Source organism: Apodemus sylvaticus, chromosome 20 (genome assembly GCF_947179515.1).
Source record: "Apodemus sylvaticus chromosome 20, mApoSyl1.1, whole genome shotgun sequence".
Lineage (NCBI taxonomy): Eukaryota > Metazoa > Chordata > Mammalia > Rodentia > Muridae > Apodemus > Apodemus sylvaticus.
In genome coordinates this window covers 46,799,093-46,940,394 of record NC_067491.1, presented here as the reverse complement: position 1 = coordinate 46,940,394, position 141,302 = coordinate 46,799,093, and the positions used below count along the sequence as shown (strand labels likewise).

At 41.5% G+C, this 141,302-nt stretch overlaps 3 protein-coding genes across 4 annotated transcripts; 1 reads left to right on the top strand and 2 right to left on the bottom strand.

Moving 5' to 3' along the window:
- The first annotated feature begins 9,189 nt into the window (after nucleotides 1-9,189).
- Sycp3 (synaptonemal complex protein 3) lies at nucleotides 9,190-23,183 on the top strand. The gene is made up of 9 exons (XM_052165773.1): nucleotides 9,190-9,270; nucleotides 12,245-12,387; nucleotides 12,938-13,001; nucleotides 13,433-13,467; nucleotides 15,967-16,084; nucleotides 16,771-16,870; nucleotides 19,845-19,943; nucleotides 22,758-22,862; nucleotides 22,987-23,183. The coding sequence occupies exons 1-9, from the start codon at nucleotides 9,221-9,223 to the stop codon at nucleotides 23,038-23,040; spliced, it is 768 nt and encodes a 255-aa protein (XP_052021733.1). The 5' UTR covers nucleotides 9,190-9,220; the 3' UTR covers nucleotides 23,041-23,183.
- On the bottom strand, nucleotides 22,899-54,545 carry Chpt1 (choline phosphotransferase 1). Of its 2 annotated transcripts, none has more exons than XR_007974661.1 (9): nucleotides 54,133-54,545; nucleotides 40,309-40,456; nucleotides 39,101-39,242; nucleotides 33,181-33,265; nucleotides 31,766-31,897; nucleotides 28,129-28,287; nucleotides 27,487-27,612; nucleotides 25,421-25,624; nucleotides 22,899-23,066 (listed from the first exon to the last, which is right to left on the bottom strand). XR_007974661.1 is itself a non-coding variant. In XM_052165771.1 (9 exons), the coding sequence occupies exons 1-9, from the start codon at nucleotides 54,403-54,405 to the stop codon at nucleotides 23,022-23,024; spliced, it is 1,221 nt and encodes a 406-aa protein (XP_052021731.1). In that variant the 5' UTR covers nucleotides 54,406-54,545; the 3' UTR covers nucleotides 22,899-23,021. The 2 variants fall into 2 exon arrangements, 1 of the variants encoding a protein (XP_052021731.1); XM_052165771.1 differs by having other exon boundaries at nucleotides 25,514-25,624.
- Nucleotides 54,546-77,222: 22,677 nt separating this feature from the next.
- Nucleotides 77,223-140,470, bottom strand: Mybpc1 (myosin binding protein C1). The gene is made up of 31 exons (XM_052165055.1): nucleotides 140,332-140,470; nucleotides 139,705-139,827; nucleotides 137,592-137,633; nucleotides 131,292-131,330; nucleotides 130,228-130,263; nucleotides 128,473-128,586; nucleotides 126,683-126,831; nucleotides 125,860-125,977; nucleotides 123,971-124,022; nucleotides 121,840-121,896; nucleotides 115,154-115,320; nucleotides 113,714-113,846; nucleotides 111,749-111,873; nucleotides 110,745-110,850; nucleotides 109,158-109,324; nucleotides 107,896-108,058; nucleotides 106,590-106,696; nucleotides 106,162-106,295; nucleotides 103,434-103,593; nucleotides 101,241-101,345; nucleotides 99,510-99,698; nucleotides 98,158-98,292; nucleotides 94,900-94,953; nucleotides 93,772-93,939; nucleotides 89,914-90,002; nucleotides 88,023-88,218; nucleotides 86,043-86,182; nucleotides 83,657-83,816; nucleotides 82,371-82,507; nucleotides 80,335-80,521; nucleotides 77,223-77,303 (listed from the first exon to the last, which is right to left on the bottom strand). Exons 1-31 carry the CDS (start codon nucleotides 140,468-140,470, stop codon nucleotides 77,290-77,292), a joined length of 3,705 nt encoding a protein of 1,234 aa, XP_052021015.1. The 3' UTR covers nucleotides 77,223-77,289.
- Nucleotides 140,471-141,302: the final 832 nt, after the last annotated feature.

Sequence of the window (141,302 nt, the reverse complement as noted above, 5' to 3'; positions counted from 1 at the left end):
TGGTGTCTCCTCAGACCCTAAGCCCAGGAACCCAAACTCTGCCTGTCTCTCTTCTGCCCACCTATAGGCTACAGGCATCTTTATTCACCAGTCAGGGATAACTTTAGGAGCAAGGTCATGAAGCATCACTTGTGTGTGTGTGTGTGTGTGTGTGTGTGTGTGTGTGTGTGTGCGCGCGCGCGCAGATTCTCTAGTCCCTAGGAGGCAACCAGACCTTAGGAGCCTGTATTTAGCATTACAATACATAGCAAAAGTCCAAACCTCAACACAGAGCAGATGGTGTAAGCTAACAAATCTCGCTTTAATATGTATTCATTCCACCAGTGCTCTTCCTCTCCAGACCCCTGACTAGATATAGCACCCTGTCGGGACCGTTGCTCTGCTCTGCCCATCCCTGCCTCTCTTTCATGTCAATTCAACCCCCAGAATGAAGACATGCTTCCTAACTCACGTCCTTCAGAGAAGCCGGAAGCATCATCTCTGGTCTAGTATAGAAAGCTCTGATTGGGAATAATACACTGATTAGTTTGCTCTAGGCCGTCTACTTCTGGCACGAGAAATGAAGCCTCTCACCCAAAGGAGTCTCGAAAAGTCAACAAGGGCACTGCCCTCCTATGAAGCTGCCTGTCTAAGGAAGGCCGAGTTCCTAGAAGGACCAACTTGAAGGCGAGCTGCTATACTTGAAAGCATTAGGAAATTCAGATGTGGTCATTAAATACAACCAACCTTAAAAATGTTTCATTATTGAAAGGATAAGTATAAACAGCCAAGACTCTATAAATATGGCTAACACATAGCTCAGTTAATACGTAGCTCAGTACTATAACACCTGTCCACCTCACCTCCCATGGGCAAGGCCTTGGTTTAGATCTCCTGCACAGAAAAATAAAAAGATTAATTTTTAAACGTGGTTTTAAAATTCATAATTGGCCCTTCCTTCTCTTTCCCTCACCTGCCAACCTTTCTTTGGACCTTACACTGTGCCAGCAACATTGTATAGTTAGGGTTTCCATGGCAGTAATAAAACATTGTTGCCAAAAGCAGCTTGGGGGGAAAGGGATTTCCACATCACAGCCAGTGGTTAAGAAGTCAGGATAGGAATCCAAGGCAGGGACCTGGAAGTAGGGATTGAATCAGAAGCTGTGGAAGGATGCCACTTTCTGGCTTGCTCCCCATGCCAAGCTCAGACTGCTTTCTTAGACAACTCTGGGGCCAGGATGCCTGGGAGGTTGGCACTGCCTGCCTTGGGATAGGCTGGTCCACATCAATCACCAATCAAGACAATGCCTTCCCAGGCTTACCTACATGCTAATGTTTGGAGGCATTTTCTTGGTTGTGTTTGCTTCCTTTCATGATTATCTAGCTTCTGACAATTACACACACACACACACACACACACACACACATACAGACACACACACCCACACACACACATTCACACATTTTCTAATCTTTTTATTTGACCCATTATTATTGTAGAGGAGAAGGGACCTCCTTCTCCTCTACCTGTTGGACCCCAAAAAAAGCATCCATCCTGGCAATTGCACCAAATGTTAGTAGGGTCCACTTAGATTCAACACAACACAAACACCATGTCAATGCAGATGACGAAAACCGTATTGCAGTCAAGCTGCTACTGATCGATCAGGACCACACAGTGGACTCAAGAGCTGAACTGCACCCCACACTCGAACCCTGAGCCAGAAGGTTCCAGAGATTTTAAGCTTGATGACCACAAACATCTGTGCCAAGTTACAGTTAAATCTTGTGGAGTCAAGTCTCTCCTTTCCTTTTTGTTTTTTATGGATTCCAGGAATGGCATTCAGGTCTTTATGCTGGTGCAGCAAACACCTAACCTGCTGAGCCATCTCGCTGGCCTCTCTAAGACATTTTTCTAAGAGACTGCTTTGTCACATGAACTCTCTTCAGATAGAATGTACAGCGTAACACATCTTTGCCAGTCTGCCTATTCCCCCACCCCATCCCTCCCTCAGACCCAATTCAGGGTGGTCTTTGAACTACAGTTGAATAAAGTTTGATATTTGAAGCAGTGTGCACATACAAGACAACTTCAAGGAAGTAACACTGAGAAAAGAACCGAGGAAAGCAAGCCCTGGGAATTTGTAACACAGTCCTTTGGAAGAGGAGCTAGCAAAAAGGCCAGCAGAGGGGAGTGGGAGATAAGAGGTGTATGGGAAATTATCAAGGGCTGTGTGAGACAGAAGATAGAAATGAAAGAGAAACATACAGGTGGTTGATGGTGTTAGTAGTCGCTAAGTCAAGCAAGGATCTGAGATGCATGAGTTATAAGAAACATTTTAAACTGAGCAAGATTGGGCAGGGGGGGGGAGGGATCAGTGAAAGAGTCTAAGTCTAAACATAATCTGTCATATATATATATATATATATATATGACAGTGCAGTCATATATATATACATATATATATATATATGTGTGTGTGTGTGTGTGTGTGTGTGTGTGTATCTCAGTAAAAAACGTAAGGAGTGTGGAGGCAGGTGGGTTATGTAGAGTGCACCAGCAACCCTACCTGTGTCCAAAGACTTGCAATGAGACTCTGCTGTTCCTGTCCACAAGGAACTGATTGCTCCGCTGTTTAAACCTTGCTGAGGCCATTTGATTTTTTTTCTTTTTCCTTTTATTTTTTTTTGGGGGGGGGCACTCGGTGACACATACAGCTCAGAAAGAGCTTTGAGGCTTTCCTCTTAAGGCTTCAGTTGGAACTTTGATGCGAATGAGCCAGAGACCGACTGAGGCTTCTCAGCCAAGAGCTTGCATACTCCCAACCTTGTAAACAAAACCACTAGATTACCCACTCCCGGGAAACTCTGCCAGAGGCAGCGGAGATGGGCCGCAAATGGAGATTCATGGAATTCTGAACTGCAACAGCATTTCCTTCAAGCCTACAGTTTTAGAGTGACCTGTTACTCAACAATAGCTACATTGCAGGAACTGAAAGGGATAGTGGAAGGAATGCTCACTTAGTTAAACTAGAATCCTACATAGACATTTCTTTCTATGTGAACTGGCCTAGATGCCCATCAGCAGGTGACTGGATAAAGAAAGTATGATCCATGTATACACTGGAATTTTATCCGACTGCAATAAAGAATGAAGCTATGATATCTGTGTCTTAGTCGGGATTTCTATTTGTGCACAAACATCATGACCAAGAAACAAGTTGTGGAGGAAAGGGTTTATTCAGCTTACACTTCCACACAGCTGTTTATCACCAAAGGAAGTCAGGACTGGAACTCAAGCAGGTCAGGAAGCAGGAGCTGATGCAGAGACCATGGAGGGATGTTTCTTTACTGGTTTGCTTCCCGTGGCTTGCTCAGCCTGCTCTCTTATAGAACCCAGGACTACCAGCCCAGGGATAGCACCACCCACAATGGGCCCTCCCCTCTTGATCACTAATTGAGAAAATGCCTTACAGCTGGATCTCATGGAGGCATTTCCTCACCTGAAGCTCCTTTCTCTGTGATAACTCCAGCCTGAGTCAAGTTGACCAACCAGCCAGTACAATTTGCAATAAAACAGAAGGGACTGGAAATCATGTTAGGGGAAATATGCCACATAAAGATAGTACATGTTCTCTCTCATACACAGAGTCTATATTTTAAGTGGGCATACATATAGGGCTGGAGAGATGATTCAGTGATTAAGAATGCATACCTTTTTTTGTAATGTTTCCCAGCAAGTTCCCGGCATGCACATAGAGTGGTTGACATCTGCCTATAACTGTTGTGGTCTTATAAAAGCTAAGTAGATGTGGTGGTATATCCTATACAGGCAGTGCACTGGTGGCTGAAGCAGGAAGACTGTGCTAAGTTCGTGAGTTTTAGGCAAGCTGGGACTTCAAGGTGAGACATGGATTCAAACACAAAAGCCTCCACTACTGTTTGACATTGTGCTGGATGGTTTAACCAATGCCGTTTAGCACAGGAAAAGGAGACATGAGGATTGAAAAAAATATATAATTGTCTTTATGTATAGTAACATCAGAATGTACCAGAAGGAGAGAGGAGAGAGATGGCCAAGTCAGAGGGTCTGAGTTTGAGACCTGAAACTACATGGGGAAATGAGAAAGCCAGCTAGCTCCTGCAAGTTGTACACACACACACACACACACACACACACACACACAACCTAAGAAAATACACTGAAGGCACTCTAGAACAAATTTAGCCAGACATGAAACGAATTCTGCGTGGTAGCAGGCTATAAAAGCAACATGAAAAAGAGAACTCCCAAAAGCTGAAGCCCAGTAGGTGTGGCCCTTTGTCTCCCCAAAAGTAAGCTGATGTGACCAAACGGCTGTCCCTCCACCAGCCCATTGGGATCCCAAAATGTACTCAGTCTCAGTGCATACATGGAATGGCCTTCAAGATGCACACACAACCCCAGGGCCTCAGAAATCTGAAGTCAGGGCAGCAATGCGTGTGAAGACTCCAGATGTTTGCTCTTACATGATGTCCAGCAAAGCTGTTTGGTCCAAGAACACAGAAGGATGGAGTCTGACCTCACAGACCTTCATAGACTTTGATTACCTATACACCAGACAACTTAAAAGCAAACAGACAAAAGCAACTCTGGGTTAGAATAAAACTCGGATAGCCAGTCAGAAAGCCACCCACACTACTTAACAAACAAGATACTTTCAGCTGGGCAGTGGTGGCGCACACCTGTAATCCCAGCACTGTGGGAGGCAGAGGCAGGAGGATTTCTGAGTTCAAGGCCAGCCTGGTCTACAGAGTGAGTTCCAGGACAGCCAGGGCTATACAGAGAAACCCAGTCTCAAAAAAAAAAAAAAAACAAAAACAAAAACAAAAACAAAAACAAAAAACCAAGATACTTTCAACGCCTGTACTTAGGGAAGCGCACGATGCATTTCTAAAAAGGTGTTTTAAAAGAAAATTTTAATATATGCATTACAGAAAATACAAGACGCCCAAACTGATATCCTGCAGTCACAAGCAGCTCAGCTGACGCGTCTGTCTAGATCTTGTGTTTCTATGCACAGTTAGGTGATTGAGCCCATACAGAATGTGTCATACTTTCTCACACATTGTGAAAGTGTGCCTGCGGAAAAACCCCAAGCTACCTGAGAAAATGTTTCTATAAGAGATACTTAGAAATACACAAATAACCACCACCAACAACAACTACAAACAAGTATATTGGGATTATCAATTTCCCAGCCACTACCATCACTTTTAGCAGGCAAGGATGAAGTCAGACTCCCTAACCTCTGTATCTATATCTTCAGCTGCTGGTGCAGTAAATCATTCTGGTCCATGACCCTCCAAGCTTCTGCAGTCTCCACAACTGCAGCTTCCCCTCAATCTCTCCTTCACAGTCAGACTAAGGAGACATGCATGGAAGACTGTGGAAATTGTTTCATGTCCCCTTTCCCCTACATGTGTGGGTGTAGCTCCTTGTAAATTAATAAATACTACATGTGTGTCCATGGCCAACCTAGGGCCCACCCCAGATTTGTACTTCAGAGATCTTTTCTTCTTTATTTCTTGTGTCTGGGCTAGTGTAGGCACTTGGCCACACCTTCTGAAAAAAAAAATCCAATAAAAACAAAACAAAACCAACCAACAGGTCAAACAAACAAGTTTGTCTGTCTGTCTGTCTGTCTATCAGAGCTACACAGAGAAACACCATCTCAAATAAACCAAGACTTACTAAGTCTGCCTGGCTTACAGAAGTAGTTCTAGGATGATTGGTTTTATTTATCTTTTATTGTGCATTTGAATTAAATTTTTTTAAATTAGTAATTGATGTGGGAGGGCCCAGCCCATGGTAGGTGATGCTATCCCTAGGCAAATGGTCCTAGGTTCTATAAAAAGCAAGCTAAGGAGGACACATGTCTTTAATCCCAGCACTCAGGAGGCAGAGGCAGGTGTAGCTCTGAGTTGGAGGCTAGTGTGGTTTCAGGACAGCCAGGTTACCCTAAGCAGGCTGAAAAAGCAATAGGCAACCAGCCAGTAACCAGCATCCCTCATGCACGGAAGCTCCTGCCTCCAGGTTCCCTCCCTGTCTAAGTCCATGTATTGATTTCTTCTTCAAGGAACGTACATGTGAAAGTAGAAGCCAAATAAACCCTTTCCTCCCCAACTTGCTTTTAGTCACTGTGTTTCATCACAGCAATAGGAAGCAAGACTAAAGACAGAAGACAAAGAACAGAAGTAGGCCTCTTAGAAACACTGGTGGAGACGCAATTAAAATAAAAGGGATCCTCTAATAATAGTGTCAGGGGTTGGCTCTGTCACGTGGGATGGTACCCAAGGGGGGCTCCCCCTTCTCTGAGAAGGGGGGGGGACTAATGGGAGGAGGGGCTTGCTTGTAAGGGTGGGACTGGGAGGAGAGGAGGGAGGCAGGGCTGTGACTGGGATGTAAAGTGAATAAAAAAATTATTGGGGAAAAAAAGAACTGCTGATTTAAATGAAAACAAACAAACAGGCAAATGAATAATGAATAAATAAATAAATAGGATCTAGCACCTATGGCAGAGGTTGACAGAGGTTGTTAACAGTTTCAACACACTGGTGTCTGACCCTCTAAGCCTCCCTCTGCCCCTCCATGGCCAGCATTTGATTCTCAGTGTCCAGAGATTGCATAACAACTCTATGCTTAAAAGGAACTTTTTCTGTCAGTTCTAATAATTCATTCAATAGCTATACATTTTTTTTTTTTTACCATACACTGTCACAACATGGCCAACTCAGAAAGAGTCTGGCTATTCCTCTCTGACCAATATGTCATATAAATTTTAACAAGCTCCAGACCTTTTCTGCTCAGCCCTCTAACAGCACGAACACATGAGGCAGCCTAAACAACTCCATTTCAGTCACTTCCATAAGACATGCCTCCGGCTTTTAAAAGGATGACTGGGGCACATACACGTGTGATTTCCTACCTCTCCTTTACCCTGTATGGGCAGTCCCTACAGCCAGATGCCTAGAATTAGCTGGAGTTTAGTTTGTTTGCAGTGATTCTCAACCTTCCTAACGCCACCACCCATTAATACAGTTCTTCTGCATGTTGTGGTGACCCCCAACCAGAAAAATATTTTGTTGCTAATTCATAACTGTGACCTGAGGAATGACACCAAATTGACCGCTGGTTTTCAGATCACATGTGCACACACGTGCCAGAATAAAACTATAGCTGTGCACACAAATGCATGCATAAAACTAGTGAGACTCAATTCTAATTCAGTCTATAGATCAGTGACTCCCTTCCCACATCAAAGATAATAGCAAGGCTGGTTTTGTTTGTTTTGAATGGATCTAGGAAAACCTCTTGAAAATCATCTGGGAAATGAGTCAAGCATCTGCAGGTTGCGTATTAGGAAGGAACAAGATGTGAGACTTGCTGTACCACGAACAGCAAGGTTGGAGCTGAAGGTTCACTAAGGTTAGAGCGATGAAAATCGTGGTTTGCAGGCAGGCACATAGGGAAATCTACCTGTCGAACAACAGGAAGAGTAAACTCAAGAATTTTGGGAAACATACTTGGATTTGATCATTGTGTACCATATACGTGGCAAATTATCACATGACACCCCATAAATGTAGGATAAAAAGGACCAAGAAAAAAAAGCAGCTTGACCCTGACTTGACTCCAAGCCTGAGACCAGGGCCAAAGAAAAAACACAACTGAACAAAAACAAACAAAAACAGAACAAAAGAAAACAACAATACCCACTGATCCCTCAGCGTCAAGTTCAAGTCACAGAATCCCACCAATCCCAGAGCTTGCTCCAATCCCAGGCCACCCTGGAAAGCTCTCCCACCCCCACCCCAAAAGATCCTAGATCAGCCTGCCTTCTCCTCAGTTCCCTGCTGTCTCTCACACAGCAGAAGTAGTCACCTTCCTGGATTTTTCCCTCCCAATACATCTCGTGTGAGGTTCGTTGTGTGGTGTGACTGTGGTATTCCTTGGAATGCCGTTTGTCTCGGAGCTGTATAATAGATGCATACAGTTGTTCTCCCAAAGTTTTTCTTGACATAAAGCTAACAGCCGTTATGGGGAGGGCACACACTTTATTTTTTTTAATTTTATTTATTCTTCTTTTATATATTACATTATGAAGGCAGTTCCTCCTCCCTCCTCTCCCAACCCTCGCCCTCTCCATCCAGTCCTATGTTTCTGTGCACACACGTCTTAATAAATAATGAGACATCGGTTTCCACAGAAGATAAAAGTTAATATTTTTTTCTTAAAAATTTTAAACATTGGCCGGGCGGTGGTGGCGCACGCCTGTAATCCCAGCACTCTGGGAGGCAGAGGCAGGTGGATTTCTGAGTTCGAGGCCAGCCTGGACTACAGAGTGAGTTCCAGGACAGCTAGGGCTACACAGAGAAACCCTGTCTCAAAAAAACCAAATCAAAAAAACCAAAAAAAAATTTTTTTAAGCATTAAAATATTTTTAAAAACTTAACGCATAGAACTTGTAATCTTTTTTAGCGTTCAAAGTAACAATAATTTTTTTTTATATAAAAATGGACCTGGAAACAGAGATGAAAAGCTAGCATAAAAGACCTTATAAACTCAGTTCTAGTAAATGCTCTAGCGTAAATCCTGAGTTTGGATGATGGTCCTGGCTATCTATAATAGCGGTTCTTATAGCAATAATGAAGAAAAAGTGAGTCAAAATTTTTCGTTATTGCAATGCTCAGACATAAAATATGATGTGCTGCTATATAAAGACCATGTCTATGTGTTATCGAAACTCAGAAAATATAAATCAGTTGTGGTTTGCACCTATAACCCCAGCATTTAGGAAGCTAGAGCAAGATTACCATGCGTTCGAAGGCAGCCTGGGTTAGAGTGAGACCCTGTATCAGAAAACAACAAAGAATCAAACAAAGACTTCAGAAAACGGGAGATGGATAATTTACAGTTTCCATATTTGTATGAATGAGGAACCGTGGCCAAAGATAGCCAGGTCGGGTGGGACGGGAGAGCCGGGTACAGAAAGTTGAAAAGCGCTGCTTCTCATGGTAGCCAGACGTGATGTGTCCATCATGGAAGTGCCCCGCCCATCGCGTCCCAGCCGTTGGCTACCACGTGAGAACAGGCCGGGAGCACGCGCCATGGGGGCGGGGCGAGCGTTCAGCCAATCAGCAGAGAGCTTGGCCGAGGCCGGGCTGTATTTCCTCCCACCCAAAGGCCAGGTTTGCTCAGATGCTTCGAGGGTGCGGAGACGACGACTGCTCGCCGCCGGAGAAGCTGAGGTAAGGAGATGGGGTAGTGAGGGCCTGGGCCTCGGGAAGAGCAGGAGTCAGGCCAGGCGGCCTCGCCGAGGGCGGGCGGGTCACCAACCGCGGCCGGTGTGGGGCAGGCCGGGACTGAGGAGCGGAGGGCCGGCCGGCCGAGGGAGCGAAGGGGCCCGGCTGAGGGAACTGGGGGTCGGACCGAGGGAGTTAGCTGTCAGAGCCTAGGGAACTGGAGTCGTGGGCCAAGGAAATGGGGCGGCGGGATCTAGGATTTAGGATTTGGGGCCGAGGGAACTAGGAGTCAACGGCTAAAGAAGAAAGAAGGCTAGGAAGCGGGGGATAGGGAGTTCGGGGGGTCATGGCTGACGGAAGTAGGGGTCCGGACCTAGGGAATCAGGGTCAGGCTGAGGGAATTGAAGGTCACGGCCTATGGAGGTTAATGGGGAATTAGGGGTCAAGGGTGAAGGGAATCTGGAGGCGGAGCCTTAGGGAATTGGGGGTGGCAGCCTAGGGGATTAGGAGGCGGGCCTAGGAAATAAGGGTTTGGGAGCTGAGGGAATTAGGAGTCAAGGGCTAAGGAAGTCAGGAGGCGGGGCCTGGGGGTTAGGGGTCATGGCTGAGGGCATGGGGTCAGGGATGAGGGAATTAGTGGTCAGGACCTAGGGAATTACGAAGCCGGGGTAGGGAATTAGGGGTCCAGGCCTAGGGACTAGGAGTCAAGGGCTAAGGAAAGTTAGAGGCGAGACATTGGGAACTGGGGTCAGGGCCAAGGGAAATAAGGGGCTGGGAGCTGAGGGAATTAAGGGCTGCGCCTAGGGAGTTAGGGGTGGGACCTATTAGGGGGTGTGGTCTAGGGGATGTGGATGAGGTCAGAGGAGTTAGGGGGTGTGGTCTAGGGGATGGAGGTGAGGTCAGGGGAGTTAGGGGGTGTGGTCTAGGGGATGGGGGTGGGCCCTGGGAAATTAGGGGATGTGGTCTAGGAATGGGGGTGGGGTCTGGGGAGTTGGGGATGTGGTCTAGAATTGGAGGTGGGGCCTGGGAAATTAGGGGATGTAGTCTAGGAATGAGGGTGGGATCTGGAGAGTTAGGGATGTAGTCTAGGAATGGGGGGTAGGGTCTGTGGAGTTAGGGGTGTGGCCTAGGAATGAGGGTGGGGTCTGGGGAGTTAGGGGATGTACTCTAGGAATGAGGGTGGGGTCTGGGGAGTTAGGGGATGTACTCTAGGAATGAGGGTGGGGTTTGAAGAGTTGGGGGTGTGGCCTAGGAATAAGGGTGAGTTCTGGGGAGTTAAGGGGTGTGGTCTTTGGGATGGAGGGGGGGCCTGGGAAATTAGGGGATGTGGTCTAGGGATGAGGGTGGGGTCTGGGGAGTTAGGGGGTGTGGCCTAGGAATGGAGGTGGGGTCTGGAGTTAGGGGATGTAGTCTAGGACTGGGGGCTAGGGGCTGGGGAGTTAGGGGGTGTGGTCTATGGAATGGGGGGTGGGGCAGAGAGAATTTAGAAAAATGGGATTTATAAAATTAGGCCTTGTGGCCTAGGGGATTAGGAGGAGGAGCCTAGAAATTTCTGTATAATGGGCTAAGTCAGGAGGCAGGGCATCAGGGAATGTAGGGTTAGGATGGAAAAATTTAAAATTAGGAAGTATAGCTATTTAGGGGTCAGACACTGAGAAAATTAAGGGTTTGGGCATGGAACTCTGGTTTAGGATGTAGGGAGTAGGCAGTGGTTGGGCTCGGATGAAATTAGAAATCAGGGCTGAGGGCTTAGAAAGTTGATGGTTGGGTACTAAGGGAATCTCGGGTTGGTGCTGAGGCAATTTGGAGTTGAGGTGAGGGAATGAGGTATTTGGTGTGAGGGAATGAATTTAGGGAATAAAAGCTTATTGTGGCTGGTGGTTTGAGCCACTGAGGATTAGGGATGATGGGCTAGGTATGCTGGGGCTGAGGGTATTTGGCATTGGGGTGAAGGGTTAGGGGTTTCATTAGAGAGCTTAGGAGCTGAGAGAAATAGTTGTGGGAGTCAGATGAGAAATTGGGGTGAGGTGCAGAGGTAGGGGAATGGGAGCTGGAGTCTGGGAGAATGAGGAGTTCAGGGCTAGGTTGTTGGAGGCTGTGGGAACTATATGGGTTAGAGAATTAGGGATTGAGAGTGAGGGGATTAAGGATCAGGTTTGAGAACATTAAAATTGAGTTGGGAATGACAGAATGGTTGGGGGTGAGGGAATTAAGGGTTGGGGCTGTGGCAGTTAGGGGCAGTGGGTGAGGGAATTAATTTAGGGGAAAGGGAAGTGGGGTTTGGAGACAAAGGGACTTAGAAGTTGGGATAAAATTTAGGAGTTATATATGAGAGAACTAGGGTTTGGGATGAAGGAATTAGGGCTTGTGGGTTAGGCTAATTAGGGAGTTGGGGCTGAGAAAATTAGTTGTGTGGGAATGAGGAATTACAGGCTGAGAAAATGTGTCTTTGAGGGAGTTGGGATTAGATTTGAGGAAATGAAGAGATTTGGTTGAGGGATTGGGGTCTGGGGAGTTCAGTGAATTAAAGGGTGAGAGAATATAGTATGAGAGGAGGACAGACTTGGAGCTGGGGTAATGAAGACTGAATGGAGGACTTTATAGGGCCAAAACTCAGATCTAGTGGCTAGGTAGAAACATATTTGGAGTCAGTGTTCAAGCGATTACTGTAGTGTTTTTCTTCTTTGTAAATTGATAGAAGGTAAACTGTTAATTTTTAGTAAAATGAAAAAATACTAGGCCAGCAACATAGCCCAGTGAGTAAAGGTGCTTGTTCTCAAGCATGAACTGAGTCTGATCCCAAGGATCCACTTGGTGGAAGAGAACTGACTTAAGTTGGCCTCTACCCTCCACATGTGTCCTTCCCTCCCCCCACCCCACCCCCAAAAACTTTACTTAAATGATGTCTTTGAATTCAAACAGTTTGAGAGATCTGAGGATTTCTGCTGTTTTTTTGTTTGTTTTTGTTTTTTTAAACAAGCAAACATCTAAAGATGGTGCCTGGTGGAAGAAAGCATTCTGGGAAATCTGGGAAGCCTCCATTGGTTGATCAGGCTAAAAAAGTCTTTGACTTTGAGAAAGAAGATAAAGATCTGTCTGGATCAGAAGAAGATGTTGGTGATGGTAAATATCTAATGTTTGGTATTAACAATGTTCTAGAGTTTGTTTATTTTGACGTGCTACACTTAAAACTGAATTAAGTAAGCATTTTCACATAACTTTGTTTTGTTTAGGATTCATTTATGTATATGAATACCTGAATACCTGCATGCCAGAACAGGGCATTAGATTCCATTATAGATGGTTGTGAGCAACCATGTGGTTGCTGGGAATTGAACTTAGAATCTCTGGAAGAGTTGCCAGTGCTCTTAAACACTGAGCCATCTCTTAAGCTCCCATACTTCATTTCTTATCAAATCTCCCTATCAGAGTTGTAACATTTCAAAGAGTACTCTTTATCTTTGAAGTCCCAACAAGTTAGTAAAAAGTACATGGCCATACTTGAAAATTTGTTTCTAAAAAATGGGTCGTGACTTGATATAAATTAATTTTTCCAAAAAAATATATTTATCTGCTTTTAAAATTTTTTACAAAATCCTGAAAGGACAGAAAATAGACTTCATTAAAACTTCACAAAATAACATTTAATTTCAAATTTATTTTGTAAATATAGAAAAGACTGCAGTAATTGATAAACATGGAAAGAAAAGATCTGCAGGAATAATTGAAGATGTGGGGTAAGATGTTAAAAAAAGTACTTGGGGGGTGTACAAGGGTGTGTGTGTGTGTGTGTGTGTGTGTGTGTGTGTGTATATGTATCACATGCATGCTGAGTACTTTGTGTGTATGGAGGTTGGATATCAGGTGTTCATGCTTGCAGAGCAAGCATTTAACTGAGCTATTTCACTAAGCTCCACAGATGTTTTCTTTGCTCAGTAAAGTAATTTAAGGAAAGTTTATTTCAGTTCATCTAGCAAATAGTGATATAAAATATTTGCTATGTTATATTTCTCCCAAAACAAGTATATTATGAATCTCTAAAGAATTTATTTTTTTGCTTTATTTTTAAATGGTGCTGATCAACCTTAGGGCTTTGAGCACATTGGCCAAATGTTCCAACACTGAGTTATACTCTTGGTCTTAATTTTTTAACTGTTATTTTTCACAGAGGTGAAGTACAGAATATGCTGGAAAAATTTGGAGGTATGTTTTTGGGAGACATTTAAAGAAAATTATTTAAAACTGTGTAATTGCATAATAGGAAACAAGGTCACTATGTGAATATTTAACACTTTGTTTTTTCTTTATGGGGTTTTGCATAAATATGATTTAGCATCATAGATTTTCTTAACCTTTTTCATGATATGAAAAGTAAACATGATACTTTAAGAATTTTGGAAAAATAGAGGGGAAAGTTATTTTTACTTCTTTATAGTCACAGAAAAGTGATTTTATATATATATATATATATATATATATATATATATATATATGCATGCTTTTAATCCCAGCATTTGGGAGGCAGAGGCAGGCAGATCTCTGAGTTCTAGGCTAACCTGGTCTACAAAGTGAGTCCAGAACAGCCAGGGCTATACAGAGGATCCTACCTCAAAAAAAATTAAAAAGAATTATTATTTTTATAGTGATAAATTTATGTAATTGAAAGTAAAAAGACAACTTTAGCCAGTAAAAGATTTATAACAAGAGCCAAAGACCTTAAGTTTTAAATACTGTTTTTATACACGTTTAATTAGGAGATAGCACTCTGTTTATTTGCTTCTTTTTGAGACAGGAACTTGCTAGGTAGTCTAGGTTGGCCTTAAACTGGGTATATTTTCAAACTGGGATTCTGGGATTACAAGGCATCAGTTACCTTGACTAGGTTAGGAGAATATACTTTTTTTTTTTTTTTAAACATTTCAGGAGGGCAGCATGCCATGGTACATGAGTGGAGAGCAAATGACAACTTGCTGGAGGCAGTGCCATCCTCTTACCATATGGATGGATCCTGGTGGGGTCATACTCAAATTGTCAGGCTTTGCTGCAAGCACCTTTACTTGTCGAACCATTTCACCAGCCCCCAATACTCTTTTTTTTTTAAAAAAGAAAATTGTTTCTATAAGAATTATTCATACTATTAAGTCTTTATAAGAATTGCTCTATTTGGTAGTAACAAAATGTTTGCTTTATATAAACTTACTATAAATGCTGAAAACTCAAAATATGTATTATAGTTACATCATAGTCACTAAAAGGTAACTTTTTTTGGTTGTTTTTTTTGGATTTGGTTTTTTCGAGACGGGGTTTCTCTGTATAGCCCTGGCTGTCCTGGAACTCACTCTGTAGACCAGGCTGGCCTCGAACTCAGAAATCTACCTGCCTCTGCCTCCCAAGTGCTGGGATTATAAGCGTGCGCCACCATGCCCGGCAAAAGGTCACTTTTAAGGTAAAATATGCATAGCAAACATTGAGGTTTTAAATTTTTAATAAACTGCCATATTTATTAGTGATTAAAAATGCCCTATACAAATCACTGTGAACTGGGTTTGAGCACACACCGAGCTCTTGGACAGCAGAGGTAGCAGGGTCACTGAATTTGATGTTAGCCTGATCTACATGGTGAGTTCCAGACCAGAGAGGGCTATGTCATAAAACCTCATTTGAACAAAACAAAAACAATAAAAAAACTAAAAAAAAGTCCTCTATTAAAATATTATAAATATCTCTAGATGCATTATTTAGATATTTCACTAAGATTTCTTTTATAAAAAGTGTTTAATAAGACTTTAAATTTTTTTGAAAATTTGGTATTTTTGATAATGAGTTCTAACAGTTAGACCAAGTATCGCCTATCAAATGGGGGATGTGCTATAAATTTAGAAATATTTAGCCTTTATTACTGTTTGTTCATAAGTCTGGCCTTGATGCTTTTTTTTAGTCATTTTTATCATTCTTAAGTTTAAATTTTAACTCAGTTATAAAAATAAGAATTGAGGTAAGTTTGGGTATTTTATATATTTCTTTTTCTGAAATATCTAAAACCAGTGTTTCAGAATTCAGCCATTTTTGGATTTTGTAATATTTGCATAGATTTTACTGGCTAAGCTTCTCTAGTCTGAAAATCCAAACTTAGTGTTCTAAAACACAAAGCATTTTTCAAAGCACAAGTTGGTGTTATTTTTTAAATTAAAATGTCTTAATTCAATTTTTTTGATTTGTATATGATTATGTGTGAGTGTAGGTCTACATGTATGATAGCATGTCTGTGTAGGTGAGAGGACACTTTTGGGAGTTGTCTCTCCTCTTCCACTGTGGAAGATGATACCTTTCAGCCTTGGTTTGCCCCTTCTACCATGGATTCCTGAGATCAAACTTAGGCTATCGCAAGTGTTTTTTTGTTTGTTTGCTTGTTTTTCTTTGTGACAGTGGGTATCTATGTTTCCTGACTGACCTGGAACTATATAGATCAGGCTGGCCTAAAATTCAGAGATCCACTTACAGAGCTCTGTCTTCCAAGTGCTAGAATTAAAGACATGTGTCACCATGCCCAGCATGAATTTTTTTCTCCTGCTGAATTCCTTGGTCCCTAAATTTAATTTTAAATCTCCTTGATAATATTGAACAAACCCATAGTTATATTACTTCATTATGTGGAACAAAATAGTTTTCCTTCAACATTTCAATGTTTTGTTTTCAATATAGCTGACATCAACAAAGCTCTTCTTGCCAAGAGGAAAAGAATAGAAATGTATACCAAAGCTTCTTTCAAAGCCAGTAACCAGAAAATTGAGCAAATTTGGAAAACACAACAAGAGGAAATGTAAGTTTTTAGAAGAACTACATCTTTATCATTTCTTAGTATGTCCTGGTACCAATTGCTTATTAGTCTCTAGTAAAAAATCTTTGGCTTTTTTTTCTTCCTAATCAAGTAGTCCTATAATCTCATGCCTTCATAGAATTGAGATGTTTCTTAGAAGTCAATGAAGATTGCTTTTTTTCCCACCTTTGAATAACTTGGGAGGTTATTAATCTATATTCATTGTGGAAATATATTATTTGAATAAAAGAAGTAAATGTCATAGAAACTGAAAGCTGAAAATATAGAAAAATTTAGTTTTATATCATAAGTAATTTACATATTTTAATCGACTTGACTATTCCTTCATACTAAAAATCTTTACCATGCCAAAATGGGGGAAGCAACCTAAGTAAAATAACTTACTTAATCAGAGCTATATTTAGTAGGAAAAGTGAAAAATTCCTTGTAGATTAAAAGTAAATTTTTCTGGAAAATATAAAATAAAAACTCCTTAGTTTCAAGAGCTAAAGCATGTGAGAAGATATCTGTTATGAAAAAATACTGAAATCAACATAAGTTTTTAAATTTTCCTATTAAAGTATTTAAACTATTGTTTCCTTTTTTACAGCATAAGATTTATGAACTAAATTTATTTTAAATGTTCTTTTCACACTGGTATGAAATTCAGGATTCATTGTTTTTTACAGACAGAAGCTTAATAATGAATATTCTCAGCAACTTATGAGTATGTTGCAGCAGTGGGAACTGGAAATGCAGAAATTTGAGGAACAAGGAGAAAAATTAACTGTTAGTATTACAATTGACTTTATAATTACTCTATGATAACTAAGCCTCAAGTAGAAGTAAAGAACCTAGTCTTATACTATGTCCATAGAACTAAGACAAGTTTTACTACTCATTGTCAGGTACATGTTTTAATATTGCCAAATGATAAACCACAGAAGTATAGGCACATACAATATTAATATCCTTAAAAGCATTGGTCTTAAGGATATCAACTGATACCCTTGCTATTAAGTAACAGAAACTTGTCAGTGGATAATAGAAGAATTACTAGTTTATATAAAAGAATTTGGAGATAAATTAGATTTAGACATAATGCAGATGAATGGGGGTAGGGATGGTTTGCTTATAGTGTCATCTGGGCTTTGTTGCTAAGTCTCCAAGAACTTTTAATGTACTAAGTTAATTCTCCCAGTCCTAGACTTACTACAAATTTAGTGACTACAGAGACTGAGATGATATTTCTAAATATCTATGACAGGAAATTCATGTGGCGGAACATCATTAATCAAGTTTGGATCATTTGCTCATTCCTAGCCATCACTGTAGACACAACATGGCTTACTTGTACTTCCTCGCTCCCTTCCACCACCAACACCCCCACCCCCGAGTGCTAGGGAGTGAATTTAGATACGTTGTGCAACCTACCAAAACATGCTATCACTGAGTTATAGTCCCCATCCAGAATATGGTTTACTATAAATTATCCAGATTGTATTATTTCTCTATCTCCACTGATGATGGGAGGTAACCCCACTCATTCTGTTTAGAAAAAGGGTCTCACTTTGTAGTCCTGGCTGACCTTGAACTCACAGTGCTCTACCTGCCATTGCCTCCCAAGTGCATGTTTATGTGCTGACAAGAATTAAGTGGAACAAATTCATTTCTGGTATTGCAGATTAAACCTAGACCTGCAGAACTGTTCTACCGCTACACTATGTTCTCAGTCCTCTTTTTTACCTTTCATTTTGAGTCAAGAACTCAAGATACCCAGACTAGTCCTATACTAGGTAGGATTTCAACTTGTGGCCTCCTGTCTCTACCTTGAAAGAAACTAGGGGTTATAGGCCTGCAGCTCCAGGCTTGGCTACAGAGAGAAATTTAATAGTAACAGAAGGGGGAAATTGCTAAATTCTTGAGAATGGAAAAGACAGGACGTTGAACTGAGTATAATTATCCTTAGAAACAAGAGGAAATAGAGTATATGGGTATGAATACAAATAGATGTAGATGGGTAGTAGATATATATGATAATGAAAAACTGTTCTCTTTGGATTCTGTTTGATTTAGTAGGATCATCATGTTCTAAAGAGTAATATCACCATATAGAATAACTAGAGTTGTGTTTTATTAGATAGGGATTTAGCTAAGTAAATGTGAATGTCAGAAGGTGACAAAGTGTATATGCAGAGGAATGTTGTGCAACTCAATGTGGGAATTGCAGTAAAAGGAAGAATGCAATTTTTGATACTAAGATTGAGCTATACTATAGTACTAAAGAGTTAGCCAGAGGCAGGCAGTGGTTGAATATACAGTATACTAGAGAAACCATATGTACAGTGATTAGAGCCTGGATTATAGAAACATACTTGGAGTCAAATTCTGCTTGAATAATAGTTAGCTGTTAAACAGTAAGTGATTTACGGTTACGTTTCAGTTTCCTCTACTTTGGACTATTCATGACTGATGAATACCTAAATTGAGTTTATATATGTATATGTGTGTGTATACACACACACATACACACACACTCACTCACTCTTAAGGGACTCAAAATAGTTAATATTAATATACAATTAATATATTTTGTCATTACATAAAATACTATAGAAAGCTTATGTTATTTAATGAAATGGCAAAGTTTCTATAAGGATGAAAGTGAATGGATTAAAAGCACTACAAGATAAAGTCATTGGTGGAGAATAGATTAAGGAACCAAAAGACAAACATTCGGAAAACATCTGTAGGACATTGAAATTTATAAGACAGTCTTGGGGTTAGGGATATTATTAGATGGTAGACTCTAGCATACACAAAGCTTTGAGCTTGGTCCCCAGCACTACACAAACCAGGTATGGGTTTTCACTTTCCACTACCTTACTCACTAAATAAAACATGTCTATAATCTCAGCATTTGAGAGATAGAGGCAGAGGGACCTACCACTTCAAGACCATTTTTGACTACACTAAATTTGAGGCCAAGTTAAACCCTGTCTCAAAACCTTGAAAACTGAGATTTCCTATTCAATCTTTTATGATGGTATATACTCCTGTAATCCCAGCTACTTAGGCTGAGGTAGGAAGAGCCCAAAGTAAGGTTGTACAACAGTGAAACCTAGACTCAAAAAAGAAAATTGGCGTTGGAGCAATGGTTCATATACGAAGAGTTTTTTCTGGTTTTACAGATGACCAGGGTTTGGTTCTCTGCACTCTAATGACAGCTCATAATTGCCTGTAACTCTAGTTTCAGGGGATCCAACACCCTTATAGTCAGGCACACACAACACTTTTTTTTTTTTTTTTTGGATTTGGTTTTTTTCGAGACAGGGTTTCTCTGTGTAGCCCTGGCTGTCCTGGAACTCACTCTGTAGACCAGGCTGGCCTCGAACTCAGAAATCCGCCTGCCTCTGCCTCCCAGAGTGCTGGGATTACAGGCGTGAGCCACCAACGCCTGGCTTCACACACAACATTTTTTTAAATGTATACTCCTTGACTGATAGGATTATTATAGTGTGTGTTAGTGGTGAAAAGTATTTAATCATAAGATTAAGTACTTAGTCATCATCAAAAGTACTTAGTCATAAGAGTTGTTAAAATACTAGTTATTAACCTTAAACTATGCATTTAAGTTTAATATGGAATTACCTTTTGTTGAATTTAAAAATGACTGCAATAGAGTTCAGAGCTAGCTGTTTGCCTAGTATGAATGAAGCCCACAGTAACAAAAATTCATTATTATATTTATTAATGTTTATAGAATCTTTTCCGACAACAACAAAAGAATTTTCAGCAGTCTAGAATTGTTCAGAGCCAGAGAATGAAAGCAATCAAACAGATACATGAGCAGTTCATAAAGGTGAGTTATACATAGTAACATATGTTTTTGTTTTATTGTGTATCTCCTTTGTTTTTGTTTGAAACAGGGCTCACTATATTGCCTGGCTGGCCTAGAACTTGCTATGTAGACTAGGGCTGGCTTCAAACTCAAGAGATTTTTTTGCCTCTTCTCCCCAAGTGCTGGTGTTGAAGGTGTGTGCCACCACACCCAGCTAACTTATATTCTTTTTAAATATTGTATATGAGTGTTTTTATATGTATGTCTATATACCATGTACATGCCTACTGCCCACAGAGGTCAGAAAAGAGTAGTAGATCCTTTAAAACAAAAGTTACAGATGGTTGTGACCTGCCATGTGGGTGCTAGGAATCAAACCTAAGTCTTCTCTAAGAACAAGTATTCTTAACCACTGAGCCATCTCCTGCCCCTAACATATGTTCTTATAAACCATAATTTAAGTATTTTTTGCAAATTCATTGGAAATATGTTTTAATTTTTAAAATTTCTATTTTGAATTGTTTGTGACCAAAGTGATAAATATGTCTGTAAAATTCTAATATCCTGTGAAGATTATCCAAGACAGGAAATGGCAAAGTAGGAATTTTACCTTAAAAAGTTCTTATACATTAAGTCCATACTTTATTAAATAACACTTTTTAGTCATTGTGCTGTTTAACTGAAAATAGTATTTCTGCAGTCTTTTTTTTTTTTTGGATTTGCTTTTTTTGAGACAGGGTTTCTCTGTGTAGCCCTGGCTGTCCTGGAACTCACTCTGTAGACCAGGCTGGCCTTGAACTCAGAAATCCACCTGCCTCTGCCTCCCAGAGTGCTGGGATTACAGGTGTGCACCACCACTGCCTGGCTTTCTGCAGTCTTTTTATACATGTATTCCCAATGTATTTTCAATAGGAAGCACCCATGGAATTATTTCCTTATTTTTAAATGTATTATGGGTTTTTTCTAGCATATTAGCTTTTATAATTATTCCAGAGACCACAATGACTTTATATGCCAACTTATATATGAGGCATTATCCCAAAATTTAACACAGTTGAGGATTAAAACTTTATAAGTTGAGAATTATCTCTTGACCCATATATGCACACTAGAAAACTGTTCCTTAATAATAAGTAGTTTTAAAGATAAATATGAACAGAAAAGTTGATTTTTTTAAATATTTCCAAGAGACCTTGTCAGCTTGTTCTGATGTTCCTTAAGAACAATTTAATTGATATGACTTGAGGAAGTACTTGAAAAGATTTCTTTTAATATTACCACTAAATGTTACCATTTTGGTAGAAACTTCAGTATAATCTTAACTCCTCCATAACTGGTTTTTTGTTGTTGATTTTTTTTGAGCAGGGTTTCTCTGTGTAGTACTGGCTGTCCTGGAACTTACTCTGTAGACTAGGCTGGCCTTGAACTTAGAGATCTGCCTGCCTCCTGAGTGCTTGGATTTAAAGCCCTGTTCTCCATATCCTTTTTATCCTTTATTAATATTGTTCTTAAATTCTAGAATTCTTACTTCTACAGTGGTTCATTATTTCTTTAATTTCTGCTGTTTAATACATTTGTTCATTCTCTGCTTGTACTATTTCACTTTCTTATCACACTTTGTCCTATTAAAACTCTTAACTTATTTCTTCAACTATTCTTTGACTCTGCCCTATAATCTAAATAAAATATCTCCTTCCTGAAAACATGCCTGTAGTCGTCTCTTATAAATTTTTAGTTGAACAAACTATACATTGTACCTTACTCCAAACTTTCTACATAATTGCTTTCTCTCGATCCACAAACTCTTACGTATTTCCATGCTTTGGTTATACTATTCTTATAGAATATTTTAAGTTCCCCTTTAATTAATGAAAAGTATACTTTTTGTTAACTGAACAGGAATTACTCATATGTTCCACTAGATAGCTACAGGAGTTGCATTTCCATTCTTATAAAATTATGTTGTTTACATAATTTTTCTGATTGAAAAAAAGAAAACACTCAGAATTACTGTTTTTTAAGTTCTCCACGGAAAAGTATTTTCTATATAATAGGAGACTATATATTTGTTAAGTGAGTACTAAATTTTTAAAAAAATTTTAGGTAGGTGTTATGGCACATTCCTCTAAGGCTCAGACAGGATTAGGGAGTTTGAGGTGAGCCTTGCCTGAATTATGAGACCTTGTCTTGAAAAACAAAATACTAGGGCAGAGTTCAATCTATGGGACCCATATGCTAGAAGGAGAGAACCCAGTACCCACAAGTTGTTCACTAAGTGAATGAAAAATGTAATAATTTTTAAAAAATATCTAATAATTTTTTTCTTATAACTTGACTTTATACTATAGATATTTTATTCCCTCTTGTGAATTTAAGTCACACTGACTCTTAAGTCACAATAAGTAGATTATACCCAGATGTCTTAAGAAACAAGAAATTTTTTAAATTGTATATACTGATAGACCTTGTAGTGTTTCTGGATTTTATTTTCTTATTCTTTTGAGACAAAAATCCTAAATTGCCTAGACTAGCCTCAAGTTTGTAATTCTCCCATCTTGTTTAGCTCCCTTCCCCATTTTCTTTTTTATCACCTTGACCTTAGTTCATTAAACTATTGTTTTGGGCAACGATGTTACTTTAATTGTATTTGATTGTGTGATGTATTTACTTGTTTATAGTGGGAAATTTGGTCTATATGAGTTGCTTAGAATGTTGGGATAAATAGTGAGCATTTTCTAAATAATGAAAATATTTTTACTTGTAAAAGATTTTATAATTTAGAACGTCTGGTTGAAAGTTACAGTTTATAACTAAAGTGGCCTTTTTGTGTTTTAGAATTTGGAAGATGTGGAAAAGGCTAATGATAATCTATTTACTGGCACACAAAGTGAACTTAAAAAAGAAATGGCTATGTTGCAAAAAAAAGTTATGATGGAAACTGTAAGTTCTATTTTATATTGCAAAGATACGGATTGATGGAGGCACTGAAATGTTTTATTTGCTGAAAATTTTATAACATTTAACTAAAAATTAAACATGTTTCATATCTCCTTTCATGAAACAGCAGCAGCAAGAGATGGCAAATGTTCGAAAGTCTCTTCAATCCATGTTATTCTGATGAGTCTTTGAAGAAAGAACTTGAACCTATGTAATATGATACAATTAAAACATTAGCTAAGAGGCATGCCTAATTATAGTTTAAACTATAATATCCAAAATCATTAGCTTGTTTAAGTGGAAGATTTTTGTTCCTGTTAACTTCTAAATAAATCTAAACAACTATGTAAGTAGCAGATATTAACAATGTATCAAGCTTTCAGGTTATTTTTTTTTTTTTGTCTTAATAGTTGTTCTCTCCACTATTGTGTCAATAAAGATGGTTTAAATTTACATTTCGTTTTTAGTGTATCTTTTAACAGTCCCAAGGTACAAAGTTCCAAGTATAGATGGTTCTGGGCTTTTTTATTTCTATGAGTCTAACCCTCTTGCCCAGATTAGTCTCAAACTTCTAGGGAGTAAGAGATCTTTATACCTCAGCCTCCCGAGTAGTAGGAACAAATGCATGCTACCACTCGCAGCTTACACTGTTCTCCGTTAAGGAAAAAACCCTACAAAATTTGTTTTGTGTATGTTTACTAAAATAATAGATTGATAATTCTAAGAAAAGAATCTATTCTATAGTTTATTAAAAGAACTTAAGCTTGTGTCTTAGAATAAATTATAAATGCTAAAATAATTAAAACACCTGAAAAATTTTCTAAATATTGGTTTTAATGCATCAATTTATATTTCATTTCTGCAAGTCCATCAAGATATTATTGAATTGCCTAGTCTATACTTAAATGACACATGTCCCTAGTAATGATTAAGAGCATTATCACAAATACAACTAAAGTTATTTATTAAGTATGTCATATATGTTTTCAAATATGAATTTCCTAGGCATCTTTTCCATTGTAATGTTCACTAAATATACTGAAGCTTAATTTCACACTCATTTCTAAACTTGAACTGTTTTTAAAAATAAGCATTTATACAGAGTAACTTAAAAAACAATTTCATGTTGAGTTGTTTCAACATTTCTTTAAAATCACTTGAGCTTTCTAGTGTTGCTGAAACTGCATTCAATGAATCAGAATAACAAACCATACCCATTAGAAGGAAAACTATCTTTTTAAATTTTGTTCTATTAACGCACCTTTTAGACAAGTCTATATAATACCCTTTTTACTGTCTAGAAAGAAATTACCCTTCTACCATTAGCTTTGACATTAAAAGGACAATCCAATTCTTTAATTCCTTTTTATTTGAGGTGGGTAGTATGGGTATTGCTGGTAGATCAAGCCAGGTACTCACCCATGCTAAGCATTCACTCTTCTACTTACCTATGTCTGCAACATGGAATATAAACCTTAAGTATCATTCACACTTTTAAGATCTTTAAGAATCTTACCCAGGAGTTAGAGATGCAAAGTAATACTTCAGAATATTTTCACTGTATTCACATATTTTTACCTTTTGAGAAACATACACTTTTTCAAATCTCCTTTTCTTGCTTGGAACACTTAAAATATATGTTTACACTATTTGTCTGATTCTTTCATTATATGGTATATAGCCTATGGAAATTTAGTATGAAATTATAAGTAAGGTCATATGGGCCATAAGGTCTGAAGAGTGTTACGATAATTGTATTTATAGAGAATCTTAAGTATTTTAAACTGAGAATAGAAAAGATGATCAGTACCTAATGTACCTAGTGTTGAATACTGACAGTTATTTTTTTCCCCTTTACAGCTTTTTTGCCATGTTTACAAGTTACCAATTTCCTTTCCTATCAGTTATTTGAGCTACATTTTTGTCTCTTTGGTTGGTGACTTAAGGTTCATTTTTTCCCCACAGAAATAAATTGTTTACTTGGACTGCTTAAGGCACAAGTTACCCTCAAAGATTCATGTTACGCTGAGTTAGTACAACAGAATCCCACAACCATTGTTTTAAGTCCTAGTTAGTATACTAAAGTATGTCTGTAACTAGGATACCGCTTTTGAACAATGGTTAGTACGTACAAATATCTCAGTATATCACTTGACACAATTATAGTATTATCATTAGATACTTAGTATTATGAGCTCACTTTTCAAGTTTGATCAATCAGCTGTTACTGCCAAAATGGCTAGATGTTCTTTTAAGTTCTGAATATTTATGTAATCCTTTGGCAATCAAAACCCCAAGTCTGATAGGTGTTTTGTAGACGTAGTGCTATTTAGACTTATTGGGGTACAATTCGTATTGCCCTTAATATTTAAATTTATTTTTTTCTTGTTTCTTTTTTTTTCTTGTTTCTTTTTTTTCCTTGTTTCTAATACATACATTACATTGATAACGTCTGTGATAAAATAAGTAAACGACAAGGGATTCATTACTGATGTAGAAATAATGGAAGCTACAGATCTATGTTTCATATTTAAACATAACCTTATAGATAGTATACTAGCCTCCTGCATAGGGGGATATCCTTCATACATAGGTTCCCCTAACTGCTTCTCCTCTTTTCCTTGGGCTACTAGTCAGTCAATATGCTTGTGAACCTGTTCAGGTGCTTGTTGGCATGAGGTCTTGAAGATATTTAGATGAAGGTGTCTTGAAATTTGCAGGCACAAAGAACTAAAGTATATCATCATATCAAATGAAGAAATGACCTTTGGAAGCAAAACAGAAAATATAAAATGGGTTATGATTCATTTTTTCTAAAAATACAACTAATTTTCTATTAGCCCCAACTCCCATCTCAAATGTCCTAAAAATTCCTAGCTAAAATACTCTATTTTAGAGTGCATACCTTTCATGATCTTTTTTGTTTGTTTTCATTTTTGTTTTAAATAGGGTCTGGACTATATAGTCCTGGTTGGCCTTATGACTATGTAGCCCAGGCTGGCCTTTAACTCATGTCACTCCTCTTACTTCAGCTTCCCAAATGCTGGAGTTAACAAGTATGTGCCACAATGTACAGATATTCTGGGTATTTATAGAAATTGAAGCATAGGGGTAAAAGGATTACAGTACAAATGCTAGAAAGTATTCTGACTCTACATTCTACCAGCTTTCTGCCATTGAATGAAGCCACAAACCTCCTGTCAGGTATTTTTAGTCCTTTGACATTAAGAAACTTAAAAGGCTTAGAAAAGAGGCTATAGTTGAAGGAAGCATACATAAAATTCTGTTATATTGAAAAATTAAAAGGTAATGTGTAAGATTAAAGTCAAATACTTAAGAAAATAAAACCCAGAAAAAGCTATTGATTGATGTTAGTCAGAGATGCCTCAGTAGAAAGAGAGGCTCACCAGGATGTTAGCATTCATTTCCTGAAGGAGCAGAGGCAAGCTCCCACACCCAAGAGTATATGGACAGTAGAAATTAGACTCGTGATTCTTTTTTAAAAGGACATGAGTTAGGAGGGGTGTTTGTTAGATGGGCGAGGATGGCCCTGGGAAGAGTTAGGAGTATTGATGCATATAATCAAAATACATCACATGCATGTATGAAATTCTCAAAAAGTTCCTTTTAAAAAATCCTTACATTAGATTTTCAAGATATCTTGAGTTATTTCCCATTTAGATTGTTTTCCACAAATTTGATGCTTAATTTAGGTTGTTTTGGAGCCATAAAAGTAGCAGCTTAAAAGAAATTAGTTACCACTTTTCAGAGTATTGCTTAGAAACATTCACTGCTCATCAGAATAAATTAAAAAATTAGTATCACAGGGCTGGAGAGATGGCTCAGTGATTAAGAGCACTGACTGCTCTTTCAGAGGTCCTAAGTTCAATTCCCAGCAACCATATGGTGGCTCACAACCATCTGTAATGGGATCTGATGTCCTCTTCTGGTGTGTCTATACAGTGTACTCATATACATTAAATAAATAATATTTAAAGAATAATTTCTTTGAAAAAATGATTATCACCACTAGAAATAATAGAAGACTAAAGGAAATATCAATTTATAGTAGGCTATTAATTTACTCCAGGAAGTTTATTTATTTTTGTTTGTTTGGGTTTTTTTTTTTTTTTGGGGGATTTGGTTTTTTTGAGACAGGGTTTCTCTGTATAGCCCTGGCTATCCTGGAACTCACTCTGTAGACCAGGCTGGCCTCGAACTCAGAAATCCGCCTGCCTCTGCCTGCCAGAGTGCTGGGAATACAGGTGTGCGCCACCGCCGCCCGGCTACTCCAGGAAGTTTAATGTGTAACCTATTGAAGGGTCATTAAATCCCAGTGCTTATGCACAGAACAGAGAACAGATTTTTAAAATACCCAAGTCTAGAAAATGGATGGATAATGTAAATCAGCAAAAGATTTGCTGCAGACTCTAAACATCCACATATATTATTAGCAATTTGATAAAAGCTAGTGAGGGAAATATATGAGCCGTAGATAGGGAAAATATAGTAAAATTATCTTAACCACCATAAAACTTAGTACCAATAATAAAGATCTTAATACTATAAAATATATATGTATAATATATAAAGTATAAGTATAAAGTAAAAGTGAGAAAGTACTTACCATTGCTACCCACAGAACAACATATTCATCTATAAAATTATTAAAGTATTGGTCTAAAAATAAAAGACCTGGCCCAATAAAGACAGTGTCTTGAAGATATAGTTCACTTTTTGTCATGTGAGCTATCTATAAAAAAAGCAAATAAAATAATTTCACTATAAGTTTTAAATATTTTTGCTCGAGATTTTAGGACACAAGACATTAATTCACTATTAAGACAATTTATTTCATATTTGATAAAGGAATACTTAATAATCTTATTCATAAAAGGACATCTTATTAAAAGTTCTATTCTTTAAGTGCCTTGATATCAGAAAGCTACACTTGACTATTATTGAAAAAGGAATTGAATATACTATTAACTCACAGTTTTACCTGAAACACAAACAGCTATTTGTTATGTTGCTGATACCATAAAGGAAAATCAACATTTTATAAGAAATTGTTCCCAGATTGTGGTTGAAGACTATATGTCATGAGTCTTTTATAAAATAATTTCTTTTTTTATGATTTCAATGCTTTATTATAGAAAAGTAGGAAAAAGAAAAGAGACAGAAGAGTAAAGAGAGAAAGAAAAGATAGAGGGGGTGAGAGCTGGCCATGACCATGTGGAAAGAGAATGATGATAAAAGAATTTCTTACCACCAATTTTTGTGCAACTTTAGCAAAGACACATCCAAACATTAAAGTATAAAGGCAAGGGTGTTTTTCAAACACATTTGTTGCAGACTTTTTATAGATCATTATTGCCAGTATAATAATTAATCCTATGTGGAGTCCAGGTGACAAGACACTAGTGCCCTGAGAGATAAAAGGAAAACACTTGTTATCAAAAGATAATATAAAGTATGACTGATAGTAAATGTATAAGACCTATGAATACAGAAAAATGATATCTAACAACATACCATAATGTTTCACACTCACGCACACACACACACACACACACACACACACACACAAACATGTTGAAAAGCCCCAGTAAATCATCATAATGTGTTTTCATTTTTCATTTCCTGGGCATTTTAATCTTATTTTTAGTAAAGACAAGTCTACAGTTTTTTGGGAAATATATTCTTTGTGAAATAGAGGAAACAATCAACCCTGGGACAAACACAAGGCCATGGTCATGATCCTGGGGGCTTGGAAGAGGGCTAGGATAGCGATGGACCAGTCCCAAGAGATTAATCATTAAAGCAACCTGTCAAATAGAGACTTCTTTCTAGCAAGGTGTAAATGAAACAGAAGGTCAAGAATTCTTAAACTGTTTCAAGCCTTGGCAGCTGGATTGTACCCTTTTGCGGCACAGTCAAACCCAGTGTTGGAAATAGGGGTGCCACATCTGCATGCCAAGCAGCCATTTGAAAGCTGCTGTTAATACAGTATTGAAAATCTGGATGACAAGACTCTTTAAGACAATTTAGGTATTTCATACTGTCTAAACTGCCATTTTTACACAGAGCAGCAGATACACTGAATGTTAACTCTTCATATAAAATACATTTTTCTCAAGTGTTCATTGTGTAATAGTAGCATCTGGTCTAGTGGGTTGTTATAGGGGCTGGTAATCTATGATTATTTCTGGGTATGAAGCACCAACCCCAGCAATGAGACACTTGGTGGCTACAGGAGGCACAGTCTTTCAGCCAACAAGATACTCTTGTGGAGGAGAGGAAGAAGGCTTCAATCAAAAGGGACTATTTCTGCAGAATTATCCACTGATCACTGACCGTTTGCTTTCTATGTCCTGGGGAAGGAGAGGCTATTCTCAGGCTACAGGTAGCAAGATTTATACAGTCCTAGAAAGTTTAACAGTACCTGCTCTCTATGAGAATAGGCAGGAGAAAGAATATTGCAAACTTTTTTTTTTTGAGACAGGGTCTCATATGGCCTAAATTAGCCCCAAATTCATTGTCACTCAACCTTGATCCTCCTGCTACCATATATCAAATGCTGGTTTTATAAGCATGTGCTACCAAGCCTGACTTTGAACATCTATTTTGTGCAAACAACTAGAGAATAAAGAATATAGCTAGTATATAGTCTAATTCAAACTTTTTCAGAATCCTTGGATTATACAGAAAATGATATGGCACAACAGATATTGAATCAAATTTTATATATACATGCTCTAACAATGAACAAAATTGACAATTAGATTTTCTATATCAACTTTTACTAAGTCAAAGGCCATTAATACTTGGGTCTTTCAATTTTTTGTAAAAGTGTTAAAATAAAACTTGTTAACTACAAAATAAGAGAATCATTGATTAGGAAGGACTCAATTTAACTGTGGTTTCTTTATACATATAAACATATATTCTAGGTCATTAAACTTTCTTCAGTGTAAATCAACTCTTACCCTAAACAAAATGTTGAAATCCCCTTAGCATTGAGACTTACTGATTCCATAACCACCAATGCATTCATTAAGACAAACTAATTCTTTAAAGTTTATGTTTTAAGCTAGAATCAACTACAAAATATAGCCAGAACTATACAAAGAGACCCTGCCTTAAAAAATTGTTAAACCTTATTCTAAGTAATAATATTAGGTAATAGTACTTTTTATGTTTTATATATTATGCTCTTCTCTTTAATTCTCTTTAATTCAGTTTTAAAAATCTGCAGCAATCCCAGTATTTGGGAGGGTCAAGAACAGGAATGTGAGGCCAGCTTGAGCTATATAATGACATCCTAGTTTTGTCTTGTTGAAAATCTATCCTTGTCAGTTAGAAATTACTTCCTAGCTTGAGTTTCGCTTAATTCATATTTCAAACACTAAATAATAATTTCTTAGTAAAATATTCTCTATGTGGATATGTAATTTTACAAAATCTAATTTTCTTTATCAGATCTTATTATGTTCCTGTTGCTGCTCTATTTTTATTACCCATGATCAAACAATATTTATTCTCAAGTCCCTAAAGCACAATATTATACTAAGCAGAAAAAAAACCACCTCAAAAACAGTTTTTCACAAGTAGGTGAGAACCTGCATATCTAAATAAATTTTATAATTTGTTTTTTTACAATTTGCTTTTGAATTATAAATGGCATCTTAAAATGTTGAGACTTTATTAATTGTGGAAGATGTTTGAAACTATCTTGAGAGCCAGTTTACAAGTTATTTGGGAGCTGGGCAGTAGTGGCACATTCTTTTAATTCCAGCACTTGGGAGGAAGAGGCAGGCGTATTTCTGAGTTTGAGGCCAGCCTGGTCTACAGAGTGAGTTCCAGGATAGCCAGGGCTACACAGAGAAACCCTGTCTCTGAAAACCCAAAAACCAACCAACCAAATAAACAAACCAAAAAACCCAAGTATTTGGGAAGATGAGAATTCTTGTTACTAAAAATACTCTATCTTCTGTTTATTACTCTTGGTAATTAAATCTTATTCTAGCTGGGTGTGATAAGTTTGAGGCTGGCCTGGTCTAGACAGCAAGCTTCTGGCCTCTCAGATCTCCTGAGAGAGACTCTGTCTCCCTAAAACAATCAAGCAAACAAAGAAACAAAACCAAACCTAAAATTAAACCTTGTTTTAAATAAATCAACCCTCAAAGGACAGACATGTTGAGTCATAGAACCAAAGAAATTGGAGAACACTACAGTTTCAAGTCATGCTTACAAGCCATTCTAACAGTTTGCAAAAACTAGCACCAGATGAGCAAGTACCATCCTCTTATGGCCAACTATCTTGAAGATAAGAGATTTTAAAACTGTAGATATCGAAAGTGTCAGAAATTGTCTTCTTTTGACATAAAAATCCTGACTTTTTGAAACCAATATGAATAAATCTACAAATTATGCTAGCAAAAGCAAAGTAGAAAGAACACAAAGACAGGTGTATGTACTCAAGAAATGAGGCTAAAATTTTAATTCCAACTCATCAGACTAGTTCCTTAAAGTATATTTCATTAAAATTTTCAATAAAATGTATGTCATAAATTATCCCATCTATGAAACCTTTGACCTTCAGAATCAATCCAGAACTAAAGTTCCACTCCCCTTGCTTCTGTTTTGGTCCAGGCACAAAAATGAAAGCAAACAGACAGCACTTACTAACGGTTACTAGGTGCAATTATAAAACACTAAAAGAAAGAAGAATGTTTGTGTTAAGTCTAAACTTTTAAAAAATGTTTTTGTGTTACATGTCTAAAACAAACCCTTCAAGATAATTGCTTTCTTTCTCCATTCTTGAGTTTTAGGGTATTTGACTATCTTTTTATATAGTGAAAATTAAGTATTACTATTCAAAGATGACAAAAGTATTGTCTTACTGCAATAGTAGATCCATTCTTGCCAACACCACCATGGAGGATCACATGGAAATAATTTGAACAGGAAAATATTAATCCACCTACAACTCCAAGAACCGGAAAGATCTTCAGTTTTATTTCTAGAATAGGTATCTTTGGGGGTAGAGGAAACAAGCAAACCATTAATAGACTAGAATTTCTCTTCCTATTAAATAAAAAGAAACATGACGTGATTGTGTACAACAGGCTGCCCTTTTCCACAAAACCAAACCTGAGCATCTGCAATACAAACAAAAACTTTCCTGAGACTGCTTTACTAACTGAAAAATGAATCCATCAAATCAGTTCAGTTTGTTTATTGGATTATATTCAAATAGTTCATTTCCAAAGCCTGTATCTGACTTAAACATGAGAAAGCATAGTTCACCAGAACTTAGTAGCTTCTAATAGGAAGCATCCACAGAAAAGGCAGATACCATGGTCTGCACTATACATGTGATGAATACCACGTGTGTGCATGCAAAAAGACTGTGTGGCTAAGACCCAGGATTAAACCTCTAGCAATATATTTACCTGTTGGTCAACTGTTGTTCAAGACAACTTCCAAAGGCAGCAAAGGATTTAAAAACAGTAATAATGAATTGCTGGATGCTATAGGCTATTATACTTTGAAAATAGACTTTGAGAAATGATGCCCAAATTTATAGAAACTAGAGGTTAACACTAAATGTAGAAAACCATAAGTATCATAGTGTGAGATTTTTTTCCCATATGCTATTGCTGAAAACTCTAAATGAAACAAGTTTAAGATTCAATTGCAAATTGAAGCCAAGAGTACCTGACTTAATGACTAGAACTGCCAACTGCTGCTTCGTGGTCCACATTCAGCAGCCAGTAGATTCAGGTCAGTGGTAGAATATCCTGGATTCTATTGTTCATATGGAAAGGAGTGGGAATGCCTTGGGGAATGTAGGGCTACTTGAAAGTATGCTAAAAGCCTGTTTTTGACCTTACCAGTATGAAGAATAACTGAGAATCTGAAATAGGTTAAGTGCCACAAGGAAATTTTTCATTATTTTAAAGTAAGATTTGATTTCTAAAAAACTGTATGTCTATGTGTTTGATTCATATGCATTGAGGCAGAGGCTATTTAGGGATAAATTTCAAATATATTTTACTAATTCTATTAAAATATAATTTCAGCATATTTTTTCTCATAGGGAGATTTTCTTCTATGTGATAAAACATTCTTTACAAAAGTAAATGTCATATAAAGATAGCATACAGAATATTAATATTATTAAATAAAAGAAAGGCTTATAAAAGAGAGTGAATGTTAAATATAACTCCAAGGATTTCTAAAGATAGGCAACAATCTAGTATTGTCCTGTGCACATAAAAAGCATTTAAATACAAGTTTGAATATTTAGATTTACCGTATAGTCCCACATCGTTGCTCCTCCAAATGTAGACAACATAAAGACGATCACTAAAGCTACCTGGATCTCAGTTACATCCACCCTACAGAGGAAGAACAAAGAGCAGTGAGTGTAAACAAAGTTCTTGAACATGAAGGTGAGTTATCACATGCTCTACAACACAGATGCAAATAAACCACGCAGACCCGATTGTTTCTTAACATTTATGCCTTTATTCCCCTCACTGAATTCTGTATCAGCTAACTATGGTGGGTGGAAAAGAACAACATTTGTGTTCACACAGGTGAAGATCAGTATAGGCAGAGAAAAAATTACTATATAGCATGTACAGATTGCTAGAAGTTACTCAAACTACAGAGACAAGACATTTTTGAGGGTTTTTTATTCACTTAAATCCCAAATTGTAGCCCCCTCCCTCCTCTCTTTCCAATCCCACCATTACAAATCCATCCCCCCCATTACTTCCATTCTCCCTGGAAGGGACACCAAGGTACCTTGGTGTGCCACCCAGACATGGATTTTCTACTTGATGTATTTCTGTGGTTTAAATTTCTCAAAAGAATTATGTACTATCCTTTTAAAAAAAAAATCACAAAACACTCATAATAATATATAAGTAATCATATGCCTTATGGCAAATTGTTAATTATTGTTGTTGTTGATTACTATTATTGGTATGTATGGTATGTGAATGCAGGTGCATGTGAAAGTCACAGGGCAACCTTAGGTGTTGGGCTTCATCTTGTGTCTTATTTTAATTTAATCGCTTTGTCATTTGCTGTGCACATGCTAGGCTGGCCAACCTGCAAATTTCTGTGGATTCTCCTGTCTTCACCTCCCACCTTGCTAGGGAAGCACCGTGATTATAGCTATCTGCTGCTGCACCTGGCGGTATGTGAGGCCTAGGGATCTGAACTCAGGCCCTGTGACTGTATAACAAGCACTTTAACCACTGAGCCTCTCCTGCAGTCCTAATGCAAATAATTATTCTTTCTCCTCTTCTTCTTCCTCCTCCTCCTCTTCCTTCCTTCTTTTTCCTATTCCTCCTCTTCTTGGTGATCAATGTTCACTTCTTTATTACATTTTTAATACACCTATTTAGTGAGTGAGTGTGTGTGTATGTGTGTACATTTGTATATCTGTGTCATGGAGATTAGAAAACAACCTGAACAAGTTGGTTCTGTCTACCATGTATGTCCCAGAAGTCAAACCCAGGTCATCAGGCTTGACAGCAAACACCTTTACCCATTGAGCCATATGGCTGGTGTGTGTGTGTGTGTGTGTGTGTGTGTGTGTGTGTGTGTATGTCTACCTACCTGTATGGGTGTTTTACCTTCATGTATATAATATGTACCATATGTTTGTCTAGTGCCCACAAAGGCCAGAAGAGGGTATTACAACCATTGGAACTAGAATTACAGTCGTGAACTGCCAAGTGGGTGCTAGAAATCAAACCTGAGTCCTTTGGAAGAGCAGCCAGTGCTCTTAACTGCTGAACCATCTCTCCAGACTCACCTAAGGCAAGTTCTTAAACATTTAAGTTAATTTAAGTTAACATTTAAGTTAATGAATGAAGTAGAGAGAATTTTAACAGCTTTCCTTTTTAAATTACCAATACCATAACTTTTTGGTTTCTACAGATATTTTGTTGCTTCATATATAGACATGTTTAAATTTATCACAAACAAAGGAACTAATCAAGCAACATGAGTCCCCCTAGCTTATGCTCCTCATAAACTGTAGAACTCTTCTGTTCTGATCTAGAAGCTGGTGCACTGAAAAATCCATCTATACCGATAATCTCTTCCTCTCCTCATATGTGCCATTTAATTTACTGTAGTCCAGCTGTTGGCTCCATTATTCCCCTGAAATTGTTTAAATAAATGACCCTTGTTTTCAGTGCTGGGGACTCAATCCAGGTCCTTACACATGACAGGCAAGTGTTCTACCACTGAGCCACATCCCGGAACGACTTTCAATTACTCGGTGATTCAATTCCAGTGATTATCTTGCATAACCTGCTTATAATGTTTAAGATGAGAGTCATTCTCTCCTTTTTTAACTACTTTGCTAGATTCTGATTCTATGTTCCACTGTGACTTTTTATTTTGCTAGATATGTTAGATTGGTTTTAATGTTTGATTTATTTGGGAATCTGCATGTCCAAATGTTCAAGGTCCTTGTCCCCAACTGTTTTTTGATTGACCAATAAAGATGCCAATGGGCAGTGGCTGGCCGAAAGAAGAAGGGGGGATGGGTGAAGAGAGACTGAATTGCACAGGCTAGGACACAGAGGGGACAGTTACCACTGAAGCAGGGGGGTACAGATGGACACAGGAACTGTAGGAGATAAAGCCAAGCAGCCATGTGAGGTTTCAGCTAAGTGGCCACTGGCCACTTCCCCTATTGGGCCTGGGGTAGCAGGCAGAGGCTTAGAAGTGCTCGGCCACTGAGCTAGACCTCATATTTAAAATATGCAAATATGCTAATGTGTGTGTGTGTGTGTGTGTGTGTGTGTGTTATTTGCACAACCAAAAATTCCCTGGGCAGGTGGCTGGAAGCATGAGCCACTGGGAGCACAGAGCAGAGTAGCTCAACCTCACACTACAGTGTCTTCCCAGGCTCCCGTCTAGAACGTGGTTCCTCAACTCTGGGTTGCAACCCACATATCTGGGTATGGGGCTGCTGAAAGAATTGACAATAGTATAAAGTTTCTGAAAACATTACAACAAATAATTAACAGTCCCCTGGTGAGAACTCTGGAGTATCTGCTGAGCTCACCCAGGCATCCTCATATGACTTCCCTAAAGCCATCGTTCTGAACACACAACATGCACACCTGGCAGTTACACGCCACGGAGAGCTAACCAACCCTGCCTGAAATGCCTTGGTTCCGAGTCAAGACTGTTATACATTATAAATTGCATTGCTTTTATTATTCATACAAAGATTTCTGCTTGTAGAGAAACATGGTAGTTTAATTATGAAAAACAGACAATAGTTTGCTCTAATCATTCCTTATCATCGAAGTATCAAATCAATAAATGTTGTATTGGAATTTATGACTTTAAACATTTCTTTTTGAGTTTGAGTTGCCAACTTGAGTTTCTCAATAGGGCATTAGATGAAGCTTGATTTAGGACTATGAAAGAATTTCCTGTTGTCTTAGTCAATGTTCTATTGCTATGAAGAGACACCGTGCTTTGGCAATTGTTACAAAGGAGAACATTCCATTGGACCTGATTTAAAGTTCAGAGGTTTAGGACATTGTCAACATGGCAGGAAGCATGGTGGCCTGCAGGCAGACATGGTGCAGGAGAGGGATCAGCAGGCAGCAGCAAGAGAAAGAGAGACTCTGGGCCTGGCTTGAGCTTTTGAAACCCCGAAGCTCAGCCTCAGTGACACACTTCCTCCCAAAAAGCCACACCTACTCCAACAAGGCCACAGCTCTTAATTCCATCAAACAGTGGCATTCCCTAATGACCAAGCATCCCAACCTGAGACCCAGTGGAGGGTATTCTTATTCAAAGCACCACACCAATCATTTGTGTACCAGCCCTACACATACTTCTGACATTCTGAATTATATATTTACGTGAAATCAGCACTGATAATTATAAAACCAAACAAATGATTGGCTCTGAAAATGTTGAAGATGCTTTATGTCCTCTAATATCAAATGATAAAAGATTTATTCTTTATTTAGATATAAATAACTGCATCTAACTCATTAGAATGCAAATCTGCTTTTGTCTTTATTGCTTTACTTTACGCATGGGTATTCTGCCAGCATGTATGCCTGTGTTCTATTTTCAAGCCAGGTGCCCACAGAAGGGGAAAGGTGTTAGCTCCCTGGAACTGGAGTCACAGGTAGCACCATGTGGGAATGGAACCCAGGTTGGATGGAGCCACCGCTCCAATCTGATTGGTTTAATAAACCATGAATATTTGTATATTTGTTTTAAAATAAAATTTCTTATGATTGTTATCAGTAAATGCTTTTTATCAATTTTAGAAGCTCGTATACCATATCACAGATAGTCATTTCTCAGGAATAAAGGGATCATGAGTAGAAATAGCTTAAGCAGTCCTGTTCTAAAGCAAGCCTTCATGCTCCTAAAATACTGGTTCCAGAATTTTATCTGCAACCTTATATCCTCTCAGCAATATTACCTCTACTTGAGATTGTCTTCTGACATGCTGAATCCATATTTGCAATCCACATTTTTTCCCCTGAATTCTAATTTCTTCTGTCTACCTACTTTACATCTTTGCTTTGATACCTATCTTTAGATATGAGAGGAATAATAATTTCTTAGCAAATATAGTAAATGTAGGGATTGGGTTTTTTTTAAGATATGGAAGAAAATTTCTTGACTGAGTTATTTGGGGCACAGTTAAAGGAATAAAGTGGACTTACTTTCAACATACAAAATGTGAATAATGGCATCTAGTATTTGCAAAATCAATGGCAAGCAAACACAAACTTCCAGCCTGCCAGAGAAGTGGTCAAAATAAACACACTAGTTTCATATATGGTACTTTACAGAAGAGAAGGGAGGGGAGTGTCAACATCTGCCAAACACCTGTATGTTCCATGAGCTATAAATTATTTGGAGGTGTTTTTTGGTTTGGATTTTTTTCTTTGGGTGAGAGGTGGGAATTAAAATGATTTCTCAATGCTTATATTGGAACAATTGACTATCCTAGAACAGCTGAGTACCTCAGAGTCAATACTATTACCTACGGCAATATCTGTGTTACAGTATTTTCTGTAACAGTCATAGAATTATATGCGTCTTCTCCACAACTGGCATGGGTTTTAACTAGCGACTAGAAGTAGTATAAAAGTGGGTAGTTATCAAGGGACGACCTTTCTATCTATCTATCTATCTTTCTTTCTTTCTTTCTTTCTTTCTTTCTTTCTTTCTTTCTTTCTTTCTCTCTTTCTTTCTTTTTTTTTTGACCTTTCTTTACGTGAAAGTAAAGAGCGTATTTGAGAAATGAGAAATGAGCTTCACCATAAGGTTTTAATCAAATTTATGTTAAACTTTGTCCTCTGTCATGCCATGTAAAGGCATACTAAAGTACAGGGGTGTGCATATATAAATACGTACAATCCTCAACAGACAGTACAGCATCTGTTTATGCACACTAGCAAAAAACTGTCTAAGCAGGAGGCACCCAGGCACACGTGCCACGCCGTGTGTAGCTCTAGCACGTATGGGGAGTTCCTGTGTCAGTTCACCTTTCCCATAGCTGAGTCTTTGGATCATCTTTTGTTGGTAACTACTGTCAAGGGGGGGGGGGGTCTCTCTTTTAGGGTATATGATAATTTGACTAAAAGAAAATAATTTTTAGCTAGGTATGGTGGCACATGCCTTTAATCCCAGCACTCAGAGGCAATTGGATCTCTATGAGTGTAAGGCCAGCCTTGTCTACATAGTGAATTTTAGGCCAGTCAGGGATATATTTATAATACTATCTAAGGATTTTTTTTTAAATGTCTTCAACAACAACACAAAATTCCTTTTATTTAACATCACACTATTTTATGAGCTGAATAGTGTTTAGGTACTCTATATTTTTTTTAATAAATAAAATAAAAATTATTTTATTTTCTTCTATCCCAACTATCCTTATTTGAACCAATAATTCTGAGCAAATTGGAAGAAAAATATTGTCAAATAATATAACTATAGAGGTTAGAAGAAAATACTATTGTCAAATAATGTAGCTACGGCATGCAGGATACCAAAACAGTTGTAGGTATGGCACTTGTGGCTATTCTGATAAATCACAGGAATTTTAATTCCTGAACACAGCTTTGACTTCATGGTATGAGCAGACGCCATTATAGATTATAAAAATGAATTTGGTTGCATCATATAATGTAGAACCTAAGGAACATACTTACCTTCCAAATCGCAATACTCCTGAGACATAAGTCTGCCAATGAGCGCAATAAAACATGAACATCCCAACAAAAGAGCAGAAAAACAGCCAGTCAGGATGTGTTCCTAGGCGAACAGCAATTGAAGCGCCGATGGCCATAAATACTGAAAAACCAAGTTTGGGAACAGTTAAGAAATAAAACCAGGTATTGCGTTAAGCTGTTTAGAAATATGGTTTTAAGGGACATAATCCTGGCATTAAAATACAATATACTTTTTTTTTTAAAGATGAATTCTTTTTACAATGCAAAATTCAACTTTTGTTTGTTTATATAGATTTACATATGGGAGACAGAGGACTACTTAAGAAAAAGACTAGCAACTTAGTGAGACCCTGCGTCAAGGGAAAAAGTCAAAGGACCTGGTAGACCTCAGTGGTAGACCAGTTGCCTAGCAGGCAGGGAGTTCTAGTTTCAACTAAGTCTCAAAACAAACAAGAGTAAAAGTGCACTCAACCATAGGGGGGGTCAGACTGCTTCGAGTGAGGAAGGTGTGTTTCTGAGATCTGGACAGTTCATTTTAGAGGCATACTTCATAGAGGGGACAATTGCTCCTAAGTTAAAGAGCTCAGGGAGGGGACTCCAGGAATGGACTGTGATTTTCATCTTTTCTGTCTTTACACGTACTTTTCAGGATGTGGCATGGCATCAGATTCATGACAGAAACAGGCAATTTTGCGAGACTTCTGATCTAGAGATAGAATTATGCTTAAGCAAAGGGTAGTGAGGGATCAACTTGGTCCAAGCGAGGTTTAGGGTGAAGTTCTGTGATTGCAGCCGCCACTCTGAGGATAACCTGCCTTCGTGTTCTTTGCCTAGATGGCCCAGTTCATTACCCATCAAGAAAGTTTGTCTTTTTAACTTTAAGAATTTGAAGAGGGAAGTAGTTTCTCTAACTACTTCTGGTTGACACTGCACTACTGCCCCTGTATACTAAGAAGGAAGAAGATTTTAGCTGTCTGATCCAAGGGGTGTTGGAGGCACTGAATGCAGAAACAAGTTGGAAAACTTGCAAGATCATTTTAGCACAAAAGGAATTTTTGAACATACTTTTAAAATATGGTGGGCAAAACTGCTCCCTAATATCTATGTCTGCGAAACACTCACAACTTAAATAGCTCAGATTTGTCCTTGAAAAGCCAGAGAGGAAAAGCAAAACTTCATTAGTTTACCTGTGGAAAGAGAGTCACAGCCATGATCAAACAGTTCCCCTAGAGGAGAGCAAGAGTTTGTCCTTCTGGCTTGTTTCCCATCAATGGCATCCAGTGACTGGTAGATAAAGAGTCCCAGGGCACATAAAAGGTACGTCCAGTATGGGGCCTACAAAGAAACATGGCCGACAAGAGTAAGTGACAAGCAGCCTCCTGTATGAAAGTTCAATGTTACGAGCAGAGCAGCTTCAGACTCTGCTCTGGATTCCAAGTCCACTGAGTCTCGAACACTCCTGTACTTATCAATGGCACTTTTCAGGAAGTCATTGCTGTTAAGACCTTTCTGGGTCTGCTCATGATTGAGATGGGAGACTGGATTTACTCTCTCACTATGGCAAGAGACCTGAGATCTGAGAGAAGGAAAGAGAGGCAAACCCCTTGGCTGCTCCAGCTGACTGCCATTTCCAGGCTGCAACCCAGGAATGGGGACCTAAAAGGAGCCCTTAATCTGTATTGAGAAACTGGAGGAAGCCAGAATCTGTAGAGCAGAGAAGGTGGGAGGCAGCTGTGCTGAGGGCAGCTTGGGTTGTAAAAAGCTGCCTCTGGGTCTCTGACTAAGAACCGACCTATGCTGGAACAAAACAAGACTAATACCCAAGGCCAGGGAAAGAAGTCCCAGGAAGTGAAGGTTAAACACTTCTCAGATAGATCTCACGCAGAGCTGGGGAGAAGGCATGTTCCCATCAGGCACTGCAGAAAGACCTTGTGATGTGTGGGACACAGAATAGTTCTCAGAAGTATACTACCCTGGAGCCATCAAAATTAGCCCTGGACCAGGGACTTTCTAGATATCTCTAACAAGACCTAAAAGACAGACTTTAAAACAGCAATTCTCAACCTGTGGTTAAGACCTCCTTAAGAGTCAAACGACCCTTTCAAAGGGGTCGCCTGGGACAGACATTTACATTATGATTCATAACAGTAACAAAATTACAGTTATGGGGTAGCAAGGAAAATAACTTTATGGCCAGGGGTCACTACAACATGAAGAACTGCATTAAAAAGCCCCAGCATTAGAAAGCTTGAGAACCACTGGTTTAGAGGATCCAAGTAATTCTCCACAACTTAACTGCAACCAACACAGAGCACACCTGAGGAGGAAAAATCCAAAATCCAAATCTACAAGGCACCCAATCAAAAATTAGCAATCACACAAAGCAGCAGAATGGGACACAGAGGAGTAAACTCCATCAGTACAATGAAATTCAAGAACATAAGAAACAATAGGAACATTGGACCAGGCATTAAGGAAGGGATTACACATTCGCTCCATATTTTTAAGAAGGTAGAGAAAAATTATAAAAGGGAAAATGGAAAAGACTTCCAGAGAAACTCTAGAAGTGAAGAATGTAGAATCTGCTCTTTAAAACATCTTGGGTGTGATTATTTTACATCAGACACTATGCAAGCAAAGACCAGTGAACTGCCAGACAGACTAGATGAAAACTATCCAAAACACTGCACAGGCAGGAGACTAAAAGTACTCAGACTCCACACAGACTTGCCCCTGGGGAAACAGAAAAGCACATGTGTGTGCTTCAGAAAGAAGAGAGATCGGCGGGTCAGAAACATGACGAGAAACAAAGACTGAAACATTGCCACATCTTATGAAACTTATAAACCTACATATATGAGAAGCTCAACAAGGTCCAGGCAGAATAAAAAGTGTTAAAACTAACCAAGGCAGCGCTCAAGATGCTAAGACAGGAGGGTCAGGAATTCAAGGTTCACAGCAAGCTCTAGACTAGCCTAGGCAATATTGCAAAATTCTATTTCATTCCCCTATACGTGCCCATGTACACACCTACAAATGCCCACACTCCAAGGCAAGCAATAAGAAGAAGAGGAGGAGGAGGAGAAGGAGGAAGAAGAGAAGAGAGAGGAAAAGGAACAACAACACTGTGACAAAAGCATTTTAAAAGCTAAAGAAAAAACCAAATTACATCGGCTCCATACAGTAGCACACAGACACTCGACAGAGAAAGAGACCTGTGGTTATGGTATGCTCATCATTTTTCAGATAAATATACAGCAGGGTTTATGTCTGCCAGTGGTTTTGGAGGTTTCTGTCCACAGTAGCTTGGTTCCACTGTTTCTGGTCTTGGGGGTGAGGGGAGCACCGCCAGCAGGGAGCTCTAGACCAAAGCAGCTGACCACTGACCCAGGTGGCGCATACGGAGGAAGTGTTCAGGGACACATCCACTGGCTACTCCTTCCAGTTAGGCTCACTGTGCAACCCTCCCGTCAGGATGAGTCATCAGTGGTTAGAGCTTTATTTAGTAAGACCCCTCAAAGGCCCACCGGCTGGCAGCCAAGCTTACTTGAGCTGGCATGGGAAATTTTAAAATTCAAGTCACATGCGGACAGCTAGAAGTGTACACAAAGAAGAAGAAGAAAAACAAAGCAAAATTGTTAAAGAACTAGGATCTTAAAATGTGATGTGTGGGCCAGGCAGTGGTGGCTGGCGCACACCTTTAATCCCAGCACTTGGGAGACAGAGGCAGGTGGATTTCTGAGTTCGAGGCCAGCCTGGTCTACAGAGTGAGTTCCAGGACAGCCAGGGCTACACAGAGAAACCCTGTCTTGAACCCCCACCCCCCCAAAAAAAGAAAACAAAAAACGATTTGTGTTTGAGTTCTTGGCTGTGACATGTAACAGCCAAGTACATGCCAACCAGGTAACCTTGGTTGGGCAAGTCCTTTAACCTCTGATTTTTTGTTTTTGAGACAAGGTCTCATTGTGTATCCAGACTAGCTTTAAATATCCTTCCTCAGCCTTCCAACCAGGACTGAGGGTGTATAACCCTTAAATAATCTTGTTTTACCATGTTAAGATGGGTTACCTCACCTGTGAGGGTGAATAACAACAGCTTTATCTGAAGAGATAACTGTTATCGCTCCTCACACCTAACCCGGTACTCATAGGCTGACCTTGTGCTGTACTGAGAATTATTTACTTAAAAGAAAAGCAGTGGACGACAGAAGTATTCTTAAAGAGCAGCAACCCGGATCAAGTGATAGATGCAAACACTGAGCTGTCACTCATACTGTGGGACACCCTGGGCAGGGGAACAACGAGAAACCATCCCAAATGCATAAAAATAAGAAACAAAAACCTCCTGGATTTAAAAGATCTTGGGAGGTTTTACAAAGACTGGCTCTGTTCATCAGGACCCTCTCGCCCATGTTGTTCGTTAAGATGTCTAAAAGGACAGGCAATGCCATTTTTCTTCTTACCCTCTATTTTCTTTAACTATTTCCCTCCCCACCACAGGCTTCTGGCAATAAATTCTATCTGAAAAGGCCCTGTATGCAAGTGGGAAAGGTAACCGCATTCAGTCACTAGATTAAGATTCTAAATATCTCAGTGCTCCCTGGGCTTCCACAGAAAGAAGACACTAATGATTTGTTGGGCACACGAATGAATGAAGGAAGCGGCTGCCAGGCCAGGAAGACTCGTGCACTTAAAGCCTAACTCTGCACTTGCACAATAAAGAAAAAGGGAGTTGTGAGGAGGGCGTGACAGGAGAGCACAGGGAGAGGAGGTGGCACATTCCCAGCCACACCCCACTTCCACCCCACCGGCTCCTTTCCATCTCTAAACAAAGCTCTCTAGACCAGAACTCCAAATGTCTCCCCGCTCAGTCTGTCTGTCTGTCTGTCTGTCTGTTTCTCTCTCTCTCTCTTTCACACCACACACACACACACACATCATTTCATTTTCAGGTTTGAACTGATCACAGTGACTGGGCTGGGTGAAGGCAGGGCCTTGTCTTTCAGCCACACTGCTAGACTCCCTACCTCCACTCCCAGCACAGTGAGTAAGGGAGCGTCCGCCCAATGCACATTGCCAAATTAACATAAAGGTGGCTATGCCCCATCGGAGGACAGGATGTTGGCAAGTCCTTCAGGAGGCCCTCAAGACTCCTCTGGCCACCTATCCCGCACCCCCACCCCACCCCAGTCTTCTGAACAAAATGGAATGATCAGGACTCTCCCCAGAGTTTCAGCACAGCTCTCTCTCTCTCTCTCTCTCTCTCTCTCTCTCTCTCTCTCTCTCTCTCTCTCTCTCTCTCTCGTTTTTTCCAGACAGGGTTTCTCTGTGTAGCCCTGGCTGTCCTGGAACTCTCTCTCCACAGCCCTATCTCAAATACCCCACTTCACTCTCGGGCTCCAACACACCCAACAAAGTCCGGTGCCTGGGCTGTTTGTGACTTGATAGTTACTCCCTTTCTAAGCGTTCCCCTACATCCAGCAAAGCCCTCGTGTCCCCTCCTCCAAGAATACACTGCTTTCTCCACCTGTGCTTCACCTAGAAAGAAATCAAAGGACACGCCATACTGGTCGTCACCATACTCCACTCTAGGCCAACACTCTACAGATGTTTGCTTTCCCGGTGCAGTATGGTTCATGTTCATAGGAGAGTTGGCATCTCGAACATCTAAGAGGGTATCTGTGACTCTGTAACAATACTCTGTCTTCATGGGGCACTTTCCTTAGTTTTAAGAGACTTTGCCGCTGGCAGCAGCTAAGTTACAAAAGCACAGCTCTGGAGTCCTCCAGTGAATGAAGACTGAACTTAGCTGAGGGAAAGAATATGAGTCATTCAGCTTCTGCATGCTCTCCATCGCCTCTCCAGCCTGGCAATGGACAGTTTTAAATCTGTAATTTAAACGAACAGAAATAAATGGCAAAAGGCTTTCTACCTCAAACCTGTCCTAGATAAATACAACCACATATCAGATGTTCTCAATGGTAATGTGACAGGCAACACTGCATTACTGCAATGAATTAGCTATGAAGAACTGGGTATTTAATCATGATGATATTCTACTTGGTTCCTATTGAAATGGTAGTTTTCCTTCTTTCACTTATAAGCAATGGTTTAGCAATGTGATTACTTTTGTAAGATAAACGATAATCTAGAAAGGGCATGTAGTGCTTTTAATATAAGAATTTGAGAGGTCTACTGCTACTCTTCTCATTTGTACTATATTTTTAATTTGAAGAAAATCAGTTTAACTTTTTCGTTTTATTTTACATATTGGAAGGAACTCACAAAGAAATAATCAGCCAGAGTAGACCAAAAGGTATTTTAATGTTCAATGTATCTAGGTAAAAACAAGAGAAAAGAAAACCTTTTTCTTACTCAGAAAGCCAGAGAGGGTAGTAAATCAGCTGTTTATTATCTGAGTTTCATGGAGAAAGAAACCTCCCAAATACCCAGATACTAGTTTCTTAAGGACTCCGAAGAAAAGTCATTCAATCTGCTTCATCAGAAAACAAAGAAACAAACAAACAAACAAACAAACAAAAAACTGAAAAAGCTTCTCTTAGCCACCAGCTGTACTTAACAATGAGTATTAACTAGGAGCTTCATGTACCATTTAGGTTCTGGAAAAACATTAGAGAGAAGACCAGGCTGTTGAACTATAAGCACTTGAACCTCTTCTGTGTCTGAGGTTGGCACCCCTCAGACACAGACATGGTGTGACATGGCGCGCACAAAGCAGAATACAGCAAAGTGAGAAAAAAAATCAAAGAGTGTCGCGTACACAGGCTTGGATAGAAGGAATGGACTTCTCTGTAGAACTTCAGCCAGGAAGAAAATGACTTCCCAATGGCTCAGATGACTTGACTTAGTGAGGGCCTATCACCTATCATCAATACACAGTAAAGACTATGAGAAAGGGGGGAGGGGATCGTCAATGCCTGTCAGGCCTTCCAGAGCAGGCAACACTGAGTCTCCCAGAATGAGGCTCTTCAAAAGCCTACTGCTGGCTGGAGAAACAAGAAGACAAAAGGAGGAACTGAGGTACACAGGGATTTCCTAAGAATGAAGGCCCTGGGTTGTAGAGTAACTGAATTATTGCTGTCACTGGCTGTGTGTGGTCCCTAGCAGGTTCAGAGTACAGAAGTGGGTCCTCAAACAGGACCCACTAAGCTTCCACCCTCTAAGTAAGACATGTCAGAGAGTAAAGTACAGAGAAATAAGATGCCGGGAGCTCAAGAAGGCAGAGTTCTTTCCTTAACAGACACCCTTATCATAAAGTTAAATCTATATTACAAAACACCCCACTTATCAGAATTCAAGTCATATGAAGGGAAGTTAAACACAGAGAGATACAAGGGAGAGTGTGTGTAATTGCCTATGTTAAAATTAACTGTAGCCGGGCTGTGGTGGAGCACACCTTTAATCCCAGCACTTAGGAGACAGAGGCAGGTGGATTTCTGAGTTTGAGGCCATCCTGGTCTACAGAGTGAGTTCCAGGACAGCCTAGGCAATACAGAAAAACCCTTTCTTAAAAAATAAAAAACAACAAAACAAAACAAAACAAAAAACTGTGAGCAGAGACCAATTACTAACCCTGGGCATCTATCAGTATGTGCAGAATAGGAAGGAGACAGGACAGACGCTGAGCAGCACTTATACACCTGCTTACTGGACAAACTTCACTTCTGATTTAGACTCACAAGCACTGGACTTCCTGGACAACAGTCTCTGCTTGCTGTTGATCAGAGTGCTAGATCACATTGACTGCAAGACGTGTCCACTCGAGGTTCTGTAACATGACTTTCAGGTGTTGGGTTTGTGACAGCTGCTATACATGACCCACGAGGTAAATATCTAGATGAAGAAACCCGAGTGACATTCTAACTAATCCCACCCAGGAACAGTTTGCAGCAATCGGTTGAAGGAGAGAATGCACCCCCAGGCTTTCTTCTGGGTTTTATGTGCACCCAGACCCTTGCCATTACCACTTAGGAGTGGAGAGAGTTAGAAAAATTATTTAACTTCCTGGAGATTCAGTCTCCAAACATGAGAGAAAGAAAGAAAAGAATCATTGTCTCCCAAGAATTAAGCAAATTATTATATGTAAAGTGCTTATGGAAGTATCTAGAACAGGAAAGAAGTTCTGTTGGTATTAATTATTGTTTTTCTATGCTGGCTCTTCCGGGTAACATTAGGAGACTCATGGGTGATGTTATTGTCTGAACAGTTAGGGACTTAGTTCATGTATTTTGAAAAAACAAATAGTTAATACAGCATAGCTAAGATTTTATACATATAAGGCTGAGACTGAGTGTGTCTTTGAGTCAGTAAGTTAGAGCTGACCTAGTGAAAAACAGAGACACTGTCAACTCAGGATCTCCTTTTCAAATGAACAGGCAATTTCACAAGTTGGAGGCTTCTGGGATAAGGTTTGCCCTTATGGACAAGGTTTGCCTTCTGGGACACCAGTTGTCTTAGGAACGGGCTGTCTTGCAGAAGAGTGTCAGAAGCCTCTGGAAGGACTGCAGCTACTCATTGCGTCCACTTTGTCTTCTCTCTCACCCCAGAGCTGTCAGCAGGTCACAGTGACCATGTCACAGCCTGGATGTCATGTCTCTAAATTTGCTACACCAACTCAGTCCACTGCTTTTCAATTTAGCTTCCCTCAAAGTTTTAGATCATTGGCAGATGCAGTCAGATGGCTTACCAAAGAGTTACATGGTTGGTCCTAAAAACATCTTTTCCCCACTCTGAAACCTCATGAGTGGGGAACCTATATCGTGTTCCTCTTGGTCTTACCACCCCCACCAGAATAGCCCAATACTCCATTTACACCATCCCGGGACTTCTCTAGCCCACAACTCCAAACTCTTCCACACTCCTCCCATAAAGCAGTTCAAAAGCCTGCAAACCATATGATCAAGTTCATTAAGAAATGTCCCCACTCCTTGGTGCTGAGTTTCCATACTTGCTCATTTTCTTGTTGCAGCAGAATGTATGACAAAGATTCAGAGGAGAAGGATTTACTTTGGCTCTGTGATTTAGGTAGTGATCTAATCCAGCACTGTGGGAAGGCACAGCAGGAGGTTTATGAGAACACTGGTCACACTGTGCCCCACAGCCAGGAAGCAGAGCGGTGACACATGGTGGGGTTCACTTTGATTCCCTTTTCTATCTAGTCGCCCATGAACCACTGCTTACCCACATTCGAGTTTCCACTCTTCAGTTCACCTCTCTGGAAACATTCCCACTCCAAAGACTCCAAAGATCCCATATCCTGTTGATCAAGTTAGATTAACCAATCATGCTAGAATAGGCAATACTCCAAGAGTCTTCTGCAATGGAAATTAAGGAAACACTGCAACTATACCTTCTCTATTTCCTGAAGTTTTATACTTACAAAAGTATCTCTTTGCTTTAATTGGCCAGGGGTGAACTGACAGGCATGCAAAGGGGATTCACAGAGCCACCATTTATGTCAGCTGGAAAGAGTATGATAGTTAGTATCCACACTTCAGCTGTCGTCCCATGAAAATGGAAACCGCATTTCTGGATGTTCAGAAGGAAGGGAAAGAGAAGAGTCAGGCTGTGTGTGGGAAGATGGGATGCTGCTAAGTGGCTTCACACCCTGTCTGTGAGTCTGAGACTTTTAAGAGAACTTGTAGTGTCGCCAGTACAATGCTATCCCGGCTCAGGAAAACAGACCACTTAGAAATAGCTCAACACTTCACTCCTGTAGCTTCCCTCCATGTGCCTGTGAGGTGTTAAAACACTTTACTGTGAGCTGGGGAGACAACTGGTATCAGTTGGCCGAGTTAGCATGAGGTTCAGTCCTCTGTACCCACATAAAAAGACAGGTGAGTTGTTTATGATCCCTGTGCTGGGGAGGCAGAGGTAGGAAACCCCTGGGGCTCACGGGCCACTCAGCTTAGGCTAATTGAGCCCCTAAACCCAGTAAGAGATCATGTTTCAAAAAACAAGATTGGGGGGTGTGGGAGCTCATGAGAAATAACACTGGAAATTGACCACACAAACACACACACACACACACACACACACACACACAGAGAGAGAGAGAGAGAGAGAGAGAGAGAGAGAGAGAGAGAGAGAGAGAGAGAGAGAGAGAGTGTTTACTGGGAGCCTGTGACAAGCAGGGACTTCCTTGTTTCCAAAGGCAATCTTCCTTCAGGGCAGGTGAATGGTCAGGAAGCAGAACTTCCTTGGCCAAGCAGAACATCCCCAGGGGCTCACTGGATTCCTCTGCACTGCTGGCTTCAGCACAGTTTACACACTAACACTGAGTTGAGCACACTCATTTCTATGACATACGGCAGCTAGCAGCAGGGGCAAAGACCCTCCTACAACACTCATGAAGGCGCTCAGCCAGGCTCCAGGACCAAGGGTTAGCTTGAGACCAGAGGAGACCTTCCTTTTTCTCTTTGTTGAACAGCCCTGTAAACTTTCTGTTCTCTAGCCCAATGAGAGGGGTCAGCATCTACGCCCAGGCCTAATGAAACAGGAGCGGATTGTGAAATTCTTTCAACATATCACTCGACTTCTATGGGAGGAGCAGCATGTTCCTTAGAAATTAACTAGAGTGCAGTCACCAAGCCACGGAAATGAATCGGAAAGGAAAGCTTGTCTCAGGCCTCTTCCAGGCACATCTGGAAAGTGTAAGAAGGCCAGGAGGCACCTTAGCTGCAGAATGTATGGAAACCTCTGCTCCTGGGGGCTGGAGGGCAGCACGGAATCTTGGGCCAGGGTTTGCTTCATCCCAGCCTTCCCTACTATTTTTTTTGAAGATTTTATTTATTTATTTGATGTGAGTACACTGTCGCTGTCTTCAGACACACCAGAAGAGGGCAGCAGATCCCATTACAGATGTTATGAGCCACCATGTGGTTGCTGGGAACTGAACTCAGGAGCTGTGGAAGAGCAGTCAGTGCTTTTAGCTGCTGGGCCGTCTCTCCAGCCCGTCCTCCATACTTTTCGAACTTTCTTCACCTTCTGGCAGATGGGAATTGATAATTTCTTTTAGTAAGAGAGGCCACTCCATGACAAGACACCTGCCTTAGCATATGATGCTTGATCAAGTATTGAGCTGTTTTGAATGAATGGATAAATAAATAAATAAATAAATAAATAAATAAATAAATAAATAAATAAGAGGTGATTAAAAGGAAATACAGATCTCAAAGAATTAAGCCTAGTTTAAAAAAATATGAATGGCAGTACATAGTGCCCTTGAAAGAGTCACTAACATGAATGTAACACATAGATTAAGAAGGTAGGGAGAGAATATCAAAGCAAATAGGTAAAAGAGAATCATGCCACAATTTATATTAGCTCCCCCCCCCAAAAAAAGGCCAGGAAGTATTTTGTAGTAGAACATGCTACTGTAGCTGGAGTCCCCCACTACCATTCCCTACCCCCCCACCCCCCTGCTTTGCCCTTTTGCACCTCCATAAACCTTTGGATATCAAGAAGCCCCACCTATATGTTAGCTTCTAACTTTCCAGAACCCAGATGGCTTTTACACCACCCCTCCTCAGTAACTACTGGGATGAGAAGGTGCAAGTTGGTCACAATGCTCTGAGAGCACAGACCCTGGCTAGCCAAGACTGCTAACCCTAACTTCACTGCTGCCTCCTCTCCATGGAGGACTCCCTTAGCAAGGAAAAAGCTTTGAGGAACCAGCTCTTCCAGCTCCTTCCAGGCTGGCTTCTCCATAAACCTGATTCCTTTCTACCAGTGCTCATTCTTCTAAACACTGGTGCCTTACTGGCTAGGAGCAAGGATATTTGATTCTGGTAACGCTAGAAGCCTGAAGCTGGAACTAACTTTGAGTCACCAAGTTATCAGACATACACTTTTAATAAGGGCATTAAATAGGATCTGGGACCTTTATATGTCCTAGGAATCTATGATTCTACTTAAGCAAGAGATAGCCAAGGATGGGAGCCCAAGGATCATAGACTCAAAAGCAGTAAATCCTCCTTCATCAAGGTGTGTGTGTGTGGGGGGGGGGCAGGGTTCTACCCATTTACTAACAGTTGCTTACACTCAGACCCAACAGGTGAATATTTAGTCCAGGAATAACTTGACAGTGAGTGGGGGCTGAGGAAGCCATCGCAGGATACACTGTTTTGCTCATACACCCAATTAGCAAACACTATGCAAGCCACTGTGTCACCAGTTGAAATCTGGCAGGGCTGTCCTTCTCTATAAGACCACACATAACAAAAAAGGAACGGAGACTTTCTACTGGGAGCCGCAGGGACCTGCAGCAGTAGAAACACGGCCTTCAGGTTTGGAATCCTAGTCCCCCACTTAAAAGCTCTATAATCCAGGAAGGTAATTTCCCTTCCCTTTCCGAATCCATGAGATGGGGGATAGTAACTATCTTCTTCATGAGACTGAGATAACAGAACAGCTCTGAGCAGTGCCTGATAGACAGAAAACAGCCTGTGGCTGTTAGTTACCACACTATCAGGATTTTGGGAGTGAGGGGATATTGAGTGGTTGATCTGACATAGAAGGCAAAAGTCCATGGGGCAGTAGTGTTAGGGAAACAGAGCTAGAATGGGTCACTGAAAGACAGGTGGGTGATTGGGTACCTGAAGGAGGAAAGGATGAGAGGAAAAGTCCCGGCCACAGCAAAATGTTGACCTTGAGGACAGACAGGGAAGATCCCTAAGCAGAAGGGATGCTGTGCAAAGAGCTTCGGAGCACCTTTAGGGACACTTCATATAAACCGCAGCCTCTCTGATCTGCTTCCCTTCGCTCCCACTCACGTTTCAGAAATAAGTGTGTAGTTACTGAGCTCCAGGTCAGCCTCATCAATGAAGTGTGCCCCATCTCAAAATTAAAAACAAACTTTAAAAACTGTTGGAGCTGATCTAAGCTCCGTGGCAGAGCTTTCTTGGCTATCACGTTGGAGGCCCTGGTTCAGTCTCCAGTATGGCCTGTGTATACACAGGGTGTGAAAGGGCACTAGGATCCCTCAGGTCTGAGAATCAAAGACTTCCAAGCTAGGTCAGAGTCACTTGACCTCCGTGGACTTCAGTCTCCTCTTAGGAAAATGTGCCACTGTTACTTCAGGCTGGTGAGAAGGAATTCCAAGCTGGCAGGAAGGCCACCCTAGGAAGGGAAAACTCACCAACCTCCTCAGGTGGAAAAGGGTAAAACATCAACTTGACATATCAACTTGATACATCTTGAATCAACTTGGATCTGAATTTTATCAGGCCGTGCCATTTACTAAAGCAAAATAGCCAGAAACTATTCTAAGAATAAGTTAGCAGCTACGACTGTTTTACGTGGATCCTGCAATGTTGTTGTTCTTACTTAGACCACTTAGAGGCAGATGCAGGATCCAGTGACACACACTTTACAAACTCTCATAGTTATATACCATCCACCCCATAGCCCTTTAACTGGGCTGTTCTGGCTTTTCACATGATTAAGTGCTCACTCAGAGACTATCATATCCTCTTTGAAAAATGAGTCTAAACCTATAAGGCAGCCAGTCACAAATTTATCTCATCCTCAGGTCCCCTTCCACCCTAGGGCCTCAGGCCTTGTTTATCCATTCTCCTAAGTGCTCTGACCTCCAATGGACGGTCAATGACATCAACATTGACAGCTTAATTGGCGGATGCCAGAAACACCCAAAGACTGTCAAATCTAAGCCCAAATCAAAGCTAAATTTTACTATGCACGCTTTACAACACTGTTCACCAACTGTGTGTTTTTAATGAGTTGAGAGAGTTTCACTTTGTTGAGTAAAGTGAAGGGCCTTACAATTATCTGCACGTATCACGCCTCAAGACTGCGTTGTAAAATTGGCCTGGCAGATATTACTTCTATTTTCAACACAGGAAAACAGATCGGCTAGGTCAGGTCTGCCATGAGGAGGCTGACAGGGAGCCAAGCCCTTCACTTGCAGGCCTGCTGTCCTTCCATCCTGACACAGTGAGACTCTGGGGCTTAGAGAACCAGTGAAACCCCAAATCCCAGGAAAACAAGTGTTTGCTGAGGTACAGGTGAGGAACACAGTCATCGGCAGGCAAGATGCTCTAAAGGACCTCCTCCACTAAGACCTTAAAGAAGAAGTGTCTGCATGGATGCAGGACATGAGCTATTTCTATTGTATTCCTGGTATCCATCCAACCTGGACTCTCTAGTTTGTGCACGATCTATGCTTACAGGTACTTATGGATGGAGCGTAAAGAAAGTGATGTCATGGACTCTGCAGGCCAATGCTATCCCATATGGTGTAGCGGGCACTCCCCCCATGTTGTTACGTTCTCTATGCTCAGCCCAAGGAACCACTTCTGACCACCATTGTCCAAAGCCCACGTTACTTAATATTCTTACTTTAGACATAGGTTGGATATAATCACAACCAATAAAATATGTTGGCTTTTATAATCTCTAAGCCTAGATCATTGTAAGGACTGTCACCTATTTCCTGCTTGTTTTTCATGAACAAGTCAAGGAAGCAACGAGGAAGTTACCGTCCAGAAATAACTTATCTTTGATCAGTGCTACCAGTAATTTCAGGATCACTAGGCACCACCTTTGAGAAACAGAATTATAAAGTGCTAAAGGGCATCTTGGCCCTACCCAACCCATCCGCACGTCCTGCTAGCATGGAGATGTGGGTATTTACTCCCCAGTGTGTGAAATATGGGCTGATGGAGCCATGGCCTAGGGATGAAGTGGGCAGACACAGGACTGGGGCAGTGACCTTGACAGCCCCCTCCAGGGAAGCTCAGAATGGTGACAGGATTGGGGTAGTGGAGGGACTGTCTCTAGGAGCCCCCAGGGAGGCTGAAAATTAACACCTCCAGGGGACAGCACTCTGGTCGCCTCCGCACCTTCCTCAGAGACCTAGAGGATGCTCCTACACAGGGTCTCCCCGCTCCACCACTGACGTCTAAAGTGGCGCCGTCTCTGAAGGAGGCCCCAGGGCTCCAGGAAACAGTTCCGGCAGGCGGCCAGCCCTACCTCCTCGGTGATCGTGGGGCAGTAGAAGATGAGCACTAGTGTGGTGACCAGGTTGATGGCAAGGCCGATGAGGGTGATGGTGTTGGGGGCCATCCAGAGCGGGATCCATTGGAGCAGCCAGGTCCAGTAAAGCTGCAGCGGCGGCTCGAACAGCGACTCTCCCATCGCGCAGTAGCGGTGCTCCTCCAGCCGCCGCAGCTGCGCGGCGCTGAGCGGCTCACCTAGCGCCTTCGCCCAGCGCGGCGCCGGCCTGGCCCCGGCGCCCGCCGCCATGGCCGCCTGCGGGGCCCGCCGCGACCCAGCGCAGCCCGCGGCCCGCGCGGGGGGGCGGAGAGAGCCGAGCGAGGGCACAGCGCCCGGGCCAGCTCCGCCGGTGGAACTCACTTTGCTGCGGGCCGCGGGGCGGGGCGGGGCCGGCGCGGGGGCGGGGCCTCGGCGAGCTCGCGGGCGGGGCGGGGCGGGGGCGGAACCGGGGCGGGGCCTCAGCGAACTTGGCTCCGGACGCCCGGGAGGGGGTCAAGCAGCCTGAGCTTTCACAGACACTGTTCAGGGCAGCGCTGGCCCTGCGGCTGTGACTTTTCTATTGGTGCTGGAGGGTTCGCCCTCCTCTCCAGCCTTTGCTCAGGTTTCTGTGAGGCCTGGCTAGCCTGGACCCTGGCTGAGCTGGGTTTTCTACTGAGTGGTAGGTACAACTCTAACTAGGATGTCTATGCTCCGGCCTTTTATTTGTTGAGATGTCGCCTACTGAGACTCTGAAGTGGTCACCATGTGTGTACTGATCAGAAAACTCTCAAGTACCATGGGGGGGGGGATATACAAAGGCCCCCTCCACATATTAACTTAGTTAACCCTCACTGGGGCATCAGACAGCGCGGTTTTAAAACAAACAAACAAACAAACAAACCCCCCAGATCTTAGAAATACTGTCACTGTCGTCAAAGGGGAATTGAATATTTGAAACCCAAATGCCTTTTTTTTTTCAGATCACGGTACACTCATCGTGGTGGTTGATTTTAGACACGCCCTTCCTTGGAGTAGAGAAAAATCTAAGCCAGTTTCACATTTTCCTTAGTGGAGAAGGCTGATTGCCACATAATGGAAGGTCACCAGCTCCTTACTTCACAATGCACCCATTTGGACTGGGGTGGGGGGGCTGTCATAAGCATGTTCTATTGCCTAACCAGACATAGGCTGGCCACTTGTTCTACATGTAGTAGGTTTAATCTGTATGCACCTTTCTAACATAAAACAAGCTGGAAACTACTTTCTGCATTCTTGGATTAAGCAACTTAGGTCATCCAATACATTCTCCCTCACCGTATTTTGAGGAACGGTCAGCAACCTTCAACTCAAAGGACAAGCCTCCCATCTCATTCTCCACAGTGCACTACAGAAGTATGCGTCTTACACTTTTTAATTACTGGGGAGGAAAAAAAATCAAAGAATAATGTTTATGATGTTGGAATAGATGTAATTTAAATCTCAGTTTTGTGCCGTTAGCCGTGTTTATTCCGACACAGGTGAGGAATTGTAGCACAAGATGACTTATAAAGTCTTGAATATTCATTACCTGGCCTTTTTAAAAAATAATGATAATAATTTGACATCTGGGTGGTGGTGCTGCAGGCCCAGCTTTCTCCAGGCAGAGGCAGGAGGGGGAAATTGGCAACACTTACATTACGTAGGCCTAGTATTTTATTTATCTTGCTCCCAGACTTTGAACCTAGTGTCTTGCTCTATCCTGCTAAGATTTATCTTCGGTTCTTTGTTTGCTTTGATTTTGAAACAGACTCCTGCTATATATCCTAGACTAGCCTTGAACCAACTGCTTTAGCCGCCTAAGTAACTCTGATTATACGCAATTACACTTGGCCTCTTCTAATGTAGTTGTAAAGGGGCACACAGCACACAGCATTCTCAGAAGAACTGCTTTAGGCCACTTCTGGGTAAAATACAGTGGCTTGAATGAGACAGAAGTTCATTTGGCCAGAGCATAATGTCCAGGTAGATCATTGAGAGCTGCCGCAAATACTCTGTGTGAGAGACACTGGGTTCTTCCATTGTATTGTCCGCTATCTTCAGGGTATTGTCCTTGTCCTGGTCAAAAACAGGTGATCACGCTTCCCAAACAACTAGGAGGAGGGAAAGGGACAGGGGGTTGAACTTCCTGGCTTTGAGGCTGTGATCCAAAGTTTCATTCCTCATTTCTGACAGAACCCTGTCATATGAGCATGACACCTAACTGCAAGGAGAGCTAAATGAAGTTGTCAGCCGGGCAAGGATTTGTCGATCTGTTGACTAATTTCCACTAGTATTGAAAAGGTATCGCGTATCAAGTCCAGTTTGTGAATTGAATTTGTCCAGCATGTGAGAGGAAGCACGGTGAGTCCTCTGTCCAGTGAATCGTGGTCAGCCTGCTAGAGAAAGGCCACTTCCTTCACGAAAGCTGGTTCTCCCTCTCCTTGAAGCTTTCAACCAACTCTGGCTCCTCAGGGATGGGGAGTAAGAAGCCCTTTCTTCCTCCATTCTAGAATGCCAACTGGCTTGATTTTATGCACGTCTTGTGGAGGCAACCACAGCTGCTGTGAGTTCATGAGGTAGAGTTGTCATGTCATTCCCAGAAGACATTGCTTCTATCCAGTCCGCCCTGCCTTCTTGCTTTTAAGATCTTTCTGTCCTGCCTTCTTCCATAGTCAATGAGCACATCTTACATCTTACATCGTTGCTAGTCGTCATTGTTGCTCACAACAGGATAAATCTATTGATGACTCCATGTTAATGATTCCCTCCACTTTACAGGTTCGACATAACTAGGCTCAAATTCTCGTCCATAGTCACACATGCAGCCAGTACACTACTGAGCTAGGTTAGGAGCTTCACAATCTTGTCCCGGAGCCTTTAATCCCAATCACTGCAGAATGCGGCCTAAGACATTACATGAAGGACAAATTAAGCATTACTACTTGAGAAATCTGAAATGCGCTACCATCCACAACTTATAGTGACCTGATGCCGCAAGTGAAATATTCCACAGCTGGCATCATAAGACATGCTAGTCAAAAGGAGGAGAACTGTGTGAGTTTGCCCTCAGACAGGTTGTCAGGTATATGAAACATTAGTAGCCGAACAGTGGTTGCATGCCTTTAATCCCAGCACTTGGGAGGCAGAGGCAGGCAGATTTCTGAGTTCAAGGCCAGCCTGGTCTACAGAGTGAGTTCCAGGACAGCCAGGACCACACAGAGAAACCCTGTCTCGAATGACCCCCCCCCAAACAAAAAGAAAAAAAAAGAGAAGCATTAGTGATTTTGTGTTGAAGCTTGGTTCCTAGACCCAAGATTTCTCATTTTATACATGTCTAATCTGAAGTCTGAAAAGCATCAAACCCCAAAACACTTCTTGTCCCAATTATTTTCAGTGAGGGATACTCAGTATGTAAAGAGCCTTAGATGGGAATTTATTTTTGCCAATATTGAACATCCCAGCTTCTATGTATTGTGTAGATTTGTGCCATTATAATTGATTTTTTTTGGTTTTTTTCTTTTTTCTTTTTTAATATATTTTTAATTGATATATTTTTAATATCTTTTTTATTCGAGATATATATATATTTTTTTTTTTTGGTTTTTTTTTTTTTTTTTTTTTTTTTTTGGTTTTTTAAGACAGGGTTTCTCTGTGTAGCTCCAGCTGTCCTGGAACTCACTCTGTAGACAGGCTGGCCTTGAACTCAGAAATCCACCTGCTTCTGCCTCCCAAGTGCTGGGATTAAAGGCGTGTACCACCACCGCCTGGTTTATAATTGACTTTTAAGACTACATAAAGAATTGTTCTCCTGGATAAGAAGCACCAAAATGCAGAGAAAAAGGATGAGCTCCGGAGTCCATGGCCGCTTTTCTCACAGGACAGTGCGTCTCGCTCTCCCTTCTTCTGCATGACTTGTATTCAGATTTCAGATTTCCCTCAACTCTCATGTTTAAGCCACAGTTCCCAAAAATGTTACATGGCTTCACACAACCATGATAGGTACAGTTGTACCTGAACTTCAAAACCCAGTTTTCACCAGTTTGTGTGGGGAAAACAACATGGCTTCAATCCACACATCCCCTGGACCCCAGTTTGATCATGGAACGTTGTGTACACGTACCAACATTTCACATCATATCCAGTAAATACACACAATTGAGATGATAATGACTTTGGAAAAGGATTCTCTTGGCTAGACTTGCAAAATAGGCTGTTCACAGTTCTGACTGTATTTCTCTTTAATGACTGCAGGCTCCTGTTGTGTGAACACTTGTTTGTTTGTTTGTTTGTTTTTTACGATTTTATTTTTCCTTTGGGCATCTGAGTGCTTGCCTGCATATCTGTATGTGTACCATGCACATACCTCATGTCCCGGAGGCCGGAAGTGCTGCTCTTGGATCTCCTGGTATTGGAGTTACAGGTAGCTATCAACTGCCAGGGGAGGTATTAGAAGCTGAACCAGATCTTCTGCAAGACCAGCAAGTGCTCTTAACCGCCGAAGCGACTCCCGGCCCCATGAACACTTGCTTTTATTACATTCGCTTTGACCTGTCCTGAGAGTTTTGTACTTTGAGATCCTAAAGGTCACATTTTCTGTAGGTAGGAAGATATGCAGCATTCACTAGCAAACCAACACAAACCTTTGCTCTACTCTCTAGAAATGATTAGTGTCCTATTCAAGATCAGAAGGAAAAAAAAGCAGAATTTCACAACAAAACCCCGGAGATGTGGCAACTGTGCTTTCTATCTGAAATTGCAAAAGTAATTGAGGGTTAAAGAGACTGATCTCCGCGAGACACAGCTCTTGGCCCTCAGTCTTGTTTATATCCTTTAATCATTTTTTTTTGAAATTTATGATCCTTTTCTGGGTTCACATTGTACTGTGCTAAAATGTTTTCCATAGTATGCTTGGAGAAACCCAAAAGGGAAGTTTCTTCCTTAAAAATTTCTGTTTCAGCAACATGGGTTGCCTAAAACCCTGCCTGTAGCCTTGGGATTTTATGAAGAATGGGTTAAGTCACATTTGGGTGTCTAGTTGGGTCAATATCTAGACTATATGAGAGAGAGATGTTATGGTGTGGATATGTAATGTGTCCCACAGAGACTTAGTTTGGGACACTTGGTCCCAAGATGATAGCACTGTTCTAAAACTATTGTGTGACCTTTGGGCAGTGTGGCCTACCTAACAGGAGTGGACTCCTCAAGCTGGGTTTTGAAAGCTATGTATGTACTTCCTGTTCCAGCCAGAATATACTTCTCTGATCTGCTGAGATCTAAGGCGCCTTCAAAATATGCTCCCAGCACCCTGAAGGGGCCAAGCCTTTCCCACCATGAGACTGTGAGTCAACACCCCCACCCCCAACTCACAGACCTTCAGTTGCTTCTATCAGGTGTTTATTTTGTCAGTCATGTGAAAAGGAACCAAGACAAGGGGATTCTTTTATCGGAATCTTTCCTTTAAGAAGGGGAATGGATGCTGGGTAGGTTGGTCCACAGTTAAGAGCCCTTGCCCCTACTCTTCCAGAGACCCAGAATATAGTTCCCAGCACCCACTGGTTAGCTCATAATTACTTGTAATTCCAGTCAGGAGATCCAAGAGACTCTCTTCTGGCTTCTATGGACACCTGCATACATATGGCGCGCACGCGCACATACAGAAAGAGAGAGGCACACACAGATACACACAGACACACAGAGACACACATACACAGAGACAGAGACACACACTCACACAGAGACACACAGAAACACATACACACACACAGAAAGAGACACATACAGACACATACAGCCACAGAGACAGACAGACACACATACACACATACAGAGGCACACACAGAGACGCACAGAGACACAGAGACAGAGATACACAGAGAGAGAGACATACAGACAGAGAGAGACACACAGAGACAGACAGACAGACACACACACACACACACATACACACACACATATCTTAAAAGAAGGAGACCAGCGGAAGGGGCATTGAGGTTGATGATCGGGTAATGAGGAAATGTATGATCAAAGGATATGACATCCATATATGAAAATATCCTAATGAAATCCATTTTATTTTGTATAAAGAATACATAGTAATTGAAAATTTTTAAATTTTAAACATAAGGAAAATAGAATTTCTTTCCATAAATATCTATACAAAAAATTAGATAAAATGCTGGAGCCTGACCTCCCCATAGAGGACATAGAGGTCACTGGAGAATCTCACTGAAGTGCAGATCTGTAAACTTGTAAATCTAGGGAAGAAGCTGAGGATGTTCATTTCTGAGAGGCTCCCAGGTGGCCAGGTGGGGTCATCAAACCATCCTTTGTAATGAAGGGTCCAAGCACAGTGCCTGAGAAGGCCGGAGTGGAGACAGCAGGCTGAGAAAGGCCCTCAGGCCTCAGCCGGAAGTGGATAAAGACAGAGAAAAGACTCCAGGATATTAAAGATAAATATGAACTAGACGCTGTTTTCCCCAACACTGATGCTTTGGGTGTTTGTTGTTCTGATTTTTCAAGGCAGAAGTTTGTCAGTGTGGCCCTGGCTGTCCTGGAACTCACTATGTGGGCATCTGCTTCGCTTCCAGTGCAGATTAAAGGTGTGCACCACCACGGCCCAGCAACCAATCCTGCAGCTTTTAAGACACTGAAGGTTGAGCTAGAAGAAAGACATAAGCATTGAAATTCTTATATTTTATTCTATTTTACACATATTTAAAAGACATTTATTGTACCAATTATATAATCTACTTGTAGAGCAATGACTGTCTTATTTTTGAGACCTGGGTTATGGTGGTAGTTGAAATTTTTCTGAGATAACACTGTGTTTCTCTGGCTAGGAAACCTTCAGCGCATTGACAGTATGTCTGAAGAAAACCAGCATTCGATTGAATATCTGTGAAGGGCAAAGTCTTAATATTAAAAAGGGCATATGTTGTTGGTAATTTGTCCTGAGTAAGTCAGGACAGGTGAGGATAGGGCTTCAGATATTCTGCAAAGAAGAATGCCCTAGGAAAGGGTTAAGAAGAAGCCGTGGCAGGGTTAACGCCCGCCCGTATAGCAGCTGGACAAGAGCCCCTTTCTCTCTGTTCTTTCCTCTTTCAGCTCCTTGCCAGTAACATTATTTCTGGCTTTGTTTTCCGGGAGGCTCTTGAGTGCCCTTCCCTCTGTGCAAACAGCAAGGACGTTAACCTGTCCTTCCCTCCTCCCGATGGACAGCACTTCTGAGTCTGGGCTGTGGCTGTCACAAGCTCCTGGTCTGTCTCTTGGTGCTTAACTCCTTAAAGGACCAGTTGGTGTTTGTCACTAGGAGAACTTGAAAGCATGAACTGACTTAGGAGAGCTCCTTGGACTGTTGCTGTGGGGAGGCGCTGTGGGCTCTGCCTAGGAGCTGCGAGGAAGAGTATATAAATAGCCCTCTCTAAAGGGCTCTCCTCCTCGATGTCGCCCCCACCATCACCCCACTGCCATCTCTCAATGGCGCCTTCCAGTGCAGCAATAGGAACTGAATTCACCGTGGCCCCAGTGGGCGCCCAGTGGGCTGGAGGAGGAGCACCCCCCCATCTGTGGCCTGCAGAGGACAGTTCCTTGGCTCCTTCATCCCTGGAACCTCCCAAGATGGCCACATGACGGTTTATTTTGAAACGTGGCTCCCTTCCAATGACCCTTTGTCACAGTTCTCCAGGAAGGTTGCCTTACAATTTACGAGTTTTCCTTGCCACAGTGCTGGCTGTGGGTCAGCTCTGCTTATTCTTCTTAATTAGCTTTTAAAATTGAAGCCCGGCATGTTATCACTTAGTATCTAATATCTTTGAAGATGTTTTTCCTGGGCTCCGAGATTGGAATGAGGGTGAAGGAAGAAGAAAACCAGGCATGAATCACTTGCTTTGGGGAACTAACACCGTCCCTATCAGAAAACAGGTGGTGTCAATATTGCTCAGGAGAAAGGGTAGGTACGCTAGATAAAAAGAGTGGGACAGTGTGTCCTTAATGACATATTTGAGTCACCCAATGCCCTAAGCACTCATGTGTCCTTATTCCACGTGTGTCCTGGTAGTTTGCCCCTTGTAACTTACTTCAGTGTTCATGTGTCTGGGAACTCAGATCACCAGGCAACTTTAATCGAGCAATAACAATCCTTAGACTCAGAACAACAGGTTGTCTCACTAACGGGTTTGTCTCTTTAATCCTTTACCAACATTTATTTGCGAAGAATTTTCACAAACTCTTGTAGCAGGAACCTGATTTGATGCAAGAATGCTAATTAATTGGAATCCTCATAAATAAGGAGCCAACAACAGGTGTTGTTTATCTTAGACAACTGTTAGAGGTGGCCACACTCGGAGAGGGCGTAGGCACTCAAGTCTCTGGCCAAATTCTAGTCACAACTCTGTCCCCAACTTCCTGGCACACAGGTGACTGTAGGTCAAACTTTTGGCCTTGGAGTAAGTATATTGGCTAAGAGGTGCTCCTGTTGGGATTTGGGTCCAGAGAAAAGTCCCAAGAAATAGACCCAAGAAATGCACTCTATAAGAAAAGAGGGTCATGAACAATGTTACCAGCAGGAATGTCTGCATGGATCCAGGGAGTCCTTGACCTGAGGAGGAAGCTATCATCTATACCTCGAGAATCCCAGAGTGAAACTATGGAAGATGCGGAGGCCCTTTCTGCCACATTCTACTGAGTAGCAGAACTGTCCCAGTCTTTCAAAAGGGACACACATAAAATTATCATGTGACAGGGTATAACAGTTAAGTTTTTGTGGTAATGGAACTGGGTGGGGTTTTGGGGGGGTTGTTTGTTTGTTTTGTTTTTTAACAAAATCTCAATCATTCAATTCTACCAATGAAGACTCAGGAGCCAGATGCTGGGATGGAAGCATGGAGGCTCCGAGCCAGCGGCAGAGGATGCACCCACCTGACCTTCCTCCTCCACCAAAGTCCCAGAATGCCCTTCTCTCACACCCATCTCAAAAAACCGCCTTCCAACTCAATGTCCCTCCCTTGTACTTCCTGTGTGTCTCTATCCGTCTTCCTGACTCCCTCTAACTCTGTTTTTTTCCCTTAATAATCCTATATTCACTTCCTGTCAACTTGTTGCTTACCCTGTCTCTCGACCTAGGACGGACTTTATTTAATCCTGTTTGCAATATTTAAGCAGAAAGCTCTTAGATTATAAATGTGTGCTAAGGCTGAGCCACACCTCAACTAAAAACAGGTTTTTCTAGTAAATAACACAACCTCGGGGTTCACAGTGTGATCAAATATCCTGCCACAACTGGGCATCATAATGCCACCAAGATGCTTAGCTGACATCTCAGGTGTTTTTAACACATCTTGGTATTTGAGTAAAGCAGATAGCCTTGTCCGTGTGGTTGGGCATCCTTTAGTAAGGGCTCTAGGAACTCCTGGCTCTCCAGCTCTCCAATGCAGGATAGAATTTATACCACCAGCTTTCTGAATCCTAGGTGTTCACTATGCACGCTGCGTCTCCCTAATTCATAACCAATGCTCTTAGCCTCAGTCTCTTCCTAGAATTCAACCATTTATCTATCCAGTCTAATCTGGTCTAACAATCTAATCTAACCATCTACCTCGTACTGGTTCTTTGTCTCTGGAGATCCTAATACAATGGGCAAACTATAGCCTCAGAGGCCGAAATAGCCCGATGTCACATTTCCTACAATTGCTTACTTTTAATAAGTCATGCAATCGCCAGTGTGGAGTGAGGACCAGAGGACTTTCATTCTCTTTCCTAAGCACCAGGAAAGAGGACATCTGACCAGAGAGCCTTTGGCTGTATCTCCACACAGGTCAGGATTTTTTAATCCCCCTGGTTGCTAGGAAACTCAGGATCACATTTGATACAAAAAAGAAAGAAAGAAAGAAAGAAAGAAAGAAAGAAAGAAAGAAAGAAAGAAAGAAAGAAAGAAAGCAGCATATCCTGTCCTATACATTAATTCAGATATATAAACACATTATCCAACTGCAAATCCATATGCCCTCTATACCCTCCCTGTTTATATGAACAGTACGTTCCTGAGCTCTGAGCTGACATCATGCACAGAACAGGATATCAATTGCTCAGCTGTAGAACTGAGTCTTGTTTTCAACCTCAACTTCAAAGTGAATAGTTAAGAACATTATTATCGCTGGGCGGTAGTGGCGCATGCCTGTAATCCCAGCACTCGGGAGGCAGAGGCAGGTGGATTTCTGAGTTTGAGGCCAGCCTGGTCTACAGAGTGAGTTCCAGGACAGCTAGGGCTACACAGAGAAACCCTGTCTCGAAAAAACCAAATCCAAAAAAAACCCAACCCCCCAAAAAAAGAATAAATGTGATCTTTCAATTTCTTTCTTTTTAAATTTATTTTATTTATATGAGCACACTATAGCTGTCTTCAGACACACCAGAAGAGGGCATGAGATCTCATTACAGATGGTTGTGAGTCACCATGTGGTTGCTGGGAATTGAACTCAGGACCTCTGGAAGAGCAGCCAGAGTTCTTAACTGATGAGCCATCTCCCCAGCCAGTGATCATGATCTTTCAATACTTTAACTGAACTCTTGCCCTCCTACCCTCAATCTGGTAAATTCCTGTGATACACAATTTTTCTTTAATGGAGTGACATTTAAACCTAATTGTAGCAAAGTTATAGAAAAAAATCTTGTTGGCAGTGACAGCTTCTGACATTTTTGTTGTTCAGAGTTTCAAGACAGCCTTTTTCTTTTTTGGAGCTTTGCAAAGTACTGCTTGTATGAGACCAGATCATACATTGAGAGGATTGAGTTAGCCTGACTCCATGAGAGCCAGCCTGACTCCATGAGAGCCAGCCTGACTCCATGCAGGACTGGCTGCAAACTGGCAGTTCGGGAGACTAGGCCTATGTTTCTGTTTCCCAGAAATGAGAACCCAGATCCAGGAACCCTCGGTCAGCCAACCACAGCCTCCGGCGGCCAATCTGAGGACACCTTGTCATCTGGCCTGAAGTAAGAATGGGCAGCTGGAATGAGAAAGCAACCCTTGGGAAGTCTCTCGGGCCTAACCAATTGTAGGATCAGTCAGACCCTAGAGATAGAGCTAACCAACCAAGGTAAAAGGGCACATACCCGTCCCTGGGATCCCCCTAACTGACAATGAAAGCTGGGCCTTTGAGCCCCCTAGGTGGCTCCATTCTGGAATGGGGAGACCCCTGCATGCAGGAAATTCAGCTGAATAAATGCTCTTTGCTGGGCTGGAGAGACAGCTAATCGGTTAAGAGCACTGTTCTTCTGAAGGTCCTGAGTTCAAATTCCAGCAACCACATGGTGGCTCAAACCATCTGTAATGAGATTTGACACCTCTTGGTGTCTGAAGACAGTTACAGTGTGCTTACATATAATAAATCTTTAAAAAAAAATGCTGTAGTGGCTATTCCTGGTTGTCAACTTGTCTGTATCTGGAATGAACTCCATTCTAGAATTGGAAGGCTCATCTATGATCCTAATCTGGAGGTTCAGAGATAGAAGTTTCTGACCTGGATCTTGGCATGGAGATCTTGAAGCATAGTGGCTATGAATTCCAGAAGATTAAGACAAGGAGATCAAGATCATTTGGGATTAAAGGCATGGTGGCACACACCTTTAATCTGGGTCACACCCTCTGCTGGAGACCCACAAGCCTGTAATCTGGGCCACACCCTCTGTTGGAGACCTACAGTCTTTAATCTGGGCTACACCCTCTGCTGGAGATATATAAGGACATTGGAAGAAGGAAGATTTACTCACTCTTCCTTGCCTGCTTGCCTCGTGGGACTGAGCAACTGCTAGATCCTTGGACTTCCATCCACAGCTGCTGCTGCCCATTTTGGGGGAGTTGGACTATAGACTGTAAGTCATCGACAAATTCCCTAACTATATAGAGATTGCCCATACATTCTGTGACTCTAGAGAACCCAAACTAATACAAATGCTCTTTGCTTTAGCATGCTATTTGAGTCTGAGGTATCACTACCCTAACAATATAGAGAAGTAACTGGGTAAAAGATATTAAAGGGATTGCTATCAAGTTCTCAGCACAAAGGACTTTGTCCTCAGAGGGACAAAGAACAAGAATAAGAGACAGGAAATAGAAGACTACAGAGAAGGGGAAGGGTGCAAGGGGGAGGGGAAGGAACATCTGGACAAAAAGGCCTGCCTCTGTGTAGAGGAGAAAGACGTGGCCCATAGGAAAATGGCAGTTTATAAAGGAAAAGTGGGAAACCCTGTGTTAGGGGCAGGCATTTCGTTTTGATTTGACTGTTAATTAGGTGAGCCCAAGAGTGCTTTGGACGTCACTACTTTGACAGCTGGACCTTGGTCGGCAGCCTCAGGAGGATGAAGTGGCCAAAGAAGGAAATAGACCTTTGGGGCTAGCTTTAGGGAAGTAACCTGCAGATTCTTATCAAGGCAGAGGGAAGGGGGGGAGGGCAAGGCCTGCCAGGGCCTTGTTTGCCACTCTCCCTAAAGATCTGGTGAAGGAGGTTCTGAGTGGGGGAAGAAACTCTGGGAGAAAGCTTCACATATAGACTCTATACGCCCTAACAGATTTGACTGTGACTTAGCAAAGTCAGTCAGCCAGGATTCTCCTCAGGCAGCAGCTGTCCTGACCACAGGCAGCCTGCAGGAGCGAGCTGCTTGGCTTCGCTACATTGTCATTTACTGGGTGTATATAAGGCGTTCTAGTTGCTTGTTTCTAAAGGAGCCAGACTTCATTTGTGCAAAATATCATTGTGCACATTTTTTGTTTGTTTGTTTTTGTTTTTTGTGTTTTTGGATTTGGTTTTTTCGAGACAGGGTTTCTCTGTATAGCCCTGGCTGTTCTGGAACTCACTCTGTAGACCAGGCTGGCCTCGAACTCAGAAATCGCCTGCCTCTGCCTCCCAAGTGCTGAGATTACAGGCGTGTGCCACCACTGCCCAGCGGCTTACATTATATTGATGGATAGCTTTATGTTTAAAAGTTTAAAAGTCTCTGGACTTAGGAGAACTGTAAAGGGAAGTGGGATTTCCAGATGTTAAGGGGCTGCTAAGGGTTAATTTTTGCAATCATCCTGGTCTTATACAACTTTAGCAAACCTGTTTTTACTAAAAGCTGGCTTTGCCCAGGTGACCGTCTGCTTGTGCATGGACACAATGTAACATTGCATTGTTTGCCTTTAAAGGCCCTTGGCTGAGGAGACCCGGCAGTCTATTCAGGAAATCTGTAAGTCTTAGGTGTAGACCTGGTGCCAGTATAGGGATAAAAGCCTCTTCTTTAAAAAAAAAATGTATTCAATGATCAGACTGGTGAACCTCTGAACAACCCTAGACCCTAGACACTAACGAACACAGATGTCTGCATAAGGATTGTGCATTACAATAGTCAGCTCTTCAAATCCCTGATTGAGCTACTAGGTTAGTGAAAATATTCAAAGAAAATTGAGTTTGTGCTGAACACTGGAAGCCAGAAAGGCTTCCCAACCCTTGTCAGAATCCTCTGAACAGCAATGTAATGACTATTTATTTAGCATATTTATATATTTCGTTTTTGCTTATTTAGTATTGTAGTAATCTAGAGGTGATTTGAAGTATACAGCAGGAAGCATGTAGATTAATGCAAAACTCTGACATTTTGAATATAGAAAACTTGAGCACTTAAAAATGTTAGTACCCACTACGGCACCTAGTGGATTAAGATTCAACCATTATTTTGAAGTGATCAAAAGCATAAGAGCTTAGTAGCATATTGTAATACCCAGGAAGCAAGGTTACCAAGCAGCGGGAACAGAAAATAAGGGACCCATCATAGTTTGACTATAAAGTAGTTTTCTCTTGAAATTCCCAGATGCATAGCAACCACTTAGACATTCATCTTTCTCATAGTGAACCCATCATCAGCACTCTTACACATTCTCATGGAAATTTGGAAAGAGAGAGGAGGAAAAAAAATTTTTTTTGATTTGTTTTTTTTCCGAGACAGGGTTTCTCTGTATAGCCCTGGCTGTCCTGGAACTCACTCTGTAGACCAGGCTGGCCTGGAACTCAGAAATCTGCCTGCCTCTGCCTCCCAGAGTGCTGGGATTATAGGCGTGCGCCACAACTGCCCGGCTGGAGGAAATATTTTTAAATGTCATTTCAAGATGCAGTGGTGACATCTGCAAGCAACAATGTGCTTAGCATGGGGGAACAAAAAAAGGAGGGCTATTGGGAGTAGGGGAGTTAAGAGAATTAAAAATGGGTGTAGTGAAAGAATATTGTTGGGCGGCGGCGGCGGCAGCAGCAGCAGTGGCTGCTCCAGCTGAAGGGCCATCAGCAGTGGAACCAAGGCGTCACAGGGACCAGTTAGGCCCTGCGCCCACGACCACTGACCTTCGCTGACCAGCCGGGCAGCAAGCAGCTGCAGTTGTGTGGCGCCTTTCCTGCACGGAGGCCACTTCAGAACTCGGCCTCCCACCAGTCAGGAGAGGTGCATCCATCTTGGTTCCGTACTCCAGGGATCGGACAGACTGAGGTACACAAACATAATCCGAGGCCAACACCGCGGTGGTCTGAGCCCGACAGGCGTTGGCCTGCACCCAGGCCCTGGGCGGGTCGGGGGGCCATCGGGGTGCCAACCCAGCCAGGAGGTTTTTTGCCCAGGCCTGCGAGCGCGCCGCCGCCATTTTGCCTGCAGGACGACAGAGAGCTCAGGCGGGCAGACCTGTAACAGGCATAGCCTAAGGCTAACAAAGCGGGGGTCCAGGCCCCAAAAGGCACAGGACTGACCCCAAGAACTGGGCGGCTTGGTGGGCCATCTGCGAGTCAACCCACCCAGGTGATTGTTAGCAAAGCAGACTCTCCCGGCGCTTTCAGGGAGCGCGGGCGCGCACGCCCGCCATCCTAGTCACCTGGCAGACCCAATTAACAGTCATAGCCCTAGGGGAACTTTGCTCGGACCTTGGCCTCCCAGGCTTTTGCCTGGACTCAGGGACTGGGCGGCCAGGCTAACCTTGTGTGCAACAGCCCGGTTGGCGGATCGGCTGCCCAGCGGAGTGAGCAGAACACAGGGGAGGTCACAGTAGCATACACCGTCGGCACTCCCTGGGGGTGCACACAGGCTCCATCTGGTCCACAGACACAATCTGGGGCAAGGCCTCAGGCAGAAGCCCTTAGCTCTACTCTCTCAGCTTCCGGATCCAGATCAGTCTGGGCGGCAGCATTACATCTCCGAGTCCTGCAAGTGGCTAGCTGGGCTTCCGGGCGGCCAGCTGGGAGAAGTCAGTGTGCTCCAGTGAATCCAGCGGGCCCCAGCGGGAGCCTTCGGGTGCCTGCTTTGGGATCAGAACAGCCTGGGCAGCAGCACACTGTCTACAAGCAGTGCAGGAGGTAAGCTGTGCACCAGAGGCCAACTGGGAAGGGGCAGCTTGCACTGGTGAGTCCAGCACTGACAAGATAAACTAACACCAGTGAGAACTAGATGGCAAAAGGCAAACGCAGGAACGTCACTAACAGAAATCAAGGCAATATGGCAACATCTGAACCCAATTCTCCTCTACCAACATGTCCTGGATACCCCATCACACCAGTAAAACAAGATTTGGATTTAAAATCACTGGTCATGATGCTGGTACAGGAACACATGAAGGACATACATAAAGAAATTCAGGAGAAAATGGATCAAAAGTTAGAAGCCCTTGCAAGGGAAACACAAAAATCATTGAAAGAAATCCAGGAGAATACAAAAGCCAACAAGGAGGAAATGCAAAAAACACTTAAAGAAATACAGGAGAACTTTGGTCAACAGGCTGAGGTCATGAAAGACGAAACACAAAAAGCTCTTAAAGAAATACAGGAGAACTTTGGTCAACAGGCTGAGGTCATGAAAGACGAAACACAAAAATCTCTTAAAGAATTACAGGAAAACACAAACATGCAAGTGAAGGAGCTAAGCAAAACCATCCAGGATCTAAAATCAGAAGTAGAAACAACTAAGAAAACTCAAAGGGAGACAACTTTGGAGATAGAAAGCCTTGGGAAGAAATCAGGGGACAGAGATGCAAATATCAACAACAGAATACAAGAGATAGAAGAAAGAATCTCAGATGCTGAAGATTCCATAGAAACCATGGACTCAACAGTTAAAGAAAATGCAAAATGCAAAAAGCTTGTAACCCAAAATATCCAGGAAATCCAGGACACAATGAGAAGACCAAACCTAAGGATTATAGGCATAGATGAGAGTGAAGATTTACAACTTAAAGGGCCAGCAAACATCTTCAATAAAATTATGGAAGAAAACTTCCCTAACCTAAAGAGAGAGATGCCCATGAATATACAAGAAGCCTACAGAACTCCAAACAGACTGGACCAGAACAGAAATACTTCCCGTCACATAATAATCAAAACACCAAATGTTCTAAACAAAGAAAGAATACTAAAGGCAGTAAGAGAAAAAGGCCAAGTAACATATAAAGGAAGACCTATCAGAATCACAGCAGACTTTTCACCTGAGACTATGAAGGCTAGAAGGTCCTGGGCAGATCTCATGCAGACTCTAAGAGAACACAAATGCCAACCAAAATTACTATATCCAGCAAAACTCTCAATCACCATAGATGGAGAAACTAAGATATTTCATGACAAAACCAAGTTTACCCAATATCTATCCACAAACCCGGCCCTAAAAAGGATAATAGGAGGACAACACCAATACAAGGAGGGAAACTTCACCCTGGAAAAAGCAAGATAGTAACCTTTCATCAAACCCAAAAGAAGTTAAGCATTCAAATTTAAAAAATAACGTCAAAAATGATAGGAAGTAACAATCACTATTCCTTAATATCTCTTAACATCAATGGACTTAATGCCCCAATAAAAAGACACAGACTAACTGAATGGATACGTAAACAGGACCCTACATTTTGCTGCTTACAGGAAACACACCTCAGGGTCAAAGACAAACACTACCTTAGAGTAAAAGGCTGGAAGACAATTTTACAAGCAAATGGTCTCAGGAAACAAGCTGGAGTAGCCATTTTAATATCAGATAAAATTGACTTTCAACCCAAAGTCATCAAAAGAGACTCTGAGGGACACTTCTTGCTGGTCAAAGGAAAAATACAAAAAGAAGAACTGTCAATCCTGAACATCTATGCCCCAAATGCAAGGGCACCCTCTTTCGTAAAAGAAACTTTATTAAAACTAAAAGCACACATTGCACCTAACACAATAATTGTGGGTGACTTCAACACTGCACTTTCCTCAATGGACCGATCAGGAAAACAGAAACTAAACAGGGACACAATGAAACTAATTGAAGCTTTGGACCAATTAGATTTAACAGATATATATAGAACATTCTATCCTAAAACAAAAGAATATACCTTTTTCTCAGCACCTCATGGTACCTTCTCCAAAATCGACCATATAATTGGTCACAAGACAGACCTCAACAAATATAAGAAGATAGAACTAATCCCATGCCTCCTATCTGATCACTATGGAGTAAAAGTGGTCTTCAATAGCAACAGAAACAACAGAAAGCCCACATACACGTGGAAACTGAACAATACTCTACTCAATGATACCTTGGTCAAGGAAGAAATAAAGAAAGAAATTAAAGACTTTTTAGAACACAATGAAAATGAAAACACAACATACCCAAACCTATGGGACACAATGAAAGCAGTGCTAAGAGGAAAACTCATAGCCCTGAGTGCCTCCAAAAAGAAAATGGAGAGAGCATACATTACCAGCTTAATGACACACCTGAAAGCCCTAGAACAAAAAGAAGCTATTTCGCCCAGGAGGAGTAGAAGGCAGGAAATCATCAAACTCAGGGCCGAAATCAATCAAGTAGAAACAAAGAGAACCATACAAAAAATCAACAATACCAGGAGCTGGTTCTTTGAGGAAATCAACAAGATAGATAAACCCTTAGCCAGAATGACCAAAGGGCACAGAGAAAGTATCCAAATTAACAAACTTAGAAATGAAAAGGGAGATATAACAACGGAAACTGAGGAAATCCAAAAAATCATCAGATCCTACTACAAGAGCCTATACTCAACACAACTGGAGAATCTGGAGGAAATGGACAATTTCCTTGACAGATACCAAATACCAAAATTAAATCAGGACCAACTAGACCATCTAAACAGTCCCATAATGCCTAAAGAAATAGAAGGAGTCATAGAAAGTCTTCCAACCAAAAAAAGCACAGGACCAGATGGCTTCAGTGCAGAATTCTACCAGACCTTCAAAGAAGAGTTAACACCAATACTCTTCAAACTATTCCACAAAATAGAAACAGAAGGAACACTACCCAATTCCTTCTACGAAGCCACAATTACGCTGATACCAAAGCCACACAAAGATCCAACAAAGAAAGAGAACTTCAGACCAATTTCCCTTATGAACATCGATGCAAAAATACTCAATAAAATTCTTGCCAACCGAATCCAAGAACACATCAAAACGATCATCCACCATGATCAAGTAGGCTTCATCCTGGGAATGCAGGGTTGGTTCAATATACGTAAATCCATCAATACAATCCACTACATAAACAAACTCAAAGAACAAAACCACATGGTCATTTCATTGGATGCTGAAAAAGCATTTGACAAAATTCAGCATCCCTTCATGCTTAAAGTCTTGGAGAGAACAGGAATTCAAGGCCCATACCTAAACATAGTAAAAGCAATATACAGCAAACCGGTAGCCAGCATCAAACTAAATGGAGAGAAACTTGAAGCAATCCCACTGAAATCAGGGACCAGACAAGGCTGCCCCCTTTCTCCTTATCTTTTCAATATTGTACTTGAGGTACTAGCTCGGGCAATTCGACAACATAAGGAGGTCAAAGGGATACAAATTGGAAAGGAAGAAGTCAAACTATCATTATTTGCAGACGACATGATCGTCTACCTAAGTGACCCAAAGAACTCCACTAGAGAGCTCCTACAGCTGATAAACAACTTCAGCAAAGTGGCAGGTTATAAAATCAACTCAAGCAAATCAGTGGCCTTCCTATACTCAAAGGATAAGCAGGCTGAGAAAGAAATTAGGGAAATGACCCCCTTCACAATAGCCACAAACAGTATAAAGTATCTTGGGGTGACTCTTACCAAACATGTGAAAGATCTGTATGACAAGAACTTCAAGACTCTGAAGAAGGAAATGGAAGAAGACCTCAAAAAATGGGAAAACCTCCCATGCTCATGGATCGGTAGAATCAATATAGTTAAAATGGCCATTTTGCCTAAAGCACTATACAGATTCAATGCAATACCCATCAAAATCCCAACTCAATTCTTCACAGAGTTAGAAAGAGCAATTATCAAATTCATCTGGAACAACAAAAAACCCAGGATAGCTAAAACTATTCTCAGCAACAAAAGGAAATCTGGGGGAATCAGTATCCCTGACCTCAAGCAATACTACAGAGCAATAGTGTTAAAAACTGCATGGTATTGGTACAGTGACAGGCAGGAGGATCAATGGAACAGGATTGAAGATCCAGAAATGAACCCACACACCTATGGACACTTGATCCTCGACAAAGAGGCTGAAAACATCCAATGGAAAAAAGATAGCCTTTTCAACAAATGGTGCTGGTTCAACTGGAGGTCAGCATGCAGAAGAATGCGAATTGATCCATCCTTGTCTCCTTGTACTAAGCTCAAATCCAAATGGATCAAGGACCTCCACATAAAGCCAGACACTCTGAAGCTAATAGAAAAGAAACTGGGGAAGACCCTTGAGGACATCGGTACAGGGAGAAAGTTTCTGAACAGAACACCAATAGCGTATGCTCTAAGAGCAAGAATTGACAAATGGGACCTCATAAAATTACAAAGTTTCTGTAAGGCAAAGGACACCATCAAGAGGACAAATCGGCAACCAACAAATTGGGAAAAGATCTTCACGAATCCTACATCAGATAGAGGGCTAATATCCAATATATATAAAGAACTCAAGAAGTTAGACTCCAGAAAACCAAACAACCCTATTAAAAATGGGGTACAGAGTTAAACAAAGAATTCTCACCTGAAGAACTTCGGATGGTGGAGAAGCATCTTAAAAAATGCTCAACTTCATTAGTCATTAGGGAAATGCAAATCAAAACAACCCTAAGATTTCATCTTACACCAGTCAGAATGGCTAAGATTAAAAATTCAGGAGACAGCAGGTGTTGGAGAGGGTGTGGAGAAAGAGGAACATTCCTCCACTGCTGGTGGGGTTGCAAATTGGTACAACCACTCTGGAAATCAGTCTGGCGGTTCCTCCGAAAACTGGGCACCTTACTTCCAGAAGATCCTGCTATACCACTCCTGGGCATATACCCAGAAGACTCCCCACCATGTAATAAGGATACATGTTCTACTATGTTCATAGCAGCCCTATTTGTAATTGCCAGATGCTGGAAAGAACCCAGGTATCCCTCAACAGAAGAGTGGATGCAAAAAATGTGGTATATCTACACAATGGAGTACTATTCAGCCATTAGAAACAATGAATTCATGAAATTCTTAGGCAAATGGATGGAGCTAGAGAACATCATACTAAGTGAGGTAACCCAGACTCAAAAGATGAATCATGGTATGCACTCACTAATAAGTGGATATTAACCTAGAAAACTGGAATACCCAAAACATAATCCACACATCAAATGAGGTACAAGAAGAAAGGAGGTGTGGCCCCTGGTTCTGGAAAGACTCAGTGAAACAGTATTCAGCAAAACCAGAACGGGGAAGTGGGAAGGGGTGGGTGGGAGGACAGGGGAAGAGAAGGGGGCTTGCGGGACTTTCGGGGAGTGGGGGGGGGGCTAGAAAAGGGGAAATCATTTGAAATGTAAATAAATTATATCGAATAATAAAAAAAAATGGGTGTAGTACTATACACTTCTGCTCTCTTAACTGAAACTCAGGAAGAGTGAAGAAGTTGTTAGCAAGATTAAGGCATTGTTAGATAAGCGTTTATGGACAGCTAGATTTTTTTTGAAGGTTAATTAAAATTGGATACTAAGTCTGCAGCTGCTCGATAGAGTGCAGTAACCCTCCGACACTAGGACTGGCTGTTTGGGCAAACATGGTGGACAGGTCTAGGAGTTTCTCTTAGGGGACATGATGGGCGACAGACTCAAGTTTCGTGGCATCTGGGTCCTAAGCTTTTTGCCTCAGCTCTGATTGAGAATACAACTCCAAATGTATAAGCAAATAATGCGTCATTTCAACACACATTCCACAAACATATTCGGTCCATTTACTAAATACCTTTTCCTTTTTTTTTTTAACTGAAAAGAAAATGCCTGAAGGGTAAAGTTATGATGTTACTTATAAACTCAAATGGGAAAGGAAGGCATAGACCCTCATGTTAAGTAGGTTTGTGTGAACCAAACAAGTCCAATTTAGAAAAATTGATTTAGAAAAATGTATTAAAGCCAAGTTCAGTGTTTCATGCGTTGCCTCTAATCCCAGGACTCAGGAGGTTGTGGCAGAAGACTCCCCAAGAGTTTGAGGTCAGCCTGGAGCACCCAGGAGAAGGGTAATGAAGAGAGACAGATTTTTCAGGATCCTGTTATGGTATATTGTGATTTCTTTACTCTGGGAGAGAGAAGCCTTGGAAACGCTATTATAAGTTGAAATATTTTTTTCAATTATTTTCCTTATTCTACAGTTGGCTTTTACTAAGGTGCAGTGAACCGGCAAGACCACAGTGAATAAAGTATGGTAGCACAAGAGACTTTGTTTGCAATGTTTAATTAAGCAATCTGTGCAAACAATTTTTTTTTTTTTTAATGTTTACTTTCTTCAAGGTTAGGAGGAGAAAATGGCCACACTTGGGGCCTGGGAGAAAACCAGAAAGTGCTTTCCGTTTTCTATCAAATTTCAAAGCAGCGGTGTGTATAGAGGCAATGCCCAGCCCTCAGTATTCCTCAGGATTGCTTGATTGTAAGTCTCGCAAATATAAATCAATTATGTTTGGAGGCACGCCTTGCAGGAGGAGCCTGCAGAAGGACAGCCCACCTAGAGGAGACAAAACAGAAAAAGGGAATGTTAAAAGCAGCCATGTAAAAGATGACAGCGAGAACACCCCTGAGCTAACTGCCTATAAACGGGGTCCCTTCTGGTTCTAATGCATTTGGAATGTAATGTACTTGGCATCTTGGTGGGGGTGGGGGGTGGGGGTGGGGAACCAAGTTTCTGGCAGACCCATAATTTACTCCTCTACCATTGTTCAATCTTGGTTTAAATTCCCACCCCCTGGAGAGGGCACTGCTCTTTGAGAGGTTTGGGGAACCCACCACACGTGATGGAAAGGTTCTGACTCCACAGCTGTAAGTCAGCAGGAGAACCGTTTCTTAATGTTCTTTTAAATTAAGCACAGAACATTGTGATTCAAGCCCATCGGGGAAGAAAAAGATATATTCGCTTTAACTTTGGCCATTTATAAACCGTGAGAAAACTAGAACTAATCCCTTCCAAGAGTGAGAGAAATGCCAACTGGTATTTCATACCTACCTTCTGAATTCCTGTTATATATATATATATTAAAAAAAAACAAAACAAAAACCCTCAGAGTGTCATTCAAGAGAAAACCCATGAAGCCAGAACTCTGCACTGCCCTTTGATGAGTGCTTCACTTGCTAAAATATTCATGACCAGACAGAAGCAGCATGCAGTTTGAACATTCTTAAAACTTCTCCGATGCAAATTCGAGAAACTCATTCTCCTTAATTAACAAAAAAACCAAACCAAAAAAAAAAAAAAAAAAAAAAAAAAACCCAACCAACCACGTCACATATTGGTAGAAATAATGCCACTTATAGACAGGTCCATTCCTTGATGCAAAGAATTCAGAACGCATGGCGGTCATTCATTTTCATCTACATCAAATGCTCTGAGTCATGCTCTGCCGCATTCAGGAACTCACTGCATGCCAAGAAGACATTGTTGTGAAGGATCAGTAGTGGATGTTAGTTTCAAGATCCAGAAACACAAAGTCAAACCAGGAGGTGAGCGGGTTCTATTTCCATCGGGTTACGGAATGAAGATCATGCCATACTCCACGGGCTTGGTATGACTATGGCATTCATAAGCTTCATATGCTAGAGCCATATGAAAGCTTACCTTGGGTGCCAGTATACATTCAAAAGTCCTTACTGCGCTACAACTAAGGGAGAGAGAGAGAAAAAGAGAGACGTTGTAAGCATTGATGAAGTGCTGACATCAAATTTGAGTGCATGTTGAAGGTGAAATTATGGTCACAATGGTGAGGTGATTTCATTAATCCTTAGTGGGGGGGGAAGGGCAAAGGAAAAAATAGAGTGAAGGGTATCACTTCAAGAGGATCATTAATACATAAAAATTAATAATATGCATCACCACTTTGCTAGAATAGGTGGCAAAGCTAATCTGACTAGTGCGTATTTATGGTAAGAGATTCCAAACCGTTAGCTGAAAAAAAAAATACCCTACAACATATATATATCGTGTTTTTCAACAAAAGAAAAACATAGACAATATTTAACCATGTTAGTGTTCATATATATATGTTGAAATTCCAAAAGGCAAAATTATCAAGTATAAATATTAAGCTAGTATATTTCATAATATTCTATTTGGGACTGGTGATGTGGAACTAACCTAAGTCAAGCCTTGAGCTCAAGCTCCCAGAGAGTGTGCTGTAACCTACAGGGCTTCAGAGGAAGAACCCTGATATTCTGTGTTCTCCTCAGGGCTGCCATTACCTCTAAATTCAGAAAGCAGCTGCTGTGAATTCAGGCACAGATCTATGTGCTCTTCTAAGTGAGAGGGGGGTCACACACATATGACAGGCTTTTACGTGTAACACGTTTTGCATAGGGTCCTCAACGTTTCCTTTCTTTTAAATTTATAAACATATGAAATAATTGGGATATCATAAAGATATCCAAACTGTCCAGTAGAGGAATAGGTTAGATATTCGTCCAGTGAATTTGCGATGGGAAAAAAAAATCTTTCATATGAGACTTTCCAAATGTTACACCTGTCTTTGTATCCGCCATCCAAAAATGCACAGAGCATGCTGTCTTCAACTTAAGGTGCCCCATTTCTAAATTCCATCACGGATATAAATTCCCTATGCTGTAAAACTATCTTCAAGGACCAACATATCTTTATCCATTTGAAAAATGAAAACATTAAGTATATGTCCTTGTTTCCAAAGGGTTTGTTTACTTGTTTGTTTTGTGATAGTCTATATAAAATGAAGGTTTCCACAAATGTAGCTTTCTGACTTTACAGAGAAAGCTGGTCTGGTACTTAGGTCTTCTGATAAAAGATACAGGTTTTTACATTAATTAATATTCTTGGATAATTTGCCTTCCTTGTTCATGGCATAACCACTGTATGCCATGAGCTTCTAAGAAGTACAGTTAAAAGCAACCAAGAAAAATCAAGCTTTACATGCAAAGTGCGTTTTCATATAAGAGGAATGGAACGGAAAATGGAAGTATCCAGTGGGGTGTGAACTTTTTGAACCTGTTGCTGCCCCTCCAGGGAGACTGGCTGTCCAGGGGTATTTACTCCTTGATATATCACTGCAGAATTAGAATATTTGTACCGTATTTATTTATTCTCAGTTAACATTCTTACCTTTTAATACATAGCTTAACTCATTTAAGCAACCCCTTGTCAGAAAACAATCCGACCATAAACATCCTCAGCTTAGTTTTTAGGACCAAAAGCGTATATTAAGAGAGACATTACAGTTGATACTTTATCATGATTTTTTGTTTTTTGTTTTCTTTTACAAAAGAACACATTGTTCGCATCATCAAATCCAATCGTTACTCAGTTTACTATAAAATTACTCAGAGCAGCGTAACATTTGCATGCATAATATCATTTGTTTGTATAGAAGGCTCCAAGTTCTGAACTACTTAGATTATAATTTTATGCCCTTGACATCTCGTTAGTTTCAAAGCATGAATTTATGACAATTTTTATATTTTGCTTTTGGATGATAGAAATTTATCAATGATACCTTGACAATATCAATAATACCTTGATGTAAAGCTAGAAGTTTAGAAACCAGATGACTTATACATGTGGTAAATCATCACTTAATGCTAAGGAAGCAGCTAAGTGTGGTGGCTACATTTGTAAGGGCTTTCTCAATAGTAAGGAAGCTGTCTGATTTTTTTTATGAGTATCATAGGCCCTGTGTTTATGACATAGAAATATCTCTCATCACTCAATTTTGAGTTATCATATACCCAAGGATATATACCATAAGAGGAAGAAACATTATGAGAGGATGTTATTGTTCGAGAAGTTTCTTATACTCTATTTAGACCAAAATGAGGAGGAAAAAAATCTTTTAAAAATACCATGGACATTTATCATGACTAGAAGATGCATATTTACAAAGCGATCTTTTTAAGTTTTAGATTCTAATTGTTTCATCATAGACAGGGAAAATAAAATATTTTGGTCATCGGAGGAGAGAAATAAAATAAAGAACAAGAGAAAAGACATTGTAATCATGTTGTCTAATATCTTGTGGCATCCCAAAGTGGATTTGGTTGTTAAGGTAAACTTTAAGATAAACTGTTGTCAATTAATAAGAAATGTGATTAAGATGACAATTTATGCTAATATTTTTCTCTTATATAAATCCTTATGTGGTTTGTTTTGCCTTACATTAGTTGTGACATTTAAATGGAATATAAACCTATAAATAAAAATTCTTTAGTATATGAATATACATATGTATATTTACATATATGTGTAGTTGTGTATATATATATATATATATATGTCTGTATACATACATATATACATACATATAAATAGTTTCACAGATTACTAGGAACGGTGTGACTTCCTTAAGTGTGGTTTCAGTAGATAAGCTCTTCACTAGGCATCCAGATTGGACTGTGTCACCAAAGCAACACTGTTATTTTATTCATTCTCACAATGCTGTCCACCTACATTCACTGAAATGAATATTCCTTTAATTAACAAGAATTTTAAAAAGTGCTAAAGCAACGTAACCCAAATTGTCAGGTATCTTAACAAACATGAATGCAGAGGTAGCGGTGTCCGGTCTATCCCCACCAATTCATCCCAGTCACAGCATCGTCTGGATTTTGCCTTCCTAGATTTTTAAAGCCACATCCTTTAATTTTAGGCTACAGACGAGCTCTTAGCTGCCATACCTTTCACCTCCAGTTTGCATTCGATCTCCACCGTCCCAAGGTCATTGACTGCTTTGCAGCAGTACGTGCCTCCGTCATAAGGACTAGGCTTGCGAATCTCCAGGGTGCAGACTCCTTGGTTGCTGAACATTCTGTATCTCGGGTCATCCACAATAGCCACTTTGTTTTTCATCCAGGTGATTTTGGGCTGAAGTTCAGATTGGAGAAAGTCAAGTCAAAGCCTATGAAGCATGGACCATATCAGGGGACCCAGCGATGGGATTAGAAAGCATGGATTAGAAAGAAAGGCCATCTAAGAAGGGCAGCTGCTTTGCTCCTGTTTGTCTCAAATCCAGTTCTATTGCATTAGCAAGAGGCCAAGTGGATAGCTCTACAGAAGCAAGCTGGGATTGTTCAGAGGTCAGCTCAGGGCACTCTTCCCAGATGGATGAAATTACCTTCCACATTAATGCACAGAGCGTTCAACTAATTCTAAGATATTGAGTTCTATGCCCCTATTGTCTTGCAAGTGTGTGTGCTGGATATGAAAATCATTGCACAATGTGCACATCACATCACACTATGTGCCTTAAATATATACATTCTGGATTCATCAATTGTATCCAGATGTTAAAATTGATCTACGTGTTTGTGCTATGAGTACATAATAGAGAGCATATTGCTGGGTAGTTTTTCACACAATACCCAAAAGGCAACGTGATCTTCAGATTGTCTCTAATTCTTCATAGGTTGTATGAGCCTGACCCAGCATTTCAAACCTCCCCTCTGACATCTGTCCACCATCTCACCATCTAGCCATACAAGATCAGTTCCAACTGAATAGCACAGGATCAGCAACAGACTCAGGAAAGTGAGCCTCTGTGAGTTGACCCTTGGTCTGTTTCTTAGGCATTGATCTCCCCCATTTCCTTACTTATTCCTTCCCTCTGTAAACTTACCCACCCTTGACATGATCTCTCAGATGCTCTCTGTATTTATCACTTTGTCTCTCAGACCCCAGAGTGGGAGAATTTTCTATCTTCTATGCATTCCTCTCCCTCCTTCTACCTCTCAAATGGGAACATTCCTGGAGGCTCTGGGGCCTTGGGTTTTTCTTTGTTTGTTTGTTTGTTTTTTAACTAGGACCCACCCCATGCTATTCCTAAAGGACAGGGCATCTCCCTGCTGAGACTCCCCAGATGGCAGCAGCAGCCTGAGACTTCCTCCTAAACCGGGGCTTAACATTTTCTTATTGCCAGGTGGAGGCACCCACACCACATCTGTTTACACATTAATTCAGCACCTTCCTCCCGTGCTCTTCCTGGCTTCTCCCTTTGACATCCCGCATTGTGCCCGAGACAATACTGCACTGCTACTATGTTTCATTCTATCAGAGTTTTCAAAACTCAACAGTACTTTCCCTGGGTGCCCCCCAGGGGTACAGACCACTGTGCACAACTTCTGCTGTTACTTTTAAACACCAACAAGATGAAGCTTGAAAACATTTTTAAGTGTCCTCACTTGGTTTTGATACCATTTAGCAGAGCCCAGTTTAAATTCTGCCCTGAATTGTCCTGTGACTGTCAAGTGTGTTACAGAGCTCTTGGTGACCGGCAAATCTCAGTACATATACTCTTTATTGTGAATCCATAGCACAGACCTGTAGATTGCGTTTTAAAATCTGTAAGCAACGGATGGATCAAAAATGTGTATGTTCAGAGTACACGGTGTGCACACATTAGCACCTCCTTTTTCCAGGTGTAACTATACCCCCTTTGCTTCCCTCTTACTTCTGCTGTGTGGTTTTGTTTCTTCAGCAGCTATCCACTAGATAGTGAAGACATAGACCACGTTGGTTCCTACTACATTTAAATATTATCATTATTTACCAGAAATTCCATCTTTCTTCACTCCCCAACCCTAGAAAGACACAAATAGGAGTTGGGAGGCCTGTTTACCTTTCCGCTTGCCCATACAACATGGCAAATGTAAAAGAGAGGCTTTGGGATCAATTTAAGTAATTCAGTGTACCCTGAGAATTAAGTAATTCACAGTACCTTGGGATTTCCTCGGACGCTGCAGTTCAGGGTGGCATTGTAACCAGCGATGGCGTAGGTGTTAACCAAAGGCTGAGTAAACATGGGGGCCTCTGTGAAATCGAAGTCTTCATACACTGGATTTTTATAGATTTTACCTTAGAAATGAGTATTAAAAGATGTTTACAAATAGAAGTCGGCTTGTGAGTGTGTTATTTTTAGCATCTTTTACATATGAGTAAAACTTTCTTCCCAGAAAAGCAGGAGCAAGTGCCACATGGCATTTATTCTGATGGGGACACACACAAAGCACGTGACAACTGGAACAGAAGCTGAAGTGGTTACGAGACACTAAACCCAGTACTGAAGGGAAGATGTGTCCTAATGTGGAAACTACAGAGAAGGACTTTGTCGGGGGTTGGCCTGGTGCTGTGTACACACATGCTAAATTCTGAACCAGTTGCCCTTAGATAAGTGTATCCTCACATACACCGGCCTTTGTTGTGTAAACCTTGCTTCCCAGTTTATAGCTCTTGTTAATAAAAGACTGCAGACTGTGATTGGGCAGTAGACAGAGAAAGGCGGAACCTGAGAATCAAGTGGGGGTGGGTTTCAAGAGAGGCCATGGAGGAGGAGGTGAAGAATAGAGAGAGGAGGAGAAAGAACCCAGAGAGAGGAGGACGCCCCCAGGAGAGGGGATGGGCCAGGGGCAGGTGGCTGGAGAAGAGCCCCTCCGGCCAACCGGTGGAGCAGAAATCACCAGGTGCGACTCACTAAGTATCAAGGGACATGACTGATGACCGGGGTGTGAGTTAGACTAGCTCACAACCTGCCCGCTATAGCATTACTGCTAAGTAAAATACTAGGATGCTGTGTCTTTTACACAGACCAGCGAATAAATGCCTTAGAAGGACTTGAGAGCGATTGCAGAAATTATAGAATTCAGCTCCTCCCCACCCTTTCAGAGCACATCTCATGTAAATGCTACATGGAAGGTGTCAAAAAACAAAAAACAAAACCAAGAAATGCACCTCTCTCCTATCTGTGTGACATTCACCACCTACCAACCCAGCAATCAGAAACTGGAATAAATTAAATTAGTAAGCACTATAATAGTATAATTCCTCTAGAGAACAGTTTACATGTAGAATTTAAATTTTACTTGAACAGTATTACCCTGATTTTTACTTGAGTAGTATCACCCCAATTTCCCAGCATGCTCACGCTCACACCCTTTCTTCAGATCCCTTTAATTCTCCCCAGTGAGTCCACCAAGGTTTCCAAATATCGATCCACTCCCAACTCACCGTCCTTGGCAATCACCGCACTCTCCTTAGTCATGGTTGCATCCTCGCTGAGGCCGCACATGTTTTCAGCAAAGACCCGGAAGTAATACTCGTTTCCTATGACCAGCTCAGTAATGGTGGCGTTGGTTCGGTGGTAATGCTCAATGACGGTGAACCATTCCTGAAGGGGAAAAAAATGATTATAATTTGATGAAAATCACCTATGGATTGGAACAAAAAAAGTGTCATTGATTTTAAAAAAAACACTAATTTTTATATGAAGAACAATGACAGTCAGGCTTCCTCTACAGTTCACAGGACTGTGCAAAAACAACCTGTCTTCTGAGCAGTCTCTCTCTCTCTCTCCCTCTCTCTCTCTCTCTCCCTCCCTCCCTCTTTTCCCCTCCCCCTCTCCCTCTTCCTCTCCCACCCCCCTCTCCAGCCCCAGTGGATACAACACATAGCAAGAAGACAAGAAGTTAGCCAGGTGGTGTTGGTGCACACCTGCAATCCCAGCACTCTGGGAGGAAGAGGCAGGCGGATTTCTGAGTTTGAGGCCAGCCTGGTCTACAGAGTGAGTTCCAGGACAGCCAGGGCTACACAGAGAAACTGTGTCTTGGAAAAAACCAAATCCAAAAAAAAAAAAAAAAAAAAAAAAAAAAAAAAAAAAAAAAGTTAATACTTGGGTCCCTGTAATAGAAATGACATAATGACATAGTGGGAAGTCCTGGGGATGTAGGGGAATACTGGAGCCTGCCAGGGGTAAGTTTGTCCTCTTGAAGAAGCATTGGTAGAATAAACACCTTTGTTATATTCTAACTCAGGCTGTTACTGCTGAAATGCAGGAGAAACATAGGGGCTGGTCAGGGGTCAGCAGGCAGATCTCAGTCCTGTGCAAAGTCCTGGCCCAGCTGGACTTGGCTGGATAGCTTTAGAGTAAAAGTGTGCTGTACTTTTAGATCTCAGCAAGCACTTAGGTCTAAACAGTACCGTAGAAGTGTGACTGGCTGAGAGAATATGCAGCCCGAGAGGGGGATTCGACAGCCTGGTGCCTCTGGGGTCTCTGCCAACATCAGGACCAAGGCCTAAGAAGATGACGCATTGCGGAAGAAGCCTGGGATACCCAGGTCCTTCTTGCTAGGTCACCCAGCAGTCTATCTCTCAGGCTGTTCAGTTTAGATGAGAACTGTCACTTGAAATGTCAAATCTCATTTTGTCACGCTCATGCAGCACTTGCTCAGGAAAAAAAAATGGCCGCGCTAAAAACAGTATTAAACGTGATTGTCGTTTACGCCCAGCCCCTTCTATGAAGCCAGTATAACTTCATGACCTAAGTTCTTGCTGAGATATAAATGTGTAATGCACAAAGACTTTAAACCATTCACCATGATGTTTTATTATGAGAATGAAACATATTCTATCCCAATGTGTGTCCAAACACTCATTCATTCAAATCCCTTACAGGAAGGTAAGAGGGTAGAGCACAGGAACTCTTATTCAGCATTTAGCACAGAAATTCTGTTCACCAGCAAGTCATTGATTCTTCCTGAGCCCCAACTCCCTATCTATGAAAGATGGATTGCAATAAGCCATTATTCCTACAGGGTTGCATCTTGAACACACTAGGCTGGTTTCTTTCTCAGAATCTTAGCACACAACATAACTTTCAGAATCTTTCTTCTCTAGCTGATGACTATCCATTTTCCTTCTTCTTCTTCTTCTTTTTTTTTTAGTTTTTCAAGACAGGGTTTCTCTGTGTAGCCCTGGCTTTCATAGAACTCACTCTGTAGACCAAGCTGGCCTAGAACTCAGAAATACACCTGCCTCTGCCTCCCAAGTGCTGGGATTAGAGGCGTGCGGGGTTTTAAGCCCATACTGTGTAATGTTTATTTAATAAGAAGAAAGCATTACATAGTGAATTTTATTAAATGAAAAAATTCCATTTACATTTCACTACCTATGTTAGACTGCCCCAGCTTCATAATAACCAGATAATATAAAGATTTATTCCAGCCAGGCAGTGGCGGTGCACACCTGTAATCCCAGCACTCTGGGAGGCAGAGGCAGGAGGATTTCTGAGTTCGAGGCCAGCCTGGTCTACAGAGTGAGTTCCAGGACATCCAGGGATATACAGAGAAGCTCTGTCTCGAAAAAAAAAATCCACCCCCCAAAAAAAGATTTATTCCTTTATTTTACAGATAAGGAAATGGGGATCAGGGAGGTCAAAAGGCTGGTTGTACACACATGACTTAAGTGGAGGCACTGGGGTTTATCCGTTCCCACCTTCCTGGCCCAGATACATCTCTCTTCCATGTTCCCTGCAGGCTCTACCAGAGACCTCATGACACACCTGTCACAGCTAATGGGCCTGACTTGGTCTTGATGTTGAATCAGAATCCAGACTTACCATGCTTTTCTTGTCGGCCTTCTGGATGGTGTACCCTGTGATGGCAGCATTCCCATCGTCCTTTGGTGGTGTCCATGTTAGAGCAACATTCTCTCCCCACACGTCTTCAATAGTCACAGCCTGGGGTGGGCCCGGGCGGTCTGTAGGATGCATTCATGCCATCATTGTGAATTCCTGTTCCCATCCAGTCTATCCCCTGCTCTGTGAGGATATCTTAAAATGTCATTTTTCTCATTACAGGAGCATCACTTCCGGACTCTACCACGGGGTCTACACACAACCTCTGCTTTCTTTATCCGAGTGGATCCCAGACAGGGCCTTGGGCAGAGAGCAGTCTCATACTCTTTTTAGCTTAGAAGACCCCTTAAGGTTTGGTTTAAAAAAAACTTCAGGTTCCCCAGAGGAAGTGTGCCTTTAGTTAGAGAACCCCAAGTCCCAGCAAATTGCTGTAGCCAAAAAAATAAATAAATAAAATTAAAATAGCTTCTCTTAGCACTGATAATTAGCTAATTTTTGTTTGACTTTTTATTTATTTATCTTAAAGATTTATTTCTTTTATGTATATAAGTTCACCATTGCTCTCTTCAAGACACACCAGAAGAGGGCATCGGATCCCATCACATGGTTGTGAGTCACCACGTGGTTACTGGAAATCGAACTCAGGACCTCTGGAAGAGCTGTCAGTGCTCTTAACCGCTAGCCATCTCTCCAGCCCTGACGTTTTAGACATATGTGATCTTTAACTCAGCATCTTTCTACCTTCGCCTTCTACATGCTGGAATTACAGACATGCACCACTATGCTGGGTCCTTAAATTTTATGTATGTGTGTGAGCGGTATGTGCTTGTATGGGTGGATGCCCGAGTCCGGGATGGGCAGGTGCATACATGTGGAAGCCAGAGGAAGATATCCGGTGGGCGTTTCTATCCACCTTACTCCTTGGAGATTAAGAGTCTCTTTCTGAACCTGGAGCTACTGCTTTTCAGCTTCGCCGGCAGGTAGTAAGTCAGGACAATCCTGATCTCTCCTTTCTACTCAGTGCTGGGCTTTGGGCTCATGCAGGACCACACCTGGCTAGCTATGTGGGTGCCAGGATCCACATTCAGGTCCTTGTGCTTGTCTATTCTTGCTTTCTGAGTCACTGCACCAGCCCCTTACATGTTCTTCCTGACATTGCAGAAATGACGGAAGAGTTTAAGCAAGAGGCCCGGGCTGTGTACAAGGATCCCTCCCGACTCTGTTCCCCTCCCTTTGGACAAGGATGAGAACCGACTGTCTGTAGGTACTGACTATCGCAAAACGATCGATGCCTGTGGTGAATTTTGTTGATGTTTCTTTACATTAGGAAAAATCTTCGCTCTTTACCCAAACCTTACAGCTAGTGAATTGCAGGTGTGGCAAGGAACATTTGAAACTGTCTAGAAGCTGCTGTTTTCTTTTTTTTAATACAAGGATCAGCATAATTTTTTTTATCATCAAGGAATTAGAAATCATAAAGCAATGACAATGGAGTTCACTAAAAGTGTGTCCACTAATTACGCACACATCCCCAGGTCTCCTGTGATTAGTACATCTAGTCAGTGAAAGTTATTTTGAAATACTAATAAATCTTGATGCCTATTTCTTTTTAAATTGCATTTCTTTCCTTCTTTCTTCTTTTTATAAATCTATTTATTTATGTACCTATGCATCTATCTGTCTGTCTATCTGTCTATCTATAGACAGGGTCCCTCTATATAGTCCTGGCTGTCCTAGAACCTACTACATAGTAGACAAGGCTGCCCTCCCACCTCTACCTCTGAGTGCTGAGATCAAAGGCATGCACCACCATACACAGCAGCCCTTTTTTAATCTTAAAGATATTTTTTGCATGGGACAAAGCTATCACATTCCGATCTCTCCCCAAGTGACGAAGACAATTAGTCCTCTGACTAATTGATTCCTTAGACAGAATGTTCTAGCTCCGTCCTGCAAACTTACCAACGATCTGGATGTCGATTGAGGCGTTTTCCACATATTTATCCACTTTGACCTGCAGGTCGTACTTGCCCGAGTGGCTCCTCTCGGCTTTCCTGATGAATATGATGGTATCAGTCTCTGAGTTGCGGATGTTTATTTGATTCTTGTCAATTTCTTCACCATCCTTCTTCCAGGTCAGTTCTGGTCTTGGTTTACCCTAAAGAGAAAGATGTAAAAGTTAAAGGGGAGAAATAACTGCGTTGCATATATATACACACACAAACATATATGTGTGTATATATGTGTGTGTGTGTATCATATATATATATATATATATATATATATATATATATATATATATATATATATATATATGATTTTAACAACCCAGGAGTGACAATGGCCTGACTTATTCTAGGCAAGGATGGAAAATGCTACCGTTGGACTCTAATCCAATGGTGGGTGACACTGGGCCAGTACAGTCACTTCCTACTGACTGCCTTCTGTGTGTCAGGTGCACAATATTATTTCCCTCAGCCTTCTCAGGAATAAGTATCCTTAGCCTCACTGATTTTGAAAGAGGGATTCAGTGCTTCCCCCCACCCACAGACCTTGAAGTTAAGAAACTTCTAGAACCAGTTCTTGAAGGTAGATCTGTCGGACTTCAGCAGGACAGTGTGTATGAGCTTGTGTTCTAGACCCTGGGAACCTGTGCTTGAATCAAGACCACTTAATAATGTTGTGACCTTGGGAAAATTGTTTAAACTCTCTGTGCCTCAGTTTCCCAGTCTGTAAGACAGTAAACCTAGCAATGGTTATAAAGACCAAGGTCCCGGCAGACAGCCTAAGTGTTTAGTGGTATCGCCCAAAGGCTAATGAGTTTCCTCTGTACTATGTTTCTCCTCTCAGACTGGTCTGGAGTCTCACTAGCTACTGTCATTATTAAAAAATTATAAAATGATAACTTTATCCATGAGAACAAGTTTCAGTTTCTTTTGTTAATTTTTATTTTTATTTTTAAGACATGGTCTGATATAGTCAAAGACAGCCTCAAGCTTCCAAAGTAGCCTAGGATAGCTTTGAACTCCTTCCTGAACCCCCCATCTCTACCTCCTGAACACTAAGATTTCAGGTATGTACCACCACACCTGTCTTATGTGTTCATATGTGGATTGGCTGTCTTGTTAGTGGCCTTAAACTCACAGCAACCCTCCTGCTTCAGTGCTGGGAGTGGAGGCATGAACAGGATGTCCCTCTCTGTCTCTCTCTCTCTCTGTGTCTCTGTATGTATGTGGGAGTGAGAGAGAGCGAGTAAGAGAGAGAGAGAGAAAACGAGAGAGAATGTGTGCTTGTGTGTGAGTGAGAGATCTAAGTTTGTTATCATTAAAGAAAAAAGAAAAAAAGGAAAAAAAGAAAAAGAAAGAACCGGGTTCATCTTATAAACAGCAGATTCTTTTTCTGCAGCAATTATTTCACAATGGACATGTATTTGAGTTAGTGAATCTTCGACATCAAGATTTCAAAGCAGAATTCTGCTTTTCCGGGAGCCATTGTGATAATGAGAATATTGTTTTGTTGAATATGAGAACTTCGCACAAACGATCAGTGCTACAGATGGCTTGGGCCCAGAGACTCTTTTAGTATTTCTTCCTCCCTGTCCTCTCAGATAGCCCCGCCCCACCCCGCCCCACCCCGCCCACCCCGCCCCACCCCACCCCATGGAGTCTTAGGCAAGACTAGGTCTCTGAGTCCTGCGGAATTTAAGTCTGACAGTTTTATGGCATTTTCTATTATTGACCTAATCTTTCTGGGAGAGTCTGAAACGTGGCAAACTTACAGGACAGACCATCTTGCTCTACCTTCTAAACTTTCCAGCTCTGGAGAGACACAACGAGAGGGGTGTGCGTTTTACCTGGAAAGGAATCACCAGATTGACAGCTTCTCCTACTCTGCGGATGTAAGTTTGCTTCAGATGCCTTGGGATGCGAATCTTTGGTGGCTCTGGGCAAGGGCAGAGAAGCAGAAGTGCGCAGTTGGTATAGTTTCCCGGAAGTGGCCTTGCCTAAGCACAACGGCATGATGCTCACGACCCATCCTGGGGATCACGTCTTTTAACACACGATCCTACATGTTTCACTAACAGTATATTTAGCAAATCTGGTCCAAAACTGTTTTCTCCGAGTGCAGATATCTTCTTATTTATTTTAAAGACTTTTTTATGAGGTTAGAGAGAGAGCGCAGCACTCCTGTGGGTCTTGTTTGATTCCCAGCACCCACATGGTATAATTCACAACTGTAACTACAGTTACGGGAGATCCAGTGCCCTCTTCTGGCCTCTTTGGATACCAGGCACAGATGTGGCGTCTTGACATACATACAGCCAAAACATTCATAAACACAATACAATGTAAATGATTAAAAAAGAGAGAGGTGGTAGTTGGAGAGATGGCTCAGTGGTTAAGAGCACTGACTGCTCTTCCAGAGGTCCTGAGTTCAATTCCCAGCAACCACATGGTGGCTCACAGCCATCTGTAATGGGATCAGATGCTCTCTTCTGGTGTGTCTGAAGAGAGTGACAGTGTACTCACGTGCATAAGATAAATAAATAAATCTTTAAAAAAAGAAGAAGAAACAAAGGAAGAGTTTGAATACTTAGAGAACTGGAAGCCAAGAAATTCCCCTGCCTCAGTCTTTCAAATAGCTGACACCAAAGGCTTATAACACAGTGACTACCTTCTATGTGTGATTATTTTGGTATGCATTGACCATTGGAAACAATTACTATATAGAATTGTGCAGATCTTCCAAAAAAGCTGACAAGTTTTATTGTATAATATCTTTAAAAATTATTTGTTGATATGACTGCTGGATCAATATTTTTAAGTATTCAAAAGCTGTCAAGCCCATAATGATGATGTTAAGTTTTTCAGATTTCTTTATGCTTAAAATCTCAACTGTTTCTATGAGCAAGTTGACACCAAATACTGTAAATTGCATGCCTTGAATTGATACTCACATCCCATTCGTTTTTTGAGAAAAATCTCAAGATGCCTCTTCGGGTGAAGGTGCTTGCTATGCAAGCCCGATGACCCAAGTTCTATCCCTGAGACCCACGTGGTGGAAAGAGAACCAAAGTTTGAAAGGTTTTCTCCAGTCCAGAAAACAGAGTCATGGACTCAAGAGCAAAGATTAATACAATTGTTATTTCTTATGTTTGATCAACAATACCCTAAGTTAAAACTGTCTTAGAGAAGCTTTTTAACTGTGAGCATGTGATGGCTGGGAGACGGGTAGCTGAAATTCTGGGTGGCACTGACTTGATTCCTGCAAAAGCACAAATGGCTTCATTTACATCTAACTTTACCATCGGTGCAGATTCGAGTACAATGAAAAGGGTCGGAATGTATCCATGCCGAAGTGAAAATGGCCGTGGTCTTGAAGACCCACTTGAGCTTGACGGTGGGTGTAGTTCCACCAGAAATGCTTCAGAGAATCTCTCCAAGGCAATTAACTGGTCTTCTGAATACTAACTTACACAGCCCAAAAGCTGACCCTTCTAAACCGCCTTAAAAGCAGAGTTCTGTGAATTTTTAACTTCCAGGAAGCATTCATAAACCATCAAAGGAATGGCAACCCAATAAATCTTAAGTGAGTGAGTGAGATGTGTGTGTGTGTGTGTGTATTACATGTGTGTGTGTTACATGTGTGGGTGTGTGGTAAATAGTACGATATCTGTGTTGTGTGTGTGTATGTCTGTGTATGCACATTTGTGTGTGTGATTGTATCTGTATATGTGTATGGTGTAATGTCAGGAGCCATGATAGGGCAAGCTAATAACTAGCAGGTGATTATCCTGAAATGGCCTGCTTCGGATTATTATACAATCTGTGACAGGTGCGCCCTTATTAAACAAGGCTGTAATGGATTCATTTTAGGAAAGATTACTGCTATTAATATGCTTTTCCTGTTATTATTAAACATATATAACAATCACTAAATAGTAGCACACCCCTTCGGAGTAGATCTCTCTGCAGATCCACGAAGATGTACTGTCTTGTAGTGATGCTATATAGACAAATAGATGACTTAAAGTTTTAACGATGATCCTATAAGAGTACCTGAAATTATATCTATGATTATTAAGCTCTTTTATAACGGGACTGCTATTAGGTCCTTTTCTGATAGTCAAAACTGCATTGAGAACTCTGCCAGTCTCCCAAGTGTCACCAATTAATTGCTCTTAGATGGTAACCAGACTTTCTCCTATTCAGAGCACATTCCAAGAGGTTGTAAAACAATTAACCAAAGGTCATAAAAAAGGAACTAAGGATTTACTATAGGTGCTAGGACGGAAGATAAAATATTGACTGGGTTTATCTATACAAAACTTCACTAATAACTTAGTTAAGGGTTTTAAATTTTCAGTGAACCTGTGGAGCTGAGACAGGTGACGCATGTTTAACCAGATAATTACTCCTAATGTAGATGCATGTAAACACTCTATTATAAATTTCTATTTCAATTTATGATTTGATTTTTTTGTGTGAACTTGTGATGAACTTTGTAACATGTGATCATGCATACTGAAAGATGTATAAGTCCTGAGGACAAAGAGATGAAAAAGGAGTTACAGTAGAATTTTTGCCTTTCCCTACTTAGACTAGAATTTTTCCCTTTCCCCACTTAGGATCTTTCTGCTTTTCCCCTTAGATAGCTGTCATAGGAAGCTTTTTACAACTTAGTAATAAATGCTATAATAACTTTTCTAAATGTCCTCTTTTCTTCCTGCTAGCAGGCTGAAAGTTAGAACCCAGCAGTTCCTGCTGAGATAGTACAAAGGCTATTTACTTAAACCTTTGTAGTGTGAGGAAGAGGTGCTAAGTACCAGAGATTGCAGTCTCTGGCCTCAAAGGACCACAGTAGGCAGGTCAGCTACAATAGCATAGTAACTTAGACTTAGATAAGTAAACTTTTTATTAAACAGCAACCCTAAATATCTCATAAGACAAAATCTTACCTCTGGAATCTCGTAAGACAAAGTCTTACCTCCCCCCACTCCCCCCTCTGCAGATGATCCTCCCTCTCTGCTGCCTCAAGAAGAACCCACAAGAAAGAAGAAACCCTCTGCTGGGCCTGCCCCCCCACAGCATGTGTAGTATATGTGCATGTGGTGTGGGTGTGGGTGTGGGGGGGGTTGGGGTGTGTGTATGTCTGTATGAGCTCATTTGTGTGAATGGTATGGTATGTGTATGGGATGTGTGTCCATGTATGTATGTATGGTGCAGTGAATATGTATGTGTATATAGGGTTGGGGTGTGTGTGTGTGTACATTTGTGTTTGTGTGTGTGTGTATGTGTGGTGTGTATGTATGATGTAGTGTGTGTGTGTGGTATGATGCAGTGTATGTGCTTATATAGTGTGGTGTATGTGTGTGTGGGGGGGGGTAGGTTGACTATGTCTGTGTGTGAACATTTGTGCATGCACACACACCAGAGGTCCTTCCTCAGGATGATGCCCATTTGGGCTTTGCTGGTGCTTTGTATTTTGAGGGGGATCCACTAGCCTGGAGCTTGCTGGTTTAGCTAGAGTGGCTAGCCAGCATGCCACCATTCCTGGCTTTCTTATGTGGGTTCTAGTGATCTAGCTCAGGGCCTCATGCCTGCAGGAGGACTTTACTGACTGAGCTCTCTCCCCAGCCCTAGAAAGAGATTGTAAAGAGTAAAAGCAAATGGTGGCAAAGGTGGATTAAATGTGGGATCCCACCACCTACCGATGATTTCCTTCACAAGGATGGGCTGAGAATAGTACTTGGGCTCACTAGCCCCTGCGGCGTTAATAGCCTTCACACGGACAAAGATCTTCGCATCCGTGGGCAGACCGTTGATGGTGAACTTGGTCTTGTCGATCAGGTCTGTGTTTGCAACTATCCAGTCTTCAGCTACAACCAGTCAAAGACAAAGAAAAGAAGCGGGAACAGTGTTTAGTGAGAGAAGACATCCCAGGCCGTCACAACCAATTCTAACTTAGCATTTCATTTATACTTAGATCCTTTGGAAAGAGCATGATCTGGACTAGACTCAGGTTCTGACTATTTAGATACCTGAAAAATGCCTCCAAATGGCTAGCATAAACAACAGAAAGAATTAAATCAGACTCTGCCATTTCTGAAAGAATAAATAAATAAAAGCTCTTACTTAGGAATCAAGTGGTCTGAATAATAGTAACTATTTCCATTAATTTTGCACCAGCTTTACTCCAATGTGGTTCCAGACTGCTTGATATAATCTTGATATTTATGCATTGATAAGCTTTAAAGTTCAGAAAGACAGGAAACTGCTCTTCTCACGAAAGAAAGGCATTAATCTTGCCACATGGTCTCTTTTTATTTATTATCTTTTTTATTATTATGAAACATAATATGAACATAGAGAATCTGATCATATCTGTTTGCACTTATGAGGAAAGTTCAGTTCTATCTATGCAGAAGCGAGGAGGTTCATGAGCTGATTCAGTCTCCTGTAGTTGGCACAACCCTTCTCTCTCAACCCAAAACTGGATTTTCCTTTTAGGAATTGGTAGCTCTGTTAGAGCAGCCCTTTTACTGTGAACACATGTCAGCAGAGATGGCATTCTTGGTGGCACTGACTTGATGCTATAACGTCAATAGACTTTCAATCCAGCATCCAGGATGGACAAGCATTTCAGCTTCTAAAAAGTCAGAAATAACCACTAGTAAAAAGAGACGTCTTGGAGCCAATGAGAAAGTCACCCTTTTCCCCCTCAACTCTAGGGACGTCTGTGTGGAGGTCTTAGGGAGGTCCTTCATGTAAGGTCATGGAATATTCCCAGGTATGGTTCAAAGAGTAAGAAAGTCCGAGAGCTTCAGAGAATACGTTACCTGGTAGATCATACGCAGCCTCCCCATTTTCATTAGACTGTTTTGCTGATGTACCTTTGAGAATCCGTCAATAAATTAATTAAAGACACCCACTTTCACACCAGAAGAACATTGTATCAGTAGTCAGCATTCTCTGTTAGTAAAGTATGCAAAGTAGGCAGAAAGACTTTTCTTCCAAGTAGTGACGAAAGAGACAAAAACCGTGTTAAGGGGAGGCAGGGATTCTCCAGAGAGGCACAGCTCATTCTCTAAGGACTGTGGGGTTTGTCCATGGTTTGTCTGCCCCAGAGAAGAAAAGGGCTAAGAAAAGAGAAGAGGAGAAAAGAGGCTGAGACACCTCCACAGGTGGGAAGAAGAGCTAGAGAGTCAAAGACCTTGAAGGAAAAGGAAGACTTACTTCTGGAATCCAGAAGGAGCAGCACACAGCAAGCCATCTGTGCCTATCCAGTCCCCTAGGGAGCATGATGTTCCCAAGGCGGGGCTTCCTCATCAGAGTCTAGGAGGATACTTTAGCAGTGTCATACCTAGGGCACAGCTGAGTCTTAAGGCGAAAATGGGAATTAGCCCAGACAGCCCAGGGAACAGCCCTGATTACTATGACAATTAACTCAGCGTCAAGGAAAAAAAAAAAAAAAAACCTGGCCATTCTGGTGCCCCTGTAGTTCATGTGAAGTACTCGCAGGGTGGTGTGGGGCTTGGCCCAGTGGTTTGGAATGATGTACCTATTTTGGTACCAAGGAGATGAACTAGGACAAGGAATCTAAAGAGGCTGCCCCTGGGAACCTTGATCTCTCTCTCTCTCTCTCTCTCTCTCTCTCTCTCCCTCCCTCCCTCCCTCCCTCCAACCCTATCAGAACTATAAAGGAGTTTTGGCATCTTGATCGCAGAGAGGGCATGTGGATGATAAAAGTTACCCATGACTTTGAAAAAAAGACACATCTTTCAGCAAAGGTCTGTTTGCTAGTCATTATGCTAGTTTCCTACTGAAGACTCGGTGGATGGGAAAGTGAAACAGAGATGAGGAAAAATCAGAAGAACAAAGGACAGATAAGAGAGAAAACAAGATGGGAGGGGCACAAAAATAGCCCATCTCCTCACATCCAGGCTACGCTAACTCAGGGGAACAGAAAGAAGGATGCCGGAGGGTGGGGAAGGCAGTATGGACGCTGTTTACTGATGTGTGAGGTGTATTTTAAGAAAAGGATGAACTGTTTTTTGTTTTTTTTGTTTTTGTTTTGGTTTTTGTTTTGGTTTTGGTTTTTTGAGACAGGGGAAAAGGATGAACTGGAATGAGGGAAGAAAGTAGGAATAAAACGCTTCAGGCATTAAAAATAAAATAGAAAGGGCAGAATGATAATAAAAAAAATGCACACAACCTTATATATAAGACTTCTTTTATAGAATAAACCTGACATATCCAAAAGCATTAAACACTTGAGAAAATTAGTTCTGGAGAAGAGCAGCCATTAAAAGAGAATGAAGAATCAGGCAGCCACATTAAGAAAACAAGGACCGACAAGGAGAAAGATACGCGTTATGAAAGAGTTTCCATAGAAAGCTAATTCCGACATGTTATGTGGCAAATATATACATAATGACCGTGTACATATACATATGTATATCCTCATATACATATATATCTACACAGACCACACACAGATGACGTAAAATACAGTTCGTTGTATTTTATCTAAGGTGGGTAACATCAAAATGACAGCCATCTATCATTTTGCTGTATCTTCTTACGTTTTAAACCTATCAGAAAGAAAAGAGTAAAGAATTTGCTCCGTTTCATTCACATACAGAAGGTTGTTGTTCAGAAGCCTCATGACATGTAAGGTTAAGAGATCCTGCTGGCTGGGCTGTCTAAATAGCAGAATGGATCGCCCAGGACAGCGGGATGCAAATAAGCCATACTCAGAGAGGCCGGAGGATTTTCTTGTTGTGTAAGTCACAACGCCCACTTCCCTGGCTGGGTTAACCCTGGGCCTTTTTCTTTTAACGCCCCCCCCCCCCCCCGCGCTGGTTTTGGATCAAGGGCCTTCGGAAGGAAGCCTGGAGAAAGCATATCAAGTGGAGTAAAGACACCCGGGTGCTTCATCCTCAACCACACTTCTTCCTGAGTGGTAGCTGTCACTCCTGCCAGGGCTGCAGTACACACTGGGATTTCAACAGTTTTCTCTCCGTGAGTTTCTTCTCCACAGTGGTTTTCCTCCAGGGACATCTATCAGTGTTGACGTTCTTGATTCTCAAAGAAAGGTATTGCTTCTTTGCTTCAAGGGGAACTTCAGTGTTAAAGTTTGAGGTCCAAAGAATGGTTTTTTAGAGGTTAATTCTTGGCCTTTGTTTTGTGGGAACTCAGTAAGCCTCTTTGGGGAGATGTTTGTCTGCTCTCAGTCGGAGTGGAACCTGAGTCTAGAGGCAGGCTGATTCTGTCTTATACCCTATTGTCTGTCTGTCCTTCCTCCCTTCCTTCCTCCCTTCCTTCCTCCCTTCCTTTCCTTTCCTTTCCTTTCCTTTCCTTTCCTTCTTTCCCCTTCCTTTCTTCCTTTTTCCTTTCCTCCTCCTTCCTTCCTTCCTTTCCTTCTTTCCCTCTTCCTTCCTTCCTTTCCCCTTCCTTTTTACTTCCTTTTTCCTCTCTCTTTTCTTTCTTTTTCCTATTTAGGATAGAACCCAGAGCCTATAATACTCTAGGCAAATGCCCCACTACTGAGTTATACCCACGATTCATTTTCAAATGTCATTTTCTTCTGGTCACGGCAAGCAGGAAATGAAAAAAACAATAGGCAACGAGTGAATGTCACACCTTTTTTGTTCTGGTTTCCTGTGACATTTTCTTTCTCTCTCTTTTAATTTAATCAGGGGGTTCTTTGGGCTCTTTTCTTTCTCCTCCAGAATTTAATTTTTATATACTCAAGCCTTAAATTACTGCCACATGCTGAGTGCATCATTCTCTCTGGGATTTAATCCTATCTCCTTAAAATTAAGCATTTATTTCTATGATTCCTCTCTTTAAGAAGGAAGGAGATGCTGGTTGGTTTCTCCTCCGTGCTTGCCTATAAGCAGACTTTCACTGCTCAGTGGCATTCCAAAGCTGCACCCAATCTAGAAATCGAAGTCCCGGAAATGTTGGCAAAGGACTGCTGCCCTATGCCAGCACAGTGGTGTTGCAGCAATGATTTCCCAAGAAAGACAAAAGAAAGCGAGGCATATCTCACCTAGCGCTGACGGTATTCTGTAACGTCTAGAAGTACTTACTTCCTTCAAGGCAATACTCTAGCACATAGCCATCTAAACCTGCTGCGCCAATCTGATCTGGTGGCCTCCACTTCATCGTCACCGACGAGTCCGTCACGGAGTCGACAGCCAGAAGAGTAGGAGGGCTGGTCACAGCTAAAGAGATGGAGGTCAGAAGAAGCAGCCGTGAGTACAGGGCCATGACAGAGCGAACATCTGTGATAAGACAACTGGGATGCCACTGAAAATACACAGGGAAGCTCCGGGCCTTACTCGTACTCATTGAGAATGCCCGGAGCCTGGCCACATGTAAGCCAAATGTCTGATTGAAAAGAGTCTTGGAAAGACTGCCACACTCTTTTTCCAGTTTGAAATGTTTGTATGAGAGGGACTTAGAGAAATCAATTTCGGGGATCTAATAATGATCTAAGTAAAACTCCCATAGCCCTATAATTTTGAATATTTATAATTTTAAATAAGTGTATATATGTGGGGGGGGGTTATGGGTACATGCATGCAGGTGCCTGGCGTTCAAAAGAATTGTCCGATCCCCCAGAACTGGTTAGAAGTAACTACGAGCTTTCCCCATGTGGATGCTGGATCAGACTCGGGTCCTCTGCAATAGCAATACCTGCTCTTAATCACCGAGCCGTTTTCCAGCCCATAGACTTGTACTTATAAGGCAAACACTTATACTGAATTTCCCATTTCTTTCTTTTTTCTTTTTTTTGGGGTGGGTAGGTGGGTGGGTGAAGACAGGGATTTCTCTGTATAACAGCCCTGGCTATCCTGGAACTCACTTTGTAGACCAGGCTGGCCTTGAACTCTCAGAGAAACATATACCTCAATCTCCTAAGTGCTGGAATTAAAGGTATGCACCACCACGCTCAGCTGAATTTCCTGTTTCTTAAGAAACACTTTAATATGGTAAAATAGTGGAGACAGCTTATCTTTCATTTGCCTTCCCTGGACATTTTTTGCATGTTTCATAGATAAATTTAAGATGCTGTCATAAACTAAGATGCAGTTATAAAGCAAAGAGGTTCACTGTGAAATATAGCTTGGTCTATGATACTTTAGGAAGGAGAGTGGACCGCAGTCTCACAGACCCAGCCACATGGTTAGATCCGGGAGTGGTAATGGGAGCCACCCACAGCTCCCACTGGAGTTCTGGAAATGAATTCCAGGGCCTCCATTCTGAAGATGTCAACTCCTCCAAAGTCAGTTTCAAAGTTCTTATAATATTGCCCTTAACCCTGACTGGCCTCCCACCCACCCTACCGCTCTCAGAAGCTCCAGGTCCAGTCCAGCTTAGACGTCAGAGGGAAAGCTGTAACAATCTGGGGCAGTGATGTCTACGACAGAGGACTCACCCAAAGGGACAAAGGGCTTGGACGGCATACTGGGCTTGGAGATGCCGATGGCGTTGACCGCAAAGATGCGGACCTCGTAGGCCACGCCTTCAATCATCTTCTTGGGCTCAAATGTTGTCTCTTTGCAGAGATCGAAATTGAGTCTCATCCACCTGGAGCTTTGCTTCTTTTTCCTCTCAATGAAGTATCCTGTAGGCGTGCAAAAGAGACTCCAAAGTGAAACCTTATTAGGCTGTCGTTCTGAAGACTTTGTACATTCTAAGTAGGCTGAGTGAAATAGCCAAGTACATTTACACTTTAATGCCCCCCTTTCAACTAGTTGTTAGAAATTAGAGGACACAACTCTGAATTCTGTAAAATACAGATGAAATAATAGGAATAGAAAAAAATGGCTGGGCAGTGGTGGCGCACGCCTTTAATCCCAGCACTTGGGAGGCAGAAACAGGTGGATTTCTGAGTTTGAGGCCAGCCTGGTCTACAGAGTGAGTTCCAGGACAGCCAGGGCTACACAGTGAAACCCTGTCTTGAGAAAGAAAGAAAGAAAGAAAGAAAGAAAGAAAGAAAGAAAGAAAGAAAGAAAGAAAGAAAGAAAGAAAGAAAAAAAGAAAGAAAGAAAGAAAGAAAGAAAGAAAGAAAAAAGAAAGAAAGAAAGAAAAGAAAGGAAGGAAGAAAGAAAGAAAGAGAAAGAGAGAAAAAAAAGAAAAGAAGAAAAGAGAGAGAGAAAGAAAGAAAGAAAGTAAGTAAAAGAAAAAATGTACCAGAAAAGGAAGAAAAATGAGTCAGAGACCTGCAGCTCCTAGCAACTTAGTTACTGTGGTTGAGCATCCAAGAGCCCAGAAGGTTACAGCAATGGACATAAGAAGAGAAAAAAAATCAGTTTTGTGAATTTTATTTCTAGCTATAGAAGAATTATTTCCTCATTAAGGAAGCAAATTCTTCTAAGAATTTAATGATAAAAAATTCCTTCATGATACAACCTGTGGTGGTTTGGCGAACAACCCCCATTAGCTCCCATGTTTGAATGCTTAGTCAGTTAGTAGAACTGTTTGGGAAGGATTAGGAGGCAGGACCTTGTTTGAGGAGATGCATCACTAGGAGTAGACTCTGAAGTTTCAAAAGCTTATATCAGGCCCAACTCCCAGCCTGCTGGATACAGATCAGGATTAAAAGTTCTCAGCTACTGTTCCAGTACCATACCTGTCTGCTTCCCACCATGATGATCATGGACAAACCCACTCAAATTGTAAGCAAGCCCCCAATTAAATTCTTGCTTTTATAAGAGTTGCCTTGGTCATGGTGTCTCTTCAGAGCAATAGAACATTAACTAACACACAACCCTAGGTATGGTAGTTACCGACCAGAACAGTGGGAGTTAGACTCAGAGCTGTCTCAGAATTAGTTGTTGAGTGAAAAGAGAAAATAATCGAGAAAAAGACAGGCTCAGGGGACATGTAATGAAGCTGTTCACATCCCAAGGAATCAGAACATCACAATAGACATTTCAATTGCAACAGCTGTTTGAAGTGATAGCATAATAAGCACCATCTCTTCCTCTTCTGCCTTGGCAGTACTAAGAGTTGAGTCCAGAGCCTTCTTTATGGTAGGCCAGGACTCTACCAATTCAAGAGACTTTTTCCTAGGTTCCATTTCCAGAATTTATTCTGTTCTAAGATGCTTTAAGAGAAAGCCAACTGCACTGGCAGTAACCTGGGCTGATCAGTGTGTGATTACCTAAGATTGGAGACCCTCCATCATAGACAGGAGGCTCCCAGTTCATGATGCACCAGTCATCTCCCACTTCCGTCACATTTGGTGCCACTGGAGGATCAGGGATATCTGTAGTAGAACAGAAAAATGTTAATAGAAAAAACAGGGGTTTGGGTCAGAACCTGGTTCCAACTTGTTGTTTTTCTGAAATACATTAAAAACTAACTTGGACAAAAAGTCATACAGGGTAACCGTGTAGTGAGAATTTTGGTTTCTTTAAAAACCCAGTTATGTAATGTGAATATGTTTTTGTTTTAATCCCAGGTGTGGGATTAGAGGCTGCTTCACAGCAGGTGATTATGATTTGCCTTGCACTCTAGTAGGGGAGTGACTTTTGCCTAGCTGCAGACAGTTTACATTTGGAACTTCGTGAACTTTTCAGAGGGTATAAATGCTAGAGCCCCTAAGAGGGACTGGGGCATGCATCCCATCTGAAGAGGCTGCTGCAGTTGCTGCTGGTGGTTCCTGTTGCTGCAGTTGAGCAAAAAGATGAGAAGAAGAAACTGGATATCCTCAAGATGAAGACTGAACTTGCCCTAAGGAACTTGACACCCCTAATCAACAAGAAGTAGTCTAAAGAAGTCTATGACACCTTTTTTTCTATAACTTTCTCTCTTACCTAGCATTGGGGGTTGTAAGGCGAATCCAATAAAGTGGTCCTAAAATATCATGCCTATATAAGGGGGAAAAGATCAGTGAAAATAAACATAACAATATCTACAAATCCTTGAGAATCATCACATTAGAGGATGCATTCTACTTGGAACCAGACACCCCTGTTCTTTACTCTGAAAGTGGTGAGAAGAAATTATCACCTAAATGTTAGATATAGTTTTTTTTATTACAAAACTAACTTCCAGCAGAGGGAAACCAAGGACTAATTATTGTCAATTTTATATCAAAAAGAAGATGCAAGATGTTCAGTGGAGGAATAATTCAACTCAGAATTGGCAAGACACTATGCTAAGGTATAGTAAAGCTTTTGAAAAAGTAACTAATTTGGAGTCACGTTGGGATAGTGGTTCCTCAAGGAAATCTAAAGTGAGAAGAGGGGTTCAGGATAATCTAGAACATTAATAGTCAGATAGACTCATGTCACTGGGTTTTGGCTGAGAGAAATGCATTTAGAAAGCTAAGGACCAATGTATTGGGTTACCATTCCTCAAAATGGCTGATGCAGGAAATTAGCAATTATGTTTCAGTGACCTTTAACTGGTGCCTAAAAGCAACTACCCAGAGCTAGTGAGGTCATGAGTCTCAGAGGAGAACCCACTACTGGCATTTCACTAAATCAGTGCCATTCCTAACTGCATCTAACTACTTATCCTTATGCCCACAAATTAGTTCTCTCAGTGCAGGAAAGAATACTTCTCTTTGCAACTACCACAGCTGTTCAAATGCAGAAGAGCACGGGATGTCCAGCACTGGTTGACACATCCACAATATAAGCCTAAAACCTAAGACTCTGGGAACATTGCAGAAGAGGGGACAGAAAGATTGTAAGAGACAGAGGAGCAGGGCATCTGCTGTGAGATTGTGTCTCCTAGAAAACAGGGAAGCCTCACCCCAAAACAAGACCCAAACAAGTACAACACCAGTACATGGGGCTCCATCCATACACAAAGAACTACACAGACAACTAAGAGATGCTGAGAATGGGAGAAATATTCTTCCCCAGGGAGGAGGCCCCTGATTGGTTATCTAACACCAAGTGGTCAGTCCTGAAACCACACAGGGTGTACTTCTACTTATGTAGGTGTGTGTGTGTCCATGAAATTGAGAGGGAGTTGTGTGTGTGTGTCCATGAAATTGAGAGGGAGTTACAGGGCATGGGAAATGTCTGGGTGGAGGAAAAGAGGTAAAATAATATAATTATATCTTCGCTGTGAAAAAAGTTTTTAAAGAATTTTGAAGGGCACCCAAAGGGGTGGCAACTTTGTAGAGGTATAACCAATAGTCCCAAACACCCCTAACTATTTAGTTTCTCCAGTGAGAAGTCCTCTAGATGAGAAAACAGAGGAGAAACATAAGAGGAAGGAAGGTAACAGGGAGAGAAAAACAACACAGGTAGAAAGAGTGATGCTGGTTGGTAAAATAAATCTGCGTGTGGTTTCCTCCCGTCAGAGTCTAGGGGGTTTGTTTCCCTGGAGACCTTACCCACGACCTTAATCTTGATGCTTGCATGCGCCTCTCCAGCTTCATTTTTCAGATTTATGTTGTACACACCGGAGTCATCTCTCTCTGCCACATCTATGACCAGCGTGCTGCTGTCAGGGTAGGACTCGGCCCTGATCCGACCACTGCCCTCCATAATAGCCTGATTGGGGGGGAGGGGAGGAGGCAAACACATGGTGATGGACAGACAAGAGCCACTCTAGAGTATCTGAGGACCCCAACCAGGCAGCCCTGAGTGCCCAAGGAATACATTGTCAGGTCAATCTTCTCCATCTACACAGGAGGAAACCCAGACTTCATGGGCTCAAGCCTACACTGCTGAGGTGCAGAGAACCAGGGCTGGATTCAAAAGCCCAGGAACTAGAAGCTTTCCTAAGAGGAAGCCGGAGGATGGAGAAATACAAGGGTAGAAGGGCTCATTTTTGGGACACCAACTCATATCAGAGACTCATAGTTTTCATTTGCATGGATGCCTTAGAAAAAATAGGAAAACACTGAAAGGGCCAGGAAAGGAACACTCATCTTTAACCCCAGCACTCTGGTGGCTGATCTCTGAGTTTGAGATCAGACTGTTCCACTTAGCAAGTTCAAGGCCAGTCAGAGACACATAGTGAGATCTAGTCTCCCAAAACAAACAAGGCAAAACACAAAAACCAAAAAGCATGGTGGTGGGTGAGCGGTGTTGGGAAATGGTGCAAGGATAATCTTCCACGCCACTTAATATGACGTTTCCATTTTTAAAGATGTATTCACTTTTATGTGTATGTTGTCTTGCCTGCATGTCTATGCACCATGTATATGAAGTGCTCCCGAGAGTCAGAAGACGTCAGATCTCCTGGAGCTGGAGTTATAGATGGTTGTTAGCTGCTATGTAGGTGTTGGGAACAGACTCCTGGGTTCTTTGCAAGAGCAACAAAGTGCTCTTAACCACTGAGCCATCTCTCAGCCTCAAGTTTCCACTTCAGATAAGGATGTGGAAGAATGACTGATCCCAACTGGCAGAGAAAAGCTGAGTTGTCTGCAGTGCTCTTCTACTTCTGCTATGTTAAATTCTTAAACCGCTGAGTTACATCCCCAACCTCTGATCTCCTAAGCCTCGTACTCTCTGGAACTATGTAGACCAGACCAGCCTTGAATTCACTGCCTCCAGAGTACAGGGAATAAAGGCATGTGTCACCACGGTGGTCCAAGAGCCCCAGGGCTTGATCTGAGCAACTTTCCACTCCTTGCAGCAACTCTTGCCTCCTTGGGCTTCTTGTAGGAAAAAAAAAACACCCTAAACAATCTTTAGGTTCTATCTGGGTGTTTACTCCTTGTACATTACCTGGAATTTAAATATTCTCCCCCTTCCCCTTTCCTCTGCTAGGAACGAGACCCAGAGTCTCATACATGTCAGGCAAAGGCTCTACTTGTAAGACCCCCCCGCCCCCCCCATCCCCACTGCAGCCACCACTGGAGAACTCCCCCAAGGAAGTAAGCAAGGCAGTGTAGGATTCCCTCACTTACTGTCATATTCCGAGCCATCACGTTTCATAACTTAAACTAGTTCCAATGTCCAGAAAAATAACTGTTCACACAATTTTGTCAATTTGGGGATTACTCTATGTATGTGAGAATTTCAGTTGGGTTCCTGCGGTTCCATTTTGCCGGAAGTAAACATCTTATGTTCTGCTTTTAATTCCCTCCTCCCCACTCCAGAAAGCTAGGGATTACTTAAACTGAAATACTTTACCCCTCTTCCCCACCCCACCCCCATCTTTTGTTTTCTCCTGCCTATGCGTCCCTGTAGCAGTGGCTTTCTAGGTCTCCCGCACATTAAGCTCATTCTCTGTCCTTGACCTTGGTGCTTCCGAATTCATGGACGGGGTTTCCTACTGTCAGCCACAGAGGCTTTGGTGACTGTCTGCCTGGTTCTATCACTGGTATACTTTCTGGTTTTTTGTTTTGTGTGTGTGTGTGTGTGTGTGTAATAGTAGCCTTTGCTGTCCTTGAATACTCCTCTCTTACTCAGTGTCACTGGTATGGAATGGGACACCACACCCAGCTTAGCTCTCCTCTGTAATTTCCACGGCCCATTTTACTATGCAAAGTGATTTCGTTCCTCGGTTTACTGCTTCTCTTCCTTCCTGCCCCATGACATCCATGGAATATAAGGTGGAAGTATGTTCCTAAGTCACAAAATCATGCTTAGCCAAATAAGGTGGCTAGAAATATAAAAACAAACGATTCATAGATTCATCCGAAAATCAGCTTTTATTCTCTTTTCAGAGGAATTATACCTATAATGATCTTTTTTTTTTGTGGGCTGTTTTTTTTGTTTGTTTCTCTCTCTCCCTCTCCCAACCTCTCTCTCTCTCTCTCTCTCTCTCTCTCTCTCTCTCTCTCTCTCTCTCTCTCTCTCTCTCTCTCTCTGTGTGTGTGTGTGTGTGTGTGTGTGTGTGTTTTGAGACAGTGCCTCACTCTTTGACTGTAGCTTTGACTGTCACAGAACCCATTATTTAGGCCAGGCTAGCTTCCAACTCACAGACATCTGCCTGTATTTGTTTCCAGTGTTGGGATTCAAGGCACGTACACCTGACTGTAGCACACACATCAATCTGGGCCTTTTTCCTGCACCTCAATCACAGGGTCAAGGGGGGGAGGAGAGGATCGGGTCATGTGCACACCCGTGCTTGTGTGCAGCTGTCGTGGGCATGCACGGGTAACCAACCTTATCTGCTCGGCTCCAGATGGCTTTGGGAGGAGGTTCCCCTGTGACAGGAATCTCCAGACGAAGCTTGCTTCCAGCAATCACTGTCACTGTGTTATCAGCATCCAGGCCATCCAAGATGATCTTGGGAGGGTCTGGAATAGTCATCAGGGCTTTTGTTATCACACAGACATTTCCAGGTGGTATTTTGGCTAGTGGCACTCACACACACACACACACACACACACACACACACACACACACGAGTTGTCATTGCAGTTCATGCTTGGTACCCTATAAAACTGCTTCTTGTCATATTTAAAAATCAACTACTTACAATGAATAATAGCTCTTGATGTATCTTTTAAGTCACATTGTTTTTCACGCATTGGAGTCCAAGGTAAGCAAACCAGTGGACAGCTACACAACAATTCCTTTGATCTACTCACCGATGACGTGAACTTTGGCAGACAAAGGAACATTGTAGGCATCTGGTGTGAATACATATTCACCTTCATCTTCAGTGAGAGCATTGGCTATGACTAACTTGTGGATTCTAAAGAAGGAAGAAAACCGCATGTCTAGCACTTTGCAAGGGTGTAGCGTATACATGACCCACACTGAAGAGACATCTGTCCTTTATCCTTCACTTATTTCATAGAGGATAGGGAGAAAGAGAGGGACAGGGTGTGTGTGTGTGTGTGTGTGTGTGTGTCTATTTAATGTACTGACCCAAGTCAGATCTGGTTTGGATCATATGAAAGTATTTCTACAAATACAACCTGCTTATTATATATGCAAGTGTCCATTATTCTCATAAGTTCAAAAAGAACAAAATACAGCACCTTTAAATATAGGAGAAATCACAAAGGAAAACACTGACTTTAATAGTTGTTAAGTGTATGGGCCACGGATCAGTGAGGATTGGATGGAGCCTGTGGATCTTCTCATTGTATAAAGTCTGATAACTGTACATGCAGTGCCTATAGAGGCCAGAAGAGGGCATCGGATCCTTTGAAACTTTGAACCACCATGTGGGTGCTGGGAATTGAACACTGATCCTCTAAAAAAGCAACCAGTGCTCTTTACCACTGAACCATTTCTCCAGCCCCATGAAATAAGGATCTTAATTGACAATTATTTGCGTTCTGGAATCAGGCAACACACCGTGCTATAAAATAGAATGAGTGCCCCCAATAAACTATGCAGAGAAGGTTGGTATTAAAAAGAGCAGGAGATGCAGCAACGGACGACAAAATGTATGCTCTCCCCAAGTTACTTTCCTTTAAAGGTTAAAGCATCACATTAACTCAATGTGTCCTATTCAAGGGCTTGGTATTATTCCTCATTAATTTCTACAAAGTTAGATATACAACTTGGTTAGGGCAAAGTAGAGTGGACCTTCAACATGGGTTTGCTAGCTCCCATCAGTCCAAACCTATGGTCTCTCAATATCTTACTGAACATTTGTGCCAGCTGGTAATCTGTCAGGTTTTCCACTAGAATGCACACAGTCACTCCTGTGACCACAGGTTTAGATGGTGCAATTGATAGGTTTTGGATGATACACCATAGTATGAGGTATAGATAGAAGATCTGGAACAGGATGTGGTTTACAGCAAAGCATTCACCAGTTCTTACTTGACTAGAGATAGCCCATCTCCCTACTCTTTCACGAGCCAGTGGAAACATCATTCAGGAAGGAGAAAAGTGAATGTGGCTAATTCCAGTGGACGGCCCACCTGGTTTACTTACCTTCCCTTGTGGACAACCTTCAGACGGTCACTCTCCTGAACAGGGAGGCCATTTTTTGTCCATTTCCCTGGCACATTTTCAGAGATTTCACACTTCAAACATACTTCTTTCCCAAGTTTTACAGTCTGATCAGTCAGAGGCGTTGTGATCTTTAGAGGTCTCACTGCAGAGACAAAGAGCGTTTATGATCCACACCCAAACTCCAGACAAGCTAATGTGGCGGTATTTCTCAGTGCCCTGTCAGATCTTCTGTAATACGTGCTCTGAAGGTGACAACTTATTCCGATGTAGAGGTAACTGAGCAGAGCTTGGCATAACACAAGTTCCATCGTCTCAAATATCCATGATGATGGTTGTTCATCCATAGGGTATGAACCACACACCCATTCACATCTAAGGTTACACCTGCCCATCTGATTTCAAATAATCCACGTGTTACTTCACAATGCCCTTAAAGATACTTCACGATCCCAACACCATGCCCACAAGCAAATCTCGGACCCTTTGGAAGTAAGGTGCTGTATTTACTAACAATTTAACACGGAGAAAATACATGATACTAGTTTTTGTTCTTTTGAATGAGGTCTTTGTTTTGTTTGTTAAAAGACTTGTTTTTATTTTATATGAATGAGTGTTTACTTACATGTATGTATAGATGCCATGTGCATGCTTGGGGCCCATGGAGGGCAGAAGAAGGTATCAAACCCCTTGGAATTGGAGCTAGAGAAGGTTATGGGCCACCATTCGGGGATGCTACCAAGTAGTTATCAGGAATTGAACTCAGGACCTCTGGAAGGGCAGCTGGTGGTCTTATCTTCTGAGTCATCTCTCCAGTCCTGCTAGGTAACTTTTCTTTTTCCCCAGAAATGATGCTCTACTATTTTTTAAAAGATTTATTTATTTTTATGTTTATGAGTACTCTATCTGTCTGCATGTCCCCCTGCATGCCAGAAGAGGACATCAGGTCACATTATAGACCAGATTATAGACACTTGTGAACCATCATGTGGTTGTTTGAACTCTGGACCTCTAGAAGAGCAGTCAGTGCCCTTAACTGCTGAGCCATCTCTCCAGCCGATGCTCTATTATTAAATGAAGTAACTGATTCCTTTCTAGGAGACCTGATATGACACTCAGCTAGAGTGGGGTCCAGTTCTACATATTTCAAGATGCCACAAGTAACGGATCAAGCAGTTGGAGAGTTACTCAACACAATCTACATGTAAGTCAATGTAGAAGACATCTGCTGGAGCCCTACTTACAGTCAACACTTAGCTTGGCAGATGACTGTCCCCCAGTTGTCATGGCTGAGTACTCCGCGCTGTCAGCCTTCGTCGCTCCTTCTATGATCAAAGTGTGCTTTTTGCCTTCAACTTTAATTTTGTATCTTGACTTTGGACCAGGAAAGATCTCTTCACCATTCTTAAACCTGAATTAACATGGATTTAAATGGAGGAGGAAGAGGTTAAGGTTCAGTGGGAAGAGGAAGGTTCTAAAGAAGGGTAACAGGAAATATAATCAAACTAAATCATACATATATATGAAATACTTCACAAATATATATATTTGTAAAAGCAAAAAATTTTAATTCCAGGAAATAAATGTTAGTTTATTGTTTTTATTGCAGTTTCTTCCAAAGTTCCTAACAGATCCCAGACACACAGAAAGGATTTGTTAAAGAGGAGGACTTCATTAACAGGTCTACTGATGGATCCATAGTGTAACAAGACTGTGTACAAAATCACATTAGAAGAACATGAGCGCCTGTTCTCCTTCAGTCAGACGCAGTAGTAAGCATACATCTGACTCTGCTAATGACTACAGATTCCTCTTCTAGCATTTGCTATATCCCTCTTTGTTTTTTGTTTTTTATCGGGGGTTTCTTTTTCTTTCTTTCTTTCTTTCTTTCTTTCTTTTTTTTTTTTTTTTTTTTTTTTTAGATAGGGTTTCTCTGTGTAGCCCTGGCTGTCCTGGAACTCACTCTGTAGATGAGGCTGGCCTTGAACTCAGAAATCTGCCTGCCTCTGCCTCCCAGAGTGCTGGGATTACAGGCGTGCACCACCACTGCCTGGCTGCTATGTCCCTCTTAATAACGTATTTCATTTTATAATCTTAAATCTTCTAGTTTTAAATTTTGAGCTAATTTGAATGGAACATGCAATAAAGGACTCTTCAGTTCCCGCCACTTCAAGCTTTTATTTGTATTTGTTTGTTTGCTCACGTGCACGTACATGTGAGTGTGTGTGTATGTGTGTGTATGTGTGTGTGTGTGTGTGTGCATGAAGTAGTCAACTGAGAATCTCCCATAAGTTGACTTCACTTGATTACTAAGCTATGCCCCCTTTCCCTTTTTTAATTTTTGAAAGGAGGTGATGATTTTCAGCCTCCCATATATTTCCAGGGAGCTGAAGAAATAAAGAGATGAAAACTGAATTCTTAAGGCAGTAGGGTTGGAGTCTGGGGCCTTGAACATGCTAGGCAAGTGCTCTCATGCTGGGTTTCATTCCCAGCGACAATGAGGACTTAAATAGAAAGCAGGTACATTACACTTTTTCCACGTTAGACACCAGTAAGGTGTGCTACAAAGTTTAAGGACACCCATAGTCTTTCCAGTCAAAAAGTCTTGGGGAATGTGTGTGGTGCATTTATCAGTAAGTCCCTGCCTCCCAAAACATCTCTACATAGATTTCTAGGATTCAGATCAGAGAATGTTTTAGCTTATCATCTCTGCAAGTACAAAAGAGGCTGCGATCCTTTCCACGTTTCGAAGCCACTCCCGTGTTGCGTTCTATTAGTTATGAAGCTGTTTTGTCTATTAGAGAGAGACAGGCATCAGCAAAGCCATTTACCATTTTACATTGGCATCATCTTCAGACACCTCAACCTCCAACTCTACCCTTTCCCCGCAGTAAGCGTTCATGTCTTCCAGCTGCTTAGTCACCATAATGGGAGGCTCTAATTGGAAAAAGGGAAATCAAAAAATCATTAAAATATCCAAAGTCTGCATCTTGAACCCCAGTTTGTTCACAGAGGAAATGCCAGCAGTGGGAAGGAATCATCAATGCATCATCCAGCGGGCACATTGGAGGTGAGACTCTCTCTGTGTTCATGACAAGCCAAGAAGCTAGTGATACTGGATCAGCCCCTACTGGATCAGCCCCTACTGGATCAGTCCCTCCCAGCTGCTTCAGAACTACTCAGATCAAATTATTGGTTTGGAGAGTATATAAAATGCACACCAAATATCCTGCCTTCATGGAGTCAGGTACCAGGCAATGGACACTTTGGATGAAGGAGGATGGGTAAAGTGTTGAAGGTTTTGATTCTGGCCCTCAGCCAAGGAGGGGATGGGATTGTCTGTAATTAGAGGGCTTAATAAAGGAAACAAGGTCAACCTGGCTTCCTCTGGCTGGGCCAGCTGCACTTCTGACACTGGTGAATGATGCCCTCATCTTAATGAAGCTGCTTTTTATTTGGCCAAGCAAGCAAAATGTGGATTATCCATTAACATATGTTGGGTTTCAGAAGCTGTAACTCAAATAATCCATCTTGCAGATCAGAGCTTGGCTTAAAGTCAAAACCATGAGGCAGCTTCGTATAGAGTTGTTTCTCTCCCCTCAGCTTCTCTCTTCTTCTACAAATCAGAAGACCAAGTAGGACTCAAGATATCTGTCATTGTAATGGAGTCGCAATACCGAGCCAATCTTTAACAATCTCTCAAATGTTTCTAGAGAGGCGACTGCTGCTTCTCTTGGCTGAAGGGCTGAAGGGGTTACCTCACCGTTGGTTTGGATCCGCTCCCCTTGGAGAGAGCCCCAGCCCCTTGATAATGCAAGAAAAGATCTCCTTTTACCTCTTACAAAGAGCTCAGTAGAACACTTCTCATCTCCAGCTGTCACATAGTACTCCGAATCATCTGTCAGTGAACAGTTATTAATAAACATGATCCTCTCGTTTCCTTTGTGCTCAAAGATGTATCTGTTTTAAAGAGGAGGGAGGCATAGTTTGAGACCTTGATTATTATTTTCTTTACTAGTAAATTTGGCTTATAGTTTGTTAATACTTGAACATCAAGATATAGTTATGATCTATTTGTGCAGCCTATTTTATATGTCCAATTAATGTCAAACAAAAGCTCATTTTTATTTTTGTGACACATGGAAATATGTGTCATACTATTTATTTGGTTATTCTTTTCTTTCATGTAAGTTTTCAGTGTAAATACAAAAAAAATTCTCATATAGTTATTTTTTAACCCACTTTGGGAAGATAGAGTTGGTTGAGTGTGTTAGATTTTTTTAACTCCACAATTCTTCAAATGACTATGTATTCATTATGTACTTTACCAAGCAGCAGAGATATTATCTTATTCATTGATACATATTTCCTTCATTCTTTAACCCATGAACACAGGATATTTTTGTTGGATGAATAAATGCTTGTGCAATTTAAGAAATAACTAACCTCAATTGATAAGATCAACAACAAATATATAGTCTCTTAAATAAGCTTAAGTACTGGGCCTATTGTATCACAATTACTCTCTATTAAGAAAGCATTTTCCCTCCTGGTGAGATGGCTCAGTCACTAAGAGCACGAACTGTTCTTCTAGAGGACCTGGGTTTGATTCCCAGCACCTACATGGTAGCTCATAACCATTTGTAACTCAACTTCTGGCCTCCATTGGCACCAACAGTACACAGATATACATTCAAGTCAAGACACTAATACAAATCAAATCACATCCATTTTAAAAAAGAAAGTTTAGAATCAGAACACTAGAGGTCAAGGAGAGAAAATACTCTGATTGTATGTTATACTAATTATATGTGTTGATTATGGTGGCGCACATGCGAACATTCTCACAGCTGAGCAAAAAAAACCAAATTGGGGAAATCTTTCAAATTCAAGACTGTGAGAATATTTCTAGTAAGGCTAACGAAGGAAAATCATGTCTGAGTCCAGGCCGTCTTCACACCAGGTATAAATATTATCGTCTCAAAGTCATTCTGTTTAGTATGAGTCCATGGGCAAACTAGAGACCACTTCACTGTATTCTGGAAGTGACAGGTTTCTGAGATAAAAGACTGTCAATGTGCATGTGGCACTTCTTAACTTAAAACGATATACTGGAACTGAAAATCTCTGGGACTGAGGGGGATTTCTGTGAAGTGTTTCGTAACAGGCTAGCAATACCGCAAGGTACAGGTGATCAGTTTGACTTCTCCCTTTGGAAGAGGGACAGGACATAATAAAACACAGGCTTAGGTTTATCTTTCATTATCTTAACATCAAATAGTTCTGTTCAGATGTAATGTTGTGGGTACTGCCAACAGCACCCAAGTAGAAGATGTTCAGCCACTATCAAAAACTCATGTTATTTTGGGAAAACAAAACAAAACAAAAACCTTCTTCTATTTATGAGATGTGATTTTCATCTGGCTTATTAAATGTATATTTCAAATATTTCTGTTTTATTATTTTTAAAAGTGAGGCTTGGTAATGCTTTGAGATAATGACACATAATATGTAGTGACACAAAATAATTGCGACTCACTTGAAAAGCCTTAGAAAACGTCAGAGTTTCTTTTACCTAGCACTATGACTTTCAGAATTCCAAAATCCATCATGTCCACCTTTCTCCTCTCTCCATCCAGTTTTACATTATAAAGACACACGGGGGAGGAGACCACCACACTGATGAGACAGGACACACACCGATGGACAATATATGCCTACAAAGTTCTTTTATTCTATAAAAGTTAAGTCCAAGTATTGTTCATTTATATTTTAACTGAGCCTTTTAAAACCCACTTACTTCGTGCTGGGTCGAATCTCTTGGCCGTTTTTAAACCATTTCACCTCCAGCTTTGGGTCTGCCAGTTCCACAACAAACCTCACTTTGCCTCCTTTATCCACCTGATATGCAGGATCGAGGATTTTTGCGAAAGCTGCCGAGAGAAACAAACAAACAAAAAGTGACAATGTGTATACACTAAGTGTACGTAGTTAATCTACGTACGAACATCTAAGAACAAACAAATCTCTCAGGGGAGAACAAGGTCGGAAGCCTTCCCAATTACCGCGTCTATTTCAGAGTTGTGTTGACATGCAGATGGTCAGGCGGGCTAAAATGTAAAGAGGATTTACGTGTTTGTAAAAGACGCACGAGAAAAATGGCTCTACTATTAATTTTAGATTACTCTTATTTATTCTGTGTGTGCCTGCATGCGTGCATGTTGGGGATTGGTGTGAGAAGACAACTTTCAGGGAGTCTGTTCTCGCCTTTCGCCACGTGGGTTCCCGGGTTCGAACTTAAAAAGTGTTAGATTTGGCAGCAAAAGTCTTTACGCTTATTTGCTTAAGCTCACTTTCTCTTACTTTAAAAAGCGAAAAATTAATATTAGAGTTCCAGCTGGCTACTTAGCACATAGATTCGGAATTCAGTGTTTAGAAAGGTCGGTGTGGTAAAGGGGTCGTCAGCTGGCTCTCCACTTTAGTGGCTGCTTCTGGAATCCCGAAGGAGGGAGGAGCTGCGAGTCAGCAGGGATGACTGAGTTGTGCAAACAGAACAGCAGACGGGGCCTCCCAAGGGCCACTTCTCTACCACTTAATTTAGAAGGAGACATTTAGAAGTGAGGACCAGATCTCTAAAACACCATTCTGGGAGTTTTTAATTCCATCTGAACATGAAGCAAAAACAATAATAGGTTTACTATTACTCTGACATATTATACAATTTTAAATAACACGTATTTATTTTATTTTGGCTAACTGGAAATACATGCCTTTCTTCCTATTTACTCTCACCGCCAACTTTGTGTATCAAATCATAGGCAAGGGAACCCACCCTGGAAAGCTTATGGGGAGTGAGAGGCAAACTTTTGGAACTCCCGGCAAAAGGGTGGAAGAGTCTATTATCAAACAGACATAGTCTTGTCTGAAGAAAAATCGAGACCTAGAGAGAGAGGCAGATATGAGCCTGGATAAATAGAGGCTTGGCGAGGTTCCTAGATGCCACGGGGATACATTCTTTGCTTCCTGAGTGGCATCTGTGGTACTGTAAATGTGCTGACCCTGAACCGTGAGGAGCCGTGCACACACTACCAACACAACCAAAGTGGATGAAAGGAACCGTAAACTCCTGCAGGCCCACGAAGCTTTGTCCCAGGCTGGATGAGTTAGTTAATAGGATGCGACCAGACAGACAGACAGTGCTAGGTGGCCCCGCCTCTGCCACGCCCCCAGGTGTGCTCACCTGCGCTCTTCTTTTCCACCCTGCGCATGCGCTTGAGCCGCTTAAGCATGCCACGCAGGTCGGTGATGCCATACTGGAAAGCGATCTTCTCGTACTCATTGGGGTTGGCATTTTTCAGCAGCTCCCACACGTCTATCTCGGGCTCCTCCTCCTGCTGCTTTACCTCCCTAGCCCGGAAGAACGGTCATGGAGGTTAGAAACTGTCTTGGCCTCTCCAGACCACCGATGCTAAGAGTTTTGCTTAGAGCTACCGAGTCGGCTTGATGTCTTGGGAAACCTCCAGAGCGTAGAAGAGCAAATATGTACACTTTGACGTTTACTTTTCCAGTTTAAAAACGCAATTGTAGGAGGAGCAGAGACGTCAGGACAAATCCTGAGATATTTTCCTTTCAGTTTTTAAAGTCTGCTCGCATTTAATCTTTGCCAAAAGGCTGAGAAGTCAATTGGAGGTGAGATTCTTCCGAAATTTAAAAACAGATCTCATCCCACATGCGGGGAATGGATTCAGTTTGAAAAGTGGATTAAGAATTAAGATTTAAGCCAGGGGGTAGTGGCAGACACCTTTAATTCCAGCAGAGGCAGGCAGCTCTCTGAGTTCAAGGCCAGCCTGGTCTACAGAGAATGTTCAGGGCAGCCATGGTTAAGTCAGGGTTACAGAGAAACCCTATCTTGAAAAACAAAACAAAGAATTAAGATTTAAAATTGGTCTCTGGGTGGGAAAAAAATCTCATTCTATATATTTTGATGTGAATATAATCCAGACAGTATTTCAAACCTTTAGATTTTTCTAATAATATTTGTTCTATCACATTAATACATACCCCCAAATCTTGATCTCTGATCAAAGAATGTGTATACCAAAAAAGAGGAGTCCCTGACCAAACCACTTCAGGGACAGAGGCAGGAGGGTATCTGTGAGTTTGGGGCCAGCCTGGTCAACATAGGGAGTTTCAGGCTAGCTGGGACTACATAGTAAGATTTGGTTAAAAAAAAAAAAAAGGTTAAAATTCATGATTCTCTCCTACAAAATAAAAACCAAAACTCAGAAGTGAGCTTTTGCTTGGTATACTTTAAACTGATTTTCTTTGGAGGCTAAATAGTACTGATTATTTCATTTAAGGTTAATTGATTATTTTTTTGATTGGGTTAATTTGAAAAGTTACCGTTATAACTTACTGTGAATAAGACTGGTCTGGATATGGTTTTATGGCAAACTGGTCAATAAATTGTAGATATTCATGTGAAAATATGTTGAGGTAAACAATGGGTCACATTGCTTTATCATAGTAATCATACCTATTTCTGAACTTCCTTTTAAAATTCATATGCTCTTAGAGAAGCAAATATATTAGCAACCTAGAACTTAGGGGAACCTAGGCAAGATAATGTCTAAAGACTCACTTCCATTTTAGCTTGCCATGCCTTCCTAGTCTAGGGAGTGGAAGGATGGGAGAGGTCTTCCGTCCGCCATTTTAATGGCAATGTCTAGCCAACACCATTAAGGAACTACGCCTAGGGTTTGCAGAAATGGTTCTGCAGGTAAGAGCACACATTTGCTCTTGCAAAAGACCTAAGTCTGGTTCCCAGCACCCACACCAAGAAGCTGACAACTACCTATAACCCTAGCTCCAAAGAATCCAATACCCCATTCTGGTCTCTGCAAACAGTCACATACTCAGGGACAAGGCCCCCATCCTCAAATTCTTTAAAAGTCTTTTTTTTTTCAAAAAGGAAAAATAAAAATAAAACATGTCTTAAAAACCTCAAGACCCAGCTGAGCATGATGACACACCTTCAGTCCCAGCACTTAGGAAGGCAGAGGCAGATGGATTCCGAATGTAAGGCTGGACTGGACTACATAGCAACTTTCAGGTTACCCAGGGCCACACAGCAAGACTGTGTCTCGAAAAACAAATGAGAAATAAACATCTTAATCATCTCTCTGAAACAAAAGTATGCCCGGTGTTCATGTACAGAAGTTGAAAAACTAAAAACTATCCTGAGGTTGGAACACTGCTGATAATTTGCCGGGTTCACTAATTTTACAGACTGAAAGTGGCCTTCTAGTTCATCTTTTAATGTATTTTAAACAGGGTGGGGGTGGGGGTGGGGGTCTGTAGAGATGGCTCAGTCATCAAGACTGTTGTTCCAGATGACTTGAGTTCAGTTCTCAGCCCCCATGTGGAGTAGATCATAACAGCTTGTAACTCCTACCCCAAGGGACCTGAAACCTTTTTTGGTCTCCATGGTCATCCACATAACCTGGCTTGGCAGGCGCTCAAATAGACACAAGTGATTAAAGGTAATGAAAATAAATATTAAAAGTATTTTAAATTTGGAGAACTGTAGTTAAAGTGTGTAAGTACACATGTGTATCTCTTCTGTGAGGTGTCTCCCTAATCTACTAAAGCTTTACAGCACATTCTAGACTAAATAGACCCACCCAAACTTTAGAATTATTTCAAACTTAGATTATATTAAAAATGGAGATTTTATTTTAAAGCTTTATTTATTTTATGTATATTAGTTCACTGTTGCTATCTTCAGACACACCAGAAGAGGGCATTAGGTCCCATTACAGATGGTTGCGAGCTACTATGTGGTTGTTGGGAATTGAACTCAGGAGTTCTGGAAGAGCATCAGTTCTCTTAACTACTGAGCCATCTCTTCAGCCCTGGAGATTTCATTAAATCTTGTATTTTCATCAAGGAGAATTATATCATACACATTTCATATTACATTTGGTAGAAAATATAAAGATATCAAAGTCTATATAATTTATTCTGTTTTTGCCTTGCTTTTAAAATGGTTCATGCAATCCAGGATGGCCTTGACTTTATGATGTAGCCAAGGATGACGTTTTTGTTTTGTTTTGTTTTTTGTTGTTGTTTTTTGTTTTTGTTGTTTTTTGAGACAGGGTTTCTCTGTATAGCCCTGGCTGTCCTGGAACTCACTCTGTAGACCAGGCTGGCCTCGAACTCAGAAATCCACCTACCTCTGCCTCCCAAGTGCTGGGATTAAAGGTGTGTGCCACCACCACCCGGCTCAAGGATGACCTTAATCTTCTGAACCTCCAACACTCACCTCCTGAGTGTTATGATTACAGGTGTGGACCACCATACCCAGTTTGTGGTGTAGATAATCAAACCCACAGCCTTGTAGATGCCAGACAAACACTCTCCTTGCTAAGCTGCACTCCCACTATTTATTATAATTTAAATAGCTACAGGAGACACAATGAAACAAGGAGACCTACTGGGTTCATGAGGTGAATATTTACAGAAGAAACCAGTAAAAATGCTTACCGTTCCCAGTGTAGATTCAGTCCATCATCCTCTCCATCTTCTATTTAAATGTGAGGAGATGTACTTTTCCACCCTGTTCCTTATTAAAGTTTGTACATGAACACTGATGACCCCTTTCTTCTTCTTTTCTATCACGTTATTGTTCCCCCAAATTTCAACAGAAGCATTTATTTTGGAGGGATGGGAGGTCAAAGCTGTCTTCTGCAGCGGCGGTCTTTACTTAGCGTGGTGGTCGCTCAGGACACCGTGTGGTTAACTGAAGTACAGTAGCAGGAGAGAAATCCAGAATCTGGATTCCTTCGCATCACTGGGATAGACCTTATAGTGTTTGCCGTACTTTACATCAAAAATGTCTATAAATTGATGGTCCCCGCGAACCACAAAAGGTTTATAGAAATTTTATGTAGAATAAGGCTTCTAAGTATTTATAAAGGTCTAATCCCATGAGGAAATACTGCCCTAAAGTTTAGTCCTGATTCATCTAGTGTGTAGTGAAATAAGCTGCCTTTCATATGCAAAGGGACACCTTTCTGTCCACAAATATTGGTTCAACAATTTATTCCAATAGAGCTTTTACTGCATACTTCCAGAGAAGTACAAAGGGTAACCACATGTCATGACCACAATGAGAACACATGCAGTCACAACTTAGTAAGAAACACACCCCTTCTATGGTTAAAATGGTGGGTTAGTACACACACATTAAAGGCACACAGTCTTATGTGAACAATCCAATGAGCCTGAGCCTTAATTAGAGGGTGGAACGGAAATGAGAACTGAAGACACAGTCGCTGTCCTTTTCCCTAAGGCTTGTTTCCCCACTTAATCATTTGGGCTATATACTTTGATTCCTCTTTCTTCCCAATGCAAATCGTTGGTAGAAACAGCCTGTTATTTTTTTCATGCCCTTTTCTTTTAAAATCAAACCATGGTGCTAAATTTACAGTATCATATCCTGATTGTACTCATGTGTGTGTGTGCATGCACTCATGTTTGTGATTGTGTGATAAATGCATGTGTATTCATGTGTGCCTGCGCATATGCGTGCTTGTATGTGTTTATATGTGCATGCCTGGATTCGTGTACATGAATAAGAGTGTGTGTGTGTGTGTGTGTGTGCATGAGGTCTTTATATGAAGACAAATACATTAAAATAAAATGTTAGGAAGCACATGGCTTCTGTTACCTACCACAATCCAGTTCTTTTTTTTTAGGTGTATGTATGCATGCATGTATGTGCATATATGTGTGTATGCATGTATGCATGTATGTATATATGTATGTATGCATGTATGTATGTATGTGTGTGTGTGTATGTATGTATGTATTTTGTCAGGCAGTAGTGATCACACACCTTTATTTTGTTTATTTATTTTAAAAGATTTATTTATTTATGTGAGTACACTGTATCTGTCTTTAGACACACCAGAAGAAGGCATAGGATCCTATCACAGATGGCTGTGAACCACCTTGTGGTTGCTGGGATTTGAACTCAGGACCTCTGGAAGAGCAGCCAGTGCTCTCAACCACTGAGCCATCTCTCCAGCCCAATCCAGTTCTTTTATGTTTAATTTAATCTTTATAACTCTATTAGTTTTTATTTTTCTCATGTGGAAAATATACCTCAGAAAGAACATACATTTTAACCAAAGTCATCTAATGAATTCTACACTGTCAAGAAAGTGTGATCAATAATGCTGAACATTTATTTTCATTCTATGACCATAATTTACCTCTTGGTGTGGAGATTTAAGTCTGTCATGCTATCATATAAATATCTATCTATTCTTTTCTGTGAATTAGACCCTGCTTTATTTCTCTGGACATTATCTAGCTTTGGTTTATACAGAGAAAGCAGCTGATATTTTCCAGTTGAGACACATGTGACTCCGGAAGAAAAGCTTCCTTATAGTCGACAGTGTGATGCACATTGTGAAGGACAATCTTAGTTTCTGGGGCAGACTTGGGCTGTTTCTAACATGGAGCCATGGGGACGACATTGACCCAGAAAGAAAAAAGAAAAGAAACTTGGACTTGGGTCTCCTCCCCCTGTTCCAGAGTGATTCCGTGTAAGTGGCTCTGTGTCCCAGGGCCTTGGCTAATCACTTGAGGGTGGGGCGCAGTGAAGAACACGTCACATACTGATGCTTTAAATGCACTTTGGAGATTAATTAATATTATTTAAACTAATGATTGAGATATCAAAATGACGTGTTTCATATCATCACCTGCATTGATGAATATTTAACACTAATTAATAAATCACACGTTTCTGTTTTTAACCTTAATGCTGATTAAGACCTTCATTCTGTTAACTTGAAAAAAAAAAAGCCATCCAATGAAACTCAGAATATGAACACAATTTAAGACTTTACAATGTTTGAAGAGCATTTTCACTAATGATCCTTTACAGTCAAAAAAGAGGACTAAAATTATTTTTAAGATAAAGCTGAAAAGCTGAATGAAAACTGATGCCAACATTATAATTATGAAGACTAATAAGTTTGCTGTCTACTCACAAATTTGTTAGATAAAATATAGTCTCTCTTTTGTTTTTTCCACTACAGAAAATGTCTTATCTGCAAATAACACTTGTGTAATATACTCTATTATATAATGTTATATGTGTACATATATGGACAGAAACCCTACAACATAGTTATATGCTGGATATCCATGTGGCTATCCTATATTACATAAGACAACTCTGGCAAGAATCTATGAGTGATAACTTTATTTCTGCTTACAACTACATTCTGTAACTTCTAAAATGTACATCTAGAAGATGGCATTTTAAATATCTCTGGAATACGGGTGTATCTTATAACCTAGATAGTGTCATAATAAAAATACTTAGGAAAATATCATTCATCTAGGTAGTGTCTTATGAAATATCAGCATGTTTTCAAAACAATGATGTCTAAACATGAGTCATACATAATATATCAAAGTTAACTGTCTATTGCAAAGACTACTCCCCCAAAATGTGTAATTGACATCTTCAGTCAGATACCAAAAAATCAAAGGTAGAACAAACACTGTATTTATCGAATCATGGCAGAGAAATGAATGTTGTCTTGGCTGTTCCTGGGCATTTAAGCCTTATGTTTCAGTTATCAAATTTCCTCACCCTCAACTAAGAAAATTCATGAAAACTCATCAAACACATCGGCAGAACGTTAGAAAGCATCAACGTCACCACATTAGTATGGCCTTGTCACTTTCTCTCTCTCTTAGTTGGTTGTTATGTTCTATAAGTGAGACACATATTAAGAAATGACAAATATTTTCTTTTGAAAAGCATTCAGCTGAAATTTAACTTCTCTGGTTGGGTCTAAAAGATCGAGGTCACAGTGTCTCCCGGCGCCATTTGTCTCTCACCTACGTTTCAGGAGACCACTAAAGTCAAGTTCCCCTGCGTCCTCTTGGCCTTCTCCACTGTCATTAACAAAAGAAAAGGGTTTACTACAGACCCAGAGATGCGCTCCCCACCAGTGAACACTCTACACAGAATGTATATGCAATCTTGGACTGGCACACAAGGACTAAATCAACACAAACTATTTCTTTTCACACAAGAGACACTGTACATTTTCGGAGTACGTCCTTGTGGAAAAGTGGACATCCGGAGCTTGTGTTACTGCATGGTTGGAGAATACACAATGTATATTGCATATATATATATGAAACTGCTTGGATTTGTGTTAAAAAATGGGATAACACAAATGCACTGAAGCCAAGCAACGCAAAGTGCTTTCTTTTTGCAAGTGGGGGGCTCTGGAAAGAAAGCTGTGTAAAAAGCAAAGGACTTTAGCTGATCTCTGTTATCCATGGAAGGCAGGGATTGGCTTGAAGGATGGAGTGTTGCTTGTCAGACATATACGGGCACACAGCCTTATGTCTAAAGGTATCCTCTACACCCATGAATAGATGAATCAGCTAAGTGATTCCAACAGGGCTCACAAATGGAGCTCCTCACTGTGGAGCTTTCTAGAAGATGCATTTCTTTCTGCTTTAAAGAGACCGCTCTGTGCAGCACGGTCATTTGGTTTTCTCACTAGCACCTTTTAAAACGAATTTTTCAAAAAAAAAAAAACTTCTCTCTTGAGTTGCTAATGATCTCTTTCTTAGGACCTGCTTAAGGCAGTTTTCCAAGGAGAAATGCATCTTACATCAGGCATGCAGCCGCTGTCCTGACTTTCTAAGAAGCTGTGGTACTGGCGTTTAAACCGTACTACGCGCTCTTACTTACATGGTTAATTTTTAATGGAGATTTTGTTTCCTGCTTTTTTACAGATGTGAGTTGTAGTTTCTAAGAAAAGAGTCTGTGGGTTTAAAAACACCGTGTCTACCATGTGAGTCTTAAGAAATTAAATCCAACTAACAAGCTTTCAAATTTTCTATTAGCAGGCGGCCAAGGACCTTTTGAAGTGAACGCATTTCTATGATTTCAAAACACAGAACAGTAGCTCCCTCTCTTAAGATATACCTGCATGGGCCAGGAGCATGTTTAGACCAGTTTATTGCTTATTATGGAGTATCAGGGGGAGATGGGAGTTACAGTAGTAAGAGATTTGAAAGTTTGAGGATCTTTTTTTTCCAAGTTAAAAAATATCATCAATTGATTGGGTAATATATAATATTTTTCAAAAATCACTAAGTATTGTATTTCTGGATATTTTAGGCAGGAAGTATGTCCTTTTAATCAGACAAAAATTATTGCTTTATAGTAAAGGAACCATATTTTATTCTCTAGAACAACTTTTCTTATTCAACAAGATGGTGTGTAGAGTCAGTTTTAAGAAGAAGAAAATATCTGTCCTCATTCAAAAACTGTATACTATGTCATCATCTAGCACAGAGGTAGCATGATGATAAGAAACCAATAGCTTCTCAGAAGCTAGGGGAAAAAGATCATTTTTCCTTCTTGCCCCCCCTGATCTTTCAGTCTTGCTAGCTGGAAACATTAGTTAAATGGGTATCTAAATTATTCCTTTCTTCAGCATTCTTAACACCAGCAGATCTAGTGGTTGTTTATTTCAGATAATCCAACAGTCTACGGTATTAGCTTTACTAAGTAGCTTCTTAATTCTAAGTGTGAAAGGGCATCCAGTTTCGTAGTTCCATACTTGATGAAAAGAAATAGAAATGGAAGTTTTCAGCTCTGACTTTGCTGGTGTTGTCTGAAGTGTTTCTTTCTGTGTCTCTTTTGGCCATTTGGTGGCAAACAAGGTGATGGAGGATAAGTCCGTGCTCAGTAGATGGATAATCTAAGACAACCATGAGATCTGAAAAATGGAGTTACCACTCTAACAAGAATTCCCCCCAAGAAATTATCAGTATAAGGTTGGTTTTGTAGTAAGCTCATGGCTTTTGTAAAATAGCTACTTTTAAATACTTGGCACATTTGGCTGCAGTGAAATGGACTTTTGGAATATGGTATATGGAGGGAGGGTAAGTCCTCCAACTCCGTGGTATACGAGAGCTACCTGGATTCCCACTATGACATTACCTCCTTTTGAAAGCAGATCTGATGTCAATGTTTGGAGTAGTCCCGGTAGATTCTTTGGAAAGAAAGACAACAATACAGTGAAGGATGATTAGGAAGGCAACTTTGTATTCAGTTCTGTCACAGACTGAGGAGATTTCTCCAGATGGAGAAGCTCAGCTGAAAGGAAACGCTGTCCTCCTGGGTGGCTGAGCTATCAGCAGATCGCCATTGCTTGTTCTCTAAATGAACAGCCAATAGAAGACTCCAGAGGCAACTTGTCATTCTACCTGCCTGCCTGCCCGCTATGTCAGAAAGAACTTTTACAATGCATCAACTTGATCTTTCTGGATAGGGATTTTTTGATCTATCATGGAGGGAAGTCCAAAAGTCAGAATTCTGAAAACCTTACCCAGGAGACTTTTAGATGTGCCTGGCTGGGGTGATGCAGCCCTTTTGGGCACTAGAGGTTCTTACAGTGAGGGACCCATGATCATTTTGTATCTGCTTGACATTTGACATTTTGCAGAACAAGAACTTCATGCCCTTTCCAGATCATCGGCATAGCTTGCCTTCCTTCCTTCCTTCCTTCCTTCCTTCCTTCCCTCCTTCCTTCCTTCCTTCCTTCCTTCCTTCCTCCCTCCCTCCCTTTCCTCCCTCCCTCCCTTCCTTCCCTCCCTCCCTTCCCTCCCTTCCTCCCTCCCTCCCTCTCTCTCCTTCCCTCCCTCCCTCCCTCCCTCCCTCCCTCCTTCCTTCCTTCCTTCCTTCCTTCCTTCCTTCCTTCCTTCCTTCCTTCCTTCCTTCCTTCCTTCATGACTTCTTTCCTTCTGCTTCCTCCCTTTCACCCTCCCTCCCTCTCTTCTTTCTTTCCTTCCTTTAATCTCATTTTTTAGAGACAATTTTATTCCATAGCTCTATCTGGTCCAGAATGTACTCTATAAATCAGGCTGGCCTCAACCTTGCAGTAGTCTTCCTGACTCTGTCTCCTGAGTGGTCCAGGCACGTTTCATACCCCGTTTGTCTACATAATTTCCTGGAAGAGCTCATCCTAATGTGAGGACAAAGTTCACCTCCTCAGACTTTTTCATCTGTCTAAGTAGTGTTTCACTACAGGAAAGGGATTTTTTTTTTTCTTTCTGTGTGTCGCTCTTCTGCTCTGGGCACTGAGCCATGACTGACTCCCTTTACCCCCACACTCAAGTAGGACAGGGTGTGGTTTCTGGAGTCTTCATAATCCTTGTTACCCTGCTCCAGAGGGATCCAGGCTGGAGTGCAGTACTCATAACTAATAACACCACTGCAAATGTGGAACAAACAGTAGGATCTAGAGAAAAGGCTTGCATCCTAGAACTCAATTCCATGTATGTAAAGAATCCCATTTAAAACAATACCTGCTTTGTTTCCTTTGTGGGGCCAAATCACACTTGGATGAACTCATCCTACGTTCATGATTGGTGTTGGCAAGTTGAGTTTCTGCTTGCCCACTTATAAAAGGGGAGGCTTCATTCAACCTCAGTGTGACAGAACATTTATTGTTTTCTTTGTGCAGTACACAGAACTCATGGGCTGAGAATTTCTGTTACGTGACATTAATTACTAGAAGAGAACATTTCTGGCCTAGCATCCTGACATCCACATATAGACTTATCACCAAAAAAGGAAAAGGGGGCCCATGCCACAGATAAAATCACTAGAAAAACAGTACCACCCTTCTCTGTGGGTCTGAAGGAATATTGATAGGAAGAGACTAATACTGCGTCATTGGGCTTACTAAATACACCACAATCAGAACACAATCTTAAATGCAAATTAAATACAGCAAACCCAAATCTGAGAGAATTACAGAAATCTCTTCCTCATCCCTTCCCACCTTGTAAAAAGTCACATTTATCCAGGCAAGATGACTCTCTTACCGTGTACTTCAAGATCAAATGAACAGCTGTCAAATTTATCCTTGTAGGTGACCTCACACCTGTAATTTCCTGCATAGTTCTCTTTGGCCTTGATGATCTGCATCTCGAATGTATATATCTGCAACAAAAGCATCCACACATACTTAGACTGACCTTGATAGCTGAGATAGGTGCTCACCTACCTTAATAAATTTCTCAGTATTGGTATAAAGATGGGACTCTATCTATATCCAGAACATGGGTCTCAGTCTAGAAGGGTGAATGTGTCCCACAGCTTCTAGACACAGCAAGACAGTTGCAACAGGGTGTAGACACAGGACTGACATCTCTCAAAACTAAACTTGTGTCGTGTAGCTATTTCCTCTGCGTTGGACCTGATCAGTGCCATTTTGAATCAGGGGAGCTGTGAATCGCCAGCATGAGCCAATCACAAGATGAAGCCTTTTTTATTTTTCTGTTTTACTTTTATTTTTTATTGGTTATTTTATTCATTTAAGATGAAGCCTTCCTAACAGTCCCTTGGTTGGAAGCTTTTATGAATTATTGCCCATGCCGGGACAAGGCTTTTCGTGATGTAGCTCCTGATTTCCTCACAATACTGTAGCTAACACCTCCTGCATGCTCCTAGAAATAACCCCAACTGGATTCATTGGTTCACCATGCTGGACTTGGATGGGATCTTTTCCTTGATGACATTGTCTTTGATGTCAATGTCTGATATCTGTGGTTAATAGAAATGTACTACCTAGGGGAAAAATCATGTAGGATCCTGAAATATCTTTCTAACCCAACAGAAGGGATGAGCGGGGGTTCGGGACCATACCCGGGTTTGCCTCTCGAAGGTCTCCTTCAGCTGCAGGTGCTTCCCAGCCTTGCTGGCCAGATCCATCCATTTCCCCTTGAACCACTTGATGGTGGGTTTCCTAAGAAGGTCTTCAGCCTTAACTTTGGCTATAAAGGTGATGTTTGCACCTAGAAAAAGCACAAAGGAATTAATCTGGGATGTGGAAACTGCTGTTTGTCTTGTTTTCAGCTGAAAGGAGTTGATACAGGTCTGTTCTGTATAGAGCAGGGCTTACGTGTTCACAGGTGGGGAGTCTTAGGAAGGTCCATCTGATCTGTTTTAGAAGTTTCTATGCGTGTGTATGTATGTATGCATATATGGATGGACAGATATCTCTATATTTTTTACTAATATATATTATATAAAATAATATATATACTCAGTAATAACACACACACACACACACACACATACACACACACACACACACACACACACACACACACAATCTCATTGAGAACTGAACCCTGAACTTTGTGCATGCTAGACAACTGCTCTACTACTGAGCCATATCCCCAGTCCATGAATGAAGAAATGGGTGGAAAGAAATCTTTATATGTGGATTTGCATTCAGGTGGAATAAAAAAAAAAGAAATACATGTCTGTATTATTCAGGATGATGGGATGCCTGTAATTACAGGATTGTGACTGATGTAAACCAATCTCTTTGAAGCGACTTGAAGTTATCATAGAGTCATGGATTAGACCCTGGGGACATCGGAAGCACCTTGGCCGGTGGCTGGGTATCTCAGTTTTTTACAACATACAAGGAGCCAACATTTCTGCTTGTATAGTATGCCTGAGAGAAGAAACTCAGGAATATAGTTAGTTATATGTTCAATTGTATAATATCCAAGTCTAATTCTGAGTATCAGAATTTGTTGAATTAAAATCTAGGAGCTACTCAGTTCGCCTCTATCTCTGAGCTTTGTTTATTTCCTTCACAGCAAGTGGCTACTGTGGTTATGTGTTTGGTTAACTCCTGTCTATTCCGGTCTTTAGGCTATAATTTATGTGTATTTACATGGAATTCTGTTTCCAGGACAACCTGACAGTATGTTATGTAATGAACATTTCTGAATAAAAAGTTCCACATCTGTAACATCTGTCTGGCCAGCTGCCCTTGAGTCACACTGCATAGCTCATCTTGCACATGTACAGAGTTGTGGGCACCCTCAGCACCTTCTGGGTTGAGTCTTGTCATCGTGACAACAGACACTGGTCTTCAGAGCTTCAGAGGCAGATCTCATTACTTATTCTCATTTTACACATGAAGAAACTGAGGTAGGTATTGCCCTACTAGTAAGAAAGAAAGCCAACATTTTAGACCCAAGCAAGTTGGCTCTAAGGTCCAGACATAGAGCTCCTGTGTGCTAAGAATTACTAAGATAACTGTCATCCCTCTTCTGGGGTTATAAAATGCACGGTATAGAACTTATGTGTAACAGACTATTGCTAAGTCATAACAAGGAATACAATGGGCTTAGAAATGTTATGGTAGTCAAATGAATCCAAATACAGCAGGCCACGTGTTACATAATTACTCCATTTGCATAAAATAAACATATTCCATTGGGGGTGGGGAAGATTAGGATTAGGGAATGGGGGAGGGGGTCTGGAGGAATGGGATGCTAGATCTTCTGGGGGTGCCGAAAATATTTTGGAATGGCATGAATATGGTGAATGTTCTCATGACAGCAGAAGTCTCCTGTTAAAATGATTTATTTTCTGATACGTGAAAATGGGGAGGATTCCGGGCCAATACTCACCAACTTTCACAGATCCGGTTTGAGGTTTTTCAACAAACAGGGTGGACAGCTGGGAGTTGGCATTCTGTTTGTCCTGCTCCTCCCCGCCAGCAGGTGACTCACCAAGAGACCATTCTGGAAGCGGACAGGAAGACACGGATCACGTCAGGGCCAGGGTCTCCTCAGGCTCACTTACCTGTATTTACCGTTCTCCTTCATGCTGAGTCTTGGGGTCTTGCTCAATAAACCTAGATAAAATGACAGCATTCCCTTGTCCCCAGCAACCACCAGAGGAGAGGGACAGACTCTTATGCTTATAGGGATGGGTCTTCCATGGGCAGACAAAGGAACATTATCTAATTCCTGGAAGAGGGAAGCTTGTCAGGTACGTTGTCCACTGTTCTTGGTATTAGCCCTGTTCTCCATTATCTAGACAGAGGCAGAGAAATTCACACAGCAATTGAGGTGCCACTCCCGATTGCTGACTCAAAGGTCAAATCCATACAACAGAATCTGGAGAAACCAAAGAGTAGGTCACTTTGAAGGTAAAATGCCCAGCGTGGGTCAGAGACCCAAGCCTGACTTCCCACTCCTAGGTTCCTTGTGCTCAGTAGGAAATTACATAGAGGTTGAGTAAGTTACAGGGTCATGACCTGCAGGGACAGATGTAAAAAAAGTGGTATTGCCCTGAAAGGAAGAAAAATACAATAACAAAACCAAACAAACAGAGAGGGAGAGAGAGAGAGAGAGAGAGAGAGAGAGGACAAGGAACAGGTCTGGAGCTTTCCCATAAAGAGAGACAAAACTGAGAGAGAAGCTTATTTTGTATTTTCTAGTCTGCAAGGAGATGCAAAGTCGACATGGGTCAGCAGTTAACTCCAGCGGGGGCAGGGGTGAGTGTGGAGGGTAGCAGGGGAGTCATTCTCTCTCTGAACCAAGTGGAGAAGTGGAGGCAGAGTTCCCTTGTTGACACTTGATAACTGGGGGGGGGGGGGGGGGGGTTGGAGAAGGCACAGGTCAGACAACTCTGTACTTGTTCATGGTTCATGAAAAGAAGGGAAGTGAACATTTAATCGTTTTAGTTTTCCTGTGTCAGTCATGCTCAGCGCTAAGAATTCTTTACCCAGGATGAGGCTAAGCCAAGTAGTCACTTGATTACGCATTCTTAATCCCCGAGCTAAGGTTAAAGTACGCTGTGCCTGTGATGTTAATACTAATAGTGAGTGGTGATCATCTGCGCAAGGATCTGTGTGAAGAATATGAAGACAAGCTGCTTTCTTGGTGTTCTCACTTCAATATGGGCAGTGCCCATGCCACTGACTGGTTCTTAAGCAGCCAGTGATGGGACCAGATTATTAAATGAATAAACGATCAAATAACTTTAGAATCATAGTTATACCCCAGTGTGTGTGTGCAGATGTTTCTAATGGTTATATTTACAATTATACACAGGTGTAAATTATAACTTCCCACATCCCAGGAGTGGAAGACTCATCTGTGGTTATTGGCTAAATGTTAAAAATGACATTGTGATGTATCAAATGCGTCTGTGGCATACGTGGCTGGATTCCTGAATGCTGTTGCGTTTTATCATGCAAAGTTAATTGTCTCTCAACACATTAGTTTTCTTACAGGGGGAAATGTAATGAAAGGTTGCTGTAAAAGCTACAAACTGAATGGAACAGGGATTAGAATCAATACAGCCCCAGGAAAGAGTCATTAGTGCTTCTATATAAGCTTGGGGTCCGGATGCCTCGTTGAGATGTGTTTGCTCACCTGAATCTTTTCTCTCCAGGGCCCGACTACCCAAACCTGAAAGAAAAGCATGATTTGGAGGGTGCAGGGGAGGGGAAGAAGGAGGGAAGTGGGCAGCTGCAACCTTCTGGGGACACCCCTAACCCCTCTCTCTGTGTGTTATAGAGGAAGGAAACTACAAGTTATCTTGAGTGGAAAATCAATAGAATCTCAACTGTGAAGGACTCTGTTAAGAATCTGACCTCTTGAGGCCAGCCTGGTCTACAGAGTGAGTTCCAGGACAGCCAGGGCTACACAGAGAAACCCTGTCTGGGAAAAACAAAAAAACAAAAAAACAAAAAAACAAAAAGAAAGAAAAAAAAAGAAAGAAAGAAAGAAGAAAGAAGAATCTGACTTCTTTAAGAGCAATTAAAAAATATAAATAAGGATGGGTATATAGATGAAAATGGATGATAAACATTTTTATCCCTAAAATAATCATATCCAAGACCTTTCTTTTTCTTTCTTTCTTTCTTTCTTTCTTTCTTTCTTTCTTTCTTTCTTTCTTTCTTTCTTTCTTAGTTTTTCAAGACAGGGTTTCTCTGTATAGCCTTGGCTGTCCTGGAAGTCACTCTGTAGATCAGGTTGGCCTTGAACTCAGAAATTCTCCTGCCTCTGCCTCCCAGAGTGCTGGGATTACAGGCGTGCACCACCATCTTTCTTTCTGTCTGTCTCTGTCTTCCTCTCTCTCCCTTTCCCTCTCTCTGTCTCCCCCTCCCTCCCTCCATCCTTCCCTCCATCCCTCCATCCCTCCCTCCCTCCCTTCCTTCCTTTCATGACAGTGTCATCATGTGACTCAGGCTGGTCTTGAACTCACTCTGTAGCCCATGCTGGTCTGGCCTTCACATCCTCCTGCCTCCATCTCCCCAGTGCTGAGATTATGGGTGTGCATCACCACACCTGGCTAGAAAATCTTTCCTTTCAGGAGTTTTGCATGGACATCGTCATTAAAGCCAATGTTTCCCCTCTTGCTCCCCTGACTCTCTGCTGCTATGGTAGGTCAATGAATTAATGAGTTCAAAGTCGGGCCAGGGAGTCATCCTAACCTGGAGGCAGGGCACTCGGCGGAGAGGCCTCATCTTCCTCTGAAACAAGAAACAGGAGGAAAAAGTCAAGGAGGAAAGAACTTCATCCAAGTAACCTGGGGAAGAGGAGTCTGGAAAAGAAGAGAGAGACTACACAGAGCATTTTCAACCGCTGAGTGAGCCTTAGGAGGTCTCGCACCTGCAGGTAACCTTTGAGAATGTAGAAAAAAAAAAGGTACGAGAGCTGGATAATTCAAATGAAAACAGAGATTTTTTTTTTTTCAAAAAATGGAACCATGCCAGAGTTTTTGTGACTGTAAGTCAGTGGGAGGACGGTGGAGGGGGTTTCCGAGGTTTTTATTTCATAGCTGAAATCAATGGCAGATGGTATTCATATATCATATCCATTTACATCCTGACACATGAGCTTTTAGGGATTATTTGAGAGCTTGTTTCCACCCAGTGAACCCCAGAGTTTCCTGTCTGTGTTTAAGAAGCCAAAATTCAAGTTGATGAATATAAATTAATCAGCTTTATTAAGTTTAGTAATGATCATCTTCATAATTTCACAGCCATTTCCCCAAGATTCTATTGGTACTCCCACCACTGTGTGATTCAAAAATTACTCATCATGCAGATTTATAAATTCCAAAATGTGTTGTGTAGTACTTAAATGCTCAGAGGCACAGTGACGTGTGCCCCTTCCTGACATGCCTGTGCAGCAACATGCTTGTTTAAAGATGCTTAAAGAGGTAGTTGGTGGTGTGGGAACCTCTGACCCTTCCTTCCCAAAGCATGCAGGCGAAGGTTTGAATAAATAATACGCATTGTACATTTCTCCAAATAGGACCACAGAGGACCTTTGATGACCTCATACACAGTATACAGAAGATCCACGTGCACAGAATATTTACTACAAGCAGCTTAAAAATTATTCAGAAGGCTTTTGTGTGATCTACTCAAATATTTACAACAAATACTATTTTAGCGACTTTACATTACTTTCAACCAATAAAATGATATAAATCTTACCATTTCTCCAAAATATTACAACACAGGCATAGAGACACCCTAATGTTTATTACCTTCAGAACTCAGGAAGAGATTCACCTCAGTATAAAACTTGTGCTTGCTTAGTGGAAGACTTTAGTGATCAGAGATGGTTGGAAAATGCTAGGCTGAGCATTTATATTTTATTGTGTTGGTCTTTTGCGTGTTTACTGGCACACAGGTTAAAGCCCTTGGTGAGTTCAGGTGCACCAAGAGTGGGTATGAGACAATGTACTTCTTAAACTCATTCTCTTTAGAATTTTCCTCTCCTGGAATACTCATTAACATTCCAAAAACTACACATCTATAGCTACCTCTGAGGCCTACAACTCAGAGCCTTAAACAGGAAATCCTCCTGTAGCCTCTTGAGAGCTGGAATTACTTGTTCCCATCTCTGTGATGGACTGCAGATGTTGAAAATCTGACCTTAAGCTCTCGAATGCTGGTCTGGTTGAGTGCAATTGAATTGGGCGGAAAAAGAAAACTTTAACTTTTCTTTTCTACCATTAAAGGCATTCTGTAATTAGGAAGAAACTATGAGAACCTTTTAGGTTCTGTGACATTCAATGCCATTTATACGAAAAGTAGAATCTTAAAAATTAAAAGAAAAAAAGAAAAAAAGACGCTGGGTGGTGGTGGCACATGCCTTTAATCCCAGCACTCGGGAGGCAGAGGCAGGTGGATTTCTGAGTTTGAGGCCAGCCTGGTCTACAGAGTGAGTTCTAGGACAGCCAGGGCTATACAGAGAAACCCTGTCTCGAAAAAACAAAAAACAAAAACCAAAAAACAAAGCAAAAACAAAAAAACAGACAAAAAAAAGACAAAAGAAACAGCACAATATGGAAGTCACATATTGTTGAACCACAACAGCAACAATAAAATATTGGAAGACAGCAACATCCGCTAACATTAATTCATCATTTTGAGCCACTTGATTAACTTATACTGTTTAAAATGTCACATGTCTTTACAGTTTGATGCTTACAAAAAAATCAGTATTCATCTTATTGTAAATACATATATTTAATGAGGGTTGTTTTTCCCATCCAAACCTATTAGGCCAAAGTTATATCTTTTTTTTCCTTTTTTTTTTCTTTTTTAAGATTTATTTACTTATTTTATGTGAGTACACTGTAGCTGTCTTCAGACACACCAGAAGAGGGCAGCAGATCCCATTACAGATGGTTGTGAGCCATCATGTAGTTGCTGGGAATTGAACTCAGGACCTCCGGAAGGGCAGTCAGTGCTCTTAACTGCTGCCACCTCTCCAACCCAATGTTATATCTTCTAATAGGTGTTTTAGACTTGGAAAATACAATGATGTTAATTTCTTAACAAGGTCCACTACCGTAAAGCAAAGGCATTAGATAGAACACACAGTAACAGGATAGGAAAAGTATAAGAGGTATTTCTGCAGACCATTGATGAATTGACACCTGTGGTGGTTTGAATAGGAATGCTTGGTTTACAGGGAGTGGCACTATTAGGAGGTAAGGCCTTGTTGGAGTGGGCGTGGCCTTGCTGAGTGGGCGTGGCCTTGCTGGAGTGGGCGTGGCCTTGCTGGAGGAAGTGTGTCAGTGCTGGGGGGGGGGGCTTTGAAGTCTCATACGCTCAAGCGACCACCTGTGTGGTACACTCTCTTCCTGCTGCCTGTGAATCAAGATGTAGAACTTTCGGCTCCTCCAGCACCATGTCTGCCTGGACGCTGCCATGTTTCCCCACCATGATGATAATGGACTAAACCTCAGAACTGTAAGCCAGCCCTAATTAAATGTTTTCCTTTATAAGAGTTGCCTTGTCTCTTCACAGCAATCAAACAGTTTCTAAAACAATGTCTAAAGGTAAATTGCTTAAATACATTTAAGCATGTGAGTTAAAAGCACCAGGGTATTGTTATTGTAGGTATAAAGAAACCTAAATAAAGAAAAGGAGTTGCCGGGCAGTGGTGGCGCACGCGTTTAATCCCAGCACTTGGGAGGCAGAGGCAGGTGGATTTCTGAGTTCAAGGTCAGCCTGGTCTACAGTGTGAGTTCCAGGACAGCCAGGGCTATACAGAGAAACCTTGTCTCAGGGGAAAATGAGTTAATGGTTCTGTAAAGAAATTGCATCTGTCAGGAGAGCGGCTTAGGATAGCTACTGACTCATCTCCTCATGTGCCAGTCACACTCATGCCAGGAGAAGGAGGAGGAGAGACTTTTGCTTAAGTTATGCGAGAGATTTATTTTTGACTGCTTATGTGGTAATGTTAATTCCTGGGCAAGGTTAATACATTTAAAAAAAATTTTTTTACAGCAACTTCAAAAAGCAAGCATTTTTTTCTGGAAGAAAAACAAAAGGAGCAGTAATTATTTTAACCTAAGCCTTTTATATACGTGTGTGTGTGTGTGTGTGTGTGTGTGTGTGTGTGTGCCCGTGTGTGTGTGTGCGCACGCGCGCGCATGTATACATACACCACAACTTCATAGGCCTGGCTGGCCTGGAACTCAGTTTTCCTACTTCATCCTCTCTAGTGCTAGGTTTATAGGTGTGCACTACCGTGACTAACTCAGAAACTCCTAATATGTTTGAAGAAGTTGGTGGATAGAGCTCACACCCCAATTTTAAGGTTAATGTCAAAACCAAGCAACTCTCCGTGGCTACAAAAAAGGATTTTTTTCCCCAGAAAAATTTGAAGTTCCAGAGTAATTGTCAAAAATAATCTTTTTAATTTTTTTTCTTTGTTTTCAATGTTATCTATAAGGATGGTATGCCTGAACCGTGTGTAGGCATTATCTGTAGAGGCCAGAAGAGGTTGTCATAGCCCCTCCCCCCCCCAAGGACTGCGATTACAGATGGGTCTGAGCTGCCACCTGGGTGCCCATAGTCTAACCTGGGTCCTCTTGGAAGACAATCAATGTTCTTACCCACTGAGCCATCTCTCCAGGGCAGCAAAATATTGTTAATAGTGTGAGCTTATGTATTGAGTATTTTTTAACTGTTCAGAGGACAAGAGGACATAGTAATAAAAGATAGCAGGGTAAGTTTAGAACTAATTTCCAGGTGTGACCATTAGAAGCTTTGAGCAAGTTGTTTATATTACCCTCACCAACTGCAGCTTGCCCAGCAAGTGACAAACAGGAATAAAACTTTATCCAGAAAACTTTATCCAGATCGCCACTGGAGTCATGGTCAGCGGGCGAGCCAATGTGGAAATTCAACTGTTGAGTCATTCTGCAAGAACTTATTGGAAGGTTGTCATGTGAAGTTCTGTGGCAGATGCTGGAGGGGACAGAGATGAGGAGACCAAAGAGGTGTTAAGACATCGCGCCTGACCTTCGAAAGGCAACCGGCTGGTTAGGGAAAGGAGTCAACCATGAATACGTGACTAGCTGGAGACAATCATAAATGGCAGAGGCACCGGGTCCAAGAAAAATCAGGAGGAAGAAGGAGGAAGGGTGGGAAGGAGCCTGGTGGTCAGGGGCGAGCTGTCCAAGGGCTGAAACCAGAGTTGGATAGTTTTAAAAGAAAAAAAAAATTTAAAAAGACCAAGAGTGGGAGGAAGCTAGGAGAGGAAGACAAGCTGGTTAATGCTGGAGGGAGGTATGTCTGCAGCCAACTCAGCATTTTCTTTGCAATCTCTCTTGTCCTGGATGCAAATGGGAGGTAGTCATAGAAGACAGGAAATAAAGCCATTTACTTAGCGTCCTTATTTAAGAATGAGTATCACTTCTTACATGAAACCAACTTGCTTGCCAAGTATGAAGAGTAACTCTTTTAAAACAAAACAAAACAAAAACAACAAAAACACAGCAGGCAGCTTATGAACCTGGGCACATGACTGTAAGTAGTCATAACTTCAACTTCTATAAATAGAAGAAGAAGAAATGCTACGAAATTAAGAGATCCCATCATCTGGCCTTATTCTTTTATTATGCTTGTTTTCTGTAAGGAAGTGTCTGGTGACTGGTTGCTTTTAGTTTATAGAAAATTTATTTAAGCGTATAAATAGAATATGATGACCTTTGCAGAGTGAGGGTCAAGCCCAGGTTTTGTTTAAACCATGACAACTTGCCTTCTAGCACGGCCTCATCTGCTCTGTTGGTTCTGCCTTACAGGTCAGCCCCAGCACCTTTCCAAATTTGGAAGCAGAGGTATACTCCATGGGTCTTGTTGAGAATAATGTTACAATAACTTCAGCCAGGGCGTTCAAATCTCCTTGAACACATCTCATGGAAAGATTTCTAGGAGTTTGCACTGTCTGCATTCTGTAAGAAAATAGCCTTGAACCATGGCCAGGGAGCCAGGATTAGCATCCTCGGTACTGTCCGTGGGCACTCCTGAAGGTCAGGACAAAGGGCAGTGTGCTAACACCAAGAGTTCATTTACAAGAGGGTATCTGTAGAAAAGCCAGTATACCGAAAGAAAGGAAGATGTTGCTAATGTGTAGGAAACAGATACATAATTAACATGCTTTGAGCTGTGTTCAGGAAAGAAAAGAATCCTATTATAACCAGAAAACAATTATTACGAAATTTAAACTGCATTCTTCATTACTGAAGTAAATGTTAAGGTAAAAAAGATGATGTGAACATATAAGGCAAAAGTGTCCATCAATTTCCAAGAAAACTTTTCTCCATGGGAGGCTATTACTCCTTAGCCTGAAAGAGATGGCTCACGGGGACAACGACTTCAGTCATAGGAGGTCACAGAAATACATGTTAACTATTTCTTTTCCAAAACTGTACTGTATCCACAAAGTGCAGAACATGGGTCACTATCGTGCTGATAAACACGTTTCCAATGCAGTAAGCAGTCGATGATGTCTATTTAGTGTCTGAAATGTCCGTGTCTAAAATCAGTATACCTCCAGGAGAATGTATTCCAGTGTCACGACATCTTCACAGTTGCTAGTGAAACCTGAACTAATTCATGTAGGACTCAAAACCTGGCAAGCCTTTTAGAAACCTCTAGATAAATCAGCTGATTCTCCCAACCGGGATCAAACAGCTTTTCTCCCCTTGTTCAATGGGACTCAGAAGTGGTCAACTCACCAACACCCACGCTGGCTTCTCCCTGACTGCACGTGACATTGTTCTGTGGTGATTTTTCCCTTGTTTGGAAACATGTGTGACAGCCACACACCAAAGCACCATTTGGTTATGCTGATTGGGAAACCACACAGAGGAAAGCTAACACGGAGGAAATGTCACGGATCACGTGATGTCCGGAAGGACCCCCCTTCCTGTTCAGCCCTTGTGGAATTCAGCCTAGCTCGCCCTCCCTCCAACTCACCTTTTGCTGGAGCGGTCCCCGCCTCTTTCTCTTTATTTGGTTCTGTGTAGAAAGTACAAGCACATCTTTAAAAGTGTCTCACGGGCACTTGATTGGGTGGTGAGTGGAGGACGAGGGAGAAAACATGATTATGTTAATGATGCTGCATACTCATTATGCTGCATATTAATGGGGAGTTTGGGCTCACTGTCACCTTTCATCAAAGCAGTTAATAGATGTGATCGATTTAAATGTCTATACAAAACCATGCAATACACATTTTGTTAAAATACACTTAACCCAGGGCCAGGTGTGGTGGCACACTCTTTTTAATCCCAGCACCCAGAAGTCGGAGGCAGAGGATCTCTGTGAGTTCGAGGACAGTCTGGTATACAGTCTGCAAGCTTTAGGAGAGCCAGGGCTACAAAGAGAGCCCCTGTCTTGATAAAACAAACCCTCCCACCAAAGAAAGAAAAGAAAAGGAAAGAAAGGGAAAGGAAAGAAAAGAAAACTCTACCAGGTCCTCTACCAGGTCCTCTACCAGGACTATACACTCTGAAGATCACTTTGTTTTAGGAGTCAGTCAGGGACATTCTAAGGAACGTTGACCCATGTAAAGGGTCCCAATACCTTAGCTTCTGGCTGTTACAAGGAGGTATAAAACAGTTGTGAGCTGTTTGCAGTTTCAAAAATGTTCTTGTGGGCACTCGGATCTTCTGGATGGGGTTGGGTGGCAATAAACGTGTTACGAGGGCAGTGAGGTCAGATCTGTTCAGTCGACGTCATCTACCTTGTATTTCTTTCTGTTCAGAATCACGTTCATTTAGAGATAAGATCGCATGTGTAAGGGAATAACTCTGGGGGCTGGAGGGATGGCTCAGCGGTCAAGAGAACTTGCTGTTCAAACAATTGAGAGGGTCCGCACTTGTATCCCAGCACCTACATCAGGTGGCCGACACTGCCTGTAACTCTGTCCCTCTTCTGGCCTCTGCCACACCCGAATACATGTGCATGTACACTCACACAGATACCTGCATACAAACACATCTTAAAACATTAAAGTAACACGGCTTCCATGATGAGATGCTTTCTATGCTTTGATTTTTGTTGTTGTTGTTGTTGTTGTTGGTGGTGGTGGTGGTGGTGGTGTGTGTGTGTGTGTGTGTGTTTTATTTTGGGGAGTCGTTTGCAAGAGTGGAGGGTGGATATGAGGGGGCAGGGAAATGAGCAGGACTGGGGTACGTGATGTGAAATAAAGAGTTGTTAAAAGTTAAAAAAAATGATAAAACAAAAAAAAATTAAAAGTAACTGTTATGGGCATGTGGGCCACCTTGTAGTTCTATGGAACCAAAAGGATCATGTGTTCAAGACACAGGAGACCCAGTTTCGAATAGACAAGCAAAAACAAGAAAACCAAACAAAAACCACTAAATATCACTTCAAGCAGGAGTGCTTTCCTCCACACCTTGTCTGTCTGTCTGTCTGTCTGTATCTATGACCAGTGAGCCAGACCTCAGCTGAGGACTATCTCAGCAGAGTTTGAGAGAAGGCATTTTGGCCACGGTAGCTCAATAGTAAAGAATAAATATGAAATATGGCAGGATAAAGGAAAGACGATTTATAGTGGCCTAGCACAACCTCTGGCAGGCTGGCAGAAGGGAAAGGCTTACTTGTCATGGCCTCTAGGTTCTCTGTGTGCTCAGGAAAGGCCAAAGCAAGCTTTACATACAAGAAGTAAACAGTAAGGAAGGAGGAGATCCTAAGAAGAATGTCACAAGTCTCCAGCGGCTTCAAGATTGACATGCACAAGCTGGAGCTTGTCCATTTGACCTCCTAGGGCGCGGAGCTGAGCCCGTTTCATTCATTTGGAAATTCAGCAGTATTCCTTACTGCTTAAGGTTTCCAGTGAGGCTGGTATTTCTAGCCAAACAAAGAGGCTTCTATAAGTAGCTTGAGTCTCCAGACTGCCCTCTGAAAAATTACCTCCAGAACGGAAAGGCTGCGTAATCCTCTCATAAATTTTAGGAAAAAAAAAAAAAAGAGGTGTGGTGGGGGTAGGGGAGCTAGAAATTGAAACCTTAGTCAGTTCTATTTTGACTTAGGCTGAACTCCTCAGCAGTGGCCTGTCTCTCACCCTGGCTGCACACCACACTGCCAACTCCAGTAACCAGTGTGCTACACCAACAGGCAAGCATCTCAGTGTCGTCGCTGACTTTTGGGTCGTTGTCCTGCGGACTGTGTTTTATTTTCAGTTTGACTGCAAACCGACAATACAGGAAACTGCTATTTCTATGTAGAACTCCATGCTGTGTCTGGTACAGCGAGTCTCAGCTTTCAAATGTTTGGAAGAGAGCCCTGTATCCTTCTCTGGGGTTAGGATGCCACCTGGAGTTGTGCATATGATAAAGGCCCCGCAGCGAGTGACTCCCCCAATGCCTCTTTAAGGAGGAAGGGTGGTGAGAAAGGTTGTTGTTGTTGTTGTTGTTGTTGTGTTTTTGTTTTTCTGGCCTGGCTGGCTGGCTTGGAGGACCATGCACAAGATTTTAGGTTTCTTTCATCTTGGCAGGAGCAGACACACCCATGATTCCCGAGGGCCACACTGAGGTTTTTACGGTCTCCTCAGCCACAGGTCTCCTACATGTAAGGCAGACTTTGTATGTTTCTGGCCGCATGTAGCCTCACCAAGAATTTGGCTGGATACTTTTAATTATGTTATTTTTCCTCAATCTGGTAGGCATGAGAATACAAACGACTCAATTACTTGAATCCCACAATGTGCCTCGGGGAATCCCACACCTTTCTGGAAACTTCCGAAACAGCTTCTGAAGGTGCCTGATGGTCACATAGACCCAGTTGAGAAGCTGCCGAGCTTCGGGGCTGAGATGGGATCCATTTTCCATCGTGACAAGAGACGTGTAAACTCTTGTCTTTTACTAAATCAAGAGTAGCTTCATCAATGTTTTGCCTTGACCGATATGAAATGTGAAGCCGGCAACAACTTTTATGTAACGGAAGGACTTGGGAAGTGATCCCACAATACATAGGAAGTGCTGTTCAAATTGGGTTAATACACTGTGGATTATTTTTTGTTATCAACGGATCACACCTGTCATCATCCTCAGTAGAAAATAGGTTAAAGCTCACAGCATCCACGGAGACCAAATCATGCTGGAATGGACTTCAGCATCTGCAGCTCAAATACACGGAGGCGATGGCTTCACTTACCTTCTGGGGGCGGGGCTGGGGCGGACACTTCATTTTCTAGAAATGAAAAGAATGATGGAAGTGTTAGGCTCACTTCTCATAGGGGCTCCACCCTGGCTGCCGTCTTCCCGTGCTTGCTGACAGAGGGGGGGATCAGCGGTGGCCTTAGGCGACCCAGGCACACTGCCTTGCGGTGTGTGGTGGGAGCCGAGGACCCAAACAGCCTGATATAGATTGGATAGCGTGATGCTGGAGAGAGCAGAGGTGAGACGTAGATCCAGGCTGTGCTCGCTGCTTATTATTCATGCAAGACCGGAAGGGGCGGTACTCCCCTGTAATCCCGCCCTTTCCCGGAAGAGGCAGGAGAATCTAGCTCATTGTCTGCTAGATCTATCCCCTGAGTTCTAGGACAACCAGGGTTACTTAAAATTCTGTCTTAAAATGTGAAAGCACACAAAACCTCATCCAAGCAAGTGCAGACTGGGGATTTACTATTGCTAAACATGTTGCTCCGAGTCTGGAAAAATG

Coding starts and splice junctions, on each gene's coding strand:
- Sycp3 (XM_052165773.1), top strand. CDS start 9,221: ATGCTTCGAGGGTGCGGAGACGACGACTGCTCGCCGCCGGAGAAGCTG. Junction 16,085..16,770: donor AAAACACAACAAGAGGAAAT/GTAAGTTTTTAG, acceptor TGTTTTTTACAG/ACAGAAGCTTAATAATGAAT. Junction 16,871..19,844: donor AACAAGGAGAAAAATTAACT/GTTAGTATTACA, acceptor TAATGTTTATAG/AATCTTTTCCGACAACAACA.
- Chpt1 (XM_052165771.1), bottom strand. CDS start 54,405: ATGGCGGCGGGCGCCGGGGCCAGGCCGGCGCCGCGCTGGGCGAAGGCG. Junction 31,898..33,180: donor CAACGATGTGGGACTATACG/GTAAATCTAAAT, acceptor CTACCCCCAAAG/ATACCTATTCTAGAAATAAA. Junction 28,288..31,765: donor AGAATGGATCTACTATTGCA/GTAAGACAATAC, acceptor TTTATCTCTCAG/GGCACTAGTGTCTTGTCACC.
- Mybpc1 (XM_052165055.1), bottom strand. CDS start 140,470: ATGGAAAATGGATCCCATCTCAGCCCCGAAGCTCGGCAGCTTCTCAAC. Junction 131,331..137,591: donor GGGGACCGCTCCAGCAAAAG/GTGAGTTGGAGG, acceptor TTCTTGTTTCAG/AGGAAGATGAGGCCTCTCCG. Junction 98,293..99,509: donor CAAGCCCTTTGTCCCTTTGG/GTGAGTCCTCTG, acceptor CCATCTCTTTAG/CTGTGACCAGCCCTCCTACT.